General features: G+C 39.7%; 6 protein-coding genes and 1 long non-coding RNA gene across 7 annotated transcripts; 5 read left to right on the forward strand and 2 right to left on the reverse strand.

The window, feature by feature from the left end:
- Nucleotides 1-14682: 14682 nt before the first annotated feature.
- On the forward strand, nt 14683-15165 carry LOC108944759 (uncharacterized). The gene has a single exon (XM_018770079.1). The coding sequence runs from the start codon at nt 14683-14685 to the stop codon at nt 15163-15165; it is 483 nt and encodes a 160-aa protein (XP_018625595.1).
- A 16943-nt stretch (nt 15166-32108) lies between these two features.
- LOC138894674 (uncharacterized) lies at nt 32109-32648 on the reverse strand. Its single transcript, XM_070179392.1, has one exon. The coding sequence runs from the start codon at nt 32646-32648 to the stop codon at nt 32109-32111; it is 540 nt and encodes a 179-aa protein (XP_070035493.1).
- Nucleotides 32649-38739: 6091 nt separating this feature from the next.
- Nucleotides 38740-39377, forward strand: LOC104094127 (proteinase inhibitor PSI-1.2). The gene is made up of 2 exons (XM_009599994.4): nt 38740-38901; nt 39044-39377. The coding sequence occupies exons 1-2, from the start codon at nt 38856-38858 to the stop codon at nt 39238-39240; spliced, it is 243 nt and encodes an 80-aa protein (XP_009598289.1). The 5' UTR covers nt 38740-38855; the 3' UTR covers nt 39241-39377.
- Nucleotides 39378-60366: 20989 nt separating this feature from the next.
- On the forward strand, nt 60367-61492 carry LOC104108447 (uncharacterized). Its single transcript, XR_011408827.1, has 2 exons — nt 60367-60500; nt 61119-61492. It is a non-coding gene; the product is annotated as an uncharacterized lncRNA (long non-coding RNA).
- Nucleotides 61493-61968: 476 nt separating this feature from the next.
- LOC104108448 (myb family transcription factor PHL7-like) lies at nt 61969-67104 on the reverse strand. Its single transcript, XM_009617491.4, has 7 exons — nt 66930-67104; nt 65041-65266; nt 64114-64190; nt 63967-64009; nt 63766-63823; nt 63511-63580; nt 61969-62641 (listed from the first exon to the last, which is right to left on the reverse strand). The coding sequence occupies exons 2-7, from the start codon at nt 65255-65257 to the stop codon at nt 62105-62107; spliced, it is 1002 nt and encodes a 333-aa protein (XP_009615786.1). The 5' UTR covers nt 65258-65266; nt 66930-67104; the 3' UTR covers nt 61969-62104.
- A 15329-nt stretch (nt 67105-82433) lies between these two features.
- LOC104108449 (tetrahydroberberine oxidase-like) lies at nt 82434-84310 on the forward strand. The gene has a single exon (XM_009617492.3). The coding sequence runs from the start codon at nt 82474-82476 to the stop codon at nt 84076-84078; it is 1605 nt and encodes a 534-aa protein (XP_009615787.1). The 5' UTR covers nt 82434-82473; the 3' UTR covers nt 84079-84310.
- A 981-nt stretch (nt 84311-85291) lies between these two features.
- LOC117279676 (GRIP domain-containing protein RUD3-like) lies at nt 85292-85924 on the forward strand. The gene has a single exon (XM_033659244.2). It carries the CDS (start codon nt 85292-85294, stop codon nt 85922-85924), a length of 633 nt encoding a protein of 210 aa, XP_033515135.1.
- The last annotated feature ends 58255 nt before the right edge of the window (nt 85925-144179 follow it).

Genomic DNA, 144179 nt, shown 5'->3' on the forward strand with positions numbered 1-144179 from the left:
TATAGGTCAATTTGAGGTGTTGAGGCGAGTTGGGGAGGTTTCTTATAAGCTTGTTTTGCCTCCCAGTCTATCGGGAGTTCATCCCGCTTTCCACGTGTCTATGCTCCGGAGGTATCATGCCGACAGGTCACATATGTTAGACTTCAGCACGGTTCAATTAGATGAGAGCCTAGGTTACGAGGAGGAGCTAGTTGCCATTATTGATAGGAAGGCTAGCCAGTTGAGGTCCTAGAAGATTTATGTGGTAAAGGTTCAATGAAGGGGCCAACCAGTTGAGGAGATGACTTTGGAGACTGGGGAGGACATGCGGAGCAGATATCCACACCTATTCAGCAATCCAGGTATGATTCTAAACCCGTTCAAGGATGAATTTTTGTTTAAGAGGTGGAAAATATAACGACCTAACTGGTCATTTTGCTTTCTAGATCCCCGTTCCCCTAAATAAGACTCATTGTATGTTGTTTTACTATTTTATGACTTGCGGGGATGGTTAGTTCAGGATTTGGAAGGGTTCGGGTTGAAATCGAAACACTTGGTTCCTTAAGGTTGGCTAAAAGAGCAAATTTTGACTTTGGTCAATATTTTGAGTAAACGACCTCGGAATCAGGATTTGACGGTTCCAATAGGTTCGTATGATGATTTTGGACTTGGGCATGTGTTCGGATCGGGTTCTGGATGACTCGGGAGCGTTTCGGCGCTTAAAGTTAAAAGTTGGTTTATTGAAGGTTTTAAAGTTCTTTAAATTTAGTTTGGAGTAGGTTTTTGTGTTATCAAGGTCCGTTTGGGATTCCGAGCCTGGAAATAGTTTTGTATGGTGATTTAAGGCTTGCATGCAAAATTTGGTGTCATTCCGAGTAGTTTAGGTATATTTCGACGCGTTCGGAGCAAGTTGGAAGAATTTGAAATTAAAGTTGAATCTATTTGGTTTTGGGTTGTGATCATTAGTGTTGATGTTGTTTTCCGCGTTCCGAGAGTGCGAGCGAATCCATTTTATGTTTACGAACTTGTGGGTATGTTTGGTCGAGGGCCCGTACAGGATTTGGAGGGTCGACGGGGCTTGTTAGCTCTGTGGAGAGGAGTTACTGGTGCCTGTCATCTAGTGCGGTCGCACCTACGGTGGAATGGCCGCAGAAGCGGCACCGCAGATGTGTCGCCTTGCTCGCAGAACTGGAAAGAGGAGGGGTCCGCAGATACAGAGGGAGGCAGCCTGGCCATGGTCGCAGATGCGCGAGTCGAGCCGCAGAAGCGGGCTCGCAGATACGATGGGCCAGTGGTCGAGTGTGTTCCGCAAAGGCGGACAGTTGACCACAGAAGCGGAGGTCCTCCCGCAGGTGCAGAAATACCACTGGGCAGAATGGTTCATTTAAGTCGGGAGATAAACCATTTTTGACTCATTTCTCTCATTCATTGGGCGATTTTGGAGCTTTTAGGGAGAGGGTTTCACCTAGCACTTTGAGGTAAGTGGTTTCTATACAATAGGAGTTTAAAACATAGATTATAGGTAGATTTTAACATGAAATTTAGTGAAAATCATGGGTTTAGATGGATAACCCCAGGTTTGCTAAAATAAAAAGGGATTTACCCACGAAAATAGATATGGGATTGAGTGAAAATTATATATTTGACTTGTGAGGTTATGGGTAACAACTTTCTTCGAACATTTCAGGAATCCGGGTACGTGAGTCCGGGGGTGAATTTTAAGAATCATCCGATATGGGTTGGGTAATTATTCTAATAGTTAAATTATGAATTTTGGAACATATATTAATTTATCTATACAACATTTGACTAATTTTGGATTCTTCGGCACCGAGTTAAGGCTTTATAGCGAATTTGAGACCGGAAAGCGAGAATTGAGACGAGGTAAGTCCCTTGCTTAACCTTGTAAGAGGGAACTCATCCCCTTTGGTGTATTTTTGTTGTAAATTATCTTGTGTGGGGAGCTACGTATGCACTAGGTGACGAGAGTCCGTGCGTAGCTATATATTCCATATGATATCCGGGTAGTCTTAGATTTACATCATGCTTTGTTTACACTGTTATGTTGATTACGCTTATTAATTGTCCTAAATAAAACCGAGATTAAGGATTTTTAGATTTAAAATCCCCAGTTTGGATTTCGTATATTTGGGAAGGATTGAACAAATTTTATAATAACTTTGAGAAATCTATGTTCACTCGCGTCGCAAGTATTTCCGCGAGCGAGGTAAATTCCTCTACTCTCATGGGAGCGGGCCGTTCGCCTTGGCATGTTAATAGATGAATCTATTGTTCGTGTCATTAGATCCTCGGCAGTGCAGAATATATTTATGGATCGGGCCATACGACCTCAGCATAAATCGTGCGTGATAATACTCGAAGCCTAATTTTACTTGATTTTAATTTATGAATTGAGCGGTTATAATTATTTAAATGATAGGAATTGACTCGGAACTTGTTGATAGTAAAAGAATTATTATTATCTTCTTGTTACTCAGTTATATTAATTTTTTTTACATAATCCATGCATATTTATAGTTCCTGCATTTTATTGTTAGCCCATAGTAAGTGTCGAAATCGACCCCTCGTCACTACTTCTTCGAGGTTAGACTTGATACTTATTGGGTACATATTGTTTATGTACTCATGCTACACTTCTATACTAATCGTGCAGGTTCTGAGGCAGGTGCATCTGGTAGTTACACCGGGGCACACCCCTGATACTCCGAGACTGACTGGTGAGCTGCCTTTCGAGCCGTTCTGCAGCACCCGAAGTCTTTCTTTTGTGTTTTGCTTTTTGTCTACTTTATTTCGGACAGTACTTTAGTGTTTTGTATATTCTACTAGTAGCTCATACACTTGTGACACCACGTCTTGGCACACACACTAGTAGACTTTATGGTTTGTGATTTTTACTATTGTTATGATTGCACTTAGCTGCTTTCGTCTTACTTATTAAAATTTTTTGTTTTGTTACCTTGTTATTAATGGAATTTAATTACTTGGAAACTTATTAAAAGGAGTAATCATGTGGTTAGTTCACTGTTGGCTTGTCTAGCGGCGGAGCTGGGCGCCATCCCGGCCTATAGGAGAATTGGGTCGTGACAACATGGTATCAGAGCACTAGGTTCACGTAGCTCTCACAAGTTATGAGTAGGCCTAATAGAGTCTTGTGGATCGGTGCGGAGGCGTCCGTACCTATCTTCGAGAGGCGATAGGGTGTTAGGAAACTACTCTTTCTTCATCTCCTATCATGTAGTTGATGTTGTGCTAAGTATCTTTCTCTTTTTCTCACACAGATGGTGAGAACGCATGCAGCAGATGTAATCGTTCATGGAGGAGCTGCTCCCCCTGTTGCTAGAGGCCGAGGGAGGGTTCCAACTCATGGTAGAGGACGAGGACGTCCCCAAGTTGGTAGAGATATGCCACTAGTGGATCCAGTAGAGGATTCTATTATTGAGGAGCAGGGCAAGGCGCCTGCAGTAGAGCCAACCCCGGTGAATTTCATGTCCGCACCGGGATTCCAGGAGGTCATGGGTCGTATGCTACGGTTCATGGATTCTATGACTCACACTGGTTTATTTCCAGCAGACCCAACCACATCTCAGGTGGGAGGGGGAGCACATACCTATACCGCTCATACTCCAGGGCATGCAGCTATTGTATATCAGACCCCGAGCGCACTACCCATGGGTAGAGCTCAGCCAATTGCAGCAGCTATACCTGAGCCCATACCAGTTGTGGCCGGCGATCCGCAAAAGCTATTGGACAGATGGACCAGGCTATATCCTCCTATCTTTGGAGGTGAGCGAAATGAGGACCCCCAAAACTTTATTGATCGGTGTAGGGAGAGGCTACACAACATGAGGATATTGGAGTCCCATGGGGTAGACTTTACCACCTTTCAGTTGGAGGGCAGGGCCCATAGATGGTGGCAGTCTTATCTTCTCAGTAGACCAGTAGAAGGAAGAGTTGTGATTTCAGTTTGAGCAGCTCCAGTAGGGCCAGATGTTGATGACCGACTATGAGGTGAGATTCTATGATTTGTCTCGCCATGCATTTATGATACTTCCGACCAATGGAGAGAGAGTGCGGAAGTTTGTTGCAGGTTTGCACTCTACTAGACAGGACACTATGGCCCGACAGGTTGAGATGGGGACTTCTTACGAGCTAGTTGTAGAGATAGCTCGCAGGATCGAGGGTGCACTCCAGCGTGATCGGGAGCAGGCTACGAAAGATAAGCGGTTTCAGTATTCTGGAGAGTTCAGTGGTGCCCCGGCTGAAGGCATGGGTCAATTCGTGAGGGGTTAGTCTAGCAGGCCCACATATCCAGCACCACCGCCTCCTTGGGGTGCTCCAGTGCGACCCTATTTTAGCGCCATGCCAGAGATTTCCTACATGCCACAAGCTATTCAGGGTTCCTCCAGTGTGTATTCAGTCCATCAGGGTTAGACTTCCGGTCAGTAGTCCACCGTTCCGAGGGGTTGTTACGAGTGCGGGGATCCTAGCTATATGAAGAGGTTTTGTCCCAGACTTCAGGGCAAGGCAGTATAGCAGGATCACCAGCCTAATATTACAGCACCAGCTGCCGCACCAGCCGTTCGGCTTCCCAGAGGTAGAGGGAAGGTGGGTAGGGGTCGTCCTAGAGGTGGAGATCAGACAGGTGGCACTCCATCTAGATTCTATGCTTTTCCAAAAAAACCAGATGTAGTGGCCTCAGATACCGTGATCACAAGTATTATTTTTGTCTGCGGTAGGGATGCTTCAGTACTATTTAATCTAGGGTCTACCTATTCGTATGTTTCATCTTTGTTTGCTCATTTCCTGGGTGTTACTCGGGAGTCCTTGGGTACTCCTATTTATGTGTCCACTCCAGTAGGTGATTCTGTTGTTGTTCATCGGATCTACCGATCCTCCATTATTACTTTCTGTGGTTATGAGGCCCGAGAGGATCTGTTGTTGCTTGATATGACCGACTTTGAGGTCATCCTGGGCATGGATTGGTTGTCTCCATATCACGCCATCCTTGCTTGCCATGCCAAGACTGTTACCTTGGCGATGCTAGAGTTGCCTAGATTGGAGTGGAAGGGTTCGTCTGTCAGTACATCTAGTCGGGTTATCTCCTTTCTGAATGCTCAACAAATGGTCGAGAAGGGGTGTTTGACTTATCTAGCTTATGTTCGAGATACTACTGTAGAGACTCCGACTATTGATTCAGAGCCCATGGTCCGGGAGTTCTCCGATGTATTTCCTTTTGATCCTCTAGGCATGCCACCAGATCGTGATATTGATTTCTGTATTGATTGGGCACCCGGTACCCAACCTATCTTTATCCCACCGTACCGCATAGCTCCAAAGGAGTTGAAGGAATTAAAGGAATAGCTTGAGGAGTATCTAGCAAAGGGGTTCGTCAGATCGAGTGTGTTGCCTTGGGGTGCACTGGTGTTATTTTTGAAGAAAAAAGATGGGACTATGCAGATATGCATTGATTACCGCCAGTTGAACAAAGTTACCATTAAGAACAAGTACCCGTTGTCGCGTATCAATGATTTATTTGACCAGTTGCAGGATGCTAAGGTGTTCTCTAAGATCAACTTGAGATCGGGGTACCATCAGTTGGAGATTTGAGATTTAGATGTTCCGAAGATGGCCTTCCGAACTAGATATAACCGTTATGAGTTTCTAGTGATGTCCTTTGGTTTGACTAATGCCCCGGCGGTTTCTATGGATTTGATTAACCGGGTGTTCAGGCCATATATTGATTTGTTTGTCATTGTCTTCATTGATGACATTTTGATCTACTCACATAGAATTGAGGAGCGCAAGCAGCATTTGAGAGTGGTGTTTCAGACCTTGCGGGAACAGAAGCTATATTCTAAGTTCTCCAAGTGTGAGTTATGGTTAGATTCTGTGGCATTCTTAGGACATGTTGTATCAGGTGAGGGTATTAAGGTAGATCCCAAGAAGATCGAGGCAGTTCAGAGTTGGCCTCGTCCTACCACAGTGACTGAGATCAGGAGCTTCCTGGGGTTAGCAGGTAATTATCGTCTGTTTGTGAAGGATTCCTCATATATTGCAGCATCTTTAACTAGATTGACCTAAAAGGGTGCTCCGTTCCGATGGTCCGATGATTCTGCGGCGAGATTTCAGAAGCTCAAGACCGCATTGACTTCAGCACCAGTGTTAGTGTTGCCTTCCTGTTCAGGGATGTATACAGTATATTGCGATGCTTCACGCGTCATTTTGGGTTGTGTATTGATGCAGGAGGGGTGAGTTATTTCATATGATTTCATATGCTTCACGCCATCTGAATCCCCAAGAGAAGAATTACCCCATACACGATTTGGAGTTGGCTATTATTCATGCACTTAAGATCTGGAAGCATTATCTTTATGGGATATCTTCTGAGGTATACACCGATCATCACAGGTTGCATCATTTGTTCAAGCAGAGGGATCTAAATTTGAGGCAGTGCAAGTGGCTTGAGTTACTAAATGATTATGATATTACCATCCTATATCATTCGGGCAAGGCGAATGTAGTTGTAGATCCCTTGAGCAGAAAGGCGGAGAGTATGGGTAGTTTGGCATTCTTTTCGGCGCAGGAAAGGCCTATAGATTTGGACATTCAGTCCTTGGCTAACAGACTTATGAGGTTGGATATCGAGTTCTTGCATGGTTTGTTGCCCAGTCTTCACTATTCGAGCAGATCAAGGCTCACCAGTTTGATGATCCACAGTTGTTGGTTCTTAGAGAGACGGTACTGCAGGGTGGTGCCAAGGAGGTTACTATCAGTGAGGATGGTGTTCTACGACTTCAGGGTTGTCTATGTGTTCCTAACATTGATGGCTTAAGGGAGAAGATCCTAGAAGAGGCACACAGTTCTCGGCATTCTATTCATCCAAGTACTACGAAGATGTATCGTGACCTGAGGCAGCATTATTGGTGGTGGCGAATGAAGAAGGACATAGTTGAGTATGTAGCGAGGTGCCTTAATTGCCAGTAGGTTAAGTACGAGCACCATAGGCCAGGTGGCCTACTCCAGCAGATGGTTATACTTGAGTGGAAATGGGAGTGCACTTTTATGGATTTCAGAGTTGGATTGCCGCGGAGCTTGCGGAAGTTTGATGCAGTTTGGGTCATTGTTGACAGGTTGACCAAGTCGGCACACTTCATTCCGTTTGTTACCACATATTCGTTAGAGAGGTTGGCTCAGATTTATATTCAGGAGATTGTTTGGTTGCACGGAGTTCCTGTCTCCATTATATCAGATAGAGGCCCTTAGTTTACTTCGCATTTCTGGAGGGCAGTACAGAGTGAGTTGGGGACCTAAGTAGAGCTCAGCACAGCCTTTCATCTGCAGACCGATGGGAAGTCAGAGCCGACAGTTCAGATCTTAGAGGATATGCTCAGAGCATGTGTGATTGACTTTGGAGGGCAATGGGATCGATTCTTGTGTTTGGCCGAGTTTGCTTACAACAACAGTTATCAGTCCAGCATCGAGATGGCTCCATTTGAAGCTTTATATGGTCGGCGATGTCGTTCACCCATCGGATGGTTTGAGACCCGGTGAGGCTATATTATACGTTACTGATTTAGTGAAGGATGCCTTGGAAAAGGTAAAGTTGATTCAGGAGCGTCTTCGCACAGCACAGTACAGACAAAAGAGTTACGCAGACCAGAAGTCGCGTGATTTATCATTTATGGTAGGCGAGAAGGTTCTCTGGAAAGTCTCGCCGATGAAGGGAATCATGAGGTTCAGGAAAAAGGGCAAGTTGAGTCCAAGGTTTATAGGTCCATTTGAGGTGTTGAGGAGAGTTGGGGAGGTTGCTTATGAGCTTTCTTTGCCTCCCAGTCTATGATTTCATCCGGTTTTTCATGTGTCTATGCTCCGGAGGTACCCTTCCGATAGGTCGCATATGTTAGACTTCAGCACGGTTTAGTTAGATGAGAGCCTGGGTTACGAAGATGATCCAGTTGCCATTGTTGATAGGCAGGTTTGCCAGTTGAGGTCCCAGAAGATTTATGCGGTAAAGGTTCAGTGGAGAGGCCAACCAGTCGAGGATGTCTAAGCTTTTACTGTTTTATGATTTGCGGGGATGGTTAGTTCGGGATTTAAAGGGTTCGGGTTGAAATCAGAATACTTGGTTCCTTAAGGTTAGCTAAAAGGGCTAAGTTTAACTTTGGTCAACATTTTGAGTAAACGACCTCGGAACCGGGATTTGACAGTTCCAATAGGTTTGTATGATAATTTTGGACTTGAGCATATGTTCAGATCGGGTTTTGGGTGACTCGGGAGCATTGCAGCGCTTAAAGTTGAAAGTTAGTTTATTAAAGGTTTTAAAGTTCTTTAAATTTGGTTTGGAGTAGGTTTTGATGTTATCAAGGTCCGTTTAGGATTTCGAGCTTGGAAATAGTTCAGTATGATGATTAAGACTTGCACGAAAAATTGAGTGTCATTCCGAGTAGTTTAGGTATGTTTCGGCGCGTTCGGAGAAAGTTGGGAGAATTTGAAATTCATAAGTTGAATCTATTTGGTTTTGGTTGTGATCTTTAGTGTTGATGTTGTTTTCCACGTTCCGAGAGTGCGATCGAATCCGTTTTATGTTTACGAACTTGTGGGTATGCTTGGTCGAGGCCCCGTACAGGATTCGGAGGGTCGACGGGGCTTGTTAGCTCTTTGGAGAGGAGCTACTGGTGCCTGTCATCTGGTGCGTTCGCACCTACGGTGGAATGGATGCAAACGCGGCACCGCATATGTGTCGCTTTACTCGCAGAAGTGGAAAGAAGAGGGGTCCGCAGATGCGGAGGGAGGCACCCTGGCCATGGTCGCAGATGCACGAGTCGAGCCATAGAAGCGGGCTCGCAGATGCGGTACTTGGCCGCAGATGCGATGGGCCAGTGGTCAAACGTGTTCCTTAAAAGCAGATAGTTGACCGCAGAAGTGGAGGTCCTCCCGCAGGTGTGGAAATACTACTGGGAAGAAGGGTTCATTTAAGTCGGGAGTTAAACCATTTTTCACTCATTTCTCTCATTCATTGGGCGATTTTGGAGCTTTTGGAGAGGGGTTTTCACCTACCACTTTGAGGTAAGTGGTTTCTATACAATAGGAGTTTAAAATATATATTATAGGTAGATTGTAACATGAAAATTTGTGAAAATTATGGGTTTAGATGGATAACCCCAGGTTTAATAAAATAAAATGGGATTTACCCATAAAAATGGTTATGGGATTGAGTGAAAATTATATATTTGACTTGGTGAGGTTATGGGTAACAACTTTCTTCGAACATTTCCAGAATTCGGGTACGTGAGCCCGGGGGTAAATTTTAAGAATCTTTCGATATGAGTTGGGTAATTATTCTAATAGTTAAATTATGAACGTTGGAAAATATATTGATTTATCTATACAACATTTGACTAGTTTCGGATTCTTCGGCACAGAGTTGAGCCTTTAGAGCGAATGTAAGACCGGAAAGCGAGCATTGAGAAGAGGTAAGTCTCTTGCTTAACCTTGTAAGAGGGAACTCATCCCCTTAGGTGTATTTTTGTTGTAAATTACTTGTGTGGGGATCTGCGTACGCACTAGGTGACGAGAGTCCTTGCATAGCTATATATTCTATGTGATGTCTGGGTAGTCTTAGATCTATATCATGCTTTGTTTACATTGTTATGTTGATTATTCTTATTAATTGTCCTAAATAAAATCGAGATTAAGGATTTTTAAATTTAAATTCCCAGTTTGGATTTCGTATGTTTGGGAAGGATTGAACAAATTTTATAATAACTTTGAGAAATCTATGTTCACTCGCGTCGCAAGTATTTCCGCGAGCGATGTAAATTCCTCTACTCTCATGGGAGCAGGTCATTCGCCTCGGCAGGTTAATAGATGCATCTATGGTTCGTGTCGTTCGACCCTCGGCAGTGCACAATATATTTATGGATCGGGTCATACGACCTCGGCATAAATCATGCGTGATAATACTTGGAACCTAATTTTACTTGATATTAATTTATGATATGAGCGGTTATAATTACTTAAATGACAGGAATTGACTCGGAATTTGTTGATAGTGAAAAAATTATTATTCTCTGCTTGTTACTGAGTTGTATTAATTGTTTTACATAATCCATGCTTATTTATAGTTCCTGCATTTTATTGGTAGCCCAGAATAGTATCACTACTCCTTTAAGGTTAGACTTAATACTTACTGGTTACATATTATTTATGTACTCACGCTACACTTCTGTACTAACCATGCAGTTTCTGAGGCAGGTACATCTAGCAGTTACATCGGCGCACACACCTGATACTCCGAGATTAAGCGGTGAGCTGCCTTCCGAGCCGTTCTGTAGCACCCGAAGTCTTTCTTTTGTGTTCTGCTTTCTGTCTACTTTAATTCGGGCAATAGTTTAGTGTTTTGTATATTCTACAAGTAGCTCATTCACTTGTGACACCGGGTCTTGGCACACACACTAGTCGATTTTATGGTTTTGGGATTTTTACTATTGTTATGATTATACTTAGCTGCTTTCGTCTTATTTATTTAAATTTGCTGTTTCGTAACCTATTAATTAATGGAATTTAATTACTTGAAAACTTATTAAAAGGAGTAATCACGTAGTTAATTCATTGTTGGTTTGCTTATCAGCGAAGCTGGACGCCATGAGAATTGGATTGTGACAAAAATAATAAATAATGAACTAGAAAGAAGTAAGAGCACATGGTAAGGCTTTATTCACGTCATTTGAAAGCAAGAAGTAAGAGCACGTGGTTGGCATCTGCCACTTGTCAAGTTGAAAGAAAGAATTTGCCAAAACTTCTCAAAACTAGATTTGCAACTTGCCAAAAGTTTGCAACTCGCCAAATAAAGAAAGCGTGAAAAATCAACAGACAGCTATAAATAGCGCAAGATTGAGCTGCTCCAAGGGGAGGAAAAATTGAGAGAGAGTATTGGATTACATTGAACTCTTATAGAGAGCTTCTTCCTTTTCCTTTCTTCTTCAGTTGTTTTCTTTTCTTTCTTTTAGCCATTATATAATTGGCTTCATTTTTAGTTCCGAATAAATTATAATGTTGGAAATTACTCAAGTTCAAGTTTGTAATTAAATAAGGAAAATTATTCTCTTGAATATTTCTTTCTATTTTCTTATTTAATGGGCAAGAATATCTCCGTTATCGGTACTAACTCCATTATGGAATAACTCTTCTTGTGTTGGGAGAACGACAGATCTTAATATTTCTTTATAATAGTAGATAATAGATATTATTTCTCAATTTCACATGCTTGAGCTGAAACTTTTTATTTAAATTTTATCTGCTTTATAGTTAGGTGTTATTTAATTTGCTAACATCTATCTAATTATTACTACATATTAGCTTCTTACTAATTATGTAATCGAAAGAGGCGGAAGAAGTAATATAGTTAATTTTGGTATTAATAGATGTTAACTTTCATTTAGTGACATGAAGCTCTTATATGTTAAAATTGATTCTACACTTATTTGTAATCGAAAGAGGCGAATATTGTAGTAATCAGTTATAACAAGTAGGGTAAGCGAAAAGGGCTTACTAAAAAGAGCATGTTTTAGTCAAGTATATATTTTTGGTTCTTTAATATTACCATTTTAACGATTAATTTGTATAACTGAGAGAAGCACAACTAATTGTTCAACTATAGTAATAAAATAAAAATGTAATCGTGAGAGGTATTTATACATTTCTGAGAAATAGAAATTGAAAATTACATATATCTACTATATAATAAAAATATTAAGTAAAGTCAGGATCTCAACATCTTTTTATTATATTTGTGAAAAATAAAATATTTCTATTACTCTATTCTTACATTTTTAGTTAGTTAATTCACAACTCAACACTTTATGATTTTCTCAAATAGTAATTAAAACAAGAAATGTCTATAAAATAGACAAACTAATCTTTGTGGGTTCGATATCTTTTTATACTATTATTTGACAAAGTATAAGTTAGAATTTTATACACGCCAGAAACTCGTCACTTGGTATTCTCATATGTTTATTTTTTTACTTTTTAAATCCCCTTACTGAAAATTTTTATTCTAGACACTAGCTCTACCGGTACATGTCAGTATCCATGCAACCTCAAATATGATGGTATGTCATATATAAAACACATAAAAATTGAGGGATCTACTTATAAATTAGTTGCCTCCTTTCAAAAACTTTTTCAATTTGTCACATGTTACAACTGTTGTCAATTAGAGTCAGGCTGCAAACTTTTCGATGCAAAATCCACAAGTTTTCTCTCTCTAGAATGGGAGCTTCTCTAAGCTAAGGCTGGATGGCGAAGAAGTCACGGACTTTAGGGAGAAGGCAAGGAGGAATTGGGAGTCAAGAGGGGAACATTGACAAGAGAGGACTTCCTCAATCGAAAGATGCAAAGAAAACTCGAAGTGTAAACGTCTTATAAGGAGTGATGCCATTGGAATTGAAGCACTCGCCCATGGTAGGACCATCAATGGTGATACATATAGTGAGTACATAATCAATTACACATACAAGAAATAGCAATCAAATACAGAGTACAGGAAAGAAGTCGTGGGCGGACATGATTGAAGTTGAGGAGAAATCCACAGGTAATACCCAAACCCTAACCCAACTTTGAAATCATGGAGTAATGTAGTAGGGCATGCACCAATAGTTGAGGGCTTTGATCTAGAAGGGGAAATTGTATCATCCACAAATGTCAAAATCACTATGGAGGATGTGAAAGAGAAAATTGAGTACTGGAAGTCTGCGGTTGTGTGCTTTGTGTTGAGATCGAACCCTCCCCTAACTGTCATAGATGGGTATTTTAAGCGCATATGGGGTCCCTTGGGGGTGGATAAGGTAGTACAAATTAACAAAGATATATTTATGGTTATATTTCATAGTATCGAAGGTCGCACAAAGGCAATTGAAGGAGGAATCTAGACCTTTAACAGGAAACAAGTAGTGGTGAAGCCATGAAAACCAGGAATGGAGATGAGCAAAGTTATGGTAGAGCAGGTTCCCATATGGATCCAACTAGTGGGATTGGACCTGAAATACTAGGGGCAAGCATCTCTGATAAAAAATGTTGGACTTGTGGGGAAACCTGTGAAGGCAGACACTGTAACAACAATGAAAGAGAAGCTAATGTATGCAAGGGTAATGGTTAAAATTCCACTGAACAAAACATACCTTGAATCAGTCTTGTTTGAAAATCAAATTGGGCAAATAATTGAACTAGTAGTGGAGTATGAGTGGAAGCCTACACTATGTGACCATTGTAAGAACATTGGACATACTAAGTAATAATGTAGGATATTGCAACATAAGCCACAAATGGTACAAGCAAATAAAGAGTGGAAACCAGTGACTGGCAAAGAGCACGGTGAAAAGCAAAAAACAGAAGGGGGAAACCAGAGCAAAATGGTCTGTAAAGGCCAAGGTCAGTAGTGAAGAAAGAATTTACCACACATGTGAGCAACTCTTTTGCCACCCTGGAGGAACAGGCATAGGAGAATAATATAATTGAGAAGGGGATAGGAGGTAAACAGATAACAACTGGAATAACAGGAAGTTTCAATAAGCCAAAAAGTCCTACAAAGGAGGTATATGTACATTAGAACAAAGAAACTATAAATGTTGAAGCTACTACCCAAAGGGGAACACATGTAAGAATAGGAATGGGTCCAAGTACTGGTAGGAGAGCCGTAGTCCTTTCTCCTAATGGATAAACTGGAGTTCTAGAATGTCGGGGGCTTAAACAGGAAGGACAGGCAGAGAGATGAATCTATTTTTACACAACTCCAAAGTTGGCCTGTTTGGACTCCTGAGACAAAGGTTAAGAGACCAAAAGAATCTATAGTTGCTCTTAACTTTTGTAATGGATAGTCTTTCAGTAACAATTTAGCACATCATCCGGGTGGTAGAATCTGGGTGCTTTGAAAACCGCACATCTTTAATGTGAATATAACTAGGGTATCAACTCAAATGCTACAATGTGAAGTGGAACACAGGGAGGCTCAATACATGTTTTAGCTAACATTAGATTATGGGTTCAATGATCAGGCTCTAAGGAGGATACTATGGCAGGAACTAGAGCGAATATATGGTACGATAAAAGAGTCATGGGCAGTTATGGGACACTTTAACTATGTACTACATAGAGATGAACGAGTGGGTAGCCCAATCATAGTTTCAGAGATAAAAGATTTCACATAATGTGTAGGGAAGTGCTCCCTACAAGAACTCAAGTCATCAGGCTCCTTTTATACCTGGAATAATAAACATAGAGATAACAGTCATGTGTACAATAGGATTGATAGAGTATTAGTGAATAGGGATTGGCTGACTAAACTGCCAGGATCAGAGGCACACTTTAGAAATGAAGGGCTTATGGACCATTGCCCAGCTGTGATAGGTTGGGACAATGGACCTCAAAAGAGCCAACACAGGTTTAGATACAACAATATGTGAAGTCAAGCCACAGATTTCTAATAGCAAGTAGAGAACAACTGGAACAAGAACATTATAGGCTCACAGATGTACAGATTGGTAGGGAAATTGAATAGGCTTAAGGCTACTCTAAAAGAAATAAACATAACTCATATTGGATATATTTAAAGTAAAGGCAAAACAAGTAAAGAAAGAACTGGAGGACTGCCAAAGTGAATTGTAAAGGAATCCCACCAATATAATGCTAATAATTAAGGAGGTACAACTAGCCAAGAGCAACCAAATATGGAAGTTGGCAAGGAACCAATATCTCAAGCAGAAATGTAAGGCCCATTGGCTGAATTCAGGAGACATGAACACAAAATTCTTTCATAGCGTGCTCAAAGCTAGAAGGAATACCAACAGAATATTCACCATCAGGGATAATGCATGGGCTATCAGAAATGATATGAGTGGCATAGCTGAGGCTTTTGTGGAATTCTATACATCTTTTCTTGGTACCAAATATAGGGACAAAATGAGAGTATGCAGTGCCACTGTGAAGCAAGGTCCTGTAGTATTGGCTGAACAAAGAGGTATGCTGATTGCAGAGTTTACAATGGAAGAGATGAAACAAGCTCTATGGGATATATCAGGGTATAAAGCACCTGGGCCAGATGGTTATGGTAGCCAATTTTTCAAAGACTGCTGGAGGATAATTAAAGAAGATCTAAAGGCGGGGTAATGGAGTTTTTCAGCTCAGGGGATATATTGAGAGCTTGGAACAGTACAGTTCTGACATTAATACCAAAATTAGAACATGTAGACACAGTTACTGATTATAGACCCATTTCTTGCTTTAACACCATCTACAAGGTGGTGTCAAATATGCTAACCAATGTCATGACCCAAAATCAACCGTCGTGATGGCACATATCGTGGAACAAGGCAAGACAATTACTCAACTATTCCAACATAATCAAAAGCTTTGAAAATAAAATATGGGAGCAAATACTATTTAAGAAAAACCTTTGAAAATAGAAATAAATACGCAACCCAATATAATCTCTCCCAAAATCGGGGTATCACCGAGTACATGAGCATCTACAACGGAAGATAGTCTAATACAATGTCTAAAGAGTAAAAATTGAAATACAAGTAAAGATGACGAAAGAGGGTCAAGGTCTGCGAACATCATGCAGCTACCTCGATAGTCTTCTGAGATCCTGACTCCACACTCAGCAGCCACCGTGACCGGTAGCACCTGGATATGTACACGAGGTGCAGGGTGTAGCGTGAGTACAACCAACTCAATAAGTAACAAATTCAAACTTTAAAATGAAATTAGTGACGAACTCAACCGTCATAGTTCAATATAGAAGTAACAGTACAAAAATGTAGGCATGCGTTCAAGTTCAGCAGATAAACTCAAAACAATAAAATAGATCAAATCTGAATGATAAGAAGAATATAACTTCTCTACTCCTGCATGCCAATGCACATGCTATATGTGATGCACGATGTTGACAGCCTCATGTGCTCACTCTCAATTGCTCAATTGCTCAATCGCTCAGTATTGTATATGCTCAATCCGGCCCAGGGAAGATCCATCCCGGAATATATATACATCGATTGACCATTAGTTTCCCAATACTGAGTAGGGCCAATCCAGCCCGTGGGGAAGATCCATCCCTAGGTATATAATGCTTCAGACAAGATCCATGTCTAGGGAAGATCCATCCCTCAATATAATCAACCACAATCACTAGGGGAATGTGCAGACTCCGGAGGGGCTCCTTCGGCCCAAGAGCTATCATAAATCAGTATAACTATTGCGGCGTGCAGCCCGATCCCAAAAATGTCACTCATAGTCAGGCCCTCGGCCTCACTCAGTCATCAATCTCTCTAGTCTCTCTCACGGGCTCACCATGTCAATGAAACTATCCCAAAAACAATGATATGATGCATCAATAAATAATAATAGAGACTGAATATGATGTGAAATGAATGAATATGACTGAGTACGAAATATCAATAAAATCAGTAAGATAACAGCAAAAAATGACAACTATGGATCCCCAACAGTACCGGCATATAGCCTGGACATGATCTCTAGCATGTTTAATAGCTTAATTACTTTATCACATGATGAAAACGCAGACATCAACAAGATAAGTCCACTATACAGTGCCATGGAATCAACCAGGCCACAATTCTCATAGTGCATGCCCGCACGCCCGTCACTTGGCATGTGCGTCATCTCAACACCAATCATATAACACATATTTCAGGGTTTTGAACCCTCAGAGCCAAGGTTAGAAGTGTTACTTACCTCAATCCGAGCAAATCCCTATTCCAATATGCCTTTTCCTCGCAAATTGGTCTCTAAATGACCCGAATCTAGCCATAAACAGTACAATACAATCAACACGGTCTAAAGGAATCAATTCCACAAGAAATTACTAAGTTATAACTCAAAAATCCGAAATTGGTTCAAAACCACCCCTGGGCCCACGTCTCGGAATCCAAAAAAACTCATAAAATCTGAAAGCCCATTCAACCACGAGTCCAACCATACAATTTTTATCAAAGTCCAACACCCAATCGTCACCCAAATCCCTCAAATCAACTCTCTAAATCCCTAGCCTCAAACTCCCAAATTACACCTCAAAAACACCCAAACTAGGTGGAATATCAATGAGGATACAAGATTATTGATCAAAAACAAGTACAAGGGACTTATCTCAAGAATCCCCTCGAAAACCCTCTCAAATATCGCACTAGTCTAAGCTTAAAATGTTTGAAAATGAAGAAAATCGCGAACCCTTATGTTTTTAATTCTGCCCAGCAAAATCGCTTTTGCATTTCACTTGAACGCATCTGCGGCCTTTAACGCTTATGTGGTGCGAACACGCTTATGCGACGGTCCGTCCGCTTCTGCGAAGCTGCCTCACCAAGCACCTATGCGCTTATGCGATCCCATACCCGTATCTGCGGACACGCAGGTGCGGAAAGGACCTCGCACCTGCGACCTCTACTAGCTTCCTTCTTCACAGCTTCTGCGGTCCCTTTCTAGCTTCTGTGAGCTCACATCTGCGGTTCCCAATCCGCAAGTGCGATTACACCAGCAGTTGCAAATCTTCAACAACTCTTCAACTTCAAACCTCATTTCGAAAATCATCTGAAATCAACCCGAGGCCCCTGGGACCTCAACCAAACATACCAACAAGTCTTAAAATATCATACGAACTTAGTCGAAGTCTCAAATCTTCTCAAACAACATCAAAAACACGAATTGCACATGGATTCAAGCCTAATGAACTTTGAATTTCCAAATTTCTACAACCGGCGCCTAAACCTATCAAATCACGTCTGATTAACCCCAATATTTGCACACAAGTCATAAATGACACCACTCACCTACTCCAACTTCCAGAATAGGAATCCGACCCTGATATCAAATAGTCCACTCTTGGTCAAACTTCCCAAAAATTCAACTTTCGCCATTTAAAGCCTAATTCAACTACGGATCTTCAAATCACAATCTGAACATACTCCGAAGACCAAAATCACCTAACGGGGCTAACGGAACCATCAAAATACAAATCTCGGTCGTTTACACATAAGTCAACATCCGGTCAACTTTTCCAACTTAAGCGTTCCATTATGAGACTAAGTGTCTCAATTCATTTCGAAATCTCTCCGGACCCGAACCAACTAACCCGATAAGTCATATGACAGCTATACAACACAAAAAGGAGCAGTAAATGGGGGAACAGGGCTACAACTCTTGAAACGACCGGTCGGGTCATTACATCATCCCCCTCTTAAACAAACGTTCATCCTCAGACGGGTCTAGAAACATACCTAGAGTCTCAAATAGGTGTGGACATCTGCTCCACATCTCCCGCTCGGTCTCCCAATTAGCCTTCTCTACAGGCTGACCTCTCCACTGCACCTTCGCTGAAGCTATATCCTTTGACCTCAACTTTCGAACCTGTCGATCCAAAATGGCCACCGGCTCCACATCGTAAGTCAAATCACCATCCAACTGAACTGTGCTGCATTCCAAAACATGAGACGGATCACCAACATACTTCTGGAGCATAGAAACATGAAATACTGGATGCACACCCAACAAACTAGGTGGCAAGGCAAGCTTGTAAGCCACATCCCCAATCTTCCGAAGCACCTCAAATGGCTCAATGTACCGAGGTCTCAACTTTCCCTTCTTTCTGAACCTCATAACACCCTTTATGGGTGAAACCTTCAGCAGGACCTTCTCCCCAACCATGTAAGTAACAACACGGACCTTCCTGTCAGCATAACTTTTCTGTCTAGACTGCGCCGTGCGAAGCCACTCCTGAATCAATTTAACCTTGTCTAATGCATCTTGAACCAAGTCAGTGCCCAATAGCCTAGCCTCCCCTGGCTCGAGCTAACCCACCAGAGATCTACACTGTTTCCCATACAAAGCCTCATACTAAGCCATCTGAATGCTCGACTAGTAGCTGTTATTGCAGGTAAACACTGCGAGTGGAAGAAACTGATCCCAAGAACCCCCAAAATCAATGACACAAGTGTGTAGCATGTCCTCCAATATTTGAATAGTGCGCTCGGACTGTCCGTTCGTCTGAGGATGAAATGTTGTGCTCAACTCAACCTGGGTGCCCAACTCTCATTGTACTGCTCTCCAGAACTGTGATGTAAATTGTGTGTCTCGATCTGAAATGATGGATATCGACACACCGTGAAGGAGGAAAATCTCTCGGATGTAAATCTCAGCTAACCACTCTGAAGAATAGGTAGTACCAACTGGAATGAAGTACGCGGACTTGATCAGCCAATCCGTAATCACCCAAATAGCATAGACTTCCTCGAAGTCCGTGGGAGCCCAACTACGAAATCCATGGTGATCCGCTCCCACTTCCACTCTGGAATCTCTAACCTCTGAAGTAATCCACCCGATCTCTGATGCTCATACTTCACATGTTGACAGTTAAGGCACCGAGCTACAAACCCCACTATATCCTTATTCATTCTCCTCCACCAATAGTGCTACTCAAGTCCTGATACATCTTCGCGGCACTCGGATGAATGGAATACGGTGAACTGTGGGCCTCCTCAAGAATCAACTTACGTAGCCCATCCACATTGGGCACACAAATCCGACCCAGCATCCTCAATACCCCATCATCCCCAATAGTCACATCTTTGGCATCACCGTGCTAAACTGTGTCCTTAAGGACAAGCAAATAGGGATCATCATACTGCCGCTCTCTGATGCGATCATATAAAGATGACCGAGAAACCACACAAGCTAGAACCTGGCTGGGCTCCGAAATATCCAATCTCACGAACTGGTTGGCCAAAGCCTGAACATCAACTGCAAGAGGTCTCTCTCCCACGAAAATAAATGGAAGACTACCCATACTTACCGCCTTTCTACTCAAGGCATCGACCACTACATTGACCTTCCCAGGATGATACAGAATGGTGATATCATAGTCCTTTAGCATCTCCAACCATCTCTGATGTCTCAAATTTAGATCCTTCTATTTGATTAAGTGTTGGAGGCTCCGACGATCCGTAAACACCTCACAAGGCACACCGTAGATATAATGCCTTCAAATCTTCAACCCATGAACGATGGCAGCTAACTCCAAATCATGAATAGGGTAGTTTTTCTTATGAGGCTTCAACTGGAGCGAAGCATAAGCAATCACTCTGCCCTCCTGCATCAAGACACACCCAATATCAATTCGAGAAGCATCACAATATACTATATAAGAGCCTGAAGCTGAAGGCAAAATTAGAACTGGAGTTGTGGTCAAGGCAGTATTGAGCTTCTAAAAGCTCTCCTCACACTCATCCAACCACCTGAAAGGAGCACCCTTTTGGGTCAATTTGGTCAAGGGCGAGGCAATAGACGTGAAGCCCTCCACAATGCGACGATAATAAACGGCCAAGATAAGAAAGCTCTGAATCTCCTTAGCCGAGGACGGTCTGAGCTAACTCTGAACCGTCTCTATCTTCTTCGGATCCACCTAAATACCCTCATTGGACACCACGTGCCCCAAGAATGCCACTGAACTGATCCAAAACTCACACTTGGAGAGCATGGCGTAATGCTTCTCCTCCCTCAATCGTTTGCAACACAATCCTCAAATGTTGGGCATGCTCCTCCTGGCTACGAGAGTACACCAAGATATGATCAATGAATAATATGACAAATGAGTCGAGATAAGGCTTAAATACATTGTTCATCAGATTCATGAATGCTACTGGGGCATTGGTCAACCCAAAAGACATAATAAGGAACTCATAATGACCATAACGGGTCCTGAATGCTGTCTTTAGAATATCTGAGTCCCGAATTTTCAACTAGTGATACCTAGACCTCAAATCAATCTTGGAGAACACCCTCGCTCCCTAAAGCTGGTCAAACAGATCATCAATACGCAACAAAGGATACTTGTTCTTGATTGTAACTTTGTTCAACTGCCTATAATCAATGCACATCCTCATAGTTCCATCCTTCTTCTTCACAAACAGAACTTGTGCACCCCAAGGCGACACACTAGGCCTAATAACCCCTTATCAAGGAGTTCTCGAAGTTGCTCCTTCAATTTTTTCAACTCAGCTGGTGACGTACGATATGGTGGGATAGAAATGGGCTGAGTGCCCGGCACCAAGTCAATACCAAAGTCAATGTCTCTATCGGGCGGCAAGCCCGGCAGATATGCAGGAAACACATTTGAAAACTCCCGCACTACCGGAAAAGAATCAATAGTGGGAGCATCAGCACTAACATTCCTCACAAAGGCTAGATAATATAAACAACCTTTCCCAACCATCCGTTGGACCTTAAAATAAGAAATCACTCTGCTGGGAACATAGTCTAGAGAACCTCTCCACTCAATCCTTGACAATCCAGGCATCACCAACATCACGGTCTTAGCGTTACAATCTAGAACCACATGACAGGAAAATAACCAATCCATACCAAAAATCATGTCAAAGTCCACCATACTAAGAAGCAAAAGATCAACTCTGGTCTCCAATCCCCCAATAGTCACCACACACGACATGAACAGATGAAACTAAGGACTCACATCCAAATGATGAGCAAAATATGATGATACATATGAATAAGTGGAATCTGGGTCAAATAATATAGAGGCATCCATATGGAAAATCGAGACAATACATGTGATAACTGCATATGAAGCAACATCATCTGTTCTGGCATTAATAGCATAGAATCGGGCCTGACCGCCACATGATCAGCCTCCCCTTCTGGGGCGACCTCTAGCTAACTGGGGCCCACCCCGAGATGGCTGAGCCGGTGGTGAAGTAATGGGTGTTAAAGTCGTAGGCTGACTTCTCTGCTGAGCTGGACCTCTCGTAAAGTGGGGACAATACCTCTTGATGTGACCCATATCTCCACACTCGATACAACCACCCCTCCCTGCGAATGGCAGTGGGGATTGAAGGGAGCCCCAAGCACCAGAATACCCGCTAGAAGAACCCGGTGCCGATAAGTCCTGAATTGAAGGTGCATGGGACGAACCCTGAGCTAGAAGGGCACTGAGAGATGACTGGACCTGATGTGTACTATATGAACCATGGCCGGATGATGCACCACAATGAACTGGACGAGCCGTCCGAGCATGCCTATAAGGACGACCCCTGTCGTGGTGGAACTGACCTCTAGAAGGAACACCACTAAAACCTCCCGACTTACGAGGCCATTTGGCCTCCATCTCACACCGCTCCTAACTGCGGACCATCTCTATCTATCAAGCAATGTCGACTACCTTATCAAAAGTAGCACCAAATACCCTCTCCCGAGTCATAAGCAACCACAGCTGATATGTGAGGCCATCAATGAACCTTCTGATCCTCTCCCTATCAGTGGGAACCAACCAAACTACTTGACGAGCCAACTCAGAAAACCTCATCCCGTACTGCGTCACAGACATGCCATCCTGACGAAGCTACTCAAACTATCTGCGCAGCTCCTCTGTGCGATACTGTGGCACAAACTTCTCCAAGAAGAGAATAGAGAACTTATGCCATGTAAGTGGTGCTGCACCGACCAGCCTACGCCTTTCATAACCCTCCAACCATCTAAAGGCAGCCCCAGAAAATTTAAAACTAGTGAACGAGACCCCACTGGTCTCCAGAATACCCGATGTCCGAAGCATCTGCTCGCACTTATCCAGAAAGCCCTGAGCATCCTCTGACTCAGCACCACTAAATGATGGAGGTCGAAGTCTCCCAAATCTCTCAAGTCTCATCTACTTATCATCAGCCATAACGGGGACTATCGAGGCCTGAGCAGCTGCAGTCGACTGGGCTGGTAGTGCCCCCGGGGTCTGGAGTCCCTACATCACCTACTCGGGTGTACGGGCGATGGGAGTTTGAGTACCTCCCCCGGCTTAATAAGTGGCTACTGCAGCTGGAACAGAGACCTTCTGAGCAAGACTAGTACATAGTCATAATCTGAGTTAAGGCTTTCTGAAGGCCTAGAATCACGATAGGCACAGCTGGTGCCTGAGCTGGCCCCACTGGATTAACTGTATCTAGTACCTGCTCCTAAGCTGGAGTGACTGGTGGGTCTGCAGGAGCTACCCTAGCTGTTGTACGAGCTGCACACCCTGCCCCTACCGCGACCTCGACCTCTCGCGGCCCTAGCTGGTGGTACTGGTGGCTGTCTCTCCTAGCCAGTAGTACGTGTCCTCACCATTTATGAGAGAATAGAATAACAGAAGTTTAGTTACCGGAATCAACAATTACGTACGACAAGAATACAAGAATATGAAATTTCCTAAGGGTTCGGCAGCCTCACGAAGATTAATACAGACTTCTCTATACCGATCCAAAAGACTCTTCTAAACCTGCTCATGACTCGTGAGACCTACGTAACATAGGCTCTGATACCAACTTGTCAAGACCCAAAATCAACCATTGTGATGGTGCCTATCGTGGAACTAGGCAAACCAATTACTCAATTATTCCAACATAACCAAAAGCTTTGAAAAACAAATACGGAAATAGTTACTATTTAAGGAAAACTTTTGAAAACAAAAATAAATACGCAACCCAATACAATCTCTCCCAAATCCGGAGTGTCACCGAGTACATGAGCATCTATAATGGAAGATAGTCTAATACAATATCTAAAGAGTAAAAACTGATATACAAGTAAAGATAACGAAGGAGGGTCAAGGTCTCTGAACATCATGCAGCTACCTTGTTAGTCTCCCGAGATCCTGACTCCACACTCAACAACCGCCATGACTGGAAGCACTTGGATCTGCACACGAGATGCAGGGTATAGCGTGAGTACAACCAACTCAATAAGTAACAAATCCAAACTTTGGACTGAAAGTAGTGACAAACTCAACCGGCACAGTTCAATATAGAAGTAACAGTGCACAAACGTAGGCATGCTTTCAAGTTCAGCAGATAAACTCAATACAGTAAAATAGATCAAATCTAAATGATAAGAAGAATAAAACTTCTCCACTCCTACATGCCAATGCACATTCTGTATGTGATGCACCATGCTGACAGCCTTATGTGCTCACGCTCTCAGTTTCTCAATCGCTCAATACTGTATATGGCCAATCCTACCCAGGGAAGATCCATCCCGGAATATATACATCGACTAACCATCAGTCGCCCAGTACCGAGTAGGGCCAATCCAGCCCGTGGGGAAGATCCATCCCCAGGTATATAATGCTTCGGACAAGATCTATATCCAGGAAGATCCATCCCTCAATATAATCAACCACAATCACTAGGGGAATGTGCAGACTCCTGAGGGGCTCTTTCAGCCCAAGCGCTATCATAAATCAGTATAATCGCTGCGGTGTGCCGCCCGATCCCATAAATGTCACTCATAGTAAGGCCCTCGGCCTCACTCAGTCATCAAACTCTCCCGTCTCTCTCACTGGCTCACCATGTCAATGAAACTAGCTCAAAAAAATGATATGATACATCAATAAATAACAATAGAGACTGAGATATGATGTGAAATGAATGAATATGACTGAGTATGAAATATCAATGAAATCAGTAAGAAACAGCAAGAAACGACCACTATGGTTCCCAACAGTACCGGCATATATCTTGGACATGATCTCTAGCATGTTTAACAGCTTAATTACTTTATCACATGATGAAAATGCGGACATCAACAAGATAAGTCCACTATACAGTGCCATGGAATCAACCAGGCCACAATTTTCACGGTGCATGCCTGCACGCCCGTCACTTGGCGTGTGCGTCATCTCAACACCAATCATATAACACATATTTCAGGGTTTTGAACCCTCAGAGCCAAGGTTAGAAGTGTTACTTACCTCAATCCGAGCAAATCCCTACTCCAATATGCTTTTGCCTTGCAAATCGGTCTCCAAATGACCCCAAATCTAGCCAAAGACAGTACAATACAATCAACATGAGCTAAAGGAATCAATTCCACAAGAAATTTCTAAGTTATAACTCAAAAATCCTAAATTGGTTCAAAACCGCCCTCGGGCCCACGTCTCAGAATACAACAAAACTCACAAAATCCAAAAGCCCATTCAACCATGAGTTCAACCATACAATTTTTATAAAAATCCAACACCCAATCGTCACCCAAGGGACTTACCTTAAGAATCCCCTCGAAAACCCTCTCAAAAATCGCCCTAGTCTGAGCTCAAAATATTTGAAAATGAAGAAAATAACTAACCCTTATGTTCTTAATTCTGCATAGCAAAACCGCTTATGCGGTTCACTTGACCGTGTCTGTGGCCTTTCACGCTTCTGCGGTGCCCAGTCCACTTATGCGGACATGCTTCTGCGACGGGTCGTCCGCTTCTCCGAAGCTTCCTCACCAAGTGCACATGCGCTTCTGCGATCCCATACCCGCATCTGCAGACAGCAGGTGCGGAAAGGACCTCGCACCTACAACCTCTACCAGCTACCTTCTTGACCGCTTATGTGGTCCCTTTATCGCTTTTGCGAGCTCGAATCTGCGGTTCCCAATCCGCAAGTGCGATTACACCAGCAGTTGCAAATCTTCACCAACTCTTCATCTTCAAACCCCGTTCCGAAAATCATCTGAAATCAACCTGAGGCCCCCGGGACCTCAACCAAACATACCAACAAGTCTTAAAATATCATACAAACTTAGTAGAACCCTCAAATATCCTCAAACAACATCAAAAACACTAATCGCATATGGATTCAAGCCTAATGAACTTTGAATTTCAAAATTTCTACAACTGGCGCCTAAACCTATCAAATAACGTCTGATTGACCCCAATTTTTGCACACAAGTCACAAATGACACCACGGACCTACTCCAACTTCTGAAATCATAATTCACCTCGATATCAAAAAGTCCACTCTCAGTCAAACTTCCCAAAAATTCAACTTTCGCCATTTCAAGCCTAATTCAACTATAGACCTCCAAATCATATTCCGAACACGCTCCTAAGTCCAAAATCACCTAACAGAGCTAACGGAACTATCAAAATACAAATACGAGGTCGTTTACATATAATTCAATATCCGGTCAACTTTTCCAACTTAAGTTTTTCATTATGAGACTAAGTGTCACAATTCATTCTAAAATCTCTCCAGACCCGAACCAACTAACCTGATAAGTCATATAATAGCTATACAGCACAAAAAAGAGCAGTAAACGGGGGAACGGGGCTACACCTCTCAAAACGACTAGCCGAGTCGTTACAACCAACAAGTTAAAATTGGTTCGACCAGACATCATATCTCCAAATCAAAGTGCATTTGTGGCTGGTAGAACAATAGTTTAAAATTTCATAATATTCCAAGATTTGGTGAGGCTTTACAATACGAAGAAGACTACTAGTAGTTGCTTGATCAAAATAGACTTAAGAAATATCTATGATACAGTGGAGTGGGAGTTTGTAGAAGAGATGATGCATGCACTAGAGTTCCCACATCAATACATCAAACGGGTTATGAATTTCATAACTATTGTGCAAAAGACAATAGCTATAAATGGAGGAATGTATGGGAACATAAAAGGAGAAAGAGGACTTAGGCAAGGAGATGCAATATCCCCATTGCTATTTGTCATATGCATGGATTATTTCACAAGAATAATGAATGTGGTAGCACAGCAATAGGGATTTGAATTCCACAACAAGTGTAGGAGCTTGAGACTGAATCATTTGTGCTTTGCATATGATGTCCTATTGTTCAGCAAAGGAGAATTTCAGTCAGTACTTCTATTATTGAGGGGGCTAAAGGCCTTTTTCTAACACATCAGGATTGTGTACAAATGCCAGCAAGTCAAACATTTTTAGTGTAAATATGCCAGTCCAAAGCCTGAATGACCTAATAGAGATGACAAGGTACAAAAAAGGGAGCCTGTCATTTAGGTATCTCGGTGTGCCCATCTCATCCAAGAGAACATCTAGAATGGATTGTGAGTCCTCATGAACAAGATAACAATCAGAATCAAAAGCTAGGGTACAAGGCACCTCTCCTATGCTGGGAGAATGCAATTTGTCAACTTAGTACTTCTCCATATCTATAGTTACTGGTCATCCATCTTTATATTGCCAAAGCAAGTGCTCAAGGGAATTACAAGTATGTGTAGAAGCTTCCTCTGGGATGGGAAAACAGTCACACACAAACCTCCATTGGTGGCATGGCACTTAGTGTGCAGGGACACAAAATAATGAGGTTTGGGAATCATAGACATTATAAAGTGAAATGCAGTTATAATTGCTAAATATGTCTGGAATATTGCACAAAATGTTGATAACCTATGGGTGAAATAGATAAGCACTGTGTACTTAAATGTCAAAGACTAGTGGCATTACACATACCCCACTGATTCTTGCTGGTACTGGAAAAAAGTATGTATGATCAGGAAAATATTTGCTCCTAGATTTACTGTCACGACCCAAACCGCAAGGCCGCGACGGGAACCCGGTGCCTTACACAACCGAGTACCAACATAACATATTTTTCTTATCATACCGTCATGGGTAAGTGGGCCAGAAGGGCCGTCATGAGATAACAAGAATAAAACATAAGGGAATACTAGACATAGGATGACCCAACATGATATAGAAACTTATACATGTGACATACGGGCCTATAAGGCTGACATGATCATTTGTATACTCAAAATATAGGCCGATAAAGGCATACAAGTATCCACATACATGACATATGTCTATAAGCTTCTAAGAGTACACAAATATCATAAAGGTGGGGACAGGGTCCTGCCATACCAATCAATACTTGTCCAAATCATACTGACCAAATAGGCAACTCCGGAGCAATTGGAGTGCACAAACACCTTTCGCTAAGCTGATAGCCTATTAGGAGAACTCTCAACCTATCTATCGGGACCTGCAGGCATAAAATGCAGCATCCCGAGCAAAAGGGACGTCAATACAAATAATGTACCGAGTATGTAAGGCATGAAAGCAGTATATAAAAGACATGAAAGAAAGATGGAGTAAAGAACTCAACTTGTAATTCTAAATAGCTCTATGAATCATGAAAAATTTATAATGTCATGCATGTACGTATAAATGTCATATTATGCATAGGTATATGCGTACATAACATCATCAAGCCTCTGAGGGTATCCCATCATATCATCTCACCACTATGGGCAAAATCATCAGTGTATACCAGCTGATCGGGTGGTGGTGCGTATATAACGCCATAACCTATTCCCATATCTCATATACATATAATATACGCGTATATAACGCCATCTGGTCTTGGATCAATGTACAAGTATAAATAAATACAATGCATAATGAAGTAAGTCAGTAAGATTTTCCGAAATGTCATAAGATAAATATGCCTTCGGATAAACTTTAACAACTTACGTATTTTTCTGATACTCATGAACAGAAGATATAATAATAGGACACATGGGGAATCAAAAACATCGGCACCCCTAGTACTTTTATGAATAGAGTCATTTATGATTTCGCGTTTGCATGTTTCGTTTGTATCATATGGATCATGCCAAAAGGAAAGAATGGATAGCTGTAACATACCTCAAGTCATCAATGCAACTCAACAACAAGCTTACGACAACTAGCACACCAATCCTATAACAAAGAAATACATGTACAACTTAGATGACGCTAGTATATCACGTATCTCAAATGATAACTCGATTCTTAAAATAAAACGGGAAGCATTTCCCCTGATTTTACTGCTCCCTCAAGCCTACTATAGGTGAGATACAAACACAATATAATCAGCAATTCAAAAATAACCCAACTACAATTTGGGATCTTCAACACAACAAAAATCCCAAATATACCACAACACACCCAATCAACAAGTTGTCAATTTTCCACGCCCTTCATCCTTCCAAACTCCATAAATTAGCAGCACAATAATCAAACACGAGTGGACTACAAAACAGTCCACTAAAAGTGAAATAAATCGAACTCACGGCTTTCGATCACCGTCCCGTGAGTTCTAACTATTAGAAAATGAATTTATCAACCTTCCTTGATATATAAAAGCTTAAATACAGAAAGTAGATGTTTTCTTAACTATGAATTACCTTCCAAAACTCAAATTACAAAGAAAAATAGAGGCAATATAGCGATACTTACGTCGCAGGGATCGTTCTAGTGTTATCGCTTCTTGATTTCGTACCCGGGATGTTAATCTTCTTTGAAACCCTAGAATATAGCTTAAGGATATATTTATGGGTGTTCTCAGGTCATGTTCTATGGCAAAATTAAGATAAACACGGCCTAAGACCTATATATATCAAGTTTGGAAAAGTCAAAGAGGTGCTAGCTTGGCACCCTCGCTTTGCCCAACTTCCGTCGCTTATATCTTTTTATCCGGATGTCGTATGAACAAACGGTTAAGAGCATTTGAAACTACATTCCACGACCTTCAATGTGGTATATAATATGTACCAAAAATATATCATATAGCACAATAAATGTATTGCTCAAAAAGCTTTAGTGACACACCTACTTGTCATATATGCAATCTCGCGAAACTGCAAATATATCTCTTCTCCGATGTCGTATCAACAAACGGTTTAATGCGTTAGAAAATAGACTCGTAGATATTCAATTTGATATATGGATTATCCCGTAATTCCAAGTATATTGGGAGAAAAGCTCCTCAATATATGACCTAATATTCAGCACATTCATGAATGTAACTTGTGATGACCTTTGCCAACTTTTGTTCCACAACTCGCTTGACTTAAAAACGTAACACACGACTATCATAAGCCCAAAATAACTCATAATATAACCTCTTTATTATATTAATCACCCTATTATTATCCAATTACATGTTATAATATTCCCAACTTGTTGACTTTCGACGAAACTTATTTTCTTCAGTTTGCTTAGCTTCTAAGTCTTTCAACCCTCTTGGTACTTGTTATCTATGATCTTAAAGATTTGTAACCTTCAAGGTAACATGATTAACTTACCATATATACTTTCAAAGAATATCTCATTTCTAAGCTTACATCAATTGACTTATGATGTACTCTCACGTACGAAAATATGGGGTGTAACATTTACTCATCAGAATGGTTGGCAGAATGCCAAGGGACAATACACTATCAAGGGTGGATACCAATGGAGAATGGGAGATAAAGAAGCCTGGCCATGGGGTATATGGGTGTGGAATAGAATGAACTTGCCCAAGCATAGCTTTATTTTTTGGCTCACCATATAGCAAAGACTGCAGACAAAAGCTAGACTATGCCATCCTGGAATAAGCCAAGATATCTGCCCTATTTGTGGGATACATGCGGAGACTATACAACATCTGTTTTTGAGTGTCTATTCTCCAAGCAATGCCTCCAAATCTTCACTACATGAATGATGGCTGCCAACTCCAAATCATGGACAGTGTAGTTCTTCTCATGGGGCTTCAACTGACGCGAAGCATAAGCAGTCACTCTACCCTCTTGCATCTAGACACACCCAATACCAATCCGAGAAGCATCACAATAAACTGTATAAGAGCCTGACACTGAAGGCAAAACTTGAACTGGAGCTGTGGTCAAGGCAGTCTTGAGCTTCTGAAAGCTCTCTTTATACTCATCTGACCACTTCAAAGGTGCTGCAATGGACGAGAAACCCTCCACAAAGCTACGATAATAACCGGCCAACCCGAGAAAACTCCGAATCTCCGTAACTGAAGTCGGTCTGGGCCAACTCTGAACCGCTTCTATCTTCTTTGGATCCACCTTAATCCCCTCACTTGACACTACGTGCCCCATGAATGCCATCGAACTTAGCCAAAACTCACACTTGGAAAACTTGGCATAAAGCTTCTTATCCCTCAACCTCTGTAGTACAATCCTCAAATGCTGGGCATGCTCCTCCTAGCTACAGGAGTACACCAGGATATCATCAATAAATACTATGACAAACGAATCAAGATGTGTCTAAAACACACTGTTCATCAGATGCATAAATGCTGCTTGGGCTTTGGTCAACCCAAAAGTCAGCACAAGAAACTCATAGTGAGCATAGTGGGCCCTGAATGTTGTCTTTAGAATATTTGAGTCCCAGATCTCCAATTGGTAATACCTAGACCTCAAATCAATCTTAGAAATACCCTCTCTCCCTGAAGCTGGTCAAATAAATCATCAATGTGCGGCAAAGGATACTTGTTCTTGATTGTAACTTTGTTCAACTGCCTGTAGTCGATGCACATCTGCATAGTACCATCCTTCTTCTTCACAAACAGAACTGGTGTGCCCCAAGGCGACACACTAGGCCGAATAACCCATTATCAAGAAGTTCCTGAAGTTGCTCTTTCAATTCATTCAACTCTGTTGGTTCCATAAGATACGGAGCAATAGAAATGCGCTCAGTGACCGGCACCACGTCAATACCAAAATCAATATCCCTGTCGGATGGCATACCTGGTAGGTCTGCAAGAAACACATCCAGAAAGTCTTGCACTACCGTAACAAAATCAATAGTAGGAGTATCAGCACCAACATCCCTCACAAAGGCGAAGTACGACAAACACCCCTTCCCAACCATCTGTTGGGCCTTCAAATATGAAATCACTCTGTTGGGAACATAATCTAGAGGACCTCTCCACTCGATCCTCGGCAACCCCAGCATCACCAATGTCATGGTCTTAGCGTGACAATCCAGAATAGCATGACACGGAGACAACCAGTCCATACCCAAAATAATATTGAAATCAACCATACTAAGTAATAAGATATCAATTCTAGTATTCCATCCTCCAATGGTCACCATACACGACCGATACACACGGTCCATAACAATAGTATCACCCACTGGAATAGATACATGAACAGGTGAAACTAAAGACTCACGAGGCATAAAAATAACGAGTAAAATAGGATGATACATAGGAATAAGTAGAACTAGGGTCAAATAATGTGAAAGCATCTCTATGGCATACTGAAACAATACATGTGATCATTGCATCTGAAGCAACGGCCTCTGGCCTGGCAGGAATAGCATAGAATCGAGCCTAACCGCCACCTGATCGGCCTCCCCCTCTAAGGCGACCTCTAGCTGCTTGAGCCCCACCCTGAGCTGGCTGGGCGGGTGTTGAAGCAACTAGTGCGGAAGTGACTATCTGACCCCTCTTCTGCACTAAACCTCCAAAGCAACGGGGACACTATCTCCACACATGCCCAAACTCCCCGAACTCTAAGCAACTCCCCGTTAGTGGTGGGGAATGAATCGGACCCCGAGAACCAGAATAACTGCTAGAAAGGCCTGGCACGGAAGAACCCTGAATCGATGGAGCACGGCATAAACTCTGAGCTGGAAGAGCACTGAGAGATGACTGACCCGGACAATCACTGTATGAACCATGGCTAGCTGATGTACCACGATGAACCTGACGAGCCATATGAGCGGGCCTATAAGGACGGCCCCTGCTGTAGTAGGATGACCCCCCCCCCCCATAAGGGACACCACTGAAACCACCCGAACCACGAGGCCTCTTGGTCTCCCTCTCCTCACGCTCCTTACTACGAACCAACTCTAGCCGCCGAGCAATATCAACTTCTTCGTCGAACCTAGCACCTGATGTATTCGCCCGAGTCATAACAAAATGCAACTGATAGCTAAGGCCATCAATAAATCTCCTAATCCTCTCCCTCTCTGTAGGAACCAACCAAACTGTGTGACGAGCTAACTCTAAAAATCTCATCTCGTACTAGGTCACAGACATGCCCTCCTATCGTAGCTGGTCAAATTGCCTACGCAACTCCTCCCTACGGGTCGTTGGCACAAACTTCTCCAAGAAAAGAATGGAGAACCAGTGCCATTAAAGTGGTGCAGCACTGGCTGGCTTGATCCCCTCATAGGTCTCCCATCATCTAAAGGTTGCCCCCGTCAGCTGAAAAGTAGTAAATGAGACCCCACTAGTCTCCAAAATACCCGTGGTACGAAGAATCCGTTGGCACCTATCCAAGAAGTCCTAAGCATCCTCTGACTAATCCCCACTAAATAATGGAGGCTTGAGCCTCCCAAACCTCTATGGTCTCTTCTGCTCCTCATCACTCATAATGGGACCAACCTAGGGCTGAGCAACTGCAACCAACTGGGCTGGTAGTACCCCTGGTGCTTGAAGTCCCTACACCACCTGCTCTGGAGTACGGGCGACGGGAGTATGAGTGCCTCCCCCACCTAAGAAGTGGCTGGTGTGGCCTGGGCTGAAACCTCCTGAACAAGGCTAGCACAAACAGTCAATATCTAGGCCACAGCCTCCTGAAAGCCTGGAACCACAATGGGCACAGCTGGTGCCCGAGCTGGTCCCACCGGCTCAACCACATCTGGAATTTTCTCTTAAGCTGGAGCAACTGGTGGATCTCCAGGTGCTGCCCTAGCTACTGTACGAGCTGCACCTCGGCTTCAACCGTAGCCCCGGCCTATCTTGACCCTAGCTGGTGGTACTAATGGTCGTCCGCCCGATCCGGTAGCACGTGTCCTTACCATCTGTGAGAGAATAGAATAACAAAAGTTTAATTACCGGAATCAACAAATTCGCACAAAACAAATACAAGAAAGTAATATTTTCCTAAGGGTTCGACAGCCTCTCGAATATAAGTATAGACGTCTCCGTACCGATCCGCAAGACTCTACTAAACCTGGTCATAACTCGTGAGACCTATGTAACCTAGGCTCTGATACCAACTTATTACGACCAAAATATCACATGTTGTGATGGCGTTTATCGTAATACTAGGCAAGCCGACAACCGTAATAAACCACTCATTCTTTAAGTTTGAAAACATAACAAAATAAGTTTAAGCGTAAAATCTCATAAATACCGATACGAAAATACTGTGACTCAATATAATATTTCCCAAAAATCTGGGTGGCACTGAGTACATGATCATCTATACAATAACATATCTGATTACTGAAAACTGTCTAGGAAGATAGAGCTATATAAATAAAAATAGAAGATAAAGGAGGAGAGTCAAGGTCTGCGGGAGCCAAATTAGCTACCTCGAGAATATTCGAACTGATAATACCCCAAAATCATCAACCACCGTACCCGAAAGTACCCGGGTCTGCACACGAAGTGCAAAGTGTAGTATGAGTACAACTAACTCAATAAGTAACAAGTCTAATCTTGGATTGAAAGCAGTGACGAGCTCAACAGTTACAGTCCAAATATAGAAATAACAGTACGAAAATGTAGACATGTTATCAAGGTCAAGAGTTTAAGCTCAAAAATAATTAAATACGCCAAGTGTGACTGAAATGAGGGATGATACATCTCTATATCTACATGTCAATTATTCATGCCAACTGCAATGCAAAAACAGTGGTAAAATCATATGCATACTCTCAAAGTATCAATTCACTCAATCCTACTATTCATTCAATCCTCACAGATACTCAGTCCTCACAGTCACTCAATCCTCCCAATCGCTCGACACTCGCTCTAGGCACTCGTACTCAGTAGGTACTTGCGCTCACTGCTGATAAGTCAGACTCCGGAGGGCGGATCCTACCCAAGCGCTATAATAAGCCAATCATGGCATGAATCAATAAAGTCTATTGCGGTGTGCAGTCTGATCCCATAAATATCCTCACAATAAGGACTTCGGCCTCACTAAGTCATCAATCTCTCCAGTCTTTCGGGCTCACAAGTATCATGATAATCAACCCAAACAATGATGATATGATGTATCAATAAATGGAAACAGAGACTGAAATATGATATGCAAATGATAGTTGTGACTGAGTACATAATTATAAATTATGCAAATAATTCAACAACAACACGACCTCTGTGGGTCCCAACAGTACCAGCATATATTATAAGCATGACTTCTAACATAAATCATAGTTCAATTTCCTTAACACATGGGAAATACATGGAAAATAACAAGTTATATGACTACACAGTTCCACGGAATCGACCGAGTCATAATTCCTATGGTGCACGCTCACACGTCCGTCACCTAGCATGTGCGTCACCTCAACACCAATCACATAACACATAATTCAGGGATTCATACCCTCAGAACTAAGTTTAGAAGTGTTACTTACCTGAAACCGTACAAATCTCTACTACAATAACCCCTTGCCTCCAAACCAGCCTCCGAACGCCTCGAATCTAGCCACAAACAACTCTATACAATCAACACAAGCTATAGGAATCAATTCCACATGAAAAATGCTAAGTTCTTAATCAAAGTCAAACAGTCAACTCAAAAGTTAACCCCGGGGCCCATATCTCAGAATCCGACAAAAGTTACAAAATCCGAATATTCATTCAACCACGAGTCTAACCATACCAAATTTACTTAAATCTGATCACAACTCGATCTTCAAACCACCAAATTAAAGCCTAGGAAGTTTCTACAATGTTTCCCAAATTTTCAACCCAAAAATACTAATTAAATGACTAAATCAATGATATATTCATGTAATTTAACCAAACCCCAGTTAGAATCGCTTACCCCAATCACTCCCTTGAAAATCTCTCCAAGAATCGCCTCAATCTGAGCTCCCAAAATCAAATTGTGAAATATAACTCAAACCCTCCTTTTTTATATTTAAGAGTCTGTCCAGATGTCATTCTTCGCGATCGCGAAGCACAAAAACTAAGCTGCTAAGAATTAACTCTATGCGAACGCACATAGACCCACGCGAACGCGAAGACCAAACATCCCTGGCCTACGCGATCGTGTACAGCCCCACGCAACCGCATAGAACAACGCATGAAATCCCCAACTCCTTCCTTTCCTCTACGCGAACGCGACTTAACCCATGTGTTCGTGATGCACTGACGGCCAAAGCTTCGCGATCGCGGACCTTCCCACGCGACCGCATAGCACAGAATCCCAGCTGCCCAAAATAAGCCTACGTGATCGCGGACCTTCCCGCGCGATCGTGTATAAGGAAACCAGACCTCCAACATCACCAATCTTCTAAGTCCAAATTCCAACCCGTTAACCATCCGAAATCCACTTGAGGCCCCCGGGACCTCAACCAAACATACCAACAAGTCCTAAAACATCATACGAACTTAACCGAGACCTCAAATCATATCAAACAACATAAAAAATACGAATCGCACCTTAATTCAAGCCTAATGAAAACTAATGAATTCCAACTTTTACATTCAATGCCGAAACCTACCAAATCAATTCCGATTGACCTCAAATTTTGCACAAGTCATAAATGATATAATGGACCTATTTCAATTTTCGGAACGAAAATCCGAGCCCGTTAACCACAAAGTCAACTCTCGGTCAAACCTCTCAACTCTCCAAACTTCTAATTTTTTCAACTTTCGCCATTTCAAGTCAAAATCACTTACGAACCTCCAAATCATTATCCAGACACACTCCTAAGTCCAAAATCACCATACGGAACTATCGGAACCGTCAAAACTCCAATCCGGAGCCATTGACACATAAGTCAATATTCGGTCAACTCTTTCAACTTAAACTTCCAACCTTGGGACTAAGTGTCCCAATTCCTTCTGAAACATCCCCGGATCCGAACCAACTGTCCCGACAAGTCACATAACAATAATTGAGCATAGAATAAGCAGTAAATGGGGAAACGGAACTATAATATTCAAAATGACCGGTCTGGTCGTTACAAGTGGATAGATTGTATATATAGAGATAGACAGAGGAATTGAAAATGAAAGCATGTAACTGTATGCGGTGATGAATCAATAAAGAAATTTCTTCACCAAAAACTTTTCGATGCATCTGGTTCCGTAATATGTACTGGAACTTAAGACTAAATTATATTTCTTCATTCCAGAATTCTTGAAAAGAATATTAATGATCATACTCAACTTCCTGCAATTAAATTATTGTGATTTGGGACTGTGTCACTAAGATGACCCTTGCTATCCATTTAATAATATGATGTATTTTGCAGTACTCTTTGTCTAATTCGCAGTTCTCCTTTGAATGAACATTTGAACTATCTGCCATTTTTCTTTCTTTGCGTCTTTTGGATAAAGATTAAATCTGAGATGTGAATTGTCCTAATCACAAAGCATAAGCATTAAATATAAACGTAAGAACTTTTCACTTATAAGGGTAAGCATTCATATACACTTAGAAGTTTTCAAATATTAAGGCAGCTTAATTAGGGTACAAATCATTTAGTGCCCTTGTACACGTATAAGTTCTAGATAATTAAAAATAACAACCACAAACTCATCGTTAGCAACATCGAAACGACATATGTGTCTCTCTTTCACTCGATTACATCTCAAAATTCAACAAATTCTGCCGTCATCGTATGCAAATATATCACGCAGAATTTAAATTTATTAACAGTATTTCAAAAGATACAACCATATATCTTGATTTCTCCATTATCGATAATGGCAGACTACAAGTTGAAGTGTCTGATAAAATTAATTCCGTACATTAGGAAGGCCGGAATATCAAAATCAAACAAGTAAAAGTATTTGTTGCTATTTTATCTTATAAAGAACGTTTCTTTTTTCCTATCATCTAGTATATATTTTGAACCTATTATCGAGAATAGTGTTTAAAAAGGCGTTTTCTGGGCGAGGCGCATCAAAAATGCCCCGAGGCGATGGTATGGGGCGAAAGTCTCAAGAGGCGTACGCCCAGCAATATGGGGCATACGCCCGGGCGTTTGAAGCGCGTTTTTGTAGTGAGGCGTAAGCCCTAGAGACTTTTTCAAATTAAAATAAAATTCGTTTAATAAGTCATTCATATACTACCCAAATTCTCAAAAAGTCAACTTGTAATTACTCAAAAGTTTTAAAAAAGAACTGAAAAGTATTAAATTTAAAACTCATGACTATTTTTTATTGATTGAAGCCCTAATTATAGTATTTTTCACTTCTGTATCTTGTCCGCTAGTATGTTAATATCTCTCAAAAGCAACGAATATTCAATTTTATTTTTACAAATACAAAGGGAACTTCATTCTACTTCATAGCAGCAAGATCAAAGTTCAAATTGCAAGTTAGTCATCCTTTTTGTTCCTCCATGTAGAAAACTTTATTCTTTTGACTCAAGTTACTTGTGTTTGTGAGTAGCGTATAATAGATTGTTTTGACTAGTTTTTTATGGGGATGGAGCGCGCACGCGCGCGCACACATACACACACACACACACACACACACACATATATATATAATTTTTTTCAATATTTATGCGATTTTACCTGTTTATAAATATTTATTGTAATTATATTATTTTATAAAATATTAAAAATTAAATACTCATGGGGCTTACACCTCGCTGAGGCATGTGTAAAACGATTCGTCTTACGCCCATGTCTTTTAAAACACCGATCGAGAATACTTAGTGCAGTAAAATTAATATTTTCTTTTTTGATTTTTTTTCCTGGTGGATCATTAATTTCTCCTAGTATGTAACTATGTATCACCTTAACTAAGAGAGTTTCTTTTCTTAATTGGAGTTCGGTCGGCAAATAGGGGAAAATATAAATGGAACGAAACTAGTCACATGTATAGACAAACGTCAAAAGGATCGGAGTACTCTTTGATGTAGACAAAAAGCCACCCTGTCAATTGTTATTTTTCTTATTTTCTACACGACTTTATCTTACACTTTGTATCCATGTGATAGTTTGGAACGATATGCTAATGATTCATCACTATCTCAAATTGTACCAAATATAGACAATATGTTCAAGCAAGCTAATGTGCACACAGAGGTAGCTTTGACCTGGCACCTTCTAGTGAATTTAGACAACTATCTATATTTACATTGAAAGAAGCATCACCACAAGTTCTCTTTCTTCCGTTATCATGCTTTGTTTTTTAGTAACACTCGTTCGCAATAAATAGCGGTATAGGATAGTATCCATATCCTCATATGCACAAAGTAAATAGGATTACTACTCTATCAAGGCAATTTCATGCATGGCTATTCACCGAGTTGCTTTTCTTGCTCTTCTCCTTTTGTCTGGTAAAGTCTTAATTATTCTCTTTTATGTCAAATCGTCTTTTCTTTCGTGCAATACTGAAGAAATTAAAGTCTTTTCTGTTCAGTTAATTTACACAAAAGTGAATCGTTGATTCCTAATAGGACATAATTGAATTAATTGTAGGAGCAGTTCTACTAGGAAGTAAAGTGGAAGGTGCAGATGGCAAGGCTTGTACTCGGAATTGCGATCCAGATGTAGCTTACATGGTTTGCCCATCTACTGGACAAAGGATTACTAAACCATGTGTCAACTGTTGCTCAGCAAGGAAAGGTTGCAAACTTTTCCGCAGCAATGGATCTGTAAAGTGTACTGGAACTTAGCTTTTGTCAATTATTTATAAGCTACGTACAAGGCCACTACTTAGGATATCTATGCAATAAGGCTTGAGAGTATATATATTCTCACATGTGATTTGTACTATATATTGTGTATGGTATTTCATTCCTTGTTCAATTAATTAAGTTTTTACGTGACCTGAAAAGAGTAGTCTTCTTATATTATTGAATAAGTTGGTATATGTTCAAACAGTTTGAATGTCCAGGGACACCAAATGTAATAAACTAGTAGTAAGGAATCGGTGATTTTCCAGAATTGCTTAGCAATGCTTTTCACATATTTGTTCTGCTCTTCTTTTAGGACCAGTGGCAGTGGGAACTGTTAAAACGTTGACAAAATAGAGTATGTTTGAAATTTTATGCACCGATAGTAAATTTTTTACACAATCAATACTTTCTCCGATCCACTTTAATTGATTTTTTGGCTTTTTTTTGTGTTCCACAATATTTGATTTTTTCAAATATCAAGAAAGATTTTTTTTTTTTCCAAAGACTCCCTGGGAGTAAAGAGCCTGGGAGTATATTTTTTTTTTTTAAAATAAACAAATAAGATTAATATGATCAATTTCATTGTTAATTAATGCTAAAAAAATTCTTTAATATATGTAAAAACAACAAAATTCAATTAAAATTAACCAGAGAGAGTAAGTAATTACAAGTAAATCTTTTAATATGCATTAATTGGTAATAAAGTAAAATATAGCTAACCTATTGGATGCAATATAATAGGGCATATTCCACAACACGACAGTATTATTGAAACGAAAAAACACCATTCATACTAATTTAATTGATTTTCCCAACCTATTGGATGCAATATAATAGGGCATAATAAGACACATATATGTTTCTTGGTTCTTGCAATAAGACACTGTACTCCTTGAATGAAACAACATATATATATATATATATATATATATATATATATATATATATATATATATATAAATTACACATCTTCCAATTATTTTTGATTTAAACGATTAGGTGAACAACAATTTAAATTAACAAAAAATTATACTGGGTGGACCTCTAGAGCACTTTTTTTTTTTTTACCCCAATAAGAAAATCTTACAGCTTCTTTAGCCTTCTGCCGGACTTTCTTTTTCTTCTCTTCCTTCTTCCTTCTTCTTCTTCCAATAAATTATGAGCGCACAATTATAAGTAAAAAATAATGAAATATGCGGTGTAAAAAATTATATATGTATACTTATTTGTGGTTAGAATTGAGTGGGTAATAATGAGCTTATATTGCCACAAATATTTGGATTGGTTTAGATTGAGAAAATTGAAAAACATCATTGTTGGGTTTTGTTTGAGCTTGGAAAAAAATCTTATTGCAGCAGGCAAAGTGGGTTTCTTAATTTTTGAAGGTTTAAGTTGAATCTAACCATTAAAAATTATTGAAATTGATATTAGAAGGTTGAATATTAATTATGGAGTCATTTGGTATTGATTTGGACCAATTTTGAAGCAACACATCATAGTAAAAATTTTGCGCAATAGTTATGGCAACCGTTAGAAATTTATGCCTAATTATGACGATTTACCATGATTTTTACACAACAATTATGAAGACAATCAGAATTTTATGGTCAATTATACAAAAACTATGTTAACCGCTAGAACTTTGTGGCCAATTACACAAAAATTATAGCAACGGTTAGAATTTGTGATGATCATCATAATTTGTAAAAATTAAGACAACCGTCAAAATTTTATGGCTAATTACACAAAAAATATAATAACCGTCATGATTTTGTAGTGATCATCATAACTTACCGTAATTAATCAAATGTGAAAATTCTGACAATCGTCAGGAGCTTGCCCAAGAAATTCTGACTAGCGCGCTTCAAAATTCTGGTTGAATGCTACTTTTTCAAAACTTTTCTTAATTAGATTAAAATTTAAATGATGACATTAAATGATCCTATTTGTGCAAATTGTTATAAAATAAAGAATGTAAAGTAAACACAAGTATAGAGAGAAACTGATATATTATTCAAACTTCAAACTTATGTACATAATGAACTGATCGAAAACTCCTTTATTTATAGAAGAAAGAAAGCAGCTGTGAAGCTTTTCTTTAGCTGCTTGTAAGGTGTCTGCATGAGCTGCTTGCAACTTGCCTGTTTAATAAGAAGTTGTTGCAAATCATTTCATTGAGCTGCTTGCAACCTGCCTGCATCAGCTGCTTATAGATAAATTTCAACAAAGTACTAAATGGATAATCTTCTTCAGGAAGATTATCTATAGCGGAGTAATAAATAGGCATCCACAGTATAATTATTTTCATAACACTCCCCCTTGGATGTTCATTAAAAGGTATTGTGCCTCGTTAAAACCTTACTAGGAAAAATTCCTAGTGAAGGGAAAAGAGTACACATATTTAGTAATACGCATTGCTAACTACCTCATTAAAACCCTTATAAGGAAAACCCTGTGGGAAAAAACCTTAGTAAGGAAAAAAGAGTACATCGCGTATTTTACTCCCCTTCGTGAAAACCTTGTTTCAAATATTTGAGTCTCCGTATTCCAATCTTGTATACCATCTTCTCAAAAGTTGAAGTTGGTAAAGATTTAGTGAATAAATCTTTCGGATTGTCACTTGAACAGATTTGTTGCACATCAATGTCACCATTTTTCCGAAGATCGTGTGTGTAGAATAATTTTGGTGAAATGTGCTTCGTTCTATCTCCTTTTATAAATCCTCCCTTCAATTGGGCTATGCGTATGCGTGCAGCATTGTCTTCGTATAAAATTGTGGGTCTTTTCTCACATTCCAAACCATATTTTTCTCGAATAAAATAAATTATTGATCTCAACCATACGCATTCCCTACTTGCTTCATGAATAGTTATTATTTCAGCATGATTTGAAGAAGTAACAACAATAGATTGCATTGTGGAGTGCCATGATATGATAGTACCTCCACATGTAAACACGTACCCGGTTTGAGATCTAGCTTTATGGGAATCAGATAAATAACATGCATCTGCATAACCAACAAGATCTGCACTACCTTTGTTAGAATAAAATAAACCCATATCGAGAATTCCCTTTAAATATCGCAATATATGCTTAATCACGTTCCAATGTCTCAGTGTAGGAGAAGAACTATATCTTGCAAGTAAATTAACAGAAAATGCTATGTCAGGCCTTGTAGCATTAGCAAGATACATTAGCGCACCAATTGCACAGAGATAGGGTACTTCGGGACAAAGGAGTTCCTCATCCTTTTCTGGAGGTCGGAACAAATCTTTATTCACTTCAAGTGATCGAACAACCATTGGTGTACTCAATGGGTACGCTTTGTCCATGTAAAAGCGTTTTAATACCTTTTCTGTATAGGCAGATTGATGAATAAAGATCTCGTCTGCTAAATGTTCAATTTGCCGACCAAGACAAAGTTTTGTCTTTCCAAGATCTTTCATCTTAAATTCTTTCTTAAGATATTCAATTGCCTTTTGGAGCTCTTGTGGAGTTCCAACAAGATTTATGTCATCAACATAAACAGCAAGTATAATAAATTCTAAAGCCATTTTCTTTATAAAAATACATGGATAAATAACATCATTTATGTAACCCTCTTTCAGCAAATATTCACTGAGGCGATTATACCACATGCGCCCAGATTGTTTTAAACCGTACAAAGATCTTTGTAATCTGATTGAGTACATTTTCCGAGATTTTGAATATGCTTCAGGCATTTTAAATCCTTCAGGGATTTTCATGTAAATTTTATTATCAAGTGACCCGTACAGATAAGATGTAACCACATCCATTAGATGTATTTCAAGCCTTTCGCGTAAGGCTAAACTGATGAGATATCGAAATGTTATGGCATCCATAACGGGTGAATATATTTATTCATAATCGATTCCAGGTCGTTGTGAGAATCCTTGTGCAACAAGGCGAGCCTTGTATCTTTCAACTTCATTTTTATCATTCCTTTTTCGCACAAAATCCCATTTATGACCAAATGGTTTTATACCAGCATGTATTTGGACTACTGATCCAAAGACCTCTCTTTTAGCAAGTGATTTCAATTGCGATTGAATTGACTCTTGCCATTTTGGCCAATCAGATCTTTGTCGACATTCTTCAACAGATCGGAGTTCAAGATTCTCACTATCTTGCATAATGTTAAGTGCAACATTATATGCAAAAAAATTATCCACCACTATTTCATATCGATTTAAATTAATCCCATCACCAATATAACTTATTAAAAGTTCCTCACTCACTTGAGTCTCGGGTTCATTGATTTCTTCAGGAATCTCATAATTAATCAGATCTTGGGTCTCTTCAGGAGATCCCTTCATAATATCATTTTGATCATTTGTTGATTTTCTTTTTCTAGGATTTCGATCCTTAGAACCCAAAGGCCTACCACGTTTCAGGCATGCTTTAGGTTCACTAGCTCTCATGCTAGTAGATGGTCCTGCTGGGACATTAATTCGGATATGAACATTCTCTGCAGGGATATGTGACTTAGTTATCCTTTTCAAATCAGTAAATGCGTCTGATATTTGATTTGCTATATTTTGTAAATGGATGATCTTCTGGACCTCCTGATTACATATAGGAGTACGTGGATCAAAGTGAGAAAATGATGAAACTTTTCACATAATTTCTTTTTTGATTTCCTTTTTCTCTCCCCCTAATTGTGGGAAATTTGTTTCATCAAATCGACAACCTGCAAATCGAGTAGTAAATAAATCTCCCGTCAATGGTTCAAGATAGCGAATAATAGAGGGTGATTCAAACTCAATATATATTTTTAACCTTTTTGGGGGGCCCATCTTATTGCGCTGTGGTGGTGCTACTGGCATATATACAGCACATCCAAAAATTCGTAGATGGGCAATATTTGGTTCATGACCAAAAACTAATTGTGACGGAGAATATTTATATAATGTGTCGGTCTGAGACAGATAAGTGATGCTGCGTGCAAGATAGCATGGCCCCAAACAGTAATGGGCAATTTTGTTTTCATAAGTAGTGGTCTTGCTATTAATTGCAGTCGTTTAATAAATGACTCTGTAAGGCCATTTTGAGTATGAACATAAGTTACAGGATGTTCAACTTTTATCCCAACTAATAGACAGTAATTATCAAAAGCTTGAGATGAGAATTCTCCAGCATTATCAAGGCAAATAGCCTTTATATGATAATTTAGGAATTGTGCCCTTAATCGAATTATTTGGGCTAATAACTTTGCAAATGCCAGGTTGCGAGATGATAGTAGGCACACATGAGACCATCTTGAAGATGCATCTATTATGACCATAAAATATCTAAAAAGTCCACTTGGTGAGTGAATAGGTCCACATATATCCCCATACATATGTTCTAAAAAGGCAGGGGATTCAATACCAACCTTCATTGGTGATGGTCTAGTGATCATTTTGCCTTGATAACAAGCATCACAAGAAAATTCATTATTTGTAAGAATCTTTAGGTTCTTTAATGGATGCCCACTCGAATTTTCAGTAATTCGTCTCATCATTATTGATCCAGGATGGCCCAAACTGCCATGCCAAAATACAAAAGTATTTGAATCAGTAAACTTCCGGTTTACGATAGAGTGTGCTTCAACTGTACTAATCTTTGAATATTATAAGCTAGAAGATAAAGTTGGTAACTTTTCTACAATGCATTTCTGGCCAGAAATATTCTTTGTAATACAAAGATATTCCACGTTCATTTCATCTATTGTCTCAACATGATATCCATTTCGGCAGATATCTATAAAACTCAACAAGTTTCTTCGGGACTTGGAGGAGAACAATACATTGTCGATAATAAGTTTTGTTCCCTTAGGCAAAAATACAATAGCTCTTCCGGAGCCTTCAATCAAACTTATATTACCAGAAATTGTAGAAACATTTGCTTTTTTCTTATGCAAATAAGAAAAGTATTTCTGATCTTTGAATATGGCATGAGTTGTTCCACTATTAATTACATAAATATCTTCATGATTGGTCTTTGATCCAAATATAATTTGAGGATTATCCATGTTCTTCAAAATGACATAAACAAAATAAATATGATAGTAAACATTATTTTCAAAGCATAACTTTTATTTATGTACAACAATTACATAACCATACTATCTACTACAAACAATAAAAATTAAAATATTTATATTTCTACATATTCTCTACCGATCACATGACTTGTTTCTCCTTCTGGGAGTGTAAAATAATCAGCTACATCCAAATGCATGAAGTCTAAATAATCTTCAGAAATATAATTTGCTTCAGCATTTTTTTCTATCTTCTTCAGGGAGGCTTGATACAGCTCTACCAGGTGCTTTGGCGTACGACATGTACGTGACCAGTACCCTTTTTCTCCACATCTATAGCATGCATTTTTTGGCCTTGCTGCTTGCACCGCTTCATGCTTTTGTTCCTTCATTTTTCACTGCTGGTGGTGAGAAGGGTTCTTTGGTGCATTGTTATTACCACGATTAGAGTTTCCTCCCCGACCATGGCCATGACCACGACTGGGGCCACGTCCTCTTCCACGCTTAGCTTGGTGAAAGTTCGTCTCATTCACTTCAGGGAATGGACAAGAACCAGTAGGTCGGCTTTCATAATTTTTCATTAATAGCCCATTATGTTGCTCGGCTACAAGAAGATGTGAGATAAGTTCAGAATACTTTGTGAATCCCATCTCTCGATATTGCTGCTGCATGAGCATATTCGAGGCATGAAAAGTGGTGAAAGTTTTCTCCAACATATCATGATCAGTAATATTAGCACCACATAGTTTTAATTGGGAAATAATTCTGAACATAGCAGAATTATACTCACTGATAGATTTAAAATCTTGTAGCCTTAGATGAGTCCAATCATAACGTGCCTGTGGAAGAACGACTATCTCCAGTTGGTCATATCTATTTTTTAAATTATTCCACAATATGACTGGATCTTTAACAGTAAGATATTCTATTTTCAGGCCCTCATCAAGGTGTGGCGTAGGAATATCATTGCTTTGGCACGGTCTTGGTTTGATGCCTGATTTTTTATCTTTGATGGTGTCTGCCGACCCATCGCATCAAGATAAATTTCGGTATCAAGCACCCAAGACATGTAGCTTTTGCCCGATATATCCAGGGCTACAAACTCAAGTTTAGAAAGATTTGACATTATTTAAAAAAATAAAGTTCGTACCTCTGATACTTTTAAAGTATTTTCTCGAGATGGTAGAGTCTCGTGCTGATAACGTGTTATAAAATAAAGGCTGTAAAGCAAAGACAAGTATAGAGAGAAACTGATATATTATTCAAACTTCAAACTTATATACATAATGAACTGAAAACTCCTCTATTTATAGAAGAAAGGAAGCAGCTGTGAGGCTTTTCAGGAAGCAGCTGCAAGGCTTTTCTTTAGCTACTTGTAAGTTGTCTGCATGAACTGCTTGCAACCTGTCTGTTTAATAAGAAGCTGCTGCAAATCATTTCATAGAGCTGCTTGCAACCTGCCTGCATCAGTTGCTTGTTGATAAACTTCAACAGAGTACTAAATGGATAATCTTCTTCATTATCTATAGCAGAGTAATAAATGGACATCCACAATATAATTATTTTCGCAACACAAATCAACCTTAAATTAATTGTTCTATAGTATTTTAGAGTTAGAAGTCAGCAGAAGGGCCTGGTTGGGCCGGAAAGACATGGCCCTGATCAGTGACCAGGGCTGGTAATAGCCCAAATCCCTATTAGGTACGTGGATCCATACAACTTGGAGAGAACAGCTATCTTATTATAGTTTATATTGATGTTCATGATGTTTTCCTGAGCCGATCTATTTTTATCGTAATTTTTTTATCTGAATGCTAATTCATTCCTTTATCAATATATAAAGTTACGGATGCATGCATCTACCTTAAATCAAACAATAAAAAAATGTATTATATTTCTTAATTTGTAATATAGTTATTTTTGTTTTAGTAATTTTAAAATTTGCATGTTCCTTGTTTTGGCAACCAGGTTGTAAAAATAAAGTAGAAGAATTAGAAAAAACGAAATGCTTTCTCGAAGGTCTTAACAAGGCAACAACGTCAACCCCCACCCCCACCCCTTCTTTCAAGGAACTACGGAAAAGGATTTCAAAAAATAATTTTGAAATAGAACTTTAACAGCTTAATGAAAAGCTTCACTCTGTAATATTTTTTGTAATATAAGTTGACTAATGTTTTCAGCTCATATAGAAGCTTATTCACGGAACCGCAAAATCCATATGTTACAGATCACATGAAGCAGGCCTTATTACATAAAATAGATTAATATTTCGCCTTCCAACTGGGAATCAATAACAACAACAACAACTCAGTATAATTTCACTAATGGGGTCTGGGGAGGGTAGTGTGTACGCAGACCTTACCCCTATCCTGAGATAGAGAGGTTGTTTCCGATAGACCATTGACTCCCTCCCTCCAAGAACTCTCCACCTTGCTCTTGGGATGAGTCAAACTCACAACCTATTCGTTGAGAATCAATAAATACTTTTAAATATTTAAATGGTTGCAGGCAGTGGCGTGCGGATGTCATTTTAGATATGAATACATACATTACGATTGATATTCTTTGGCTTTAGGCCCCAAAACAATTAAGGCCTAAAGCCACTAAAGCAGTTACTTTTAAATATTATATATATATATATATATATATATATATATATATATATATATATATATATATTCTTTGACTTTTAGGCCCCAAAACAATTAAGGCCTAAAGCCACTAAAGCAGTTACTTTTAAATATTATATATATATATAATACAAATTAAATTTTGCAATCATATGTTATTAATTTTTATCAACCACTACGTCCATATTTTCAAAGTTTATACTATTGACTATTTAAAAATATGTAATGTAATTACTGTCACGCCCCGAACCTGGGGGCAAGACCGGCACCCGGTGCCTCACCTATCCTTGCATACCAATTTGCGACTAAGGGACTTTGAACATATAATGTCATACTTTGGCCGTGGCCATATTGTAAGATAATTTGCGAAGCAAAATATAAAACTGAACGGAAGCTAACGCTGACTAAACATCAATATAAAGCTGGGCTGACAAGGCCGTCATAACTACTATAGCTGACAAACCAACAAAATATACATCCACCATCGAGCTATAATCGGTGGGCAGGCCCCTATTGGTCAACCTCTGATCAGATGATAAGTTATATACCGAGTCTACTGTGGCCGAGCGCCTATGAGCGAGCCCAGCATAGCCGAGGTACAGAGCCTAGTATGGCCGAGCGCCTATGAGCGAGTCTACTACGGCGGAGCAGTTACACGTTCCGAGCCTTATAGGGCCGGACATCTATTTTATTTACTATACTGAGAGAATTGAGTCGGTATCAGCAGGTAAGTATATCTCCAGATCATCTTTGACTCCCAGTTACTTTCAATTATTATATTATCAGTTCAGTTTCATCTTTCATTTATTTTATTGCCTTGCATACTCGATACGTTATTTCGTACTGACGTCCCTTTTTCTGGGGACGCTGCATTTCATGCGTGCAGGTTCAGACAGACAGACGGGTAGACCTCCTCAGTAGGTGTTGCTCGAGTTCAGCTTTATCGATAAGCTCCACGTCCTTCGGAGTTGCCGGGTCTAGAGTTTTATGTACATCTTGTGTATATATATATATATAGGTTATGGGTAGGCCGGGGCCCTGTTCCATCCTGTCAGTTAGTGCAGTATGTTGGATTTGTAGGCCTTGTAATACTGTAATACTGTATATATATAGACCCTCCACTCTCTTGACTGGAAGAAGATAATACTCAATTGAATATGAAGTCCCGATAAGAGAAAATATTGTAACTTATGAGACTAGGATAATATATATAAATTCGGGAGTATGAACTTCTCTTTATGCCTCGTTATCAAACGCATGTAGTTACGAGATCATGCCAAATGAAGGAAGGGCTTAACCTTAACATACTTGGAGTAGGGAAAAATCTATATGATATTTTTGGAAAAGATTGCACCGTACTCCCTTAGAATCGTAAAATTCCGTTGCTATTATGCAGTATAATTTCGTATGAAATTTTTGCTTAAGATCGTTACCTTGCTGAATTTTTAATCCTTCTCTCTTAATGAATTTGATCAAAATATTGTATAACTTTTCTTGCTAAAGCTATCCGTCACTTTGAGGATGTAAATCTCTTCATTTTTGTGAATTAACGAAGTCTTTTGATAACATTCTTTATCCCAAAGAGATAAGGTACCCATCTCTTGAAGTGTTTCCACCTTGCAAGGTGATTTAAGAGTCACTTAATGGATTCCATGTGGCTGCCACGTTGGGGAGTTAATTCTTATCCCATAATTATCCACTTAATTCCTTACTCAATTTATTAATCTCCCATTAACCAATAATTACCCAATTATCCACATAATTATGAATTATCTCAAATTACTTAAAATACTACTCGCTTTTAACACACTTTATACACCTTACTATCATGGTCATGCAGTACCTTGTATGGCACTAGTCCATAAATACTGGGTACTATAGCTCGAACCGTATTTTTTTTCCAAATCGACAATCTTCAACGAAACTCATTTTCTTTGATTCGTTTAGCCTTTAACCTTCACGGCATTTTACTTATCGCCTATTATAAATATTATAAGTGCTTATAATCTCAAGATAATCTCATCCCCGAGTCTACTTCGATTATCTGAAGACGAAACTTTAACGTACGAAAATGCGAGATGTAACATCTTTCCCCCTTAGAAACATTCGTCCTCGAATGTTTACTCTTAGAGACTTTGGAAAAAATTTTGCCAGGGTCTCCTCCGTACACTAGACTAAAATCAACTTGTACGTAGCCAGAAAACATACTATACATGCCATACATGGACAATGTCTATAAACAGCAACACTTGGCCTCACAGAGTTGTCCATTATAAATTCTGAAAGTCAAAAATAAGAGCTTACCTGATGACCTACTATCCTGAATAGGGTTATGCTAAGGTATCCCACCTCGAGCCATATCTTCAGTTTGAAATAGGTGGGGGTATTTAGACTTCATTTCCTCCTCTGTTTCCCACGTCATCTCTTCCACATTCTTGTTTCTCCATAAAACCTTCACGGAGGCTACCTCCTTATTTCGTAGCTTACGGATTTGTCGGTCTAGGATGGTAAATGGAATTTCCTCGTATGACAAGTCCTCCGTAATCTATACATCATCTATGGGCACCACTCAGGTAGGATTGCCAATGCACTTTCGTAACATAGATACGTGAAAACCTGGATAGACAGACTCCAATTCCGAGGGCAATTCTAACTCATAAGCAACTTGGCCCACTCTCCGAATGATCCTATAAGGCCCAATATACCGTGGGCTAAGCTTGCCTTTCTTGCCAAACCTCATCACGCCCTTCATAGGTGACACCTTTAAGAATACCCAGTCATTAACCCCGAACTCTAAGTCTCGTCGCCGCACATCAGAATATGACTTCTGACGACTCTGGGCTGTCAACAGCCACTCCCGGATAAACTTTACTTTCTCTACGGCCTGCTGAACCAGGTCTGGCCCATGTAACCCAGATTCTCCAACATCAAACCACCCTATAGGAGATCTACACTTACGCCCATACAAAGCCTCGTACAGAGCCATCTGGATACCAAGCCATGCACCTACGGCCAATCCCTCCACAATTGCGAAGACACCAAAAGCTGGAATTTTCAAAAAATGCACAAGTCCAAATTTGTTCCGATATCGATTCGAATCACACCCGGGGAACCCTGGACCCCTTCCGAATATACAGACAAGTTCCAAAACACATAACGGACTTAGTCAAGGACTCACATCACCTCAAACAACATCAAAATATGAGTCGCACTCCAATTCAAGCCTAATGAACTTTTTGACTTTTAACTTCTACATTTATTGTCGAACCATATCAAATCAAGTTTGATTGGACTCAAATTTTTCACTCAAGTCATAATTTATATTACGGACCTATTTCAACTTTCGAAATCGGAATCCGACCCTGATATCAAAAAGTTCACTCCCGGTCAAACTTTTCAAAATCTTCCAACTTTTTAATTTTTGCCAATTAACGCCGAAATGACCTACGGACCTCCATCTACATTGGGCAGACATAGCCTGCACTGTATCCGTAATACACTGTAATATACAATAGTGACCTCCATGGAATCTCCGTGTTGAACCGACTCCTTGAGGACAAGCAAATAGGGGTCCTCAAACTGACGCTCTCTTATACGATCATAAAAAGAAGACCGAGAAACCACACAAGCCAAAGTCAGCTCGGCTCAGAAACATCCAATCTAACAAACTGGTTGGCCAAGGCTTGAACATCCAAGGCTAATGGCCTCTCTGCTACCGGTAGATATGCTAAGCTGCCCAAACTCTCCGCTTTTTGACTCAAGGCATCGGCCACTACATTGGCCTTCCCGGGATGATATAGAATGGTGATATCACCTTAAGCAACTCCAACCACCTCCTCTACCGCAAGTTAAAATCCTTTTGTCTAAACAGATGTTGTAGGCTCCGGTGATCGGTGTAGACCTCATTAGGGACACCGTACAAATAGTGCCGCCAGATCTTCAAGGCATGAACAATAGCTGCTAACTCGAGGAAGTGGACAGGATAGTTCTTCTCATGTACCTTCAGGTGTCTAGATGCATAGGCAATCGCCCTACCGTCCTGCATCAATACCGCGCAGAGACCAACGCGCGACGCATCGCAATACACCATGTAAGACCCTGAACTAGTAAGAAACACCAACACTAGGGCTGTGGTCAGAGCTGTCTTGAGCTTTTGAAAGCTCTCCTCACACTCCTCGGTCCGCCTGAATGGAGCACCCTTCTGGGTCAGTCTGGTCATAAGTGCTGCAATAGATGAGAAACCCTCTACAAATCGACGGTAATACCCCGCCAAGCCAAGAAAACTCTGGATCTCTGTAGGTGAGGACGATCTGGGCCAACTCTGCACTGCTTCAATCTTCTTTAGATGTACCTTGATCCCCTCACTCGATACTACATGACCCAAAAATGCCACTAAATCTAGCCAGAATTCACACTTCGAAAATTTTGCATATAACTTCTTTTCTCTCAAGGCCTGAAGCACAGTCCTCAGGTGCTACTCATGATCCTCCCAGCTCCAGGAGTACACCAGAATGTCGTTAATAAACACAATGACGAACGAGTCAATATAGGTCTAAAATATATTGTTCAACAAGTGCATGAATGTTATTGGGGCATTGGTCAGCCCAAAAGACGTCACAAGGAACTCGTAATGTCCATACCGAGTCCTGAAGGTAGTCTTCGGGATATCTGGCTCCCAAATCTTTAACTGATGATAGCCTGAATGCAAGTCAATCTTGGAGAACACTCTAGCACCCTATAACTTATCAAATAGGACATCAATACGTGGCGATTGATATTTGTTCTTCACTGTAACCTTGTTCAACTGGCGATAATCAATACACATTTGCATAGAACCATCCTTCTTCTTTATAAATAAGACTGGAGCACCCCAAGGCGATACACCGGTACGAATGAAGCCCTTATCAAGCAGCTCTTGCAACTGTTCCTTCAACTGTTTCAACTCTGCTGGGGCCATACGATAGGGTGGAATAGAAATGGGCTAAGTGCCCGGTAACAAATCAATACCAAAGTCGATATCTCTATCGGGCGGCATGCCTAGAAAATCCACCGGGAATACATCTGGATAATCTCTCACTACCGAAACTGACTCGAAGGTAGGAGTATCAACACTAACATCCCTCACATGTGCTTAGATACGCATCACATCCCTTCTCAGCCATCCGTTGAGCCTTTAGAAATGAAATAACCCTGCTAGGAATATAATCTAAAGTATCTCTCCACTCTAACCATGGTAGACCTGGCATAGCCAACGTCACCATCTTGGCATGACAATCAAGGATATCATGATAGGGTGACAACCAGTCCATGCCCAAAAAAACATCAAAATCTACTATACTGAGCAATAATAGATTGGCTCTGGCCTCAAAACTACTAAGAACAACCAAACACGATCGATACAAACGGTCAACAACAATAGAATCTCCCACAGGTATAGACACATAGATAGGAGAACTGAAAGAATCATGGGATACACCAAAATATGGAGAAAAATAAGATGACACACAGGAATAAGTGGAGCCAGAATCAAATAGGACTGATGTATCTCTATGACAGACCGGAACAATACATGTGATGACAGAGTTGGATACAACTGCCTCCGTCCGAGCAGGAAGAGCATAATACCTGGCCTGGCCTCCCCCTTTAGGGTGGCCTCTACCTGCCCGACCTCCACCTCGAGCTGACTGTGTAGGTGGAGTGGTAGCTGGTGCTGTAACCATAGCCTGAGGACTCGCTGGAGCACGCGGAGCGTGAGTAGTCTGTGGAGGTGCACCCTCCTAAGTCTAGGGCAATCCCTCATCATATGATGAGTGTCACCACACTCAAAATAAGCTCTCGGAGGACGTGGCTGCTATAGCTAGCTCGGGCCTGATCAACTGGACTGACTGCTGAAAGCACCTCATGCAGGAGGTGCACTAGACAATGGCGGTGCATAATAGGGAGCCTGGAGCCTAGGAGTGGCTGGAATACCGCTGGCAGCTGGAAGTGCTGAATGAACAGGGCGACTCACATAGCCCCTACCCTGACGAGCTACAATTGGAGCACGAGTACCACTATAAGTGTCGGACTCTCGAGACCTCTTGGCCTCTCTCTCCTCTCTCCCCCGAGTCAACATGCCCTCCAATCTCCTAGAAATCTCCACTACCTGCTGGTATGCAATGTCCATCTCCAACTCTCGGGCCATGCTAAATCTGATACTGGGGTTGAGCCCCTCCATAAATCGACGGACCCGCTCTCTAACAGTAGCAACCAAGGCTGGTGCATGCCTAGCCAAATCACTGAACTGAACCGCATACTCCGACACGGTCATAGAACCCTGGCGCAACTGCTCAAACTCTGCACGCCATGCATCTCGGAGACTCTGGGGAACATACTCCCTCAAGAACATATCAGAGAACTGAGTCCAAGTGAGTGAAGCTGCCTCGGCCGGACTACCCAGCTCATATGCTCGCCACCACTGATAAGTCGCTCCCCTAAGCTAGAACGTACTGAAAGAAACCCCACTAGACTCCGCAATACCCATAGTACAGAGGATACAGTGATACACCTCAAGAAACCCCTGGGCATCCTATGACGCCAAGCCACTGAAAGTAGGAGGGTGGTACTTCTTGTACCTCTCAAGCCTGAGATGCCCCTCATCAGAAACTGCTGCCCTAACCTCGGGCTGAACTGGAGCTACCGGTTGCACTAGTATGACTCTGGAACCTGGTCAACCTAGACCTGGTGCTCTGTGGTACGGGCGGCAGGAGTCTATGCTCCTCCCCCGGCATGAGATGTGGCAGGAGAAAGTGGTATCAACCCTGCCTGAGCCAAGGTGCCGAGCATGCTCAAAAACTTCGTGAGAGTCTCCTGGAGGGCTAGTATGGTAATAGGCATCTCAAGTGCCTGCCCTCCAACTGGAGCTACTGGTGGCTCCTCTGTAGCAGCTCGTGTGGGTACTCTGGCTGTACCACGTGGACGTCCTCGACCTCTACCCCGACCACGGTCTTTCGCGGGTGTCTGGTCATTTGATCCGGCTGTACATGTCCTCACTATCTGTGAGAGAATAGAAAGACAGAAGTTTAGAATCCTGAAGTCAATAATTTCGCACGACAAGGAATCAAAGAAGTGAAGCTTTTCCTAACAGTTCCATAGCCTCTCGAAGATAAGTACAGATGTCTCCATACCGATCCGCGAGACTCGGCTAAACCTGCTTGTGAATCATAACACCTATGAACCTAGAGCTCTGATACCAACTTGTCACGACCCTAACTTCCCTTCGTAGGATGTCGTGACGGCACCTAGTCTCTAAGACTAGGTAAGCGTAACAACATGCGAATAACTGAAATGACAACTTTAAATCTCGAAGCATCAACTGTATAAAATGAAAACTACAACTCAATATAAGTACAACTCCTAAACTCCGGTAAGAAATAAGTCACAAGCTCTAGATATAATGTTGCACAATCCTATACATCACTCTCTATCAATAACATAAAGAAACAAGGAAAAGACGGGATAGAAGGGGACTCCGAGGCTTGCGGATGCGGGCAAGTGTACCTTGAAGTCTCTGATAAGGAAGTCACTCCACACACTAACACCGAGGCTGATAAGATGTAACTGGATCTGCACAAAACATGTGCAGAAGCGTAGTATGAGTACACCACAATGGTACCCAGTAAGTGCCAAACTTAACCTCGGTAGAGTAGTGACAAGATCATGTCAGGGTCCTACCGGGAATAATAAGAAACAAGGCAGAAGGTATAATGATAAAATAAATTGACAAGGCAGTGAAACAATAAGAATTTACGGAAGGTAACAAAACGGAATCAAAGAAAAGCAAATACAACACGAAAGGAAGCAGGAATCTTACAAGTTATGGAAAACAACAACAAATAATACAGCAAATAGAGGAGATCAACAAGGGTAATCCCGAGGTACCTCCTCGTAGTCCCAAAAGTAAAATATCTCACGGTCTTTCCTTATACCACCCATGCGTATCAATAATCATAATCGCACGGTAGAAACCTAGTGCCACAATAACAACCGCATGGCAGAAATCTCGTGCCACAATAAATAACCGCAGGGAAAAAATCTCATGCCACAATAACAACCGCACGACAGAAACCTCGTGCCACAACCAAACAATCACCTCAACATAATCACGAAAACCAAAACTTAACAACTGAAACAATGATATTTCGAAGATAGAAATTTCAAGTAAAGAATCCTACGGTTTAATAATGATTACGGAATCAAGAAAAATAGGTAATTTAACTAAGCATGTAGTACAAGCTGCAAATAAGAGGAAAGACAAATAAACACGTGAATTTAGGCTAAACATGATGGCTATACATGCTAAAATAACTCAGTTAAGGCATAAAAAGGAAACTACTTAGCTAAAACCGGAATTTTAACATTTAGCCTGTGTACGCACTCATCACCTTGTGTACACGACCCTCACATATCATAAATTATCACACAGTACAAAATTCTAAGGGGAGTTTTTCCCACACAAGGTTAGACAAGTCACTTACCTCAAACCACACTCAATCAATCAATAAGAAAGCCTTTGCCTCGATTTTCCAACTTCGAACGGCTCGAATCTAGCCAAAACAATTTCATACTACAAATATAACTATAGAAAACTAATTTAAATAATGTAATTATGACTTTAGCAAAAATTGAAAAATCATTCCAAAAAGTCGACCCGGGACCACGTCTTTGAACCCCACCAAAATTATAAAATCCGAACACCCATTCGACATCGAGTCCAATCATACAAGAATTATCCAAATCCGACCTCATTTAATCTCTCAAAACCCAAAAACTTGGTCTAAGAAGTAAGAACTTCTAGACTTTTCCCCCAATTTTAAACTCCAAAACCATAATTCTAAGGTGTAATTTACATTAGATTCATGAGAATTAATAAAAAATGAGTCCTGAATCCTTACCAAAATGCTTCCTTTGAAAATCCCTCAAAATTTCTCCTCAATCCGAGCTCTCCAAGTCCCAAAATGAAAATGAAATCAAACCCTCGATTTTTCCCCCTTCTGCCCAGTTATGTCGCACCTGTGGAAAAACCATCGCAGGTGCGGACTCCACTTAAGTCCAAAGGATCCGCTTCTACGGGAAAAAGGATCGCACCTGCGATCAAGCCCCAAGGCTGCTTCCCCAGTTCTGCTTCTGCGAGGGGGACTTCCACATCCGCGAGTCCGCTTCTGTGGACACATAATCGCACCTGCGATCCCAGCTAGGCTAAGCCAAATCCTCTCCTGCGAGCCTGCACCTGCGGCCAATCCCTCCGCAGGTGCGAAGACACCAGAAGCTGGAATTTTCAGAAAATGCACAAGTCCAAATTTGTTCCGATATAGATCTGAATCACGCCCGGCCCCCCCAGGACCCCGTTCGAATATACCGACAAGTTCCAAAACACATAACGGACTTAGTCGAGGCCTTACATCACCTCAAACAACATCAAAACACGAATCGCACTCCAATTCAAGTCTAATGAACTTTTTGACTTTTAACTTCTACATTTGATGCCGAACCCTATCAAATCAAGTCCGATTGACCTTAAATTTTGCACTCAAGTCATAATTGATATTACAGACCTATTTCAACTTCCGAAATCGAAATCCGACCCCGATATCAAAAAGTCCACTCCCGGTCAAATTTTCCAAAATCTTCCAACTTTTCAATTTTCGCCAATTAACGCCGAAATGACCTACGGACCTACAAATCAACATCCAGACATGCTCGTAAGACTAAAATCACTCTACGGAGCTATTGGAATCGTCAAAACTCTATTCTAGAGTCGTCTTCATACAAGTCAAACTACGGCCAATCCCTACGACTTAAATTTTCAATTCAGGGACTATATGTCCTATTCCACTGCAAAACTCTCCCGAGCCCGACACCAAACACCTCGGAAAGTCACGTAACCACAAAATAAAATAGAGGGAGCGATAAATAGGGGATCAAGACTAGTACTCTCAAAACGATCGGCCGCGACGTTATAAAAATTGTGACAATAGACCAACAAGATATACCCAATTGACATGCATACCTCATAGTTATATGTGTTTCCATATTGATAATTTGATATGCATGCCACTTCTCTTTCTAGTACAAGTGTTCCAACACTGATTTATCCATGTTTAATCCTTAGGAACCTATAGACTATAGTTCCTTCAAAATATTGCAAGTAAATATAATCAATCAAAATTAGAGTTTTACGTAAAAGATACGGGCTTAAAATATGCATGGTAGTATCACGATCAAGAATAGGGCTTTACTAAATAACTAGACAAAAGGAGGAGATGTTTTGTGATCTTAATTAGTTATCCTATCTATTTAATTTGTGCATTTTGGATATTACCCCATTGTATCCCCCCACCCCCACCCCCCAAAAAAAATAAAAAAAAAATGTGACTTACGTTTAATTATTTGAACGGGAGTATTCCATATCTGGATTAGAAACATGAGCTCCACTGAGGATGGAGACAATACTCCCACGTATCAGATATGAAGGAAGAGTTAATTGAGTTTCCCGTGAGGTTAGGCCAAAGAGAACGATGCAATAAGAAATTAGAATTTTAGAAAACTTCGTAGTGAGTTGCACAAGACAAATATATGTTTAATACGAGGAGATTTTCTTATAATATACACTAATAATATACTATTACTAACTAAGTTGGCATGGTGAGTGGTTTTCACATGAACCTGGGATCGATTCCCTCACCAGCAACCTCCTCAGCTAGAGCTCGTTGCACCGGGCTTGCCCAGTGCGGTTTATATTTCCTGTGTAGTTTGCGAGTTATTGCACAGTAAGCAGGTTACCTAGTGCGCACCCAAAGGGTAGAGCCTATGGGTTTCGCTGGGTTGACTGAGTTGGTTGGGTGAATGGTTTCCACATGGAAGACCTGGGATCGATTTTCGTCACCAGCAACCTCGCCTCAGAACTCATCGCACCGGGCTTGCCTAGTGCGGTTTACGAGCTATTACACAATGAGCATGTTACCTAGTGCGCACTAGGTTAGCGGCTATGATTTTCCTTGAGAATTTTTCCCAAAAAAAAATAATATACGGTATATACTACTACTTTTTTACGTTGACATGTACAACCACCTTCGCACCATCTCATGAGTCATGAACATTTATTTGACGTGCACTAATCTACTGTTGTAACTTCTACAACCACATTGGCTCCCACCATCTCATCTATCCTGAATTCCTGATGAATTTGACAAGTGAAAGTGGAAATATACCTTTCTTATATTACATTATTTCAACGAAAAGATATGAAAGTGCTGCGCATGCATACCTAATTAGGGAAATAAAAGAAATGGATTTCAACCAAGCTGTGTCTTGTCGAAATAACTTGTATACATTAATAACAGGAAAAAAATAAATTACCACTATTTTAATTAAGTCGCCTAAAAATAATAGAGGTAGCTGCTCATATTAATTAAGTTCTATTAGTAATATGTAAAATAAATTCGGCTATATGTTACAACATGTTAGATTACACTCATCGTATAAAAATACTTATACGTTTGTTTACTTTATAGTATAGATTAAATCCTTGTGAAGAGCATGTGGAGATTGTTAGGTCACTGTGCATTTCCACATTTCTGTAATAATTTTGAGTGGAAACACCACTCTAAGAATCACAATCAATTAAGAGTACTGTTTCAGTCCTATGTTTACTGTGGAGGAATTATTACAAGCTTTCAATGTTTTTCAAACTTTTGCTTGAGCAATCTCTCTAATTCCTTGAGTCAATACCACTTCTCATTACAAGGGAGACCCCATACATATGGAGGTCAGACATTCACATTATGCGCTGCCAAATTTGGTGGTCTTTCACTTAAATCAGCAAGTTTCAAATTTTCAATTTTTAAAACCTCTCCTTATGAAATTTAAAGCATCTTTACTAATTAATTGGTTATAAATGGATAAAAGATCTGAGTAAGAAAAAAAAAGATAAGAAATTACTCACAAAGAGTTCTTCCTCATAAGATTTACTAAACTGAATTTGGCTTCTCAAATTACAAATAGATATGCCAATTGGACGATGAGTACTTGCTCACTGTATACTAATGAGCTTGTGAATTTCCCCTTTTTTCTGAATTTCAAAGCTGATTTGCAGCTGTGGATTTTAATTTATTAATGTAAAAGACCACATACTATTACGGCATATCACACACTGCTACAACAATAAAGGTGTGTGGTCTATTTAGAGTTTAAGTCATATGCATTTATGCTGTAAAAAGTATTTACATAATGAGGTCAAAAAGGTAATTACTGACAAACCTTAATGAGTAACGTGATAAAAATGATAATTGACCAGCTAAACTACACGAATAGCATCAAAAATTTATAATGTTGATGCATATAACTTAAATCCTTTTAGAAATACCTACATTTTTGGAATGAAACAAAGTCATAACATGTTCATGAGTTTCTATTTTTCCTTCTTTAGATCATTCATCTGCTATAAACAGGCTGATAGTGTAACATCCTCTATGCACAAAATAATAACTCACGACAAGACATGGCTATTCACAAAGTTGGTTTCCTTGCTCTCCTCCTTCTGTTTGGTGAGTGATTTCAGTAATTCTGAAACTACAATATTGAAAGACGTATTATACATTTCTTTCTGATTTTGTTCACCTAGCTTAAACTTTCTGGCAAAGTTATTGTGTTCTAAGCTTTCTTGGAAATATTAATTATTTCGGGATATTTAAAACGAAAGAGTGAGAAACATTTTGTAAGAAGAGAGTAATACTTATAGCATGTAGAGAAAATATACTCTTTTCTTGCAATAATATTGTGATGATGCCTCTTTCATCGCATAAGAGAGTAATATTTAACTTTAACTGGTTATAGCATGTTATTTTCTAAGATATAATGTAGGTTTACTATAGACGGTTTATCTGTCGTTACAAATTACTAATTTGAAAAATCTACATCGTCAATGTACCAAAGTTTAACTGTTAACATCAGTGGCAGATATAGTGTTAAAGTGACAGGTACAATTGAACTCATAACTTTCGACGCGAAGTATAATTTATAAAAATTCATTAAATTTGCAAAAAGTAGTAAATATAAACCCATAACTTCAAAAATATAATGGGTTTAATGCTAAAAAACTTAAATATTGAACCCATAAAATTTAAATCCTGAATTCTTTTCTGGTTAATATGGGTGCAATGTAGGAACACTTGTACTAGGAAGTAAAATGGCAACTGCGGCGGAGGAGGAGAAGTCTTGTCCTCGAGATTGCATTAGCGATGCAGCTTACATGGTTTGCCCAACTCGCCATCGACAACATAAGCTAATTGAATCCTATTGCGACAACTGTTGCACTTTACCCGAAAACTGCAAACTTTTCAAAGAGAATGGTGATCTCATATGTACTGGAACTGATTATTAGCTGTTGATTCTCGGTTGGAAGGCGACTAGCTACTTAAATATTTACTACTTATGTAATAAGGCCTAAGGTTATGATCCTCAGGTGATCTCTGATCTTTAATTTGTAATTCCTTGACTAATTAAGCTTTTACTAAGTTAAAAAAGTTTAATCAGCTTATATTACTGAGTGACGTTTTTCATCTTGTTAGACTACTACGATGCTAGTTGTCACCTACCATAATCCTCCTCCTTTCTCCGCACTTGAGACCGACCATTGTTTGTGAAGCTCACATTGGCAGAGTTACAAAGAGATGACACATTCGATTTTAAAAAAATATGGTAAACATTAAACAAAAAAAACAAGCAGAATACGTGTGGAATTTACCCCAATATCAGCAGTACCCCCGACAATACTTTGAGTCACAAAGACAGCTGCAACATTGAGGTGTTGCAAACAAACTGTGATAGAAGCTAAATGTGTTGTCCAGTACTAAGGACCTAGCTGTGAAGACCAACTTTCAATACTTAAAACATACTAACTAGTAACTACTACGCCTCAAGCTCAAACTAGTCGGAGCAGGATGCAGAACTCTAAATCTAGCAATAAATTACAACCGCTCCTATATCATAAAGCCATAGTTAAACCCCTGAAGATTAAAGAGAGAATTAAACCAACTATATTAAAAAACCATGCGGTATCTGTGACCAAATGATAACATATATCATCAGAGATTACACAAACTAGACGAAACAGTCATGTTGCACAAGCAGTGTGCTGGGCACCGAATAACTACATGTTACCAGAAACTTTCTGATCCTCAATGCCAAGAGATAATCCTGATGTACGATTAAATTGGTCCCTCGTTATAAAAACTGAAGGTGGTTGCTGGTATGGTGAGCTCAAGCTTGATTCCAATATCTGATGTGTAAGTGCCACATCGTCTTTTGCAAAGGCTGCACTTGTGGCCACTCTTTGTTTCTTCGATGACCTCTCACCGTTAGGGCTCTCCATTGGCGACGACTCTGGGCAATCAGAATCTGGAGTGAGAGGCTCATGCTGCAAGGAGAATGATTCGTCCACAGAAAGGCTCTTGGTTGGGGCATGTGCTTTTACATGCTTCTCAACATTAGGGGACTCAGATGTTGGTGCAGGAGTCCCTGGTTCACTCCTATTATCAGATTCTGGGCCATTGTCACCAGTTGGAGGAGCAGTGACCCCAGAACCAGGAACTTCTGAAAGAACTCCACTGAGCCGCTGTTGCTCTTCGATTATCTTCTTCAAATACTTCCCTTGGGCTTCTATTCTAAGTTGTAGCTGTTTCTGGACCTGTTAAAGAGCAGGAAAAAGGGCGCTGTTACCACTTTCACAAGCCTGAAACTTTTGCAGGACTTAATTAACAGTCGTCCTTCATGCACGAAAGCATGCTGTCCAAACTCAGGGGAAGTAAAGTAGAAACAGAATTAATTATACCAAGTGAATTTTGATATTTCACAAAGGCAGAATTAAGTTATCCAATCGTATGGCCACTTCATTTGGTAGCCGTGAACTCGTGTCCATGAGCATGTCCCAACAATATGCTCAAAAATGGTCATAGATATGGGAATTTTGATCTTCTAATATAGAATAATGTCAACCTATTGCCAAAAAACCTTTCTGCTACATTTTTTGCATTATTCCTCGTGCTCATAATAGCTTTTAACCCTTGACATAACGGAAGGGTTAGTACCTCCACCACTAGAAAACAAAGGAAAGTTGGTATATTTTCGGTACATTATACCATTTCATATACAATGCAAAGATTAGTGCATATCACCCTAGTACAGTTGCTCCCTCTCATGACTTGCACGGATATAAACCCACATTGTTTTTTGATAGGTTGGATATAAACCCAGATTTTAAGAGAGACAACATACTCAGATACATTTTAATTTTCTTGAGACAAGGTAAGCAAATGAGCAAAAGATATTCTTGCAGGTCTTTGTTGAAGCGGCATATTGAAAACAAAAGGTTACTGCAAAAATTATGAAGCCAATGGTTAGCATTTGCTTATTATTTTGCATAGGAAAAGAGAAGGAACACTCCTGCTACAGAAGCAGCAAAAATAGGTTCTTCTTCACATTCCTTTAGCTGTCAATTAAATGCTCCCTAAAGACTATATCCATACCAATTATACAAAAAGCATTAAAAGAGCATACCTCCAGTTGCTCGTGCAGTCGCTTTTGCACCTCCATCTGCAGCTTTAGAGCCGTAGTGATTTCCACTCCTCTGTTAACAAGCAATTCTCTCTCGAGTCAAATATTTAAGATCCTTAAATATACAAACCACTTAGTTTTTTGAAAAAACAAGGACTGACTTTGTGGTCATTTTAGAATACAAGACTAGTGTAGATACATTCCAAGTTCATGCATTCAGAAGAATTCTACACAAGCAACAAGGGAAAATCTACTTACGATGAACCATCCAAACTTGATAGCATATCCCTCGATTCTTTCTTATCAGGTTTTTTCCCTTGCAATCACAAGACAAAAGCACATTAGTGTGTTGGCATAACTGGAGTAGAACCAACTTCATCACATCCTCAATTAATCAAGCTAGGTTCAAAATATAAGGAGTAGACAACCATGACGATTTTGAATTCTATCACAGCATACCATCAGATGAGGAATCTGGAAGATATTTAGCAAGTCGATATTTCTGAGCCAACAGGAAAATAAACGAAAGTCAGTTACCATAAAAGAATAATTCAAGCACACATTTCCGAAGGATAAGTTGTACAAATAAAATATGGTGAATGATACCTGTAAATGGCTTTTTACATGGTAAATGGTTAGCCCTTGTACACCCATGACTCTAAGAACACCTTTCGGTGTAGCTCCTGAAACAGAGAAAAGAATCTCAGAAGAGTATAATAAATCAGTAAACACAAGGATACTGGATACTTCAGTTCACACCTCAAAGAGTTATTACTCCCTCCGGCATTTTATGTAATATCTTTTGACTGGCATGGAGGATAAGATAGGTTTAGTAGTAGTTTACAACGAAATAAATGTTATGTAACAGTTGAAAAATTAGTTTGAAAGAGAAATAGTCACATTAAAGCTTAATATTGATTTACTTAAGTAAATATGAGTTTTAGAAGCTTGAAGTAGTTGTATAAAGTAGTAATACTTTTAGTTAAATTATCAGACATTTTGGGACATTCAAAATTGAAAAAGTGCAATATTAATTAGGAAGAAGGTGTATTAGTTGCCAAATCTAGATAATTTAATGATTAACTGATGGAATATCATAGATCATATAAATATACAAAATGAAACTTACGGCAACTTGCAGATTTACCAAAATTCAATTATATCTCCAATTGCAAAGATTTTAATAAAACTGTCTTTTCCCTTTTCCCCGATATGTCGCATAAAGCTAAGGCTTGAACAATTATTTAGAAAAATAACCAATACTGGGGTCAAGTGAAAGTTGGCCGCCCAATTTTTGGGACATGATTGCATTTACGTGGTCATCTACACTCGGTTATTTATGATATTTGTGTGCTTGCATGCACACGTCTCCATGCACCTGAGTCCTGACTATAATGCTCCTAAAGGACTATTCAAAAGACAGGCATTCCAAGCCAGACCAAACACAGCTGCCATGGTCTATAGGCAACGGGGGGGGGGGGGGGGGGGGGGGGGCGCAAATAGACTGGCCAAAGTGGAAGTCCAGAAACTTACTATCCGGGCCACCAAGTTGTGCGACAGCATCAACAAATCGTTCATGAAGCTCATTGGTCCAACGCAGACGTTGCTTTGAAGCAAGACTAGGATTGCTGTTGTTATTGCCTCCACTGGTCGGATCCATTGAGCCGTCATCACAGTCTAATAACTGACTATGCACTGCTGCATTGTTGTGGACTAAGCTTGAACCTGGAACGCCTTTGGGCTGATACATTTCATTTATCTACATAAAATAATGAAGCAGTCATAAAACAAAGACTTAAAAAGTACTACAAGATTTTCAAAATCAGCAAAACAACAATAGAGCACTACTTTCTGAAATATAATACACACAAAAGAAAAAGATTTGTCCTCTTTAAATTGCTCTAGTTTTCCCTGATTCCATGTAATAAGCATTGTCACCACATACCTTTTGTTACAATTATAGCAATTCCCGGACCAACTAATCCTCCTATACCGTAGTTAACTCATCATTTATTAAAATTGTCTTAACCATCAAAGTATTCAACTTTACAGGGGTGGACCCACATGGATCTATGCGGTTGCTCCAGCACCCATTGCTTTTGACTCAGGATCTATATGTTTCTAGAGGCAAGGGGAGCACCCAAGTCAGTGCGTACATTGGTTAATAAGCCGGATGAAGCAGCTCTGTAATCCCCTGCGTGCAGGATTAAATCTCCTCTCAAACAGTTTGTCTTTTTCAACCGATGCTTTTTATTTCCCTTTCTTTTTACTTTATTGCTTTCCTTTTTAATTTCTTATTTCCATCTTCACTTTCTTTCCCAATTTCCATACCCACACTTCCCCCCAAAAAAATGTTTTATTTTTGTTCCTTTTGTCGTTTTTCTTTCTTTATTTGCTTTTCCTTTTCGCTTTCTTTCCCACCCAAACCCCATCTTCCCGAAACCTATGAAACTCCCTCTTCCTCAACAGTAGAACGAAACTCCTCCTACCTCCTCTGTTACAGCTCCTTTTTCCCAGATGAAACTTCACCGATCTTCTTCTCTCTCTCACTGGTCTCAGCACTTTGGCTTTTTTCTATTTGACTTTTGAGACTGAGAGACCAATCAAATATAGTTTAAAACCTTTTTTTTTTGTGTGTGTGTAAATATAGAAACTTTCAATGTATGTTTAATCTAAAACTAATACGTCAGCAGCGACTTCTGATTTTTCGGAACTATTTGAGGTTGCCTATCTGAAGCCATATTCAATCTACTCTACATATCTATATCATTCGAATACTGGATTTTCAATCTAAAGATTATCTAAACTCACATCCCCACAGGTTTCAAAATGAGCTAAATTTATATATTAGGACTAGTTATTTAACCAGCTGGTGAAATCACCCCTGGTATTACATATTGCATTTCAGCTCAAGACCAATTTATGCTGATCAGCCTTTTGCCTACTTTGAAATTGAGTATTGGAATGAATTTTTAGGATTCATATATTGAACACCGTCTCGTTTGACATTGAGGCATAGTTGTTGTTGTAGTATTGGAATATACAATAACACATCCCCAAATTTCCAAATGTTTCAAATTCATAAATAACAACCCACCCTTGTAATTTGACCAGCTGTTTAACCCATTCCTTGTATCAAACACTACATTTCAGCTCATTAGCCTCTCTAAAGCTTCAAAAAAGAAAGTAGTCAACTCAAGCCATCTACCATAACCCTAAATTACATCTCTAAACCCCAACATAATTCATCGAATAAAACCTTAAAAATTCAATCTTTAAACTTCTCCACTACACAACACACCATAAAATCAAGAAATTGACCCAACAAGAAAAAGAAAAAAAAAACAATTTTCAGAAGATTGAAAAACACTAACAACGTTCTCACAGAAGAAGATCAAATTGTTAAGAGATAAGCATCTTACAGTGAATAGCACTCTTCCTTTTCGCGATGCGATCTTCGAAATCCTCACTCGAGCAGTACGAAGTGACTTTTTTGAATTTCTTAAACTTTATTGAGGAAAAAATATTACAGGGAAAAACTAAGGGGGGCTCTAAGTAAATAACTTAAAACTGACCGCGGGCAGGATCAGCGGACCCCAGAGACTGACCCAGCTGAGAAAGACATTGTTGTTTAATTAGCCTAGCCGGCCCGGAATCTACTTGGTAATATTCCGGCACATTGTAGTTATAAGACATTTTAATAAAGTCCTTGTTTTGCAATTTGGCTTTTTCTTATTTGATTGGTATTGGCATTTTGGACCATCTCTTCTCTCCAATGCTTTCCTTTCGTTTTCAAACTTTTGTGTTTTTGTTTTATTTTTTGCTTATTATTTAAAAAGATACTTTGGTAATGAGTAGTACTACTCTCCCTTCTCATTGGCAGACTTTTATATGGAAATACATGTCACACTCGGTGTAGCATTGTTGTCTTTACGAAAGTAGAACCCTACACGTAGTATCAAAGATTTTTCTAGTAAGGTATGTAATATGTCCATAAAAACGGTGTCACATTAGATGTTTTGTTTTAACTTCTCTAGTTTTAGCTTAGCAGAAGGCAATGCGGGACCCAAGATTTTGTGCAAGCGGGTTAAATCTTAGAATTATATAAATTTAGTCGTAAAATAGTAGTTGTCAAGTGGGTTCAAATAAAATATTTATGCAAAATTTACACAATTTTAATTCTAATTTATACATATACATAATATTATTTTTTTGTGAAGCGGGTTGAACCACCACTTCGGTCCGCCACTGGCAGAAGGGGTACCTTCTCCCTCCTCACTCAACATAGGACGGCAGCTCATGCGCTTTTTGATCTGATCTAATAGGGCTTGGACGAGCCCTTACTTAAAACAAAAAGGGCTTCAACCCCAATTGATCTATCATCTCTGTGAATGCTATGTTATTCAAACTCCACACGCTATGTTTACATCAGATAAAAAAAAAATTAGTATTAGAAGGTACAGACTGAATTAAGAATACATTACACTTAACGAAAAGTATAATGTACAATAATTGTTTCACCTTTATTAGTTCAATGTAAACACTGAACAGATAAATATATTTCCTTTCATTTTTAGTCTTATGAGATACAGACAAAGACATGTTAATATGATGCTATAAAGATGGTAAAAATTTTAAATTCATTAAAGCTAGTATTAAGGTAATTTTACTCAATTTTATTTGATCGAGTGGGAGAACCAAATCGTTTTATTTGGAAGTTAATGAAACATTTGATTTAAAATTGATTCGATCGATCTAACATGAGTGATGTGATATATAAAACCTTTTTTCTAATAGTTTATTTTATGTACTTTCAAATCCAATCCATTGCATCTCTTCTCCAGCTATAAATTATATTGTCTTTCTTATGCCTTGAGCTGCACTCTAAATTTTCAACGGTTATTTAGATTATTTCGTCTTGAGCTAGGTGTTTGGAGTTTCAAGTGACACAATTGGAGATGACTAGACCTTTGTGGCATTCTTTAATTGGAGAATCTCATTCTTAGCTTTACGGGGTTGTCAAGAATAATATAATTTAATTAATTTTTTTAGTAAGTGCTTAAACAATTATATTCAAATATTCAAGAAAAGAAAAGAAAAGATTATCCTTTTTGGAGTTCTCTGATCCTACACCAAATACAAAGTGGTGAATTCCATTCTTTTGTATATTTGTCTTTTACACAACTTAGGAGCCAATGCCACTCGGATTTCACTGAGAGAAGCTGCTTTCTAGTCTTAGACCTCTTCCTTAATTCGTATATCAATTATCACCAACACAGAAAAAGGAAGTTTTTGTGCTAATATGTTAAAATAATCATATTATTTAGTTTTGTTTCTGAATGTTTTGATGACTCTTATACTTAGAGTTTGTTCTTTGTCACAAGAACGGAGATGCTATTCCATTGCCTCCAAGTTTGATTTGTGATTAAATATTGGATAAAAGAGGGCATTGCGTAATATTTTCTTTTATATGTTAATCCACAGGTAATGTCACTTGGCCAAGTGGCATTTCTAATGATTAAAAAAAAGGAGGGATCGTGATGGTGTTGTCTACGTCCATACAACTTATCGTGAAGGATCTGCATTCAACCACTATTTTTAATTGAAGAATTAACCCCCAAATAGCTGTACATTCAACCACTTAAACAAAAAATAGCATGTGTATGTAATATATATATATATATATATATATATATATGTGTGTGTGCATATATTATGTATTATATATGTATAATTAAGTATAATTTATGTATAATTTATGTACATGACTAGAAAAAAATAAACTATGAATATGATCGGCTATTTGTATAAAGATCTCTTTTTAATTAGCGGGCGGAAGAATTTTCATTATTGCTAGCAGCCTAGCCCACTAACTGAGCTATGAACGCCGTGGGAATGGGCTTCCCAAATGCAGCTCGGGCCGAGATCAGCATAGAATCCCATACAAATTATCCTTGGGAGACACAATGTTTTTCATCTTTACTTATTTTCTCCTCTAATCAATCAAGGGAATGAAGAGCTAATTATTCTCGCATTCTGTTCTTGCTTTCCGTTATTTCTTAGTATTATTTTGAAAAATTAACTTAAATAGTTGTTAGGAGTTGTCTTGATTTTCTTTATCATATTTGATTTTCCTATCTCTTGAGAGTAACATGTTTACCATAATTGGGTTTTCCTATTCTTATAAGGAAACATAAATCTCTCATATTTGGCGAATCTCTTTTCTTATAGGAAAATGTTTTGACTTCTATAAATTGAGTATCCTTCCTTCTTATTCAGTAGCATTCACAATGTAGCCATATGGGGTTTGAGAGTCGTGTTTAGGGAGAGAACTTTTCGGGATAAGTGTTAGTGTGTCACTTGTGTTTGTCTCTTTGTGAGGTTGTTCTCTCGATATTTTGTACTCTCTTTTAATATAGTGGATTGCTCATCTCCGCTTTGGACGTAGGTCAATTGACCGATCCACATTAAATATTTGTGTCTCTTTTGGTATATTTTTCTTTTATTGTCTAATATAACGTCGTTCAAGGTTTGCTTTACTAACTTTCGCATGACACTTGATTATTTCGATTCTAACATCCTCCCACCAATCAGTTAAATTAAAAATAATTTGTGAATGTATAATATATGTAAAATTCATGTATAAAATATTTATAATCGTATATATAATCTATATACACTGACTAAATAAATAAACAGTGAATCCAATGGCTATTTTGTGTAAAGATCCCTTCTATTTTTCCTCTTTTTTCTTTAGAGCCCTTTTACCTATGCTTATTGATGACAAGCCGAATGTTGGGATAATTTTACATAAGTACAACTCAAACACCTGCATTGCAACACAATAGCCTAGATACGAATTTTAAATCTATAGCCCACAATTAATAGGCTAATTCCCGAAAAACAGCTTATTTCACACGGTCAACCACTGTTGTTGTTCCCTCTTTATACAACCAGCCTTTTCATTCTCTTGATTTCCTTTGATTATTAAGTATTTGAAAATAAAATGCAAATCAGCCACAACGCAACTCAAAAATTCTAAATTTTCTTCTTTTCCAACTTCAAAATAGCATAAATTAAAAAATTAAAAAATTAAAAAATTGTTGCATGTTCGTAATTTTATTGAGAAATCAACAAGAAAGTTGACTTTATACATAGATTATTCAAGAAAAAATAAGAAAAAACATTTTAAAAAATTAATTTTAATTTTAGTTGTACATATGCAGCACATGTATAATGATGCATAACATTGTATAAACTTGTATACATAATGCATAATAATGTATTTCAAAAAAATAAAAATAAAAAGAAGCAGAAAAGAAGAAAGTGTCAAACTCCCATGGATACAACTTATGCACTACAATGTATATACACCCTTATACACTTTAAAAATATATTTGTATATCGCATTATACACAAGTATATGCACTTATACATAATTATACATAATTCTATAATATTGTATAAACGTGTGTAAACGCCAGTTATATAATATTTACTCTAGAAATTTGTATATCGCATTATACACAAGTATTTGTAAACGCCAATAAATTTTGAATAACTATATTTATAAATTCAAAGTTTGGATATACAAAGAAGAAAAATAAAAATTTAATATTCATTTTGATATACACAAAGAACGAAAATAAAATTGTGATATACATTTTGCAAATAATCACCAATACGTGTTTTGGATGTTATATATCAGTGTGTATATAACACAAGATTCTTATCACTATACATAGACATGTATATCACATTGCATGTTAGTGTATATCACACAATTTTTTCATTGATATACATAGACATGCATCTAAATATGCATGATATATATGAAATAAACAGATATATAGGTTGATATATATTGATATATAAGTTGATATACATTGAGATGTGTATTCACCAAATTCGAAAGTTCAAAAAACTTGAAATGTGTATAGTCACCCAAATTTATTCCTCTTTCGATTCAAAACAAAATAATTCTTTTCTAGACAAAATTGTTGTACAAATTTTGTAGAAAGTTTCCTTGATTTCGTCCATTAATGTTAAGAGAGAATAAAAAAACTTGTGCCAACTTCAAAAATGGGCCACAAGAATTCAGTTTCATGGTTGATCCATTTCTTTGGGCATTTAGTTATGCCAATTGCTCTAAATCTTTTTGGTGTGAACAGAGAGAATGAGGAGATACGGAGAAGAGATACGAAGAGGGGGGGGGGGGGGGGGGGCGGAGAAGATCTAACCTAGTTTTTTATACAAAATTAATTTTTAAATTAAAATATGAATGCGGGCCATAAGATGCCAATAACAATAAGTTGGGCTTTTTAATGCCATTTATTAGGTTAGGTTGTCATACAATGCCAAATTCCCATTTCTCTGGGCTTTAAAATCCATTGTCCAGGAAATGGTAATCTCGGCCCTTGCCCACTCTTTGATAATTGATATATTTATATTTGGGCTCAAGTAGAGCCATTTTAAGGGCTGCTATTTCAAACGTAGCCGACATGTGCAATGTATTTAAAATATACCCCCAACTTAAAAAAGAGCGACATAGAATTCCACCGCCACCTCCTCCTCCTCCTCTTCTTCGTAGAATATATCAGTATACTAAGTTATTGTTGAAATGCATGCACTATTTGCAATGTCCAAAACAGAAGGCAGCCCACGAGGTGGTTATTTAACAAATTTAATCTCTGTTATGTTTCTTATTTCCAATTGATATAAAAGAGCAGCCCATGAGGCGTCTGATTGTGTTTTTTGTTCTTCTATATATATATATATGACAATAATAAACTTGAAGTATATTATTTTTTATTCAGTTCCAGAACATTGACTCTGACTCACTTACACGTTAAAGTTAATTATATTTCTTTGGATGGAAAAGGAGTGACCAAAACAATGATGGTTTGGTTATTTCAGCTATTGTTTATTCAATTAGACATTTGGTATAAGTAATCACGAGTTTGTACTCTACATTCTACAATACGCTATGCATATAACATATGAATACGATAATTAACATTTTTGTAAATTTCTGTTACATTTATCCTTTAATTTAGGATCTTAAGCCTACATCACCTTTGATAAATTGATAAAAAAAGAAAAGAAAAAGAAGGGACAATAAGGTCACTATATTAATGAAAATGAAGTTATTTAACCATTTTGGTTCATTCTCTTTTTTTTCTCTCTCTAGTAATCGCATCCATATGATATACGAATATTTCTTCTTTTGTTTCTTATAAGTAGAATTTTTTTTAAGTTTGAGCCCTTGTTAGAGAAAAAAAAACTAAAATTAACCTTTACGAATTATTTGATCATGAAAGTGAAGTCGGGAAAAAATGTTGGTCTATTATATTAAGTAAAATACAAATGCCCAGGACGAAAAAGAGAAAAGAGAAAATTTGAAACCATAAATTTTAGGTTGTAGCTTATTGGATAAACTTTCTAAAGTCAAAATATTGAAATTTCCAAATAGCTTGGGGCAGAAAAAAATCTTTCTTCTTAAGCCATAGCCATCGATCGTCGATCGTCGCATCTGAAACCAAAATCGTGAGAATTTTCAATTTTGTTAAGTTTCATTTGTCAATTAATATGCAAAGACCATTGACCAATTGATAAACCCAACTAGTCATCTTTGTAGGGGTCAACGGATTTTAAATACGCAACTCTATACAATTAACCCTCAAAATCGGATAACAATTGAATTTTGTAAGTGATTTTAAGGATATGCGGATTAACTTGATACAAAGTAATAAATTAAGTTGCAATTGAAATAAATAACAACAAAGTAAATTCAAACCACACGAATTGGACAGTTTCAGTGTTGGAAAACCAATCACCTTCGAAGCGGATGTACTTCGATCGGTCTTAAGAGCTTAAAGAGAAAATAATAATGTATTGCTTTTGAGTGTGTGTTACCATATGTCTTATGAATTATCAGATCCCCTTTATATAGTAAAGGAGTCCTACTTTAGGTACAAGTCTATAAACGGTAAATAAATCTTTTAATTTACTGATTGACGATCCCTTATCGATACGTGTCGTGATTCCCGCCGTAATATCTGACCGGTCATAGATATTTCGGGCCTTCTGTTGGCTACGCTAACAATGTTTCTTCGGACTCGTTCGAGGTTAGGACCGATTCCGGGATCACGGTCTCGATATTCGTTGAAGGCAAACGTTTTGCCCCCGGGTTCTAACCTGGTGGGACTTGGGGTCGATCTTCAATCCTTTATTGCCACGTTTCGAGCCTGATCTACCATGCCGCAGGCTAGCTCGATTTTGACCATATACAGATAGTCCCCTCATTTTTTGGAGAGTAGACGACGAGAAACGACATAAGCTTCCAATTCTTACTTCGATACCCCGTGACAGAAACGACAAAACAAACGAAACGTCTCGTCAGTCAAGTCTTAATGGCATTAAATGTTTGTCAGCCGGCAGTCGACCATTCTTGGATGCGAACCGCTGCCGAAAAACTATAAATACCTCTTCCTTTGTTCATTTAAACTTTACATCCAAGCCTTCTACCCTCGTACTTTAGAAATTTTAATACTTTCTGTCACTTATATCCCGGTTATTTGAGATCTTTTGTAAGAACTCTTATTCGTCTTCATCTCAAGCCATCAAGTGCATTCCTTTAACTTCCTATTTTCCTCATTTTTCCTCCATTTTCAAAGAAATGGTGAAAACTTCAAAAATCGTTCCCTAAAAAGAAACTCTTTCCTCCTCGCGGCTGGCTACCGAGGCCGAGGATACCGCTTTGTGCACTGCCATCGAGGAACCAGTACCGGAACCTCATCTAAAAATGTTCATCCCCGGTGGGTGTCCAGTCAATGTTGACTTTAAGGTTGAAAAGCCTTCCTCCGTACAAGGCCGGTGCGAGGAGGTCTCGAGGTACATCTGCTCGATCACTGAGGATGTTCTCCCCATGGTCAAACAAGATTGCAATTGGGTTGACAAGTACGTAGTGGTGCCCGACCACGATGAAGCCATCACTACCCACATCGAGGGATACTTAAGTATTTACACTTATCCCTTTACACTAAGCCCATTGGATCCGGTCATCATCGACTTCTGCAAATGATACGAGATATGCCTCGGTCAAATTCACCCTTCATTCTAGAGGATCACGATCCTTCTCTGGTTCTTCGTGAGCAAGATCGATGGATGCTCGTTCACCGTCGACACCCTTAAAGCCCCGTTCTGGAGTATTGATGAAGACCAGGATCGAGGCTGGCAAGGCCGTTTCATCCGAGTGAGGACTTTAGATATGATCCCAGCTGAGCGTATGCCGTTTCCCGAGAAGTGGAATACATCACGTAAGTATAATTTTGCTTTCAAAATTTGATTTTACGTTTTTTTTCTTTCCTTATTATCGGTGCTTTGTGGTGGTGGAGCTGTTGCTCGTGTCCCGAATGCAGTCCCCCGACTGAAGGAGTGGGTCGAGGGCATCGTATCACAAATGCCCTATTCCGAGCGCTCATGGAGCGAGCTTTCGAAGTGCCGTTGGGAGGCCCGTTCTCATGGTGAGATTCCTTTCCTGAGTAAGTAATTTTTGGGTTCCTCTTGTGTTATTAAGTTCTCACTTGTTTTATTTTTTTTTCGCAGGTTTATCCAAGGATGTCAAACTGAGGCCTCCAGCCGGTAGCGAGGACTTACCTACCGAGTCCCCTGCTCCGAGACAGGCAGAAGAGAAGAAAAGAAAGAGGGCACCGAGTTCTCTGACCAAGCTTGGAGAAGAAGAAAATAAGAAGAAGGCTGGTGCGCAAGTCTAAAGAAAGCACCAGCGCTCGAGCACCATCTTCAGATTCACTCTATCGGTTGAGGGAAAAATCCAAAGAAGAAGGTGAAGCCTTCGATCTGATGGCCTACGTGCCGTCACAACTCGAAGGGTAAGGGGCCTCCGAACCGGAGAGAGGCGAGGCCGATCTGCCTCAGATTAGGGAGGCTGACGAGGAGGCCGGGGCCGAGGCTTCCTGGGATGCAGGCAATGCCCCGAAGGAAGTACACGGTGTGATAGACATCACCGTGTCACCTTCGTTCAGTGAGTCCATATATAATGAGGCTCAGATGGTGAAAGAACGTCCCAACGAGGGGGCCAACGGAGCGGACAACCCCTTATGTGGCTTTTTTTATGGCATGGATTCTACCGCCACGGAGGACGTCACCGGATTGGGTGACTTAGAGGTGCCGAAGAAGAGTCCATCTTTGGGAATGAGCGGGCCTTCTTCAAGCCCAAAATTGATCAACCGATTCCTGGCACCGAGCGTGGATCCTGACCGAAAACGATCTATCTTCATCTCCATTCCGGAGGATGCCCGGATCCTCTCCACCACCGTAGGGGTGGCCAATTATCTTCGGTGCCTGGTGACCGAGGGAGACCAATCCAAGATGAATTAGGTAGATACGCCCTGCCTATTCAACGAAGCACAACAGACACTAAACCAGGTAATTTAAGATATTCCTTGATGAATTTAACTTGTACTTAGACTAATTCATAGATAACCCTAACATTTTTCTTTGTGTCTGTAGGCCTTAGTGCTTCATCATGAAACTTTTCTTCAATATCAGGACAAGTTGAACCAGTTTGAGGCCGAGGTTCAAGGGCTCATTGAGAAGAGAGATACTTACAAACTTCTCAGCGAACAGCGTGAAGGGAAGGCTAAGAGCCTCGGAGCTGAGCTAGAGGTGGCCCGGAAGGAGCATGCCGACCTGGTCAAACAGGTAAAAATATTTGACGTTAGTGACGACGAGCTAGACTCGGTGTCTAATGGTCAGATTCCGCAGGTTCAACAGAAGATCGATTGGATCGATCAACTCTGAGTTGAGCTGGATGTAGTCAAGGCCGAGGCCGAAGAATGGAAAGGCAGGATGGACCGCCTGGCCTCGGAAAAACAGACTGCTCGGGCATAGTTGACTTTGGCTGAGGTCCAGCTTTGAGTGGCAAAGGAGAAAGCCGAGGCGTGGGCCCAAAAGATTGAGGAGCTCCAGTCTCAGCTAAGCTCGGCCGTCTCTGATCGAGAAACCCTCGCCAAGGAGATCCAGTACTTTTGTACTTTTTGTCAAGGCCGTTTGGCCTTTGTAAAGACTATATGTATGTATAATACAAGGCTTCTTTTTTCCCTTCGACAATTTCTGAGTTTGTTTTCCTTTGATTTATTCTTTATGTTTGCAAAGATCGAAATGCCTTAGCACGAAATAGTTAGGTCATGTTCGGAGGATCGAATAGGCCTTGCCTTCGACATTATTTTGTTTAAGGCATCATGGGGGTTCGGTATGACTGGAAACATTTCCCCAAAGTACTTATAAGTTTTTTAGATTATAGTTTGCCGAGGGTAGCCTTTAGAACCAGTTTAGAAATTTTGACCAGGGTTGATATTCAATATCGTACCCGCTGATATCCATGGCCCATTTGGCCAATTGCCCCAAATGCTCGGGTTTATGCATTATATTTCGCAATGGGTAAGTAGTCACAATACATATGGGATGACATTGAAAATATGGCTTCAGCTTTCTAGAGGCGCTTAGCAAAGCGAACGCCAACTTTTCTAGGTGAGAGTACCTAGTTTAGCCCTCGCCAAGGGTCCTACTAACATAGTAAATTGGAAATTATATACCTTTTTCTTCCCGGACAAGGACTCCACTTACCGCCACTTCCGATACCACTAAGTATAGGTATAACTGCTCGTCCATCTTCAGAGTATGAAGTAGAGGTGGGCTCGATAGATACCGCTTGAGTTCCTCCAAGGCCCCTTGGCACACCGGTGTCCATGAGAAGTTATTCTTATTCTTCAATAGTGAGAAGAAACGGTGGCTCTTGTCAGAGGACCTCGAGATGAATCGCCCCAGGGCGGCTATGTGTCTGGTTAATCTTTGCATGACCTTCATGTTTTCCACAATCGTGATATCTTCGATGGCTTTGATCTTGTCGGGATTGATCTCGATTCCCCGGTTGGATACCATAAATCCGAGGAATTTATCGGATCCATCTCCAAATGCACATTTCTCCGGATTCAGTTTCATATTGTACTTCTTCAATATGCTAAAGGTTTCCGGCAAATGTTTCAAATGGTCCTCTGCTCACAGGGACTTAACCAACATATCGTCAATATAAACCTTCATTGATTTTCCTATTTATTCTTCGAACATCCGGTTTACTAGGTGTTAGTAAGTGGCACCGGTATTTTGAGTCCAAATAGCATCACGTTATAGCAGTAATGCCGTACTTAGTGATGAAGGAGGTTTTTTCCTGATCACCCGGGTTCATCCGTATTTGGTTGTACCGGAGTAGGCGTCGAGAAAACTGAGAATCTCGTGGTCGGTCGTGGCATCGATCATGTGATCGATGTTGGGCAAAAGGAAGGAGTCCTTGGGACATGCCTTATTCATATCCTTATAGTCTACGCACATTCTTAATTTATTCCTTTTTAGGGACTACCACTATGTTCGCTAACCAATCCGGGTATTTAACTTCCCGAATGGACCCTATTTTAAGGAGTTTAGATACCTCATCCTTGATGAAAGCATGTTTGACCTCGGACTGGGATCTCCTCTTCTGCTTGATCGGGTGGAACTTCGGGTCCAGGCTAAGCTTGTGAGTGGTTATTTCCAGTGGGATCGCTGTCATATCAAGGTGGGACCAAGAAAAACAATCTTCATTATCTATAAGAAATTGAATGAGTTTTTTCCTGAGCTCGGGGTTTAACCCTTTGCCCAGGTATCCCTTTTGATCGGTCAAGTGTTGAATTAGTACGACTTGCTCCAGTTCCTCGACCATTGATTTTGTAGCGTCGGAATTATTGGGGGCTATGAAATATCTGGGAACTCCATAGTCGTCGTCCTCGTCTATCCCTCGTTCTTCCGATTCTATCGAGACTAGTATCAGTGATTGCTATTTGGCCCCGTCTTTGACCATCTGATTCATTTCCTCCAATGTCGAGAATGTGGATGCCGGGATCAACTCATCGACCGCGAACATCTCCTTGGCGTCCGGTTATTCCCCATAAAATATTTTGATCCCTCCGGGTATTGGAAATTTCAGCACCTAGTGTAGTGTCGAGGGTATTGCTCGCATGTTGTGAATCTATGAACTCCCGGACAAGGCGTTGTATCTCATATCCCCTTTGATAAGATAGAACTTGTCTTCCTGTACGGTTCCGGTGACGTTCACCGGTAATGTTATCTCCTCTTTAGTGGTCTCGTATGCCATGTTGAACTCGTTCAGGACTCAGACCATAGGTACGATCTGATCTTGTAGGCCGAGTTGTTCCACGACCCTCGATCTGATGATGTTGGCTGAGCTACCTGGGTCAATTAACACACGCTTAATTCGAGATTTATTTATGAGTACCGATATTACTAGTGCATCGTTGTGGGGCTGCACGATCCCATTAGTGTCTTCGTCGTTGAAAGACAAGGTTCGTTCTGGCAGTAATCCCGAGTCCATTTTTCCCTTGTGATGGATACTTTGGTGCGCTTCAACATCGGCCCCTAGGGAATATCGACCCCACCGATGATCATGTTAATGACGTACTGAGGTTCCTCCTGCTTGGCCTGCTTATTAGAATCCCTGTTCCTGAAGTGATATTTGCACATTAGGTTGGGCTCTCTTTGAGCTGGATCTGACTGTAAAGGTCTAGGACATTTGGTATCTTTGATGTGTCCGATGGCAGATACGATAGCGGCGGACATTGACGTTGAGGTTATACTCTGATAATCTTGGCGCTTCTTTAGGTCCGACGGGCTTGTCCAAGCTGGTTTTACTCATGAGTCTCTGGTTTCTCTGACGGTATTTCTCTTTTTATTTCTCATAAAGTTCCACTTGGATCCACTGCTTCTTCGGTATCCATTGTACGATTGATACCAATCCCTGTTTGATCTCAGTTTAAGATCGATGTCTCTCTTGGCTCTATCGATGGTTCTGATGGTATACGCAGACCCGGAAGGGGCCCCAAGCTGGTCATCTTCGACCTTGATTTTCAATTGATATCGATTATGGACATCGGCCCAAGTGACAGCCGGATATTCTAGCAAATTTTGTTTTAACTGCTGTGAAGCCAACGAGCTCCGAATGTTGAGTCCTTGGGTGAAAGCCTGAACGGCCCAATCATTAGCGACCGGTGCCAGGTCCATCCGTTCAATTTAAAACCGGGACACGAATTCCCTGAGCATCTCGTTATCCTTCTGTTTTACTTTGAAAAGGTCTGACTTCCTGGTCTTGATTTAATAGCCCCGGCGTGTGCTTTTACGAAGGAATCTGCAAGCATAGCAAATGAGTTAATAGAATTAGGAGGGAAGTTGTGATACCATATCATAGCTCCCTTTGACAGGGTCTCCCCAAAATTTTTCAACAAGACAGACTCGATCTCATCATCCTCCAAGTCATTCCCTTTGATGGAACATGTGTAGGAGGTCACATGCTCATTTGGGTCGGTCGTTCTGTTGTACTTAGGAATCTCGGGCATGCGGAACTTCTTAGGGATCGGCTTTGGAGCCGCGCTAGGAGGGAAAGGCTTTTGAATGAACTTCTTGGAATGCATGCCTTTTAATATTGGCGGTTCTCCTGGGATTTGGTCGACCCTGGAATTGTAGGTTTTTACCTTTTTGTCATTACCTTCGATTTTCTTCTCCCCTGATTCTATCCGTTTTGTCAGTTCCTCGAGCATCTTTATGATATCAGGGTTAGTCCCCGATTCACTTTCATTCGGCCTCTCTGCGACCGGTTCATTTCTGCAGGTGGCTTCCCAGGATGGATCGGGTTCAATTCTGCTCGGCGCACGACTTTGGTTCTGTAACTGGGCTATCGCCGCCTGCTGAGCCTGCAACATCTCGAAAATCACCCGTAAATTGATCCTTTCCAAAACAATGTCTTGTGTATTTTGGGCTGCTGATCGGGCTTCACCACTAATGCTATTATCGGGGTCGGAAGGCAAATTTGCGTTGATGGCCACATGCGAGTTGGAGATTATCGGGTAAGCGACCGGAATTTCGATGGGATCAACGGGTGGTATCTCGCTAGTGGGCACTATGTTGTTATTTTCACCGTAATGGCTCGACTCATTGTCAACATGTAAGGGTGCCGATTGAGAGTTTGACATTTTGAGCTTTAACCTGAAATTAGAGACACTTCAAAGAACAAGTGTAAAGTAGTGTGTGTTATGAAAATTTGTATCAAATAACCACTATTATCCTTAGCCCACGGTGGGCGCCAAATTGTTTACCCTTAAAATCGGATAACAATTGAATTTGTAAGTAATTTTAAGGATATGCGGATTAACTTGATACAAAGTGATAAATTAAGTTGCAATTGAAATAAATAACGACAAAGTAAATTCAAACCATACGAATTGGACAATTTTAGTCTTGGAAGGCCAATCACCCTCGAACCGGATGTACTTTGATTAGTCTTAAGATACAGATGAATAAGAGCTTATAGAGAAGAATAATAATGTATTGCTTTTGAGTGCGTGTTACCATGTGTCTTATGAATTATCAGACCCCCTTTATATAGTAGAGGAGTCCTACTTTAGGTACAAGTCTATAAACGGTAAATAATCTTTTAATTTACTGATTGACGATCCCTTATCGATACGTGCCGTGATTACCGCCGTAATATCTGACCGGTCACGGGTATTTCGGCCTTCTGTTGGCTACGCTAACAATGTTTCTTCGGACTCGTTCGAGGCTAGGACCGATTCCAGGATCACGGTCTCGATATTCTTCAAAGGCAGGCGTTCTGCCCCGGTTTCTAACCTGGTGGGACTTGGGGTCGATCTTCAATCCTTTATTGCCACGTTTCGAGCCCGATCCCTAAAAAAAAAAAAAAACGTCTGAATCCGATCTCAAGGAGTAATGATATTATATGATTAAGATTTTTTTTTCCCCGGAAGATTCTAATACAAATTTTCATAGGAAATATTTAAGTTAAATGGTCTCACAAAAATATCATTCAATTAAAGTTATATATGGACCTTTTATATGTAGAAACTCGCTAACCCTTCAGTAATGATTAATGAGTTCATAACTACGAGTGATTTAACTTAATCTTTTATACTAAGTGTTATGCATGGTACTTTTTATGTCAGATACATTTTACCATTTATTTGCTTTCATTACTTTGGTCAACATATATAACTATTTTTCACCGTTCTTTTGTAAAATATGATCACTATCTAGTTCTTATGTTACAGTTGAGAAGTTAAATCTGGTCCACATATGAAAATTTTCATCAAGATAACTTTTTCCAATAGATTTGTTTGAAAAAATGTACCCAAAAATATTTTCTCTAAACCACAATACTATCAGTAAACAAATCTTATTTTCACTATCGTCTCATTTATACGGATAATGTACATATTCTTTAAACTATCTATGTATTTAACTTAAATCATATGCGGGCTTTTATAACAAGATAAGATCTACCACAAATAATCGTCCTTTGGTTTCACAAAGCTAACAAATGTTGCCAAAAATTTCATTCCTCAAAAATCAATACAAACACAATATTTTTCAAAAGAAATTGAATTCTAAAATCTATGCTTACATCTAAAAGTCCCAGGCTGGGACCAGTTCAAGCAGCCTCTTTGTTTATTTATAGTTTAGAATTTATTTTATTCTACAGCTTTCTTAATTAGCAAATGGCTGTGTGGTTGAACAAATGCTCATTTGCGATAATTATGAAGGTCAAATAAATGTGAAAAGCTATTAGGACCAGATTTCTACATTTTCTTAATGTGCGAAAAATTCATTGGTTCTATATTTCTCATATCTCTATTGGTGGTCCTGCTTCTGGATGATTTGAATAATCTTCTTTTATTGTTTTATTTGTTTTTCATTACAACCTAGTGTAAACCTTTCACAAACAGATGATAGAAAATTCAACCAAACATTTAGCTCCTCACACATTATAAATAGAAGGGTTTGCAATTTCATTTCCATAACACAAACAAAACAACATCTCAAGCAATAATGAAGATTTCTTGGTTTTCCTTTCTTTTAGTACTACTTGTTGTTTTTTCATCAACTTCATGGGCAGCTTCAGCTGATACTCATGAACAATTCCTCCAATGCTTATCTCGTAGTAACCAAACCTCTATTTACACCCCAAATAACTCTTCTTATTCATCAATCCTTCAGTTCTCCATTCAAAACCTAAGGTTCAACACCACTGGAACTCCTAAACCTCTTGTGATTGTCACCCCTGTAAGTGAATCCGAGGTCCAACGAGTCATTCTTTGTGCTAAGGATACTGGGATGCACGTTAGGGTTCGAGGTGGAGGACATGATTATGAGGGCCTTTCTTATGTATCTGAAGTTCCATTTGCCATAGTTGATCTAATCAACCTCAGAACAATCACTGTTAATGCTGAGGACAAGAGTGCATGGGTTGAAGCTGGATCCACTATTGGCGAACTCTATTATAAAATCGCGGAGAAAAGCAAAACCCTAGGGTTTCCAGCTGGTGTTTGTCCTACAGTTGGTGTTGGTGGACATTTTAGTGGAGGTGGTTATGGTGTTATGTTGAGAAAATATGGCCTCGCCGCAGATAACATTGTAGATGCACGGTTGATCGACGCGAATGGAAGAATTCTTGATAGGGATTCAATGGGGGAAGATCTCTTTTGGGCAATTAGAGGAGGTGGAGGTAATAGCTTTGGACTTGTTCTTGCATGGAAGATCAAATTAGTTGATGTTCCTGAGAAAGTAACTGTTTTTACCCTTGACAAGACCTTGGAACAAAATGCAACAAAGCTTGTTCATAAGTGGCAATATGTTGCTTCAAGATTCCATGAAGATTTGTTCATTAGGATCTTGATTAGTAGAGTGAATTCAAGTGAAGGAGGCAATAATAAACAAACAGTGGTAGCTTCATTCAACTCCATATTCCTCGGTGGAGTCGATCGATTACTTCACATCATGCAAGAAAGCTTCCCTGAATTAGGGTTAAAAAGAGAAGATTGCATTGAAATGAGCTGGATAGAGTCTATATTGTACTTTGCAGGATTTCCAAGAGGTGAATCTCTTGATGTATTGCGAAGTAGGGTTCAACTCTCAACGCGATACTTCAAGGCAAAATCAGACTACGTGCAGAAGCCAATCCCCGAGGGAGGTTTCGAAGGATTATGGAGATTGTTCTTTGAAGATGAAGCTAAAGGGGCACAAGTGATCTTGAGTCCATATGGTGGGAAAATGGATGAGATTGCAGCATCTGCTATTCCATTCCCCCATAGAGCTGGGAATTTGTACAAAATCCAACATTTGGCGTATTGGGATGAAGAAGGAGAAGAAGTTGCTGAAAGGCATATAAGTTGGATAAGAAGGCTTTATTCTTACATGGCTCCTTTTGTTTCTAAGTTTCCTAGAGCTGCTTATATCAACTATAGGGATCTTGATATTGGAGTGAACAATGTCAAGGGATATACAAGCTATGTGCAAGCTAAAGTTTGGGGGATTAAGTATTTCAAAAATAACTTTGATAGATTGGTTCATGTGAAGACTAAGGTGGATCCTTCAAACTTCTTTAGGAATGAACAAAGCATTCCTTCTCTTACTTGGAAGAACAAAGGCGAATGAAGTTCCGGTTAAAGAAAAGATTATTATAAAAAATTCAATACATGTTATTATGTAATAAAGTACGTAAATATTTTTCTTCTTCGATTGTATAATAACGGGCCGTGCATGTGATCATGGCGCTCTGCTAATATGACTTGTGTAGTAATTTTTTTTATATGTAATTTGCTTATTCTTTCAGATTATTGTATTATTGATTGATAATAAAGGCTATTTTATTTATTTTATAGTTTTATTCCTTGCATTTTGACTTTGTTTTTTCCTCTTAGTTTCAATTTGTTGAAATTATGACTCGGTGTGTCTCTATTTTCTTATTGTAACATTAACCCCCTTTCTTTCATTTATCGTCTAACGTTTGCCCCATTAGTTTTTTAACTTTGGAAAAAGTCTCTTTAAATGTTTAATTTGCTCTTGATGAGGGTATAATAGGATGGCAAAAAACAGAAATTTTTATTTTGGTGAAGGTGTAACGACTTGCTAAACTTTAGAAATCTCTCATCATTGATAAAGATATAAACTCGATTAGTTTACTGAAAATGGTCTAGCCTTATTTTTTTTCATGGTCTAGCCTTCAAGTACTTAATACTTTTCTTTTGTTAGATACCGTTTTGATTTTTCTGTTAAAAGTAAGCTGTGACTTGGTCTCTAAATTGGGTGATTTCGTAAAAATGTCTCAAGATGTATCACAAATCTCTATAGAAGTCTGTCATTTCTTTTAGAATTCAAGTTAGATACATTAAACTATAAAATATTCTAACACTATATTGATGGTAGGCTAGAAACTCGTATTTTAGCCGTAGTATTGCACTCAAATTACTGCATTTTACTTATGTTGAACTTTAATTGGTAGTGTTTTTGCACTTATTGTGTATTTTATGCCTTTTCATAATTTCTTCGATGGCTTGGATTCTACTATTTTGGAGGATGTCACCGGGTTGGGCGACTTACCTGTACAAAAGAAGATACCGTCCCCGGGAGCTGGCGGGCCTTCTTCAAGCCTAAAATTAGTGAATCAGTTCCCAGCTCCGAGGTGGAAGCGCCCTGCCTGTTCAACGAATCTCAACAGGCGCTGAATCGGGTAATTTGAATATCCCTCCATTATGTACTTAGATTTAATTATGAACAATCGCAATATTTTTCTTTGTGCTTGCAGGCCTTGGTGCTTCATTACGGGGACTTTCTCCGATATCGGGAGGAGTTCAAGCGTCATGAGGCAATGACTCGGGATCTTGTTGAAAAGAAGAATGTTTACAAGCTTCTTAACGAGAGGCTCCAGACCGAGTTAGAAGCGTCTCGGAAGGAGCATGCCGATTTGGTCGAGCAGGTAAGACGAATATTCAAACTTAGTGATGATGATTCAGACACATTGGCTAACGAAACGAACCCACATGTTCAAAAGAGACTTGACCAGACCGAGCAGCTCCAGGTGGAGGTGGACACTATGAAGGCTGAGGCAGAAGAACAGAAGAAAAATATGGACTGCCTGGCCTCAGAAAAAGAGACTGTCCGGGCACAGTTGGCTTCGGCTGAGGTTCAGCTTCGCGCTATAAAGGAGAAATACTCGGTGCAGGTCAATACGATTGAGGGACTCCAATATCAGTTGAACTCGGCTATTTTTGGTCAAGAGAACCTGGCCAAGGAGCTTGAGGCGGCCAAGTTAGAGGTTACTGTGGTCAGAGCCGAGGCCGATGATAAGGTGGCCCAATATAAAGCTGATGCTGAGGCGATTCAAGACCAAGCAAAAAACATGGTGAAGCATGCAAGATGGCAATCCCGAAGGGAAGGCCTCGAGGGAGTCCATGTTCAAAATTTTGACGTATTGGCTGAAATCGAAAATGCCAAGATATAAGAAGCCAAGGCCAGGAAACTAGCTTATCCCGAGTATAATTCCGAGGGGTCTGAAGAGTTGGGTGAGTCCGATGGTGAGGCCCCCGATGAAGATTAGGCCATTTAGGATCTTTTTGTTTTTTGCACTATCTTTTTGTCGAGGTCGTTCGGCCGTTGTAAGAAATATGTATCGGGGTTATTCAGCCCTTGTAAAGAAATTTTGATATATATATAAAGCTCTTTCCCTTTCATAGCTTTTGCACTATCTTTTTGCTTTTATTTGTTTTTGCAAAAGTCGAAATGCCTTAGCATGAAATACTTAGGTTATGTTCGAAGGTTCGAACAAATCTTGCCTTTAATGTTACTTTGTGTTAAGGCATTGTAGGGATTCGGTGTTACTGAAATCTTTTCCCCAGAATAATTTAGGTTTATAGCTTGCCGAGGGTAGTCTTTAGAACCGGTAATAAGAATTTTTTGAAGGCCTTCTTTTTGTTATGTATCCGAGCCGTGTTAATATAGCCGTAGCCCTTTTTAATTAGGGCAATGCCAAATAAGCTTTATGCCCTCGAGTGTTTTTAACTTGGAATGGCCTTATCCTCTTAATTCAGGCAATGCAAAATAAGCTTCATGCCCTTGAGTGTTTTTAACTCGGAACGGCCTTAGCCTTTTAATTCGGGTAATACCAAATAAGCTTCATGCCCTCGAGTGTTATTAACTCGGAATGGCCTTAGCCTTTTAATTCGGGCAATGCCAAATAAGCTTCATGCCCTCGAGTGTTTTTAACTCGAAACGGCCTTAGCCTTTTAATTCGGGCAATGCCAAATAAGCTTCATGCCCTCGAGTGTTTTTAACTCGGAACGACTTTAGCCTCTTAATTCGGGCAATGCCAAATAAGCTTCATGCCCTAGAGTATTTTTAACTCGGAATGGTCTTAGCCTTTTAATTCGGGCAATGCCAAATAAGTTTTATGCCCTCGAATGTTATTAACTCGGAATGACCTTAGCCTTTTAATTCGGGCAATGCCAAATAATCTTCATGCCCTCGAGTGTTTTTAACTCGGAACGGCCTTAGCCTTTTAATTCGAGTAATGCCAAATAAGCTTCATGCCCTCGAGTGTTATTAACTCGGAATGACCTTAGCCATTTAATTCGGGCAATGCCAAATAAGCTTCATTCCCTTGAGTGTTTTTAACTCGGAACGACCTTAGCTATTTAATTCGGGCAATGCAAAATAAGCTTCATGCCCTCGAGTATTTTTAACTCAGAATAGCCTTAGCTTTTTAATTCGGGCAATGCCTACAGTCCCCAAGTGAAGTGAATGTTCGAACTCGGATTAAGGTGGCCCTTAGGCTTGATATCTTTGGCTTCTTGAAAGATTTAAGAAATATTTCAAAGGACAAGATATTTATGTGCAAGGAATAATCTTCTTTTATATTCTTGTGCACAAATATATACATGTTTTGTGCCAGGGCTCGAGTGGTTTGAGTGGGCACGATTCATTTGTCCGTTTGGCCCGTACAATAAATCTTATTGATCGAGACCCTTCAATCACGAAGTTTCTTCCCTTGTCACCGGTTCGTAGCTAGCCTTCGATTCTAAATTAGCACGATTTACTTGTTGCCTCGTTAAAAACTTTGTCAGAAAACCCATTTGGAACAAAGCCGGTTTAAGGAAAAAAGAGTGCAACGCGTGCTTTCAGACCTAGGATCTCGCATCATCCCTTGTTGGTCACCTGCAAGTGTTAGTTTGAAATGCAAAATAAAAGAAAGAACGGTGATGTACCTTAGCAGTAATATCGCTTTAAGTGAGTTATATTCCAGTTGTTCGGCAATTGTTCACCGCTTATTGTTTCGAGCTTGTGGGAACCTTTTCCGATAATTTCGATAATTTGGTACGGTCCTTCCCAGTTTGGCCCCAATTTCCCTTCGTTCGGGTTTTGGGTGTTTAGTGTAACTTTTCTTAGTACTGAGTCCCCTGTACTGAAATATCGAAGGTTGGTCCTTCAATTATAATATCTCTCGATCCGCTGTTTTTCGGTGGCCAACCGGACAAGGGCGGCTTCGCGCCTTTCATCTAATAGTTCCAGGCTCGTACTCATAGCCTCGTCGTTCGATTCCTTTGTTGCATGTCAGAATATGATGCTCTGTTCTCCGACCTCGACCGGTATTAAATCTTTGGTTCCATAAACCAAAGAAAACGGTGTGGATCCGGTACTGGACTTCGAGGTTGTACGCTATACCCATAGAACCTCATGTAGCATTTCTTTCCATTTTCCTTTAGCATCGATCAACCTCTTTCTGAGGTTTTGGATTATGGTTTTATTGGTGGATTTTGCTTGTCCATTCCCACTAGGGTGGTAAGGAGTGGATAAGATCCTTTTGATCTTCTGGTCTTCAAGAAACTTGCTTACTTTGCTGCCAATAAATTGTTTTCCGTTGTCGCACACAATCTCGGCCGGTATTCCGAATTGACATATAATGTGGTCCCAGATAAAATCGATGACTTCTTTTTCTCTGACCTTTTTATATGCCTGTGCTTCCACCCATTTAGAGAAATAGTCAGTCATAAATAAAATAAATTAACCCTTATCGGGTGCCCGTGGAAGGGGGGCAACGATGTCCATCCCCCATTTCATGAACGGCCATGGTGACAAGACCGAATGTAGCGGCTCTTCTGCTCGATGAATCATCGGAGTATGCCTTTGGCATACATCGCATTTTCGAATGAACTCCTTCGTGTCTTTTTCCATATCGATCCAGTAGTAACCGACTCTGATTATTTTTTGAACCAGTAATTCGGCGCCCAAATGATTTTCACAGGTACCTTCGTGGATTTCCCTCAAAACGCATTCGGTGTCTCCTGGTCCCAAACATATCACAATCGGGCCATTGAACGTTCTTTTGACTAAGGTTCCATTATCGGACAAACTAAACCGGGCTAGCTTCATTCGTAGGGCCCTCGATTCCTTTGGGTCCGAGGGAAGTTTTTCGGTCTTGAGATATTCCATGTACTTATTCCTCCAGTCCCAAGTTAGGCTCGTTGAGTTTATTTCGGCGTGGCCTTGTTCCACCACCAATCTCATAAGCTGTACAATTTCCCCCAAGTTTATCTCGTTGTCTTCAACCGACGATCCCAAGTTAGCGAGGGCATCAGCTTCGCTGTTTTGATCCTGAGGTACATGTTAGAAAGTCCATTCTTTGAACCGATGTAATGTCACCTGTAACCTGTCCAAGTATCTCTGCATTCATTCTTCTCTAACCTCGAATGTCCCATTAACTTGGTTTACCACAAGGAGTGAGTCGCACTTGGCTTCGATCACCTCTGACCCCAAGCTTTTGGCTATTTCAAGGCCTGTAATCATGGCCTAATATTCGGCCTCATTGTTAGTCAATTTCACAGTCTTAATAGATTGCCTAATTATTTTACCTGTTGGTGGCTTTAGTACAATACCAAGATCGGACCCTTTTGCGTTTGAGGTGCCGTCCGTAAAGAGGGTCCAGATTCCCCAAGAAGTCCCCGAGTTAATCAATAACTCTCTTTCGACCTCGGGTATTAAGGTCGGCATAAAGTCGGCCACGAAGTCAACCAAAATTTGGGACTTAATGGCGGTCCGAGGACGGTATTCGATATCATAACCACTTACTTCCATGACCCATTTGGCCAATCGACCAGAGAGTTCAGGTTTATGCATCACGTTCTTTAACGGGTAAGTTGTTACGACACATATATAGTGACATTGGAAGTATGGTTTTAGTTTCCTGGAGGCGCTTATCAAGGCGAGCGCCAGTTTTTCTAGGTGAGGGTACCTGTTTTCGGCCTCACCTAAGGTCCTACTAACATAATAAATCAGAAATTGCGTACCTCGTTCCTACCGAACTAGGACTCCACTTACCGCTATCTCCGAGACCGCCAAGTACAAGTACAATTGTTCGTCTGTCTTTGGTGTGTGAAGCAACGGTGGTCTCGATAAGTATCTTTTGAGTTCCTCCAGAGATTGTTGATATTCAGGAGTCCATGAGAAGTTATTCTTCTTTTTTAACTGTATGAAGAATCGATGGCTCTTGTCAGACGACCTTGAAATAAATCGCCCCAGAGCGGCTATGCACCCGGTTAGCCTTTGCACGGCCTTTACATTTTCTACGACCGTGATATATTCTATGTCTTTGATCTTGCCGGGGTTGATCTCGATTCCTTGGTTGGATACCATGAACCTGAGGAATTTACCTGATCCAACTCCGAACGCACATTTTTCTGGGTTCAGCTTCATATTGTACTTTTTCAATATGCTGAAGGTTTCCAACAAATGTTTTAAATGGTCCTCTTCTCGCAGGGACTTAACCAACATATCGTCAATGTAAACTTCCATCGATTTTCCTATTTGTTCTTCGAATATCCGATTTACTAAGCGTTGGTATGTGGCACCATCATTTTTTAATCCAAACGGCATTACATTATAACAATATGTGCCGTATTTAGTGATGAAGTAGGTTTTTTCCTGATCACCTGGGTCCATCCGTATTTGGTTGTACCCGGAATAGGCATCGAGAAAACTGAGGATCTCGTGGTCAGCCGTGGTATCGATCATACGGTCGATATTGGGAAAAGGAAAAGAGTCTTTGGGGCATGCTTTATTCAAATCTTTGCAATCTACACACATTCTTAGCTTATTCCCTTTTTTAGTGACTACCACTACATTTGCCAACCAATCCGGGTATTTAACCTCCCGAATGGACCCTATTTTAAGGAGTTTAGATACCTCGTCCTTGATGAAAGCAAGTTTGACCTCAGACTGGGGCCTCCTCTTCTGCCTGACCGGATTGATTTTCGGGTCCAGGCTTAGTTTGTGAGTGGTTACTGATGACGTCCAAATCTACTACTAAAAAGTAAATGGACACGGTCGCATGCAATATAATTTATCCAACTATGAGTCGGGGTAGAATCCCACAGAGAAAAATATGTAGGCGATTAGGAATGTAAGAGAATTATCACTTGTTATGCAATGCCAAACACTTAGAATTTGGTTGTGAAAATATTATAGCTAAATGCGAAAATGTAAACTAACCTAGAAAGCAAGTGAAATGATCAATGGCTACAAGCATGGATGCATCGGGATTTACACTCAAGTAACGATCCAATGTATTTCATGATTTTACAAATATGAGCGAGTTTATGTTAATTAGCCTCGGGTAATAATTCTATATTAGCTTCTTCCGAAGACTAACAAGGCTTCATAATTGAATTATCCCTAAAACAATTAAGAGATTAAGCTCACCCGATTATGGCTATAAGTAGTTCAATCCTATCCCTAGGTAGAATCTATAAAGTGAGGGTTAAAATCTCAAGTTCTTGTTAATTAATTTTTCCCAACTCCAAATTATCTTTTCCAAAATTAATTTGAAGTTAATGGGTGAGTCCTAGGGTTAGCTAATCCCTTTGGAAACATTAAAGAACAAGAATAATTAAAGAAACAATAACTCACTTCATTCATAATAAATAAAAATCGTTCAATACATAAGCACAACATATTTAATCCACACTTTTAATATGAATATTCCCATAAACAAGATTCAAGAGTTGGAAAAAAATACTACAAACTTAGATATTCAATACAAAGCAAGGAAATGAAGAAATGAGCATAAATGAGTAAGAAATTCTCAACCAAAAGCTTCAAATCTTCAAGACCCAAGTGTGTGCGAAAGAACCCTAGCTCCAAAACTTGTCTTCTCTAGTCTAGGAACTGAAAAATAAGCCAAAGATATTTTATAATTGAGCTAGGTCGTGTATTAAATAGTTTGGGGATCAAAAATATAAATTTCCATTTCTGCCCAGAACTGTCCAGAAAACGTGCTATGCGATCACATATAGAGAACCGCGATCGCGGTCAGCAGATTCTGCGAAGCTACGCGATCGCATGCAGTGAGGCGTGTTAGCATAGTGTAGTTGACCAGTGCTGATCAACTTTAACTCTACGCGTTCGCATGGACTAAACCGCGTTCGCATAGCTTCCTTATTCAGGACTTATGCGATCGCATCTAACACTCCGCGATCGCATAGAGCAACTGACATCTGTCCATTTTTCCCAATTTAACGCACTTTGACTTGTTTTCTTCCGTATCTTCTCCAAATGATATAATACCTGAAATATGCCAATAAACCTTAGAAAATGCCTTATTTTCTCATCAAAATCATACAAAAGCCTAAGTATTAAGAAGAGATAAGTTGGTAAAATAACAACTTATCAAACCCCCAAACTTAAACTGTTGCTTGTCCTCAATCAATTCAAGAACTAAGAACATACTTCAATAAAATCATCAATTAAGCACAATGGCATACCAAACATCATTTTAAGTTAAAAAGGTTCGAATTAAACACAATCTAGTGACTTTGGTTGGTACCAACAATTAATCTAAAGCATATGAATCACCAACTTCTCACAAATTTCATTTCAATTCAGGTGTTGAAACACCACATTAATCAAAGTGTCAACCAAGTCATAACACTAAAGCTTTAAAATTTGCCTTATTATCACAAACAATTTTCTTTTGTTCATTCATCCCAATTGGAGATTGGATTAAGTCCACAAGTCAAAATTTTCATGTGCCCTCACACTTAAGAGAGAATCCCAACTTATAAATTGCAATTTAAACACACATGGGATATTAAATGGAAAGAATTACTCTCGCTCTCACAAAGATATTCAAATGCACAAAAGTAGTGCCATAGGCTTGCCCTTCATTTATTTCTCCACTAATGTAGACACACTTGGCTCAAAATCAAGTAGGACTTAAATGATTGTAATGTAGGTTTTGGTTAAGGTAGGGCACAATTTGAATAAGAGTGACTCAAAACCTCCCTAAGCACTATACTTTGCAATAATTAAATCACACTTCCTTCAAAAATATTTTCCATCCTTTCTTCACTCTTCATTCCACACCTAATCTTCCCTTTATCCACAACTCCTTATTTTTCCTTTTTTTCCTTCACGGAACCCCTTTATTTATTTATTTATTTACCTTTCACCTTTTAAGCAACTTCCACATCACAACTTTTCCAACCTTCACCCCTAAACTTAGGCTTTTAGCCTATGTTTACACTTTCAAAGTACTTAGGGAGGCAGGATGCCAAAAGCTAGATCAATGAAGAACAAAGGGTTAAAGCTTGTAACATGGTTGCCAAAGAAAAAGTTTAAAGGCTCAAAAGGGGTTGACTAGGGAAAATATATAAGGGTAGGAAATTTAAGGCACAATAACGGTCCAAGGAAGGCCTCACATCATTTTTTAAACCAAGTTAGTTTAGGATTTCACCTTGAAGCACATTCCAGGCAAGTTCTAGACTACAAATAATGCAAAAGAACTCATAACAAATCTCACCACACATGGCACATGCAAACTCGAGTGACATATAAATCCAAAATCCAATTAAAACCAATGAACCCGAAGAAAATCACATATAGCCTAAAAGGCTATTTAATGAATCAAAGAGCCAAAAATAGAACCTAAAAGTCACAACAAGGATTATTACTTTAATCATCTTTCATTTTAAAGATCAAAACTTCATATGCCAAAGTTTAGATTATGTTGGTACCAAACAAGCCACACGTTGGTTTATGGACAAAAGATCACATCCAATAACTAATTTATTCACTACTAGCTACTAAACTAACTAAAAAAAATATATATATTTACCTAAAAACAAAGAAAAACTAAACAAGACTAATCCCTTAAGAAAGTTTTCACGCCATCCATCATAGGAAGAAGTCACCCGGTTTGACATAAATTATTTCGTTGGAAAAGAACCACGGCATAAAGAAAAATGAAGGGGTTTCATTAATACTACTATGAAAAATAAAAAGTAACAGGAAAATGATAATGCTAACATGCTAGAATTAAACTACAAAATATTACTAATAAACTACAAATGTCAACCAATCTACACAAGTTCACAAAAAATGATCATGCTCCACATACATCCATCATATATGAGCCACCCCCAACCTAAAGTGTTGCATTGTCCCCAATGCAACTAAACAAAACAAGCTAAAATGAAAGAGGTGCTCCCTGAAACTGCATCACTCGGAACTGGAGGTGGTGGGAAATTTGAGCTCCAAATCCTCATCATCATCGTCCTCTGATTCATGTGAGCCACAGAATGAACTCAGCTTGTGCATCATTTTGGACAGAAATTTGCTTTTCTTCTTCTCATGCTCCTTGAACTTCAACTATCGCCTCTCAACCTTTCCTTGTCTTCGGCTCATGTCTTCTAACATGTTTTTGATTGCTTTTTGTTCCTGAACTACATCATCCAAAGATGGCTTTTTACTAGTCCCAGTCGAAGTGCTCTCCCCAGATAGACCAGAAGGAAGGCCAGCTACAAGTTATCGAATGTGAGCATCTACGCCATAGATTTGACTGGAAATGTGGCGCATAGTGGGGGGTCCATAAGGAAGTGGAGCAATGGGGTCATGTTGTCCTGTTGCAGCTGTGAAAGAACCACCGGACCCATCAGCAGTCTCAGTAAACTGCCAAAATAAAGGAGATAGTACATCAACTCTTCTCTTCTTCTTCCCGCGAGTTGGCCCTTTTCTAAGCAATGGATAAATTTCTATGCCTGGGTCCTTCTCAGAATCATTCGGGTCCTTTAGCACCCCAACATCATAGCACAACTGAGTGATCAATGAGGAAAATAATAGGCTCTTAGACCTTCCGTTGCATGCTTCCTCAATTTCACTCACTATGTGCTGGCCCACGTTTACTGGCAAGTCATCATAATGGCAGCAATCATCATCGCCTTATCAGGCATCACCTCAGACTCATGTCTAGCTGGCATAATTCAGGCACAAATAATAGATAGCCAAGTCTTGGCTTCAGCTGTGAATTCAGAAGAATCAACTCCTTTGTGCACTCTTTCCCAAGTTGGTGTTACCCCGTCATGAAGCTTCTCCACCAACCATTGGGTCCCTCTCTCCCTTGCTCTAGCCCTGTATACCTCATTGTCAGCATTGGGAAGCATATAGTGTGCATTTATTACCTCGGGGCCAAAGTTGACCGCTTGCCCCTCATAAAGGTGTATACTTCCCCTTGGAAATCGGTCTTCAAGGCATTGGCATAGAATTCGCGAAATACAGTGTAGTTGGCTTTGATTGGTTCAGCAGCAAAGCATATCCATCTACTGTCAGTCAATCTTCGGAAAAAATCCGGCATTTTAGCATCAAGTTTGTCCAAGTGTATGCCCCTTTCTTTGACAATGCTCTTTGACATGTGTTTGTCATAATTTCTTTCACATTAAGTAGCAGATGTGAATCTGGCATGGTCAAAATATTCCTCTTCCATAGCTTGGGGAGCAGACTCTTGTACAATTTCAACATTTTCTGAGGCCATTTTATGCTCAAAGTACCTACAAAAGTAGACCATACGTTAAATGCTTGGAAGGGTACTTAGTACACTGTAATATGAGGTATCTAGGCCAAAGAAAATGACCAAAAAGCATCAGGGAAACATTCTACAAAGCTACTGTTTTACTGCCTAAAGATGAAGCTATGCGATCGCGGACATCTTCACGCGATCGCGAAGTGCATTTATGTTTCCCTCAGCTTTAAAGCTACGCGATCACCGAATAGTCAACGCGATCGCGAAGGGCAGTTTGATTATGTGGCAGATTTAGGGCTATGCGATCGCAGAATGGAACCTCGCGATCGCGAAGGTTGTCTTCCTCGCCCAGTACTAGTTCGTTCAGGCATTTCCACAAACATGAAGATGGCATTCATTTTTCTTAGCATTTTCATAGCATTAAAGCTATGGATCTTGCCCAGAAATTTCACATATTAAAACCACTCAATCTCTCAACCAATCCTCACCCAGCAAACAAACATGTAAGGCACACAAGATTTCTAATTTAGAAATTGAAATCAAGCCCTAAAACCTTAAAAACATGGCTGCTCTTCAACTATTTCGCAACAAGAATTTGAGAAAGTGAGAGTCAAGGGAGAAATCCACATACCTTGAGGATGACAAGTGAGTGATGCAATGAGATTGAAGCAAGAGCAAAATTGGAGATGATTTTGGGGTTAGGGGAGTAGGAGAGTCCGTTCTTGTTTTTGTGCATGTGTGGGCTTCCGTTGGTTTTTTCCAGTGTTTTAAATTTTTTTTAGTCTTACCTGTAGAGCCGCGATCGCATTTATATATCGGTGTTCGCAGAGAACAAAATTTCCCAAAAATGCGAGATCGCACGTCTTACCATGCGATCGCATAGAGGCAGCTAAGAACTTGTTCTATGCGAATGCTGATATCCTTCTGCGATCGCGAAGCACTACAGTTTTCTGCAGTTTTCATCAGCTACTGCTTTTGGCTGCCTGGTCACCCCGACCTATTCAAATCAACTCCAAAAATTCTAAAACTTGGCAGATTAGTCAAAAATATTACACTAAGCTATTCTAAAAAATAAAATTTCAAAAGCGACCAAATATTTGAGAATGATGGGTTGCCTCCCACCAAGCGTCGCATTTAATGTCGTGACACGATGCATATCAACTTTACCACTTTTCTCGCCAGTTAGACGATATGAATTGGGCACCTAACTTGGAATCAAGTTTGTGACCACGAGCAATGGGGGTGGTATGATCAAACCAAGCATTAACTTCTTTATTTTGCACTTGAGGAGTGTCATTTTGCTTCCTTGTACCTTCAAACTGTAAAATGTATGGCCTTTGTCTTTCCTCCTCGCATTCCCTTATTGACTCGTGTAGTTCAATTCTCATATCACCACACAATTCGAATGTTGAAAAATGCTTGGAATGTGACCTCAAGCCTCCAAAGTGCAATTCTTTCTGGATTTTGACATTCTCTTGGTCCCCCGAACTAGAGTCCTTTTCAACCATATCTTCAAATTTTTTAGTTGACTCTAATTCTATATTTTTCTTGGCGTCACTAACACTCATGGAGTCGGTTGGCGGATATTCAATTCTTAATTCCTCAAAATAAAGCTCACTTTCTTCCTCGGAGTTGGACTCTTCTTGGCCTCTTTCCACACTTTCAAGTTGGTGGGCATAGTGAGTCTCAACCAATATTTTCATTTGATTTTCCAAAGTGTGGATATTATCATCATTTTGAGTTAGTGCTTGCTTCAAGTCCTCGAGTGCCAAGCTTTGCTTCTCCTCATTTTCAAGAATGGCCTCCAACATGAGCATCATCCTCTCATTTTGAGCATTTGAGAGTTCTTCTTAGTTTTGATCAAGTGTCAAAGAAGGATTTTCGGCTTCAACCTCTAAGTAAGGTTCTTGGTTATCATTCACTTCCGAGGCTTTTGGACCTCTAAAGCATCAAGCATTTCTCCCATTTATAAGTTCAACCTTTCAAGCACCAAATCATTTTGGCGACTATTTTCCAAAAGCTCCTCCAAGGTATTTTGCTCTTTGTTTCCTCCTTCAAGTAGGCATTCTAACATGAGCTTAAACTCTCCATTTTGACCATGCTCAATTTCTTCCACTTCCATATCCCTATAATTTTCATCACAAAAAGTAGAATCATCATAGCGGGGGCTTGGGGAAGGGAAGGATAAATATGCACAATTATCCCAATGACCATTTTGACGACCACACTTATCATAATTACTCCACTCATGGGTTTGAGATTGTGCGCACAATCCACCCTCAAGAGAATTTAAACAATTTTTCCACGAGTGTGGTCCTCCACAATAAGAACAAGGGTCGTCAAAGTATGAACAACTACCATCTGACCAATTTTCATTATATTATGCCACTTTTGTTTTTTAAAAACACTAAGAAAATAAATAAGAAACAAACCAGAAGATAAACAAAGACAAGAAAACAATTACACAAATATTCACAAGTTTGGACCAAAGCACTTACGCTTACTTCTCAAACAACCTAAATACGCCAAAAAGTTCCCCAACAACGGCGCCAATTTTGATGACTTCCAAATTCACTACTAAAAAGTAAATGGACACGGTCGCATGCAATATAATTTATCCAACTATGAGTCGGGGTTGAATCCCACATAGAATAATATGTAGGCGATTAGGAATGTAAGAGAATTATTACTTGTTATGCAATGCCAAACACTTAGAATTTGGTTGTGAAAATATTATAGCTAAATGCGAAAATGTAAAATAACCTAGAAAGCTTAAATGATCAATGGTTACAAGCATGGATGCATCGGGATTTACACTCAAGTAACGATCCAATGTATTTCATGATTTTACAAAAATAAGAGTGAGTTTATGTTAATTTGCCTCGAGTAATAATTCTATATTAGCTTCTTCCGAAGACTAACAAGACTTCCTAATTGAATTATCCCTAAAACAATTAAGATATTATGCACACCTGGATACGGCTACAAGTAGTTCAATCCTATCCCTAGGTAGAATCTATAAAGTGAGGGTTAAAGCCTCAAGTTCTTGTTAATTAATCTTTCCTAACCCCAAATAATCTTTCCTAAAATTAATTCGAAGTTAATGGGCGATTCCTAGGGTTAGATAATCCCTTTGGAAACATTAAAGAACAAGAATAATTAAAGAAACAATAACTCACTTCATAATAAATAAAAATCGTTCAATACATAAGCACAACAAGATATTTAATCCACACTTTTAATATGAATATTCCCATAAACAAGATTCAAGTATTGAAAAAAAAATACTACACACTTAAATATTTAATACAAAGCAAGGAAATGAAGAAATGAGCATAAATGAGTAAGAAATTCTCAACCAAAAGCTTCAAATTTTCAAGCCCTAAGTGTGTGTGCAAGAACCCTAGCTCCAAAACTTGTCTTCTCTAGTCTAAGAGACTGAAAAATAAGTCAAAGATCTTTTACAATTGAGCTAGGTCGTGTATTAAATGGTTTAGGGATCAAAAACATGAATTTCCATTTCTGCCCAGAACTGCCCAGAAAACGTGCTATGCGATTGCATATAGAGAACCGCGATCGCGGTCAACAGCTTCTGCAAAGCTACGCGATCGCGTGCAGAGAGGCGCGTTAACATAGTGTAGTTGACCAGTGCTGACCAACTTTAACTCTACGTGTTCGCATGGACTAAACCGTGTTCGCATAGCTTCCTTATTCAGGACTTATGCGATCGCATCTAACACTCCGCGATCGCATAGAGCAACTGACAACAGTCCATTTTTCCCAATTTAATGCATTTTGACTTGTTTTCTTCCGTATCTTCTCCAAATGATATAATACCTGAAATATGCCAATAAACCTCAGAAAATGCCTTAGTTTCTCATCAAAATCAGACAAAAGCCTAAGTATTAAGAAGAGATAAGTTGGTAAAATACCAACTTATCAGTTACCTCCCGTGGGATCCCTATCATATCAAGATGGGACAAAACGAAACAATCTATTTTAGTTACAAGGAATTGAATAAGTTTTTTCCTAAGCTCGGGAGTTAATCCCGTGTGTAGGTATACCTTCCGATTGGGCAGATGCTCGACAAATATAACATGTTCCAGCTCTTCGACTGTTGATTTGGTTGCGTCAGAGTCATCGGGGATTATAAAAGATCAGGGGATCCCGTAATCATCATCTTCATAAGTCCCCTGCTCATCCGATTGGGTCGTGGCCGGTGTCGGCGACTGCTATTAGGCCTCTTGGCTTGCGCCCGAATTTGGTTCTTTCGATGTTTTGAGTATTGATATTGGAATCACTTCTTCGACTGCAGACATCTCTTTTGCGGCCGGTTTTTCCCGGTAGACTATCTTAATCCCTTTCGGAGTTGGGATTTTTAACACTTGGTGAAGAGTTGAGGGCACTGCCCTTATGTTGTGGATCCACGGCCTTCCGAGAAGGGAGTTGTACCTCATGTCTCCTTCGATCACATAAAACTTGGCCTCTCGTATGGTTCCGGTGATATTGACCGGTAACATTATCTCCCCCTTAGTGGTTTCACATGCCATGTTGAACCCGTTTAGAATTCGGACTGCAGACATGACTTTGTCTCGTATACCGAGCTGGGTATTCTAATATTTGCATGAAAGGGTAGAAAACATGCCTATAGGGTCTTCGTGCTTTATGTGCTATTTTGTATAACTTGCTTTATTTCTGCACATCAATAGAAATCATGACTATAGGAATCACGCACACACTTCACTTCACTTGTCAAAATATGTCGACTCAAGTAATTGCTACACTGTTTCCATGTCTACTATTCAACACTTAGACAACATATCTATAGGATGAATAACATATGTTTGTTACTGCCCATCTAGATACCATGTCTATAGGTTTTCAATTAATCGATCAATCAATTATTTCTATTTCTTTTAGCAGCTGCCATTTTATATATCATGACTATAGGATTATAATCAATAAATTAGTCACTTTGTTATTATCATACTTAGACGACATGCCTGTAGGGATAATTATATAAAATATATTTCAACTGTTAGAAACCATGCCTATAGGACATTGGCGTCTGCCTAAGAAGCATGCTTATAAATCAGCACTAGTAATCTGGTAACTCGTATCGCTTCACTGCCTCATCACGTAAATAATTAGAAATCAGGCCTATAGGACTTGCGATGCTCTAACCTACCTATACGCTGCTTGTACAGTGCTGGAAATCAGAATCGCCTAGAAGTTATGCCTATAGGATTTAACAATTCTAATGCGTCTTAACCCTCTAAACTATGTACTGCCTAATGTGCCCGCGTGCATTTGTTGTTTACGTGTGGAGGCTAACTTGAGACTTAATTATCTTTATGTGAAGTCCTATCTGTTTTGGATGTCGCCTAGTTTTATCATTTTGAACAACCTAAGCTGAGTCTAGAACCACCTAATAGTAGGTCCAAAGCCTCCTAGACCATAGGTATGGGATGGGTAGTGCACGCATAGGATACAATTTGTACTGAGCATTTATTCTTATGTGTTACAATAAGAGTTTTCAACTCCTATATCCTTCTTTGCTTATTTGATCACCTAGCTTAATTACCTAATCCACATAGTGTAAAATTCGGTCGGGAACCACAGTTGTGGACCTCGAAGAGTGCCTAATCCCTTCTCTTTGAGGTAATTTGAGCCCTTACCCGATCTTTGGTGACACAAACTAGTTAAATCAGAGTTATTTGCCAATAGGTGCCCTAACGCACCTTAAAAATCGTTAGGTGGCGACTTTTCTCTTTTAATACCCACTTTAAAAGAGTTGTCACACGTCGAAGCCTGCTTTCGCGAGAAAACGAGGGGCGACAATAACCACAAGCTACACAGGACCACAACCAAAGGAATAGAGCACCTCTCAGTCATAACCTCCCCCGTTAGCGACAACACTAAAATGTCCATACCTGATTTCAATCTCTAACATTCAAATGACTAACACATCACACTTATATGATCTTCCCGTGGGATATACTCCCACAACCTTCCGCACCAGGTAGTAAAATCTGAACATTAATGGCCATCGACCATGCTATTTTTATAGTGCTAGTCAAGCATCCGCATTTCAATACCCAACACTTCTTCCACAAAACAAACCGTCCTCAGACTGCCCGAAAATAATGCCAACGTACTCTGAACATCTTAAATCTTCCCCCGCTCCTATGAGCTCGTGACATTCTTATCAAAACCGAACTGCAACCTTGATCCTCAACTTCCAATCTCCATACCGCTCACTGCACCTATCATGCCGCTACGCGAGAGTCTAAGAATTTCATCAAAATCCCCTGAACCACAAGTAAACTAAACACTTCATCAACTAGAACCCCCTTTCACTCCACTTATTTGAGAAGAACAATTGCAACACACAACCAAATTCCCATAATCGCAGAAAATCAAACCTCAAGTTTTAGTCTAAATTGCCATAACTCTTTCGGAATCCGTTTACACATAACAGAACCATCAGAATCAAATACCTCCAAATCAATCAAATCACGGAGGTTTCCAATCCCGCAAAAACAACCACAAATCACATGTACAGTCTTACCACATCGAAGGAACTTACCATTTCCTTAATCATGCCGATCCAAACCACTACTAGGTTGACTCACCTTATTCCGATTTCTCCTTGACTAACCTTAAGAATCAATACCTCTATTAAATCATATAACGGATCCCAATCAACACTCATCCCGAGTGACAAAAATCGCGAGACCTCGTTGTTTCAATACCCATAAGCCATTTCATACCTTCCTCGTGTACTCCATAGTATCTTCAACTGATGCACCTGCGCTGATTAGATCTTTTACGAATCTCAAGTTGTTTCTCCCACTTCTCTAACACTGCACCGCAGACCCGATGATAACATTAGAATATTCCAAGTACCTTTCACAATCTGCTGCAAAACCCAGTCTTCAACCACATAACGAGCCCGAAAATCTTTAAGCACCACACCTTAAATCTTGAATCCACTAGGACCATTATTGAGAGTCGCCCACTCTAATCTAATCTCGATTATTTAACCAAATAACTAGTGTTCCTCTAGAATATGAGCACTCTCATGAAGCAACCGGATGAATCCTTTTCCTTGCCCATCACATCCACAGAAGCATAACATCTGAGTTATCCCCAGTACATGCACACGAATCAATACGGCGAAATGTAATACATATATGTCAAACTTCCTTGTCCAAAATTCCTCGTCCTCTTGGTCATAAATAATCCACCAATACGTCGATAACCAGAATTACACAGGCACACGACCACGTGACTCACTTGTAGATGGTGGGCTCCCCCACTTAGATTTACGCTACAACCACGTAGATCGAGACCCCGCGATGACCTCTTCTTCCTAGTTACCATGCCCCCACACCGTTGCTCAGCCAAATTTCTCATAAGTTCTTGTTGGACTAATCATAACACATCCCGAATTATCCCCCACAATCGTACACTCGACCTCTTAACCATCGTACCATCTTCTTCAAGTGATACAAGCTCACCTCGCAGTACATTTATCCCATGTTGGGTAGAAAGTAGAACTCTAAGTAGGGACTTCATCAAAACCACACAATCGTCAACCTACTCACACGAGATAGCCCACCTACGTAACATCATATCGACCTCCTCCAACGTCATTGCTATAGTTACATCCATCATGAAATCAACTGACTTCCGTGGGTCCACACTGATTCACCATCCGTAAGAATCCCTTCATCCATTAAGATCACCCGAAGGTCCAACAACATGTTTGAAACTCGAAGTCGTAACTCACCCAAGACCATGACCGAATACTTTACTTTTTCCTATATTCCAATCAAGCCCTTCTCGTAACATTCAAAATTCCCAAGCATAGAAACCACCTCAGATATCATCTCCATCTAACCATTAACACTAGAAATGCTGGCTCGATTCTGAAGTCACAACGCACAACCCTCTCTGATAACTTCCTCTTAGGTTCCATCTCATAACACCGTGCCCAGAGGCAGCCAAATGAAGACCAACATGCCGATGAGCCTCAATGTATTTAATCAAGGATGACAACACCAAAATATTAAAAGAATTCCACCAAATTCAAAAATATCAAATCTCGACTGTAGGCAACATCAACACTAGGCTGAAATGACAGAACACCCCTCCACAAGGTGATGATAATAGCCCACTCGAATATGCAGGGAGAAATATCCTGCACCACATCTGCGGTACCTTTACAAATCCTCGATGCCCAATTGATAACAAACGCCCAACACCGTATAAGAATGAGTAGAAAGGAAACGAAGGCATAAGCCCCAATTAAATCAAATCGCACGACGAGGAATCAAGAAGGGAAGTGCTCCTAATAGCCTAGCAGCCTCTCAAACATAAGTAAAGATGTCTCCGTACCGATCCTCAAGACTCTACTAGACTTTCTCATGAATCGTGAGACCTAAGTGAACCTAACGCTTTGATACCAAGTTGTCATGACCCAAAATCCACTATAGGCCGTGATGGCGCCCAACGTCGCCGTTAGGCAAGCCAACACTTAGCTATTCATTTTTATTATTTTTAAAATCATGAATCTTATTTAGATAGAGAGGTAAGTGAATTAAAATAAATCATAGTTACGTACAATTTAATTGAAATAGTGAGTAAAAGTGTAACAATGTAAACAATCCACAAACAAATTCTAGAACACCCCCAAAACCAGGTGTCACAAGTGCGTGAGCATCTACTAGAAGGTACAATAACAATACAACATCTTTCTGGAATACAAGTTAGACAGGAAAAATGTAAATAATTCTAATGGAGACTCTGTATGCTGCAGATCGTAACATGGGATGCAGCTCACCATAAATTCCCTACAATAACCGCGCCTTTGCGCCAAAAGACCACCAGGAATATATATACCTGCAAAATAAATACAGAAGTGTAGCATGAGTACGTAAATCAATGCGTACCTGGTAAGTATCTAGCCTAACCCTGGAGAAGTAGTAACGAGGGGTCGACATCGACACTTATTAGTGGTCCAATAAATCAAGTACAATAGAAAGTAAACAAGTATGAGGCATGGTAAATAAATAGTGTAAACAAGTATAGGTACTTGGTACGATCCTCCTCTGAACAGTAAACTCAAGATCTCCATTTAGCGGTTACCTCCTCAATCGGGGTATATATATAAAACAGTCCCCACCAGATAGGCCGTCACAATTCAAATCAGGAAACTCACGGATACACTGGCTTCTTGTCAAATATTACGCACGAGACTACCAAGGCGAACGACCCGATCCCATAAGAGTGTTTCATGAAGTTACTGAGGCGAACGACTCAATCCCATAAGAGTATTTTATAGAAATGCCGAGGCGAACGACCCGATCCCATAAGAATATATACATGATACTGCCGAGGCGAACGGCCCGATCCTAAAAGAATATGATGTTGCCGATGCGAACGTCCCGATCCCATAAGAATATAATACTGCTGAGGCAAACGGCTCGATCCTATAAGAATATGATACTGCCAAGGCGAACGGCTCGATCCCACAAGAATATGATACTGCCTAGTATAATATACAGATCCCATAAGAATATGATACTACCGAGGCGAATGGCCCAATCCCATAAGAATGTGGTTCATAATCCTACCGAGGGGAATGACTCGATCAACATAAGAATGTGGTACATAATCCTGCCGAGGCGAATGGTCCGATCCCATTAGAATAAAGAAGCTCTAACAGGTCCTTGACCCCACTCACGAATATACGTATGAGTTATGAAATTTAAAGAAGCTTTTCGATGAAAACGCACAACGCAGGAGAAATTCATAGGGGACAACACAATTATTCCACAGCTAATCAAATAGTTCGTCAAACCTCTACAATAGCGAGTCCATCACTCTACGTAAGCCTAGTCTCAGGTCGTAACGCGAAATAAAGGAATTAAACAGATAAGGATAACTCAAATAGTATAATTAAAGCATGGCGTGAACCTAAGACTACCCGGACATAACTAGGAATTCTAGCATACGTACGGGCACTCGTCACCTCATACGTGCGCAACTCCCACAACATGTAGCATATAACAAGAATAACACCTACGAGGGTAAATTCCCCCTCACAAGGTTAGACATGAGACTTACCTCGCTCTGAAGTTCCATAACCGGCTCCAATGCCTCTCTAACACCTCAAATCGATGCCCATCGATCCAAAACTGGTCAAACAACGTGAAAACTAATAAAATTATACTCTAATACTCATAATTAATCAATTTATAACAATTCCTAACACCGTTCAAAAAGTCAACAAAGTTAACCCTCGGACCCACGTGCCCGGATTCTAAAAATTTTCGAAGATAAATATCACCCATAACACCACGAACTCATATATATATATATATATATATATATATATATATATATATATATATATATATATATATATAAAATTTATTCCTAATTCCATGTCTAATTTCGTGGTCAAAATCCAAAAATATGATTTATAGGTTTTTCTTCAAAAATCCCATAATTTTCCACAATTTCCATGTTAAATCCTTATAGAATCTATGTAATTAACTTACAATATGTGGGAATTACTTACCTTGTAATAGATGATGAAAATCTTGCCTCTAAGAGCTCCAAATATCGCCAAACCAAATGAAATTGTGAGAGAAATGGGCTAAGTCCCGAAATGAAGTCTTAATAACAGCCTCAGATGTCGCATTTGCGATAAGAGGCTTGCAAATGCGGTGGTCGCAAATGCGAATTTGACGTCGCAAATGCGAATCCCGACTAACACTGTCTGCATCGCAAATGCCACCAAAGTCTCGCAAATGCGAGCTCAGTGACTGCGCAAAAGCGACAGTTTGTTCGCAAATGCGAACTCCCCTGCCCCAGCCCATCTTTGCAAAAGCGAGAATGATCTCGCAACTGCGGCTATCGCAACTGCGACTATCGCAAATGTGATAAAAACCTTGCAAATGCAAGAACAGTGCACCAGAACTAGTTGAACCTCTACCAACTCCTCCAAAACGCTTCCTAAACTCATTCGAGCCCTCGGGGCTCCAAACCAAACATCCACATAAGTCTAAAAACATAATGCGAACTTGCTCGCACGATCAAAACAACAAAATAACCTCTAGAAGCACGAATCGGATGCCAAAATGTATAAAAATCACAATTAACTTCAAGAAGTTCTAGAATTGCAACCAATCGTCCGAACCACATCAAATCAACTCCGAATGATACCAAATTTTTCAGGCAAGTGCCAAATGATGAAACAGACCTCTTCCAAGTCCCGAACCCAAAATCCGAACCCGACAGCCTTAAATTCAAACCATGGTCAAACTTAGGAAAAATTCCAAACTTTCAAACATTCAAACTTTGACAAAACGCGTCTGATTCATACGTAAACATTCCAGAATGATGCCAAACTTTACGCACAAGTCACAAATCATGATACGAACCTATTCCAAGGCTTGGAACCCCAAACAGTCATCGATAACACCAAAGTCCATTGCAAACCAAACTTAGGAAATTCTAAAACCTTCAAAATGCCAACTTTCCATATTAAGCGCCAAAATGCTCCCGGACCACCCGATACTCAACTTGAACATACGCCCAAGTCCAAAATCATTATACAAACATATTGGAACCTTCAAATCCCAATTTTGAGGTCGTTTACTCAAAATCAAACCTTAGTCAACTCTTCTAACTTAAAGCTTCCGAATTTAGAATTTTCCTTCCAAAACAACTCCGAACTTCCCGAAATTCAATTCCGACCACTCATACAAGTCATAATGCATAAAGTGAGGCTACTTAAGTGTGACGACCCGACTTGTCATTTTGAGAATTTACATTCTGTTCAGTGACTTAAGGTCCCGAGCAACTTCGTAATATGTATTATGACCCACGAGTGTGGTCGAGTTTGGTTTTCGTTAGATTCAGAATTTAATTAGAAGAATTATCCTTATTTTTGAATCTTAAATGAAAAGAGTTGACTGGAGTTTAACTTTTGAGCAAACGACCCCGTAATATGATTTTGATGGTGTCAATAGCTTCGTATGGTGATTTCGGACTTAGGCGTATGTCCAGATTTGGAAGTCTATAGGACAATTCGATGCATTTTGGCAAAAGTTGGACAATGGAAGATTTTTAGAAAGTTTGACTGGGAGTGGACAATGGAAGATTTTTAGAAAGTTTGACCGGGAGTTCACTTTATAGATATCGGGGGCGAAATTCAATTTCGGAAATTGGAACAGCTCCATTATGTGTACAAAATTTGAAGTCATTTCGGATTGACTTGATATGTTTCGTCACAAGTTATAGAATTTGGAAATTTCATAAACTCATAAGTTTGATTCGAGGTGCGATTCATAGTTTTGGTGTTGTTTGATGTGATTTGAGGCCTCGACTAAGTTTGTATCATGTTTTAGGACTTGTTGCTATATTTGGTCAAGGTCCCAAGGGCCTCGGGTGTGTTTCAGGTGTGTTTCGTGTGTTATCGGATCATTTTGGGCTACTTTGGATGCTGGTTTTTTGATGTCTGGTGTTGTTCTTCACATTCGCGTGGTTCCTCTCGTGTTCGCGAAGAAAGATTTGGCTTCTGGGATTATGTTCTTCGCGTTCGCGAAGAAGGAATTCCTGCTGTCCATCACCCGACTTTAGAAGCTTATATCTTGCAATGTATAAGGAATTTGGAGATGATCCAAAAATGAAAGTTGTATTCCTTTGTATCTAGTTTTCAGAAATGTAAACCTTTTGGTATTTGGAGTTGTGTACAAAACGTTATGGTAGACACACTATAGGCTGTCTGGGAAGAGTTTAGAAATCGTGAAGAAGAAATTTCTGCTACACAGGGCTGATTTTGGAACCTTATACCTCGAAATCTATAAGGAATTGGGAGATGAGAAAAATATTAATGTTGTAGATCTTGATTTATAGTTTTCAAAAAGTTAAACCATTTGTCATTTAGAGTTTTGTATAAAAAGTTATGACCATTGTACTAAAGGATGTCTGAGAGGAGTTTGGAAATGGCTGTGGAAGGATTTGTTCATCGCGAACGCAAGGGGAAGATCGCGAACGTGAGGGGAAGGTCGCGAATGCGAAGAACAAAACCCTGGGCAGTAGAATAAAGTCCAAAAATGAGACTTCATCTCATTCCTCCATTTTTGGACGAAGAAAGCTCGGGTGAGGCGATTGTTTGAGGGTTTTTCAAGGAAAACATTGGGGAAAGAATTCCTAACTCGATTTTGGTTAAAATACATGAATCTATTGTTGTTTTTATTATGAAATTAGTGAATTGGGTTGAAAATGGTAGAATTTTCTATACCTTAAATTGAGGATTTGGAGGTTGATTCGTTATCGGAATTTGATAAAATTGGTATGGTTGAACTCGTATCAGAATGGGTGTTCGGATTTCGTAAAAATTCTGTCGGGTTTCGATGAATTTTAATGAAGTTATAAATTAATTTGGATAGATTTGTGCTGTCCATAGGTCAATTCAAGCAAGAAGGCTATTGTGGAATATCGACATAACTTAAAAAAGGTAAGTATCTTGCCTAACCTTAAGTGGGGGAATTACCCCTTAGGCATTGAGTCTTATGTAAAAATTGTGTAATTGAAAGCCGTGTACGCGAGGTGACGAGTACGTACTTGGTTTATATGTGCAAATTATATCGGTTAAAATTCGTAGACACCCTTATGTATTAAATTAAAAAATTGTTGGAACTTAGTAAATCCTTGATTTGCTATGCCTCATTCCTTGTTTGTCGAGTTTGTATTTTATATGATAATTTGGGGTGATCGTCACTTGGATTTTTATGTGAATTCCGTGTGTTTGTTGATTTGATATTTATTGGAATTAATTTCATTATGGATTTTCCATCTGCAAATAATTATTAAATAAGTTTAAATTGAGGCGTTAATATATTTATCAAAATTTGGATTTAAGAAGGCGTTGTCCTATGTTGAGTTACTTTTTCATCTCTGTTGTTGTTTTTGAGGTGTTATATACGTTGTGTGGAGCCTTGGGCTATTTGTGATATGAAATTATTGTGTTGTGTTGTCGTTATAATGTTCCGTGTGAATTGTTGTGTGATTTGAGTTATTATTATATGTCACGACCCAAATTCTCCCTCCGTTATCGTCGTGACGGCACCTAGTCTCTACGACTAGGTAAGCATAACACTTGCGGAAATGAAATAAAAAACATGAAAATTAACAACTAACAGTAACAAATATTTTAATAAGCAATTGAGATGTCGCTCGACATATACAATAATCAACTCTCGAAATATACATGACACTCCCAAGACCCGGAACACCGTAAGTCACAAGCTTCTAAGAAGTTCTAACTATTCTATACATCAGTGTCTATAGAAATAAGAGAAGAATCAACATGGGGGGGGGAGGGGGAGGGGGATAGAAGGGGACTCCGAGGATTTGTGGGCGCGGGCAGATGTACCTTGAAGTTCTCCGAAAACAGCAACGACTGCAACTAAGGACGAGGCTGGTAAAAGGAACCTGGATCTGCACACGAAAAACACGTACATGAAAGGGCGTGAGTAAACCACAACGGTACCCAGTAAGTGCCAAGACTAACCTCGGTTGAATAGTGATGAGGTTAGGTCAAGGCCCTACTGGTATATAGTAAATAAGTAGGAGAGTATAACAATATAATGAGAGGCTGAAATTTAAACAAAGAGAACATAGAAAAGTAGCAACGTAGAACACAGGGATAAACAATAGGGGATCTCCCGAGATACTGTCTCGTAGTCCCAAAATAAAAGTGCAAGGAGATCTCCCGAGGTACCGCCTCGTAGTCTCAAAAGTAAATATGCAAGGACAACTCCCGAGGAACCGCCTCGTAGTCTCAAAAGTAGATGTGTAGGGAGATCTCCCGAGGAACCGCCTCGTAGTCTCAAAAGTAAATATGCACTAGGGATCTCCCGGGATACCGTCCCATAGTCCCAAAGTAAATACGCAGCTCAAACAAATAGATATAACAGTTACAGCAAGAAGCCTATAATTTACACTAAGTACAAGTCAAGAAAGAAGCGAGATTTACTAAACATGCTGCAAAGAGTTTAAATAGGCAATTAGGACACGTAGACATGCTATTCTAGGCTAACATTATAGATACACATGCTAGTATACTCAGATAAGATGAAAACAGGCTATTACTCGGTAAAGAAAATCAGGTTTTTCCACAAATAGCCCGTGTACGCACTCGTCACCTCACGTACACGGCGCTCACATATCATAACAACACCAAACCCTAAGGGGATTTCCCCCATACAAGGTTAGGCAAGCCACTTATCTCGAACCAAGCTCAATCAATCAGTAACAATGCCTTTTCCACGAATATCCAACTCTGAATGGCCCAAATATACCCAAAATCAACTATATACCATAAATACAACTATAAGAAATTAATCTAATTAATGAAATCAAAGCTAAAGCAAGAAATTAGAAAATCGCCCCAAAAAGTCTCCCCGGACCCACGTCTCGGAATCGAGTAAAAGTCACAAAATATAAACACCCATTCACTCATGAGTTCACTCATACCAAAATTACTCAAATCCAATACCAAAATCTTAATCAAAATCCCAAAATTCGGCCTAAGAACTTTTCTCTACTTTTCCCCAAATTTTCAACCCCAAATCTGAAATTAAATGGAGAAGACAACTATAGATTAATGGAATACAACCAAAAATGAGTTAGGAATCATTACCCCAAAGCTTCCTCTGAAAATCCCTCGAAAAATCGCCAAAGCCCGAGCTCTCAAGTCCAAAAATGAAGAATGAAATAAAACCCTCACACTTAGCCCTTTTTCTGCCAGAGATCTCGCTTCTGCGAGCCTTCAACCACATCTGCGGTACCGCACCTGTGGAAATACCATCGCAGGTACGAAAATCACTTAAGGGGGATTGGGTCCGCATCTGCGAACAAGGGCCACATTTGCGGGCCCGCACCTGCGCTCCTCTTCCTCTTCTGCGTGTCCGCTTCTATGGATCTATTGCCGCACCTATGGCCCTATCTTGATAGGGCCTAAACCGCTTCTGCGGCTCCATGGTCGCTTCTGCGGCGCTGCACCTACGGCTCAAAGTGCGCAGGTGCGATTACACCAGGTGCAACAGCTTCAGCAATTGCATAAGTCCCAAACTCAATCTGTTAAGCATTTGAAACACACCCGATGCCCCCGGGACTCAACCAAACATACCAACCAGTCCTAAAACACCATACGGACATAGTCGAGCCCTCAAACCACATCAAACAATGCTAAAATCACTTATCATCCTCCGATTGAAACTTAAAGAACTTGAAACTTCAAAATTCAACAACCGATGCCGAAACCAACCAAACCACGTCCGATTGACCCCAAATTTTGTACACAGGTCATATTCAACCCTACGGACCTACTCCAACTTTCGGAATTGGGATCCAACCCCGATATCAAATATTCTACTACCGGTCAAAATCTCCTAAACTTCGACTTTCGCCATTTCAAGCCTAAATGAGCTACAGACCTCCAAAACACAATCCGGACACATCACTAAGTCCAAAATCACCTAAAGGAGATAACAAAACCAACAGAACTCTATCCCGGAGTCGTCTTCACACAATTTCGACTACGGTCCAAATCCTAAGGCTTAAGCTTCCGTTTAGGGATTAAGTATCCTAAAACACTCCAAAAACTAAAACAAAACCTCCAGGCAAGTCACAATATTAGAAAATAGATATGGGAGAAGCAATTAATAGGGGATCGGGGCTATAACTCTCGAAACGACCGGCCGGGTCGTTACATTACGAGGACATAAGGGTGGCATTCCACTGTTAATATTGTGTGGGTATAAGGGTGGCTATTAAATAGAGTGATAAGGATGGCTACTGATATTGTCAGGGCGAAGGAATAAGGGAGGCTATTATAGGAGTGATAAGGGTGGCTATAGGAGAGATAAGGGTGGCTATTGTCAGGGATAATACGTGATGATGTGGGGTTATTGTAACGACCCAACATGTCGTTTTGAGCATTTGCATTTCGCTCGGTAGTTTACGGGCGTGAGTAACACTGTATGATGTAGTTTGACTTGTGTGAATCGTCGGTTTTGATTTTCAGGTATTTCGGAATCGAATTGGAAGAATGGATTTCATTGTTGAAGCTTTAAACTGGGAGAGTTGACCAAGTTTTACTTTTGGTGAATTTGAACCCGGATCGGAATTTTGATGGTTCCGGTAGGTCCGTTGGGTGATTTTGAACTTAGGAGTACATTCAGATTGTGATTTGGAGGTCCGTAGTAGAATTTGGCTTGAAATGGCGAAAGTTGAAATTTGAAAAGTTTGACTGAGAGGGGACTTTTTGATATCGGAGTCGGATTCCGATTCTAGAAGTTGGAGCAGGTCTGTAATGTCGAATGTGACTTGTGTGCAAAATTATCGGACGTGATTTGATAGGTTTCGGCATCGGTTGTGGAAGTTAAAGTTTCAAAGTTCATTGAATTTGAATTGAGGTGTGATTCATCATTCCGATGTTGTTTTGTGTGTTTTGAGACCTCGAGTAGGTCCGTGTTATGTTGTTGGACTTGTTGGTATATTCGGACGGGGTTCTAAGAGGCTCAGGCGTGTTTCGGATTGTGTTCAGACTATTTTTCTCTATTTTGGCCTTGCTGGTGTGTTCTGGCTTTTTGGTGCATTGATTGTTCTTCGCCAGCGCAGATCAGTTGATGCGATCGCGTAAAGGGTAAATGGAGCTGGGCTTTTCTTATTTGCGGTCGCGATTGACCAGAAGCGATCACGTAGCTTTGTGTTGAAGATTGTTCGCGTTCGCGTAGGTGTGCACACGTTCGCATTGTAGAGTTGAGCTAGGCACGTCTTCATGGCTTCTTCAGCACGTTCGCGAGCTTGGGGCATGCGTTCGCATAGGTTCCTTTCGAGACTAAGCGGTTTGTGCTTCGTGATCGCATAGCTTATTACGCGATCGCGTAGTGTATTTTCAGGGGCAGTGCATTTTCTTCTTCGCAATCGCGAAGGTATTTCCGCGATCGCGATTCATTGATTCGCTCAGTGATTATAAAGTACTCTATTTCGAGGGTTTCGGCCATTTTTACATTTTGGGAGCTATGGAGCTCAGATTGAGGCGATTCTTGAAGCAATTTTCACCATGTGAATTGGGTAAGTGTTCTCTATTCGGTTTTGGTTATATTCCATGAATCTATCTTCGATTTTAGCTTTTGGTTGATGAATTTTAAAGAGGAAATTGGGAGGTTTGACCTTAAGTTTCCTAATATGAATTTTTGAGTTTTGAACATCGAATTGGGGTCAGATTTGAGTGAAACTAGTATGGTTGGACTAGTAATTGAATGGGTTGTTAGATTTTGTAAATTCGTTCGGGTTCCGAGGTGTGGGCTCGGGTTGGGATTTTGGCCGATTTTGGGCTTTTGATTCAAGATTAGATCTTTTTCGATTGGGATGATTTCCTTTAGCATTGTTTGACGTACTTGAGTTGTTTTTGGTTAGTTTCGAGCTGTTCGGAGGTCGGAACGCGCAGGCTGGCATTTAGGAGCACTGCTTGGCCTGCTCGGTGTTGGAATTGGCTTATTCGAGGTAAGTAACTCTTCTAATCTTGGAGCTGAGGGTATGAAACCCCGAAATACGTGTTATGTGATTTGTGTTGAGGTGACACACATACTAGGTGACGGGCGTGTGGGCGTGCACCATGTGAATTGGCACTCTGTTATTTCCATGACACTGAATAGTGGCCCTATTTTGTTGATATCTGTGTTTTCACCATGTGATAAAGTAATTGAGCTGTCAATCATGCTAGATATTATGTTTAGGATTTATACCGATATTGTTTGGACCCATAGTGGTCGTTTCTTACCGTCATCTCACTGATTTCATTGATATTTCGTACTCAGTCATATTCATGCATTCATACGATATTTCAGTCTCAGATATTATTTATTGACACATCATATCATTGTTGTCGGGCTAGTTTTATGACATTGTGAGCCCGTGAGTGAGACTAGAGGGATTGATAATTGAGTGAGGCCGAGGGCCTGAGTGAGAGTGATATTTTGGGATCGGGATGCACGCCGCATCATATTATATTGATTATATTTTAAATGGATCAGGTTGCACGCCGCAACGAGTCTTCGGGCTAAATATATATATATATATACCTGAGTGAGAGTGATATTTTGGGATCGGGATGCACGCCGCATCATATTATATTGATTATATTTTAAATGGATCAGGTTGCATGCCGCAACGAGTCTTCGGGCTATATATATATATTATTGGATCGGGTTGCACGCTGTAACGGTATTGGATCGGGCTGCATGCCGCATAAATATAGTGCTTGGGCTGAAGGATCCCCTCCGGAGTTTGCACACCCCTAGTGAGCGCAACTGACTTTATATATGTGGATCGGGTTGCACGCCGCAACAGACCTTATGGTCATATATGGATCAGGCTGCACGCCGCAACAAGTATTGTACAGTGCTAAGTGATTGAGTGTGCTGAGCATTGAGCATAGTGAGAGAGAATGCGAGACAGTGAGATTGAGTACTCTGAGAGTGTGAGTACATGAGCTCATAATTGAGATGCATTGCATTTGACATGCGTACTTGAGATACATGCATAGAGATGCATTTTCTTCCGCTACCCGGTTTTGGGGACATTTATGATTTTACTTGCATCTTGACATATAGGCATAGAGAAGTACTTTCCTCATGCTATCTGAAAATGAAACATCTTACTATTTGTTGAAAGAAGTTTTGGGAAAAATCACAGTTTTCAAACTTACTCATATTTTGGCTTTTTCGGTAAAAGATTTGGATTTTCACTGAGATACTTGAAAAGAAATGCCTATTTTTCTGGAACTGTGAACGGACTGAGCCTTTTATTTCTGAGATACTCTTTTGTTACGTGTACTATGCTGTTATGAACTGTTGTGGAATATTGGTGTTGGACCAAACCTTTTTGTTAGCTCGTTACTAATTTAAACCTAAGGTTATGTTTGTTACTTATTGAGTATATGGGGTGGTTGTACTTATACTACACTTCTGTACATTACGTGCAGATGTTGGCTGCTGATATTGATGTGTTCGATGGGAGCTGGATTGAAGATGTACCTGCATCCCTGCTGTAGCTGCCTCTTGGTCATGGTAGCTTTAGATCCGTAAAAACTCTGTTTATGTACTATTCAAACAGTTTATGTATTTATTTCATTTCGGCTTTGTAAACTCCATTCTTAGAAGCTCATGATTTGTACTACCTGTTCTTGGGGAATGTATTAGATTCAAATATTTCTTTACTTAATTGCTTTATTAATTGTTATTAGAATTGGTTATTGGTTAATTGGCTTACCTAGCAGGTTGGGTTAGGTGCCATCATGACTAGTCGGATTTTGGGTCGTGACAATGTGGTATCAGAGCTCTAGGTTCATAGATTCTACAAGTCATGAGCAAGTGTCTAGTACAGTCTTGCGGATCGGTATGATGACGTCCATACCTATCTTCGAGAGGCTACAGGACATTTAGGATATACTTCCCATATTTCTTTCCTTATCATGCGACATTGATTCAGCTTGAAGCATAACTCTTTGAATTCCTTCCATGCATTCGTATGCACATACGAGCGCTCGGTATCAGCTGTGCATTCACTGACTTGTGATTCCATGGTTGAGGTGCGAGATGTAATTTTTGGCGTGCTGATGATGGGCCAGTCTGGAGGACATGATACCGGTTTTTGACTGTGACTTGAGCGCATAGATGTTGATTGTGTGAGCACGTTCTTTTGGATATATATGTCCGGTATTGTCCCTATTAGTGGATTTTGTGGATGGATGGCACGTGATGAGTATGATGTGACTGCGAGATGTGTTCATATGGTTTGAATGTGACGAGAAGAGTTTACTTGAGATGTAGCAAGAACTATTGGGTGTTTGATTTCTATCTTGATTTGGCGTATGACCTCGAGTTATGGTTGTGTTGAAGGACCTCTTATGTTGTTTAGTTGTGGAGTGCAGTAGATTTCATGTCTTGTTATGAGTTCAGACTCAGGAAGATTAAGTGATTGCGTAATAGTTATGACTGTGGAAGAGTATAGAGAGATGTCAGCTTGAGGCAGAGTAGGTGGGTTATCTCTTGCGAGGTGTCCTGAGGTTATGTGGCCCTTATGATGTTTTGTATAGAGTTCTCTTTTAACAGTGAATGATATATGTTGCAATTTGAGTTTGGATCGCTTGTTGAATTTGGCTTGACTATTACAAGGGTGAATGCGAGATTTGAAGATAATGTGAAGCATAAGATGGCTTGCGTTACATGAGCTCAAGAAGGATTTGGTTGAATCTCACTGCGATATTATGGCAGTAATAGAGTATGGGCATTGTGAGTTGTGTGTTTTGATCTATGGCTTTGAGCCAAGTGGGGGAGTCTACTATCGACAAGTTGATTGCACGGTTATGTGTTATATTGGTTTCGGTTCGAGGTATACTGGTGAATCAACTATGACTGCAGGGGTTGAGATTGAGGATGACTCGAGTAAGGGAATTTCTGGAAATGGGTTTTATTACACTCTATGGGTATATGGGAATTAGAAAATAATTGAGTGGTTATTCGCAAACGATGTAGCGTACAAGGAGTAGGAATTTGCTCAGTTGCTTAGGAGTATGGGTTACTCTTTATTCCTTTGGGTGTTGGTGTGCTAATGGGGCACAGGCCGTTCGGTCCGTTTGGTCGGTTTAATTGAGATTTGAGTAGAGTGAATGACTCTCGAGAATGGTTCTGATGGATTCAAGATTTATATGTAGCGATTTGGAATTTTCAAGATTTATATATGGCTAGAAACTGGGAGTTACATTAGATGGTGTCGAGACTTGTGGCATTTTATATCATTGTGGATTGTCCATTTCAGTATCAAGAAGGTGAAGGAAACAATTTTAGGTTCACATAAGGTCTCTTTAGAGTGGGTGCCTCTGTTGTGGTGCTTTGGGGGGAGTTAGTGGCTTATGGGCCTTAGGGCGTTATGGTTTTATACTAGGGTCTCTTGTGTGGTGAATTTTGGTTAGGGATCGTGGTGTTCTAGCAAGGAGAAGTATCAATTTTAAGGCAATTTGGAAAGGATTTGGAGAAATAGGACTGCTTGGTAGTAGGTTGGGTTAGCACAGTAATGGGTATGATCGGTTCTTTGGGTACTTATGATGTGGCTAGTCTCTACAGGCATTTCGTGGCAATGCTCTTGGGTTTTGGCAACCTGCGTCGCTGGGTTGAGTTAGAGAGATTCAGTTCAGATAACTTGGTTATGTGCAAATGTGTTTTGAAGAGTTCTCAATGGTTTTTACCAAGGTTTGAGGGGTATATTTCCTGTTGGCATGGGGAGCATGTGGTGTATAGTGAATTTCTCCTAGATGAAATCAAATGGAAGGTCCTTGGCTAATTGAGTATGTAGTTGCTTGTGACTCGTAGCGGACTATGAAGTTCTCATATTTTTCATATGATGGCATGGTATATACTGTGTGTTGTGTGGGATTGAGATTTACGTGAGTGGGATCATAGTTCTATTTGGAAGCATGGACGGTTTCAGATGACTAGGTAAATGATATTACTATTTGGCATAGCTTGATAAGAGTATACATTTCAGAAGGGGCAATGTGTTTTGATAAATGGATATTTCACTGGTACTGCGACACTCTTTTGGTTGATCGACTGTTGATATTCAAATTTTTCTATGTGGCACGGAAGAATTTTAGAAGTATTCCTCGTGGGATGATCGTGTATGAGAGATGTATTAGATATTCTGGCGGTGGAGTTGGAATTAAATATGGTGATTCGGGTGTTCTATGGATTTGGATATTAGGAGTTCTCAGGAGCAGATTATTTCATGGTTGTGGACTGTGAAGTTGTGGCCGAAGCTAGCCAGATAATAGAATATGTTATGATTCAGTCATTGTGGACTTTCGGAGGTTATTTATCTATCTGTGGGTGACTAGAGCTGATTTGGGAGTCCATTGGTAGGTCCAATTAGGATGTGTATTCTACACCGAGCCTAATTGGTTGGCTCATTTCTAATGTTGAGGGATGTGCTATTCGGTTGTTGTTGAGCTTATTCGTGTTCTGAAATGGTCTGTGAGTTACTCTTCTATGCTACGGGGAGTTTTGATTAATTGGTTATGTGCACATATGATGCGGTTCTATTGTGGCCTTATAGCGGAATTTGAGCAAGAAGAGTATTGGGTATTGCTTAGTTGATGGCATATTTGTTATGTTCTTTCGGGTTTTGTGTGGCATGGTGTCATTTGCTTCTCCGTGGTTATGGTAATTCACTTTGAGTACTTGATGTCGAATTGCGCATGGTTTTTGTGTTTTTTGCAGGGTGGCTTGAGGTGTTTCATATGGACCAGTATTTGGATAGGGTCGCGTATTGCAATAGAGTTATGTGGAAATATGATCCTTTGTGTTGGATTCGCATGTTATGGTTCTATGGTGTGTGATGGGTTTAAGCATTTCGTGGTGGTGGTACTTGATGAGTTTGCGGGACGGGTTCTCTCGTTTGAGTCATTTTCCATGATTGAGTACATTTGGAATGTTGCTATTTGGTGCACGGATTGCACGGGTTGTGACTTTAGATTGTATTGATGTGTCATGTCACTAAAGTGGCCATGTTGGATGAGATGAGGTCATTGGACCTAGAATGGATGCTATGAGATTTGATTGTGGTATATTTGGAAGGATAATATCGGAAGTCGGCTTAGAAATTGGCTATAGTTCTTGTAGAAGGAGAGGGAGCTCCATGACCTGTTGATTTGATGGACGATTATGAATTCTACATGTTTCTTTCATCATCGGCTGTACGAAGGTTTTAGAGCGAGGCTTTGTTTGATATGAGATCTATTACCGGTATTGGATTGTTTTGAGCACCTACTGTGATTTGAAATTTTCGCTATGAGAATTTGAGTTATGTGGTACATCATGTGATTACATCTTGGGTTATAGATATGGCTTGATATAACTTATTCATACTTATACAGTGTGTAGATGCGAGATTCTGATCTTATAGAAATTGTGGATGTTAGAAATTGGATTCTAAGGTGTATGGGCTAGGTTGAATTAAGGAACTACAGTTGTGTTGTGTTGTCGGGCCTATATGGGATAGGGTGACGTGAGATAACCTCCGGGGTATGTGCATGGTAAGGTTATACGACGGTTTGATGGCTTTGAAAACAACTATGGACAGTTCGAGGATGAACGCATGTTTAAGTGGGAGAGGATGTAACGACCCAACCGGTCGTTTTGAGCATTTGCATTTTGCTCGGTAGTTTACGGGCGTGAGTAGCTTTGTATGATGTAGTTTGACTTGTGTGAATCATCGGTTTTGGTTTTCAGGTATTTCGGAATCGAATTGGAAGAATGGATTTCATTGTTTAAGCTTTAAACTGGGAGACTTGACCAAGTTTGACTTTTGGTGAATTTGAACGCGGATCAGAGTTTTGATGGTTCTAGTAGGTCCGTTGGGTGATTTTGGACTTAGGAGCACGTTCGGATTGTGATTTGGAGGTCCGCAGTAGAATTTGGCTTGACATGGCGAAAGTTGGAATTTTGAAAAGTTTGACCGAGAGGGAACTTTTTAATATCAGAGTCGGATTCCGATTCTAGAAGTTGGAGCAGGTCTGTAATGTCGAATGTGACTTGTGTGCAAAATTTGAGGTCTATCGGACGTGATTTTATAGGTTTCGGCATCGGTTGTGGAAGTTGAAGTTTCAAAGTTCATTGAATTCGAATTGAGGTGTGATTCGTCGTTTCGATATTGTTTTGTGTGTTTTGAGGCCTCGAGTAGGTCCGTGTTATGTTATTGGACTTGTTGGTATATTCGGACGGGGTCCCGAGAGGCTCAGGCGTGTTTCGGATTGTGTTCGGACTATTTTTCTCTATTTTGGCCTTGCTGGTATGTTCTGGGTTTCTGGTGCGTGGATTGTTCTTCACGATCGCGGATCAGTTGATGCGATCGCGTAAAGGGAAAATGGAGATGGGATGTTTCTTATTCGCGGTCGCGATTAGCTAGAAGCGATCGCGTAGCTTTGTGTTGAATATTGTTCACGTTCGCATAGGTGTGCACGCGTTCGCATTGTAGAGCTGAGCTGGGCACGTCTTCATGGCTTCTTCATCACGTTCGCGAGCCTGGGGCATGCGTTCACATAGGTTCTTTTCGACACTAAGCGGTTTGTGCTTCGTGATCGCATAGCTTATTACGCGATCGTGTAGTGTATTTTCAGGGGCAGAGCATTTTCTTCTTCGCGATCGCAAAGGTATTTCCGCGATCGCGATTCATTGATTTGCTCAGTGATTATAAAGTACTCTTTTTCAAGGGTTTCGGTCATTTTTACATTTTGGGAGCTATGGAGCTCGGATTGAGGCGATTCTTGAAACAATTTTCACCATATGAATTGAGGTAAGTGTTCTCTACTCGGTTTTGGTTATATTGAATGAATCTATCTTCGATTTTAGCTTTTGGTTGATGAATTTTAAAGAGGAAATTGGGGGTTTTGGCCTAAAGTTTCCTAATATGAATTTTTGAGTTTTGAACATCGAATTGGGGTCAGATTTGAGTGAAACTAGTATGGTTGGACTCGTAATTGAAAGGGTTGTTGGATTTTGTAAATTTTGTCGGGTTCCGAGGTGCGGGCCCTGGTTGGGATTTTGGCCGATTTTGGGCTTTTGATTCAAGGATTGATCTTTTTCGATCGAGATTGGTTCCTTTAGCATTGTTTGACATACTTGAGTTTTTTTTGGTTAGTTTTGAGCCGTTCGGAGGTCGGAACACGTGGGATGGAATTGTGGAGCATCGCTTGGCTTAATCGGTGTTGGAATTGGCTTGTTCGAGGTAAGTAACTCTTCTAATCTTGGATCAGAGGGTATGAAACTCTGAAATACGTGTTATGTGATTTGTGTTGAGGCGACGCACATGCTAGGTGACGGACTTGTGGGCGTGCACCATGTGAATTTGGACTCTGTTGTTTCCATGACACTAAATAGTGGCCCTTTTTTGTTGATATCCGTGTTTTCACCATGTGATAAAGTAATTGAGCTGTCAATCATGCTAGATATCATGGTTAGGCTTTATGCCGATATTGTTTGGACCCATAGTGGTCGTTTCCTACCGTCATCTTACTGATTTCATTGATATTTCGTACTCAGTCATATTCATGCATTCATACCATATCTCAGTCTCAGATATTATTTATTGGCACATCATATCATTGTTGTTGGGCTAGTTTCATGACATTGTGAGCCCGTTAGTGAGACTGGAGGGATTAATAACTAAGTGAGGCCGAGGGCTTGAGTGAGAGTGACATTTTGGGATTTGGATGCACGCCGCAACATATTATATTGATTATATTTTATATGGATCGGGTTGAACGCCGCAACGAACCTTCGAGCTATATATATATATTATTGGATCGGGTTGCATGCCGCAACAGTATTGAAACGGGCTGCATGCCGCATCAATATAGCGCTTAGGCTGTAGGAGCCATTCCGGAGTCTGCACACCCCCACTGAGCGCAGTCGACTATATATGTGGATCGGGCTGCACGCCGCAATAGACCTTATGGTCATATATTGATCGGGCTGCACGCCGCATCAAGTATTGTACAATGCTAAGTGATTTAGTGTGCTGAGCTTTGAGCATAGTGAGAGAGAATGCGAGACTGTGAGATTGAGTACTCTGAGAGTGTGAGTACATGAGCTCATTATTGAGATGCATTGCATTTGACATGCGTACTTGAGAAACATGCATAGAGATGCATTTCCTTCTGCTACCCGATTTTTGGGACATTTATGATTTTACTTGCATCTTGACATATAGGCATATAGAAGTACTTTCCTCATGCTATCTGAAAATGAAACATCTTACTATTTGTTGAAAGAAGTTTTGGGAAAAATCACAGCTTTCAAACTTACTCATATTTTGGCTTTTTCGGTAAAAGATTTGGATTTTCACTGAGATACTTGAAAAGAAATGCCTATTTTTTTGGAACTGTGAACGGACTGAGCCTTTTATTTCTGAGATACTCTTTTGTTACGTGTACTATGCTGTTATGAACTATTGTGGAATATTGTTGTTGGACCCGACCATTTTGTTAGCTTGTCACTAATTTAAACCTAAGGTTAGGTTTGTTACTTATTGGGTACATGGGGTCGGTTGTACTCATACTACACTTCTGCACCTTGCATGCAGATGTTGGCTGCTGATATTGCTGTGTTTGATGGGAGCTGGATTGAAGATGTACCTGCCTCCCGGCTGTAGCTGCCTCTTGGTCGTGGTAGCTTTAGATCTGTAAAAACTTTGTTTATGTACTATTCAAACAATTTATGTATTTATTTCATTTTCGCTTTGTAAACTCCATTCTTAGAAGCTCATGATTTGTACTACCAGTTCTTGGGGGAATGTATTAGATTTAGATATTTCTTTACTTAATTGCTTTATCAGTGGTTAATTAGCTTACCTAGCAGGTTGGGTTAGGTGCCATCACGACTAGTCAGATTTTGGGTCGTGACAGTTATTGTGTTGGTAATTTTTATGTGATGATGTGGGGTTATTGCATTGGTAATTTTCATGTGATGTTGTAATTTTCCTTGTGTTTATTCTTATATCTTGTGCAACTTGTCTTGTTGTTTCAGTAAACTTGATAATAGCCCGATCTATGTTGAAATCGTGAGCATGTGGCTATTGCCGGGCAGATTATATTATATGGGATCGGGTTGCACGCCACAATATGTATGATTAATATTATATGGGATTAGGTTGCACGCCGCAACATGTATGATTAATGTTATATGGGATCGGGTTGCACGCCGCAACATATACGAAATGTGGGCACGAGGTGCAGGGAAAAATATGCTGATTTTTATTATTGACATGTGAGTTGTCCGTGCGGTTTTGATAGAAATATGGGCACGAGGTGCCGTGAAAACATGAAAGTGGGAAAGGACCCGTGTTATGAAAATATGAAAGTGGGCTGAGACCTGTGTTTTATGATTATGAAATGAGGTGTCACAGAGTGACTTTTATTTGAAAGAATTTATATTCGAAAGACATTTATTTGAAAGAAGTATATTCAAAAGATATTTATTTGAAAGAATTATATTCGAAAGAAATTTATTTGAAAGAAGTATATTCGAAAGATATTTATTTGAAAGAATTTTATATTCGAAAGATATTTATTTGAAAGAAATATATTCGGAAGGTATTTATTCGAAAGAATTATATGTGAAAGATTTATATTTGAAGGACTTGTTTAATTGGTTGTACTTGTATTCCTTATTCATTTGAGTAATAATTATGGTGTTCTTATAGCCTTGCTGTTTATATCACTGGTTGATTTTTGTTGCTATCACTGCTAGTTGTTTTTCAGTACTATTGTATACTGCTATATTGCACAAGTTATTTGAATAATGAGTGTCTTGACTGTACCTCGTCACTACTCCACCGAGGTTAGTCTTGATACTTACTGGGTACCAACTGTGGTGTACTCATACTACACTTCTGCACATTTTTGTGTAGAGCCAGGTATTGGAGATATCGGACTCGGACATAGTTAGTATGTTGATCGCAAGGATTCAAGGTAGAGCTGTTGGGTCATCGCAGTCCCTTGAAATTTTTTCATTTTATTGTACTGTCAACTCTTATTCGAACAGTATTGTATATTCGATCCTTGAGATCGTTGCATGTCTTCAGTTAGAGTTCATGACTCAGTATTACCAGTCTTGGGAGATTGTTATATTTGTTTCCACTTGTGGTTTCAACACTTGTATTAAATTATATGTTTCAAAAACAAAAAATGGCTCGAAGTGAAATTGTAATTGCCTCACCTAGTCTTAGAGACTAAGTGCCATCACGACGCCTACAGTAGGATTTTGGGTCGTGACATCAAGGCCTCAAACTAACGGGCGACGTGCTAGAGCTCAAAACGACCGGTCGGGTCGTTACACTTAAACATTCTGGAATGACGCCAAACTTTACGCACAAGTCATAAATCACAATACGAACCTATTCCAAGGCTCGGAACCTCAAACGGACATCGATAACATCAAAATACACTTCAAACCCAAACTTATGAAATTCTAAAACTTTCAAAATGCCAACTTTCCTTAATAAGCGTTGAAATGCTCTCAAACCACCCGATACTCAACCCGAACACACGCCCAAGTCCGAAATCATCATATGAACCTATTGGAACCTTCAAATCTTGATTCCGAGCTTGTTTACTAAAAAGTCAAACCTTGGTCAACTCTTCCAACTTAAAGCTTCCGAATTGAGAATTTTCCATCCGAATCAACTCCGAACTTCCCGAAATTCAATTCTCAGTACGCGTACAAGTCATAATATATGAAGTGAAGCTACCCAAGGCCTCAAACTGCTAAATGACGCGCTGGAGCTCAAAACGACCGGTCGGATCGTTACACTATACATCAATATATTCTCTATTGGTTCTCTAAGTGATTAATCAACTTTAAAATAAGATAACATGCTATTTCATTTATTATTTTTATCTAGTTATCAATTAATTTTATCATAAATATCTATTCATAATTATTTTATTATATGAAGTTAATGGTATATATTCAGAGCAAAAAAAGAAAAATGATGTTGGAAAAGGCGTGGGTTGTCAAATAAGATAGAATCACTTCTAGAATTCCAAGTGTAGCATTCCAATTCTAGCATTGAGCATGTAATTAGATTGTACCCAAAAAAAAAAGTTGAGCTTGTCAGATGATTCAAATCGTGATAAAATTAACCAAAATATAAAAAGACTAAAAGTATGAGGAGTAAATGTTGAATTTGTTATGAATAAATTGAATTATATATATGAGTATCTATTAAGTAGTTTTATAACTTTTGGAAGAAACTTTTTTGTAGCTTATAAATAATCTACAAAGAATTTTGCTAGCAAAAAGCTTACAAGTAGCTTCACAAGCAGCTTATAAGTAGCTTCACAAGCAGCTTATAAGTACTTGGCAAAGTAACTTTGTAAAGAAACTTGCAAGAAACATCGCAAGCAATTAATAAAATAATATTTTACTATATCACTCCTAATTAAAATATTAGAAAGTAAACTGAAAATGATTAGTTATATAATTTTAATATAGTGGACAAGTAAAAGTGAACGAATAGAATAACTTACAAATAATTCTGTATTTTTACAAATAGAAAGCTAAATTAATTTATTTTGTACATTAATTTAAAGTGATATAGTATATTATGTTTGTCACGACCCAAAATCCATTAAAAGTCGTGATGGCGCCAGGCACAGCTGTCAGGCAAGCCAAAAATAAATACTTAATTTGGTTCTCATTTTTAATATTTTAAAATCATATTTTTCTTCAATTAAACAATAAAAGATGGAATCTACAGTGTAAATAATAATATTTTACAATAATTTTAATACAGGACAACCCAAATCACCCCAAAATCCGGTGTCACAAGTGCATGAGCCTCAACTAGGAATGCAAAATTAAATATAATATTTGTCCGGAATAAAATTCGGACAGGATAATATAAATATTATGAAGGAGACTCTGCTGGCTGCGGACTCGTAACGTGGAATGCAACTCACCTATGTCTCTGCAATAACCGCGCCTCTACACCCACAAGGCCACTAGACATATATGCACTGCACAAAAATGTGCAGCAAGTGTAGTATGAGTACGTAAGTCAACGCGTACCTAATAAGTATACCGCCTAACCTCGAAGAAGTAGTGACGAGGGGTCGACTTTGACACTTATTATGGGCTATAAATAAAATATCAATGATATAATTAAGTATGGATTACGTAGAACGGCTGTAAGCTCAATACCATGAAATAAGTAAATAATTCTTTTGTTAATAAGAAATTTCCAAATTTATTTTCGTCATTTAACATTTTTGGACCTCGGGCCAATGAAAGCAATATCAATTATTGTCAATTCCAAAGATATATCATGCACAAATCATGCCGAGATCGTACGACCCGATCCAACATAAATATTTAAATTGTGCACTGCCGAGGATCGAACGGCGTGAACCATAGATGCATCCATTTAACCTGCCGAGGCGTTCGGCCCGCTCCACAAAAGATAAAATACAATTTCAAACAACCAAATTTAAGATTTATTAAGGGCAACTATTCAAGAAAAATACAAATTCCCATTTACGGTTAAGAAGAATGAAGTTTGAACTTTTAAAGTTCATTTACCAAGTTTTGATATGATTTAAGCAATTTAAATTAACAAGTAGGATGCAAGCATCGCAATTATAACATGATCTGGGACCTAGACTACCCGGACATAAGCATATTAGTAGCTATGCATGGACTCTCGTCACCTCGTGCGTACGTAGCCCCCACAAATAGAAGCACATATTGAATTATTTCACCTATGGGGTTAATTCCCTCTTACAAGGTTAGAAAGGAGACTTACCTCGCTCCGAAGTACCGTAGCCAGCTCCCAACCCTTTCAAACAACTCAAATTGATGCCCAAAGCTCCAAAACTAGTCAATAAATGAGCAATTCCATAAATATATACTCTAATACTCATTATAATCCTATTTACAATAATTTTCAACTCCGTTCGAAAAGTCGATAAAAATCACCCTCGGACCCACGTGCCCGGATTCCAAAAATTTTCGAAGACAAACTTTACCCATAACCCCACGAACTCAAATATATAATTTATTTCCAATTCCATGCCCAAATTCGTGATCAAAATCCAAAAATACCAATTTCTAGGTTTTTCTACCAAATCCCAAATTTCTACCAATTTCAATGTCTAAATCCATATATAAACCTTGTATTTAACTCACAACTAGAAGAAATCACTTACCTCTTGATGATGATGGAACTCCCTGTAACGACACGACCGGTTGTTTTGAGCCCTAGCGCGTCGTTCGGCGGTTTAAGGCCCTGAATAGCTTCACTTCAGGTATTATGACTTGTACGCGTGGTCGGAATTTAATTTCGAGAAGTTCGGAGTTGATTTGGAAAGAAAATTCTCATTTCGAAAGCTTTAAGTTGGAAGAATTGACCAAGGTTGGAATTTTTGAGTAAACGATCTCGGAATCGGGATTTGAAGGTTCCAGCAAGTTCGTATGTTAATAAGTGTACGAGTCATATTATAAGTGATGTGGGGTCTAAGGAGAGCCCTAAGTCTAAGTCAAGTTGGAAATTATATGATAGACTAAAGTTCCAAATGAGTATACACAAAACCTAACTTTGGACGAGCATGCCTATATATATATATATATATATATATATAGTGGACAATCTATCAAATGAAAGATCTTCGAGTCTAGTTTCTAACTCTTTAAACCGTTCGTCATTTGGATTTTTCTACAAGGAGTTATGGACGTTTTAGTAAAAGGTGTGTCCAGCAGGGGAAAACATTTAATACGAGGTATAACCTGCACAGCGAAAAGTACAACTCGCTGAAGCACCTGTGCCTATATAAGGCAGTCACGGGCAGCAGCCATTTTTGGGGATTTGTTTGAGCTAGGGATTGGTTCTTTCATGATGGATTCGACCTTGGGGACTACTTAAGAATACAAGGTGAGTTTTTTTTGGATATTGTAAGTTAATAACATCCTATTAATACTAGTATTAACATCCTCCAATCTTTGAAATCCCTAGAAATCTTTCAAGTTGTTCAAGAACACCAAATTTCCCAAATATTGAAATTTTAAGGAAAAGCTTCAAGAAGGTAATACTAATGCTTCAAGCTCATTTCTTATGAGTCGGTAAGAGTAATTCTAATATTTGTTTCAAGTTGTTATGGTTGGATAATTGATTTCATAAACCCTAGTTCATTGCATAAAAAGTGTTCTTGAGAAAATGAGGGAAAGATAAATAGTGTTCTTAGAAATGAAATTAAAGGATGCAATGAACCTATGGAATCATTTTCTAGCTTAGTTGGAAGTGTTCAACTAAGTAATCACCAAATTGAATGTTTTGGAAATGTTGGTTAAGGAAGATGATGAATAGTAATTTGGCGGTGTTGGAGAATTAATGTAGTATCATTAATGACTTCAAATGGGTATTAAATGATAAGATTGTAGTTGAACGTGCTAGTAAGTGAACCTATTAGACGATTTGAGCTGGAGGCTTGTAGCCAACTTGTGAGCCATAAATGGATATTGATAAATATTTTTGAGTCATATTTTGGTTGTAATTAGGATTGTAATTATAGATATCAATTTGTTGGTAGCGTATGAGCATTTTACTCAATGTTACGATGTCGAAGGAGGATTAAAAGATTGTGAATGTTAATAAAGCGAAAGCGAGTTTTGGAGCGTTATGCCTCGGTCGAGTTATTTGAAAGGCTTGGGAGCCGGTTATGGAACTTCGGAGCAAGGTAAGTCTCTTGTCTAACCTTGTAAGAGGGAATTTATCCCTAGGTGAGTTAAACTAATAATTTTTGCTAATTGTGGGGCCTACGTACGCATGAGGTGACGAAAGTCCGTGCGTAGCTACTAATATTGCTAATTTCGGGTAGTTTAGGACTCAAATCATAATTAGTTGTGATAATTGCATCTTTCAGTTAATTGAAATATTGGAGTTTTTGTTGTAAATTATTAGAGGAAATAAAAAGAGACTGAAATTGTCACGACCCAAAATTCCCACCTTCGGACCGTGATGGCGCCTAACATTTCACTTGCTAGGCAAGCCAACTTTAGAATAATATTAACCAATTTTTAAACAATCTTTACATTATTAATTATCAAGGAACCAAAAGCGGAAGCAAAGTTTAAAATATAGTGAAACAATTCATAAAAATAACGGTGTCTAAATACCATCCCAGAATTGGTGTCACAAGTACACGAGCTTCTAGAATAAATATAAATAAAGGTCTGAAAAAAATAAAGCTGTCTGAAAATAAATACACAGCTAAATTAAAATAGACGGGGACTTCAAAACTGCGGATGCCATGCAGTTATACCTCAAGTCTCCCCTGGTAGCTGGAATCCGAGCAAGTCTATGGTACGCAGCTGGGACCAACTCTAAAATCTGCATAAGAAGTGCAAAGTGTAGTATCAGTACAACCGACCCCATGTACTAGTAAGTGCTGAGCCTAACCTCGACGAAGTAGTGACGAGGCTAAGCCGGTTCACTTACATTAACCTGTACGCAATATTAATAACAATAACAAATAATAGAAATAAATCAGGTAACTCATTTATAATAATTGAAGCCAACTCAGCAGTCATAATCCATTATTATTTCAACCAATTCTGTTGCAGTGTGCAACTCGCTCTCACAATATATTCACATTCAATTCTGTTGCAGCGTGCAACCCGCTCTCCCAATATATTCCTTTTAATCAAGTCTGTTATATATTTATTTCAATAAAGTATATATATAGACTTTTAAATAAGTCTGCTGCGGCGTGCAATTCGATCCCCCAATATTGGCTTTTAAATAAGTCTATTGTGGCGTGCAATCCAATCCCCCAATATTGACTTTTAAATAAGTCTATTGCGGCGTGCAATCCGATCCCCCAATATTGAGTTTTTAATAAGTCTGTTGCGGCGTGCAACCCGATCCTCCAATATGGACTTTTTAATAATTCTGTTGCGGCGTGCAACCCGATCCTCCAATATGGACTTTATAATAAGTTTGTTGCGGCGTGCAACCCGATCCTCCAATATATCCATTTCAATCAATTCTTATAGAAGAAATTTCTCCAATAAATGCAACAATTAATATAAAATTATAAGACAACAAGCATTCAGTAATTATGATTTAATTATGAAATAAATAATGACAAATAGTAAATTATTATGGAAATCAGGGAGAAAATAGGCAGTTTAATATTTAATATGCTAAATGTCAAATAACAATTAAAACACATAATTCAAATAGCATGTAACAATTAATGCAGGAATTCAAGAATTAATATATGACAAAGAATAGGAAAGAAACAATTATTATAATAATTAATTTATGATTTAAAATAATTTATGATTTTTCAAGTAAGCAGGCAAACAATTAATTTCACGGCGTATAGACACTCGTTACCTTGCCTATACGTCGTTCACATGCTTTTCACATAACAAATAATTTAAGGGTTCTATTCCCTCAAGTCAAGGTTAACCACGACACTTATCTCGCTTTGCAAATTCCAATCAATTACTCGACCACAGCTTTTCCTTTTAAATTTGTCTCCAAAAGCTTCAAATCTATTCACAAACAATTTGATATACTCAATACGAATCATAGGAACTAATTCCATATGAATTTACAAATTTTTCGGATAAAAATCCGAAATTCATTAAAATATTCGGCAGTGGGATCCACGTCTCAAATCCCAGAAAACCTTACAAAATCCGAACATTCATTCCGAGACGAGTCCAACCATACAAAAATTATCCAATTCCGATGTAAATTGACCTTCAAATCTTAAATTTTTGTTTTTGGAAGATTTTATAAAAATCTGATTTTTCTTCCATAAATTCACGGATTCATGATATAAATGAGTATGAAATCATGAAATATAATCAATATAGGATAAGGAACACTTACCCCAATGTTTTCCCGTGAAAATCGCCCAAAATGTGCCTTACCCGAGCTCAAAAATGGAAAAGGGTTGAAAATGGGACGAATCCCATTTTCCAGAACTTAAGTTTTGTTTCTGGGACTTGCGAACGCGGTCAGTGCCTCGCTTTCGCGAAGCACAAATTTGTGATGTCCCATTTTACACTTCTCGAACGCGAGGCTACTTCGCAAATGCGAAGCTTGCCTAGCTTGGCCTTCACGAACGCGAGATACCCTTCGCGAACACGAAGGCAATTATCCTAGCTAGCCTCTTTCCCTTCGCGAACGCGAAGTTTTGAACCTCAAGCCTTCACGAACACGGTCACTCTGTCGCGAACACGAAGCACAAAATGTGCCAGCCCTAATTTGCTCTTCGCGTTCGCGAGAGTATCTTCGCGAATGCGAAGAAGAACACACCAGAAGCCTGAAGTCTGCAGAAAATCAGATTTTCGAAGTCCGAAATCATCCCGTAGCCAATCCGAAACTCACCCGAGCCCTCGGGGCTCCAAAATAAACATGCACCCAAGTCCTAAAACTTCATACGAACATGCTCGTACGATCAAATCGCCAAACTAACACCTAGAATTACGAATCGGACACCAAATAAAAGGAAATTTTCAAGAAAACTTTAAAACCTTTATTTTTACAACCGGACGTCCGAATCACGTCAAATTAACTCAGTTTCTCACCAAATTCGATAGATAAGTCATAAATATTATAGTGGACCTATGCCGAGCTCCAGAACCAAAATACAGACCTAATGTTAATAAATCCAACATCAGTAATTTCTTAGAAATCATTAAACTTTCAAGCTTTTAATTTTTCATTAAAATTCCATATCCCGGGCTAGGGACCTCGGAATTCGATTTCGGGCATACGCCCAGGTCCCAAATCATGATACGGACCTACCGGAATTGTCAAAATATTGATCCGAGTCCGTTTGCTCAAAATATTGACCAAAGTCAACTTAGTTGAGTTTTAAAGCTCTATTTCCTATTTTAATCTATTTTTCACATAAAAACTTTTCGGAAAATTATACAGACTACGCACGTAAGTCGAGGAATGATAAATGGTGCTTTTCGAGATTTTAGAACACAGAATTACTTATTAAATTTAAAGATGACATTTTGGGTCATCACATTCTCCACCTCTTAAACAAACGTTCGTCCTCGAACGGAGTTAGAAAAAAAAAGTACCTGAGCTGGAGAAAAGGTATGGATATTTACTCCGCATGTACGACTCGGACTCCCAGGTAGATGCCTCTACTGGCTGACCTTTCCATTGCACCCGAACTGAAGGATAACTCTTAGACCTCAACTGTCGGACCTGGAAGGCTAGAATAGCCACCGGCTCCTCCTCGTAAGTCAAATCTTTGTCCAATTGGACTGAGCTGAAATCTAACACATGGGACGGATCACCATGATATTTTTGGAGCATAGACACATGAAACATTGGATGAACCGCTGATAAATTAGGTGGTAATGAAATCTTGTAGGTTACTTCACCCACCCTTTCAAGAATTTCAAAGGGTCCGATATATCTAGGGCTCAACTTGCCCTTCTTTCCGAACCTCATTACACCTTTCATAGGTGAAACCCGGAGCAATATTCTTTCTCCAACTATGAATGCAATATCACGAACTTTACGGTCGACATAACTCTTTTGCCTAGACTGAGCTGTGCAAAGTCGATCCTGAATAATCTTGACCTTATCCAAGGCATCCTGTACCAAATCGGTACCCAACAACCGAGCCTTTCCCGGTTCAAAATAACCAACTGGCGATCGGCATCGCCTTCCGTATAATGCCTCATATGGAGCCATATGTATGCTCGACTGGTAGCTATTATTATAAGCAAACTCTGCAAGTGGCAAGAAATGATCCCAAAAACCTCCAAAGTCTATAACACAAGCGCGGAGCATATCTTCCAATATCTGAATAGTGCGCTCTGACTGTCCGTCTGTCTGTGGATGAAATGTTATACTCAACTCCACCCGCATGCCTAGCTCATGCTGTACAGCCCTCCAGAAATGTGAGGTAAACTACGTACCTCGATCTGAAATAATAGACACGGGCACACCGTGAAGGCGGACAATCTCACGAATGTAAATTTCAGCTAACCTCTCTGAAGAATAGGTAACTGCCAGTGGAATGAAATGTGCTGACTTGGTCAACCTGCCCACAATGACCCAAACTGCGTCAAATTTTCTCTGAGTCCATGGGAGCCCAACAACAAAATCCATAGTGATACGCTCCTACTTCCACTCAGGAATTCCTAACTTCTGAAACAAACCACCAGGTCTCTGATGCTCGTACTTAACTTGCTGACAATTCAGACACTGAGCTACATATGCAACTATATCCTTTTTCATTCTCCTCTACCAATAATGTTGCCACAAATCTTGATACATTTTGGCGGTACCTGGATGAATAGAATACCTGGAACTGTGTGCTTCTTGAAGAATTATTTCACAAAGCCCATCCACATTAGGCACACAAATACGACCCTGTATTCGCAGAACCCCATCTTCCCCCACAGCAACCTATTTGGCATCACCGTGCCACACCATGGCCTTAAGAACATGTAAATGAGGATTATCATACTGCCTCTCTCTGATGCACTCATATAAAGAAGACGGAGCGACTGTGCAAGCTAGAACCCGACTGGGTTCTGAAACATCTAACCTCACGAACTGATTAACCAAAGTCTGAACATCTGCAGCTAATGGCCTCTCACCAACCGGAATACACGCAAGACTGCCCATACTCATAGCCTTTCTACTCAAAGCACCGGCCACCATATTGGCCTTTCCGGGGTGATGCAAAATGGTGATATCATAGTCTTTCAAAAAGTCCAACCATCTTCTCTGCCTCAAATTAAGATCTTTTTATTTGAACAAATACTGAAGGCTGCGATGATCAGTAAATACCTCACACGAGACACCGTAGAGGTAATGCCTCCAAATCTTCAGCGCATGAACAATGGCTGCCAATTCTAAGTCATGAACAGGATAATTCTTCTCGTGAATCTTCAACTTCCGCGACACATATGCAATTACCTTGCCATCTTGCATTAATACTGCACCAAGACCATTATGAGATGCGTCACAATATACCGTATACGATCCTGAACCTGTGGGTAATACCAACACTAGCGCCGTAGTCAAAGCGGTCTTGAGCTTCTGAAAGCTCAACTCACATTCGTCTGACCATCTGAATGGGACACCCTTCTGGGTTAGTCTGGTCAATGTGCTTGCTATAGATGAAAACCATTCCACGAACTGACGATAATAACCTGCCAAACCCAGGAAGCTCCGGATCTCTGTAACTGAAGTAGGCCTAGGCCAATTCTGAACAGCCTCAATCTTCTTAGGATCCACCTTTATGCCTTCTGCCGATACAACATGTCCCAAAAAGGCAACCGAGTCTAACCAAAACTCACATTTTGAAAATTTTGGCATATAACTGATTATTCTTCAAGGTATGAAGCACACTTCAAAGATGCTGCTCATGTTCCTCTCGACTGCTGGAGTAAATCAAGATATCATCAATGAATACAACCACAAAAGAATCCAAATAAGGCTTGAACACCCGATTCATCAAATCCATAAATGTTGCTGGGGCATTTGTCAACCCATATGACATCACTAAGAATTCGTAATGCCCATACCGAGTTCGAAAAGCTGTTTTAGGGACATCAGATGCCCTAATCTTCAACTGATGGTAACCAGACCTCAAATCGATCTTCGAAAATACCTTGTTACCCTGAAGCTGATCAAATAAGTCATCAATTCTTTGCAGCGGATATTTGTTTTTGATAGTGGCCTTGTTCAACTGCCGATAGTCTATACACATCCGCATAGAGCCATCTTTCTTCTTTACAAATAATACTGGTGCACCCCAGGACCAGACACTAGGTCTAATGAATCCCTGATCAATCAAGTCTTATAACTGCTCTTTCAATTCTTTCAACTCTACCGGGGCCATACGGTATGGTGGAATACAAATAAGCTGAGTGCCCGGAGCCAAATCAATACAGAAGTTAATATCTCTATCGGGTGGCATCCCCGGCAAATCTGCAGTAAATACTTCTGGAAATTCATGAACAACTGGTACTGAGTCCATAGAAGGGACATCCGCACTGGGATCACAAATATAAGCCAAATAGGCTAGACACCTTTTCTCTACCATACATCGAGCTTTCATATAAGAAATAACCCTGCTGGCAGAATAGCCATGAGTTCCTTTCCACTCTAACCGAGGTAACCCCAGCATAGCTAGGGTCACTGTCTTGGCATGACAATCCAATATAGCATGATTAGGGGACAGCCAATCCATACCCAAGATGGCATCAAAATCTACCATATCAAGAAATAGAAGATCCACACTAGTCTCAAGATTACTAATAATAACCACACACGAACGATAGACATAATCTACTACAATAGAGTCTCCCACCGGTGTAGATACACACACAGAAGCACTTAGAGAATCACAAGGCACAACCAAATATGAAGCAAAATAGGAGGACACATAGGAATAACTAGATCCTAGATCAAATAAAACTGAAGCATCTCTATGGCAAACTGGAATAATACCTGTGATCACAACATCAAATGACCCGGCCTCAGGCCTAGCTGGAAAAGCATAATATCGGGGCTGGGCCCCACCATTCTGAACTGCGTCTCTAGGACGACCTCTAACTGGCTGGCCTCCACCTCTAACGGTCAGACCTCCACCTCTAATGGCCTGACCTCCACCTCTAATAGCCTGACCTCCACCTCTAGCTGCCTGACCCCTACCTCTAGCTGGCTGAGCAGGCGGTGAAGCAACCGGTGCCGGTATTATGGCACGAGAATCTTGTCGAGATTTGTTACTCGCCAATCTAGGGCAATACCTCCTGATGTGACCAATGTTCCCATACTCATAACACCCATCCTGATGTCGTGGCTGCTGAAGCTGAAGCTGACCCAGATGGGCTGGATAACCACTGTAGTAACTCTGGAGTGGTGGTGCACTGATAGGAGCTGAATGTGTACTGAATACTGGCTGCCCAGAGTAAGGCATAATAGGACCGTGACTCTCTGAAGCACCGGGAGATGCATGAAATGCTGAATAAAAAAGGTCTGGGAGGATGAACCCTACCAAAATTACCCCTGCCTCCAGACGAGGCACCACTGAAACCACTGAACTGATGAGGCCTCTTATCGGACCTCTGACCTCTCTCCTGTGCAAGAACCATCTCGATCCTCCTTGCAACATTAGCAGCCTCCTAAAAAGAAATCTCACTTCCGGTGTCCTTGGCCATCTGAAGTCTGATAGGGTGAGTGAGAGCTTCAATAAACCTCCTCACTCTCTCTCCCTCCGTAGGTAGTAAAGGGAGAGCATGACGGGCCAAATCCACAAAACGGGACTCATACTGAGTAACAGTCATACTGCTTGCTGTAGATGCTCAAATTGCTTGCGGAATTCCTCTCTCAGTGTGATAGGGAGGAACTTTTCCAGAAATAGCTGAGAGAACTGCTCCCATGAAAGTGCAGGCGATCCAACTGGTCTGGTCAATGTATAATATTTCCACCATCTCTTGGCGGAACCCGTCATCTGAAATATAGCAAAATCAACCCCATTGGTCTCAACTATACCCATGTTCCGCAGCACCTCATGGCAGCGTTCAAGATAATCCTGTGGGTCCTCAGAAGGTGTACCACTGAAGTGAACTAGAAAGAGCTTGGTAAACTTATCCTGTCTCAATAAGGCTTCAAAAGACATGGCGGGCCTATCACTGATCTGTGCCGCAACAACTGGCTGAACTACCCCAACTGGCGGGGCTGCTGGAGCCTGATTCTGGGGAGCCATATGCTCCGGAGCGGGAGTAGTGGGAGTTTGTGCTCCTCCCCCAGACTGTGAGATGGCTGGTGCCACCAGAAATGTACCATTCTGGGCTACGCCCTTCATAAGACTTACCAAACGGACTAGAGCGTCCTGAAGTACTGGAGTGGCTATGAATCCTTCCGGGACCTAAACTGGTCCAACTGGTACATTCTAAACTGGAACCTCCTCCTAAAGGTCCACCTGAGGTTCTATAACAAGTGCAGCTGCTCGAGCGCTCGACTGAGCTCTACCTCGGCCTCTAACACGACCTCGACCTCTACCATTGGCCATAGTTGCCACCGGGGGTTCTGGTCCCAATCCATCGGTAGAGGTATTACGTGTTCTGACCATCTGCGAGAGAATAAGAGTAGAATGGTTCAATCATCGATGATAGAATAAAATTGCACGACAGAATAAGAAAGAACTGATATTATTCCTAAACTTCATAGCCTCTGAAAGATAAGTACAGACGCCTCTGTAGCAATCCTTCAGACTCTACTAAGCTTGCTCGTGACTCATGAGACCTATATAACCTAGTGCTCTGATACCAACTGTCACGACCCGAAATTCCCACCTTCGGACCATGATGGCGCCTAACATTTCACTTGCTAGGCAAGCCAACATTAGATAATATTAACCAATTTTTAAACAATCTTTACATTATTAATAATCAAGGAACCAAAAGCGGAAGAAAAGTTTGAAATATATTGAAATAATCCATAAAAACAACGGTATCTAAATACCATCCCAGAATTGGTGTCATAGATGCACGAGCTTCCAGAATAAATACAAATAAAGGTCTAAATAAAATAAAGTTGTCTGGAAATAAACACACAGCTAAAGTAAAATAGACGAGGACTTCAGAACTACGGACGCCATGCAGTTATACCTCAAGTCTCCTCTGGTAGCTGGAATCCGAGCAAGTCTATGGTACGCCGCTGGGACCAACTCCAAAATCTGCACAAGAAGTGCGGAGTGTAGTATCAGTACAACCGACCCCATGTACTGATAAGTGCTGAGCCTAACCTCGACAAAGTAGTGACGAGGCTAAGCCGGTTCACTTACATTAACCTGTACACAATATTAATAACAATAACAAATAATAGAAATAAATCAGGTAACTCATTTATAATAATTGAAGCCAACTCAGCAATCATAATCCATTATTATTTCAACCAATTCTGTTGCAGCGTGCAACCCGCTCTCACAATATATTCACATTCAATTCTGTTGCAGCGTGCAACCCGCTCTTCCAATATATTCCTTTTAATCAAGTCTGTCATATATTTATTTCAATCAAGTATATATATAGACTTTTAAATAAGTCTGTTGTGGTGTGCAATCTGATCCCCCAATATTGACGTTTAAATAAGTTTATTGCGGCGTGCCATCCGATCCCCCAATATTGACTTTTAAATAAGTCTATTGCGGCGTGCGATCCGATCCCACAATATTGACTTTTTAATAAGTCTGTTGCGGTGTGCAACCCGATCCTCCAATATTGACTTTTTAATAAGTCTGTTGCGGCGTGCAACCCGATCCTCCAATATGGACTTTTTAATAAGTCTATTGCGGCGTGCAACCCGATCCTCCAATATGGACTTTTTAATAAGTCTGTTACGGCGTGCAACCCGCTCCTCCAATATATCCATTTCAATCAATTCTTATAGAGAAAATTTCCCCAATAAATGCAACAATTAATATAAAATTATAAGACAACAAGCATTCAATAATTATGATTTAATTATGAAACAAACAATGAGAAATAGCAAATTATTATGGAAATCAGGGAGAAAATTGGCAGTTTAATATTTAATATGCTAAATGTCAAATAACAATTTAAACACATAATTCAAATAGCATGTAACAATTAATGCAAGAATTCAAGAATTAATATATGACAAAGACTATGAGAGAAACAATTATTATAATAATTATTTTATGATTTAAAATAATGTATGATTTTTCAAATAAGCAGGCAAACAATTAATTTCACGATGTATAGACACTCGTTACCTCGCCTATATGTCGTTCACATGCTTTTCACATAACAAATAATTTAAGGATTCTATTCCCTCAAGTCAAGGTTAACCGCGACACTTACCTCGCTTTCCAAATTCCAATCAATTACTCGACCACAGATTTTCCTTTTAAATTTATCTCCAAAAGATTCAAATCTATTCACAAACAATTCGATATACTCAATACAAATCATAGGAATTAATTCCATATGAATTTACAAAATTTTCGGACAAAAATCCGAAATTAATTAAAATATTTGGCAGTGGGACCCACGTCTCAAATCCCAAAAAAACTTAAGAAATACGAACATCCATTCCGATACAAGTCCAACCATACAAAAATTATCCAATTCCGATGTCAAATGGACCTTCAAATCTTAAATTTTCGTTTTTGGAAGATTTTATAAAAATCTGATTTTTCTTACATAAATTAACGGATTCGTGATATAAATGAGTATGAAATCATAAAACATAATCAATATAGGATAAGGAACACTTACCCCAATATTTTCCCGTAAAAATCTCCCAAAAATCGCCTTACCCGAGCTCAAAAATGAAAAAGGGTTGAAAATGGGACGAAGCCCATTTTCCAGAACTTAAGTTCTGTTTCTGGGACTTTCACCCTTCGCGAACGCGATCAGTGCCTCGCGTTCGCGAAGCACAAATTTGTGATGTCCCATTTTACACTCGCGAATGTGAGGGCTACTTCGCGAACGCGAAGCTTGCCTAGCTTGGCCTTCGCGAACGCAAGATGCCCTTCGCGAACGCGAAGGCAATTATCCTAGACAGCCTATTTCCCTTCGCGAACGCGAGGCTTTGAAACTCAAGCCTTCGCGAACGCGGTCACTCTATCGCGAACGCTAAGCACAAAATGTGACAGCCCCAATTTTCTCTTCGCTTTCGTGAGAGCACCTTCGCGAACGCAAAGAACACACTAGAAGCCTGAAGTCTGGATAAAAGCAGATTTCCTAAGTCCGAAATCATCCCGTAGCCCATTCGAAACTCACCCGAGCCCTCGGGGCTCCAAACCAAACACGCACCCAAGTCCTAAAATATCATACGAACTTGCTCGCGCGATCAAATCGCCAAACTAACACCTAGAACTACGAATCGGACACCAAATCCAAGGAAAGTTTCAAGAAAACGTTAATACCTTTATTTTTACAATCGGACGTCTGAATCACGTCAAATCAACTCTGTTTCTCACCAAATTTGACAAACAAGTCATAAATATCATAGTGGACCTATGTCGGGCTCCGGAACCAAAATACGGACCTAAGGTCAATAAATCCAGCATCAGTAATTTCTTAGAAATCATTAAGCTTTCAAGCTTTTAATTTTTCATCAAAATTCCATATCTCGGGCTAGGGACCTCGGAATTCGATTCCGGGCATACGCCCAGGTCCCAAATCACGATACGGACCTACTAGAATTGTCAAAACACTGATCTGAGTCTATTTGCTCAAAATGTTGACCAAAGTCAACTTAGTTGAGTTTTAAAGCTCTATTTCCCATTTTAATCCTTTTTTTACGTAAAAGCTTTCCGAAAAATTGTACGGAATGTGCACGTAAGTCGAGGAATGATAAATGGTGCTTTTTGAGGTCTTAGAACACAGAATTACTTATTAAATTTAAAGATGACATTTTTGGATCATCACAGAAATTTCACATACTTGAATTTTTGCTCAAATTATTTAACTATTGCTATAAACTGTACATCCTGGTGTGTAAATCTAAATAAAAATAAATATATTCTCATTCCGGAGGTACATAAGAAAATGTCCTCCTCGGCAGTATAGATGCATCTATAGATCGTGCCACACGTCCCTCGATAATGTACACGACACTCTGGATCGGATCGTACGACCTCGGCAGAAATCGTGCCTAATAATAATAATTACACGATACTTTGATATTATATTGCAGCTTGTGAAGCTAATTGATAAATTGGAAGTTATTGGAATTGAAATAATTAATTATCTCTGCTTGTTAAGGAAATTATTGTTAATCCTATAAATCATGTTGATTTAATATTTTTATTTTTAATATTATTGACCCTTAGTGAGTGTCAAAGTCGACCTCTCGTCAATACTTCTTCGAGATTAGGCTTGATACTTACTGGGACACGTTGTTTACGTACTCATGCTACACTTGCTGCACATTTTTTGTGCAGGTACGTATATGTCTAGCGACCTTGTGGGCGCAGAGGTGTGGTTAATACAGAGATTTAGGTGAGTTGCATTCTATATTACGATCCGCAACCAGTAGAGTCTCCTTCAGAGTTATTTATATTTTTTCTGTCTAATTTGTATTCCGAACAGTTGTTGTGTTTTATTTTATATTCCTAGTAAATGTTCATACACTTATGACATCGGGTTTTGGGAGTGGTTATAGATTTTTTAGTAATTTAGTTGCTAAATTATTTATCACTTACTCTATGAATTCTATCTTTACTATTTAATTGAGGAAATTTTAATTTCAAAAATACTAAAATGGGTAATTAAATTAATTAGTCAAGGTTGGCTTACCTGACAACGATGTTAGGCGCCATCACGACCTTTAATGGGTTTTGGGTCGTGACACCCCCTCTCCAAATGCTCTCAAACATCGCCTAAGTCCAAGTGGGAAATGGGCTAAGTCTCGGAATAAAAAGCCCTTAGCTCCAGTCGCAGACTGGCTCACAAATGCGATTGTCGCATTTGCGACAAATGCATCGCAAATGCGAAGCCAAGCTGCCCCTGCCCAGGTCGCATTTGCGACCAAGATCTTTGCAAATGCGAAGGGGACATATTCGCAAAAGCGACAAATTGTTCGCAATTATGAACCCCTCAGAAAATTCCCACCCTTCACAAATGAGAACCCCTCCTTGCAAATGCGACGTTCGCATTTGCGACTATTACATCGCAAATGCGATCACACCAAAACCAGCAATCCAACTTTTTTCACAAAACACTCCGAAGCTACTCCGAAACTCACCTGAGCCCACGGGGTTCCAAACCAAACACCCACACAAGTCTAAAAACATAACACGAACTTGCTCGAGGCCTTAAATCACATCAAGCAACGTCGAATTCATGAATCGCATCCCAATTCAAGCTTAATAAACTTAAGAACTTCAAACTTCTACATTCGATGCCGAAACCTATTAAATCACGTCTGATTGACCTCAAATTTTGCGCCAAGTCATAATTGACATTACGGACCTACTCCAACTCCCGTAATCAGATTCCGACCCCGATATCAAAAAGTCCACTCCCGGTCAAACTTTCCAAAAAACTTAAAATTTCCATTTTTCGCCAAATGACCCCGAAACGACCTACGGACCTCCGAATCCACTTCCGGATGCCCCCCTAAGTCCAGAATCACCATACAGAGCTATTCACAGGGTCAGAATCCCAATCGGACATTGATAACATTGAAATGCACTTCAACCCAAATTTATGAAATCCTTCCAAAATGCCAACTTCTACATTAGGCGTCGAAATGCTCCCGGGTCATCCAAAACCCGATCCGGACATACGCCCAAGTCCAATATCATCATACAAACCTGTTGGAACCTTCAAATCCCGATTCTGAGGTCGTTTACTCAAAAATCACCCTTTAGTCAATTCCTCCAACTTAAAGTTTTCGAAATTAGAGTTTTCTTTCCAAATCAACTTCGGACTTCACGAAATTAAATTCCAACCATGCGTACAAGTCATATGTCACGACCCAATTTCACCTATAAGCCGTGATGTCGCCCAACACTACAGCTAGGCAAGCCAACTAATAAATTAAGCATACACTGATAAAATTTAAAACCAAGAAAAAAAATTAATAAAATCCAATTTCTACCAATGTGTGTGCCAAGACCTGATTTCACAAGTATATGAGCATCTAGTAGATTATACAAAATTTCAAATACTTTGTGAAATAAAAATAGACAGAATAAAAAATACAAGAAGAGACACTAGTAGCTGCAGAACGGATCAGAAAGGCAGCTCACTACTATACCCCTGGATAACGTGGTGTAAGACGATAGGTCCCCCACTAGTACTTGACTTAGGTCCTGCACAAAAAGTGCAGCAAGTGTAGTATGAGTACGTAAACAACATGTACCCATTAAGTATCTAGCCTAATCTCGAAGTGGTAGAGACGAGATGACCAACTTTGACACTCACTATGGGTCAATAATAATAATTGAAATACAACTAGGATATTTAAATCGACATGATTTACAGAATTTAAAATAATTTATTTAATCAGCGGAAATAATCAAATTCCTTCGAATGCAACAATTCTCAATATATTAATTAAATTCCTTCAATTAAAATAATTTTCAATTTATCAATTAAATATCATTTACAAGAATAACAAATAAATTCTTTAACAAGCATGAATAATAATTCATTAAATTCTAAGAATTTTTTAATTTATCAATTAGCTTCGCAAGCTTGAAATAACTATTAAAGTATTGTGTAATTATTATTATTAAGCACGATTTCTGCCGAGGGCGTATGGCCCAATCCAGAGTGTCGTGTACACTGTCGAGGGACGTGCGGCGCGATCCATAGATGCATCTATCCTGCCGAGGCGTTCGGCCCGCTCCACAAGAAAGGAGGACACATTTTTATGTACCTCCGGAAGGAGAGTATATTTATTATAAGATAAATTCGGGAGGAGAATAATTTTTTTAATAATTAATTAATTTAAACAGAAAATTAAGCATATGAGATTTTTATTCTTTAATATCTTTATCTAAAAATTTACAATATATATATATATATATATATATATATATATATATATATATATAACAAATAATATTAATTAAATAAGTAATATAATTTACACAAGTAATTCATGCTTTGAGTCCTAAACTACCCGGACTTTAGCAATAATAGTAGTTACGCATGGACTCTCGTCACCTCGTGCGTACGTAGCCCCCGCAATTATCAATAATTATTCAATTTAATCCCTATGGGGTAATTTTCCCCTCACAAGATTAGACAAGAGAGTTACCTCGTCTCAAAGTTCACTTTTCGATTATCGCGTCGCGTAAAATTCTTGATTCAATGCCGAAAAATCCGAAACTATCGAAAAGTTAAAAAAAATAATTAATATATCTTCAATAATTCAAAATTCATTTATTAAATAAATTACCCTATCTAAAATGGTAAGATTCCTAAAATTCACCCCGGACCCACGTGCTCGGATTCTAGAAAATTTTGGATGAAAATGTTACCCAAAATCTCAAAAACTTGAATATATAATTTCTACCAAATTCCATAACTATTTTCGTGGTTAAAATCTCACTTTTATAAAAATCTAGATTTTTCATCTAATTTTTTGATTTCTAAGATTTACTAGTTATAATCTACGTATAATCTATGTATTTAACTCAAGGGGTGTAGAATTAACTTACCTTCAAATTTAGTTGAAACCCCCTCTCAAAAGCTCTGAAATCGCCCAAATGTGGAGAGAAAAC

This window comes from Nicotiana tomentosiformis, chromosome 6, assembly GCF_000390325.3.
Source record: "Nicotiana tomentosiformis chromosome 6, ASM39032v3, whole genome shotgun sequence".
In the NCBI taxonomy this organism is placed as follows: Eukaryota; Viridiplantae; Streptophyta; class Magnoliopsida; order Solanales; family Solanaceae; genus Nicotiana; species Nicotiana tomentosiformis.

What these genes read in the sequence shown, in the direction of transcription:
- LOC108944759 (XM_018770079.1), top strand. Translation starts at nt 14,683, where the DNA reads ATGCTAATAATTAAGGAGGTACAACTAGCCAAGAGCAACCAAATATGG.
- LOC138894674 (XM_070179392.1), bottom strand. Translation starts at nt 32,648, where the DNA reads ATGAGATTTTTAGAGTTAGCTCGTCACACAGTTTGGTTGGTTCCTACA.
- LOC104094127 (XM_009599994.4), top strand. Translation starts at nt 38,856, where the DNA reads ATGGCTATTCACCGAGTTGCTTTTCTTGCTCTTCTCCTTTTGTCTG. An exon ending in TGCTCTTCTCCTTTTGTCTG is followed by an intron (nt 38,902 to 39,043) that starts GTAAAGTCTTAA and finishes AATTAATTGTAG; the next exon opens with GAGCAGTTCTACTAGGAAGT.
- LOC104108448 (XM_009617491.4), bottom strand. Translation starts at nt 65,257, where the DNA reads ATGTATCAGCCCAAAGGCGTTCCAGGTTCAAGCTTAGTCCACAACAAT. An exon ending in ACAACTTGGTGGCCCGGATA is followed by an intron (nt 64,191 to 65,040) that starts GTAAGTTTCTGG and finishes TCTCTGTTTCAG; the next exon opens with GAGCTACACCGAAAGGTGTT. An exon ending in GACTGCACGAGCAACTGGAG is followed by an intron (nt 62,642 to 63,510) that starts GTATGCTCTTTT and finishes GCTCTTTAACAG; the next exon opens with GTCCAGAAACAGCTACAACT.
- LOC104108449 (XM_009617492.3), top strand. Translation starts at nt 82,474, where the DNA reads ATGAAGATTTCTTGGTTTTCCTTTCTTTTAGTACTACTTGTTGTTTTT.
- LOC117279676 (XM_033659244.2), top strand. Translation starts at nt 85,292, where the DNA reads ATGACTCGGGATCTTGTTGAAAAGAAGAATGTTTACAAGCTTCTTAAC.